At 33.9% G+C, this 138120-nt stretch overlaps 21 protein-coding genes across 36 annotated transcripts; 10 read left to right on the top strand and 11 right to left on the bottom strand.

The window, feature by feature from the left end:
• Window positions 1-15603: 15603 nt before the first annotated feature.
• On the bottom strand, window positions 15604-23347 carry LOC125419614 (cell division cycle protein 27 homolog B). Of its 2 annotated transcripts, XM_048465878.2 has the most exons (16): window positions 23035-23347; window positions 22079-22151; window positions 21808-21917; window positions 21486-21532; window positions 21290-21387; window positions 20674-20981; window positions 19777-19932; window positions 19409-19625; window positions 18631-18857; window positions 18477-18542; window positions 17970-18089; window positions 17550-17626; window positions 17046-17165; window positions 16699-16918; window positions 16326-16607; window positions 15604-16138 (listed from the first exon to the last, which is right to left on the bottom strand). In XM_048465878.2, the coding sequence occupies exons 1-16, from the start codon at window positions 23137-23139 to the stop codon at window positions 16088-16090; spliced, it is 2277 nt and encodes a 758-aa protein (XP_048321835.1). In that variant the 5' UTR covers window positions 23140-23347; the 3' UTR covers window positions 15604-16087. The 2 variants fall into 2 exon arrangements, with proteins under 2 accessions (XP_048321835.1, XP_048321836.1); XM_048465879.2 differs by lacking the exons at window positions 21290-21387; window positions 23035-23347 and having other exon boundaries at window positions 22079-22107.
• Window positions 23348-23996: 649 nt separating this feature from the next.
• Window positions 23997-27294, top strand: LOC107431915 (protein phosphatase 1 regulatory inhibitor subunit PPP1R7 homolog). The gene is made up of 7 exons (XM_048466111.2): window positions 23997-24398; window positions 24982-25212; window positions 25364-25510; window positions 25623-25765; window positions 25866-25980; window positions 26678-26829; window positions 27001-27294. Exons 1-6 carry the CDS (start codon window positions 24081-24083, stop codon window positions 26756-26758), a joined length of 1035 nt encoding a protein of 344 aa, XP_048322068.2. The 5' UTR covers window positions 23997-24080; the 3' UTR covers window positions 26759-26829; window positions 27001-27294.
• A 1441-nt stretch (window positions 27295-28735) lies between these two features.
• LOC107431881 (dolichyl-diphosphooligosaccharide--protein glycosyltransferase subunit STT3A) lies at window positions 28736-35645 on the top strand. The gene is made up of 23 exons (XM_048465685.2): window positions 28736-28944; window positions 29407-29469; window positions 29779-29834; window positions 29953-30024; window positions 30159-30264; window positions 30352-30402; window positions 30659-30754; window positions 30938-30997; window positions 31081-31194; window positions 31344-31430; window positions 31579-31682; window positions 31780-31875; window positions 32257-32377; window positions 32471-32551; window positions 32645-32776; window positions 32885-33115; window positions 33536-33679; window positions 33926-34112; window positions 34198-34295; window positions 34456-34535; window positions 34634-34721; window positions 35062-35151; window positions 35247-35645. The coding sequence occupies exons 1-23, from the start codon at window positions 28828-28830 to the stop codon at window positions 35301-35303; spliced, it is 2331 nt and encodes a 776-aa protein (XP_048321642.2). The 5' UTR covers window positions 28736-28827; the 3' UTR covers window positions 35304-35645.
• A 248-nt stretch (window positions 35646-35893) lies between these two features.
• LOC112493587 (pentatricopeptide repeat-containing protein At3g62890-like) lies at window positions 35894-40754 on the top strand. Of its 5 annotated transcripts, none has more exons than XM_048466072.2 (6): window positions 35894-38449; window positions 38759-38927; window positions 39367-39774; window positions 39867-39937; window positions 40093-40236; window positions 40383-40754. In XM_048466072.2, coding segments are annotated over exons 1-2 (2085 nt in total). In that variant the 5' UTR covers window positions 35894-36365; the 3' UTR covers window positions 38760-38927; window positions 39367-39774; window positions 39867-39937; window positions 40093-40236; window positions 40383-40754. The 5 variants fall into 5 exon arrangements, with proteins under 5 accessions (XP_048322029.2, XP_048322027.2, XP_048322026.2 ...); XM_048466070.2 differs by having other exon boundaries at window positions 35896-38927; window positions 39367-39427; window positions 39679-39774; window positions 40383-40742; XM_048466069.2 differs by having other exon boundaries at window positions 35896-38927; window positions 39367-39427; window positions 39665-39774; window positions 40383-40742.
• Window positions 40755-41681: 927 nt separating this feature from the next.
• On the bottom strand, window positions 41682-46772 carry LOC107431974 (protein unc-13 homolog). The gene is made up of 5 exons (XM_016043031.4): window positions 45984-46772; window positions 44703-45560; window positions 43563-44018; window positions 42981-43170; window positions 41682-42888 (listed from the first exon to the last, which is right to left on the bottom strand). The coding sequence occupies exons 1-5, from the start codon at window positions 46467-46469 to the stop codon at window positions 41954-41956; spliced, it is 2925 nt and encodes a 974-aa protein (XP_015898517.3). The 5' UTR covers window positions 46470-46772; the 3' UTR covers window positions 41682-41953.
• Window positions 46773-48331: 1559 nt separating this feature from the next.
• LOC107431925 (18.2 kDa class I heat shock protein) lies at window positions 48332-49166 on the bottom strand. The gene has a single exon (XM_016042957.3). The coding sequence runs from the start codon at window positions 48967-48969 to the stop codon at window positions 48499-48501; it is 471 nt and encodes a 156-aa protein (XP_015898443.3). The 5' UTR covers window positions 48970-49166; the 3' UTR covers window positions 48332-48498.
• A 15735-nt stretch (window positions 49167-64901) lies between these two features.
• LOC107431901 (dehydration-responsive element-binding protein 3) lies at window positions 64902-66720 on the bottom strand. Its single transcript, XM_016042928.4, has one exon. It carries the CDS (start codon window positions 66249-66251, stop codon window positions 65316-65318), a length of 936 nt encoding a protein of 311 aa, XP_015898414.2. The 5' UTR covers window positions 66252-66720; the 3' UTR covers window positions 64902-65315.
• A 5073-nt stretch (window positions 66721-71793) lies between these two features.
• On the bottom strand, window positions 71794-76270 carry LOC107431882 (uncharacterized). Of its 6 annotated transcripts, none has more exons than XM_060812587.1 (11): window positions 76083-76267; window positions 74844-74905; window positions 74560-74710; window positions 74319-74451; window positions 73883-74150; window positions 73689-73793; window positions 73369-73497; window positions 73190-73239; window positions 73002-73099; window positions 72554-72838; window positions 71794-72438 (listed from the first exon to the last, which is right to left on the bottom strand). In XM_060812587.1, the coding sequence occupies exons 4-11, from the start codon at window positions 74386-74388 to the stop codon at window positions 71911-71913; spliced, it is 1533 nt and encodes a 510-aa protein (XP_060668570.1). In that variant the 5' UTR covers window positions 74389-74451; window positions 74560-74710; window positions 74844-74905; window positions 76083-76267; the 3' UTR covers window positions 71794-71910. The 6 variants fall into 6 exon arrangements, with proteins under 6 accessions (XP_060668570.1, XP_024935426.2, XP_015898388.2 ...); XM_025079658.2 differs by lacking the exon at window positions 76083-76267 and adding an exon at window positions 75819-76056; XM_016042902.4 differs by lacking the exon at window positions 74560-74710 and having other exon boundaries at window positions 76083-76270.
• A 2062-nt stretch (window positions 76271-78332) lies between these two features.
• Window positions 78333-78573, top strand: LOC125419452 (uncharacterized). The gene is given in 2 exon segments (XM_048465486.1): window positions 78333-78455; window positions 78457-78573. Coding segments are annotated over 2 exon segments (240 nt in total).
• Window positions 78574-79261: 688 nt separating this feature from the next.
• On the bottom strand, window positions 79262-82311 carry LOC107431975 (uncharacterized). The gene is made up of 5 exons (XM_048465235.2): window positions 82293-82311; window positions 82046-82110; window positions 80197-81234; window positions 79984-80114; window positions 79262-79646 (listed from the first exon to the last, which is right to left on the bottom strand). The coding sequence occupies exons 1-5, from the start codon at window positions 82309-82311 to the stop codon at window positions 79262-79264; spliced, it is 1638 nt and encodes a 545-aa protein (XP_048321192.2).
• A 1042-nt stretch (window positions 82312-83353) lies between these two features.
• LOC107431959 (probable glycosyltransferase At3g07620) lies at window positions 83354-87161 on the bottom strand. Its single transcript, XM_016043000.4, has 5 exons — window positions 87006-87161; window positions 85479-86337; window positions 85262-85392; window positions 84746-85094; window positions 83354-84281 (listed from the first exon to the last, which is right to left on the bottom strand). Exons 2-5 carry the CDS (start codon window positions 86277-86279, stop codon window positions 83613-83615), a joined length of 1950 nt encoding a protein of 649 aa, XP_015898486.2. The 5' UTR covers window positions 86280-86337; window positions 87006-87161; the 3' UTR covers window positions 83354-83612.
• A 181-nt stretch (window positions 87162-87342) lies between these two features.
• On the top strand, window positions 87343-90850 carry LOC107431958 (CRS2-associated factor 1, chloroplastic). The gene is made up of 5 exons (XM_016042999.3): window positions 87343-88424; window positions 88637-88764; window positions 89118-89343; window positions 89470-89597; window positions 89710-90850. Exons 1-5 carry the CDS (start codon window positions 87539-87541, stop codon window positions 90781-90783), a joined length of 2442 nt encoding a protein of 813 aa, XP_015898485.2. The 5' UTR covers window positions 87343-87538; the 3' UTR covers window positions 90784-90850.
• A 283-nt stretch (window positions 90851-91133) lies between these two features.
• On the bottom strand, window positions 91134-94397 carry LOC107431886 (sugar transport protein 14). The gene is made up of 5 exons (XM_048464851.2): window positions 94177-94397; window positions 93852-94075; window positions 92521-92843; window positions 91799-92428; window positions 91134-91699 (listed from the first exon to the last, which is right to left on the bottom strand). Exons 2-5 carry the CDS (start codon window positions 93988-93990, stop codon window positions 91244-91246), a joined length of 1548 nt encoding a protein of 515 aa, XP_048320808.1. The 5' UTR covers window positions 93991-94075; window positions 94177-94397; the 3' UTR covers window positions 91134-91243.
• A 6288-nt stretch (window positions 94398-100685) lies between these two features.
• LOC107431952 (ninja-family protein mc410) lies at window positions 100686-104284 on the top strand. Of its 2 annotated transcripts, none has more exons than XM_016042988.4 (3): window positions 100686-100844; window positions 101886-102992; window positions 103403-104284. In XM_016042988.4, the coding sequence occupies exons 2-3, from the start codon at window positions 101978-101980 to the stop codon at window positions 103900-103902; spliced, it is 1515 nt and encodes a 504-aa protein (XP_015898474.2). In that variant the 5' UTR covers window positions 100686-100844; window positions 101886-101977; the 3' UTR covers window positions 103903-104284. The 2 variants fall into 2 exon arrangements, with proteins under 2 accessions (XP_015898474.2, XP_015898475.2); XM_016042989.4 differs by having other exon boundaries at window positions 100699-100844; window positions 101870-102992.
• Window positions 104285-106144: 1860 nt separating this feature from the next.
• On the top strand, window positions 106145-108375 carry LOC107431883 (E3 ubiquitin-protein ligase ATL42). The gene has a single exon (XM_016042903.4). The coding sequence runs from the start codon at window positions 106428-106430 to the stop codon at window positions 107742-107744; it is 1317 nt and encodes a 438-aa protein (XP_015898389.1). The 5' UTR covers window positions 106145-106427; the 3' UTR covers window positions 107745-108375.
• A 1238-nt stretch (window positions 108376-109613) lies between these two features.
• Window positions 109614-111570, top strand: LOC107431928 (E3 ubiquitin-protein ligase ATL42). The gene has a single exon (XM_016042958.4). It carries the CDS (start codon window positions 110076-110078, stop codon window positions 111396-111398), a length of 1323 nt encoding a protein of 440 aa, XP_015898444.2. The 5' UTR covers window positions 109614-110075; the 3' UTR covers window positions 111399-111570.
• A 1709-nt stretch (window positions 111571-113279) lies between these two features.
• On the bottom strand, window positions 113280-115527 carry LOC107431936 (ankyrin repeat-containing protein BDA1). Its single transcript, XM_016042966.4, has 2 exons — window positions 114472-115527; window positions 113280-114373 (listed from the first exon to the last, which is right to left on the bottom strand). The coding sequence occupies exons 1-2, from the start codon at window positions 115051-115053 to the stop codon at window positions 113582-113584; spliced, it is 1374 nt and encodes a 457-aa protein (XP_015898452.3). The 5' UTR covers window positions 115054-115527; the 3' UTR covers window positions 113280-113581.
• Window positions 115528-115675: 148 nt separating this feature from the next.
• Window positions 115676-122761, bottom strand: LOC107431937 (protein phosphatase 2C and cyclic nucleotide-binding/kinase domain-containing protein). 5 transcript variants are annotated; one of them, XM_016042969.4, is made up of 16 exons: window positions 122365-122761; window positions 120629-121880; window positions 120097-120228; window positions 119728-119958; window positions 119454-119579; window positions 119198-119260; window positions 119033-119115; window positions 118524-118755; window positions 118129-118445; window positions 117889-117976; window positions 117733-117799; window positions 117209-117486; window positions 117025-117090; window positions 116776-116897; window positions 116500-116656; window positions 115676-116392 (listed from the first exon to the last, which is right to left on the bottom strand). In XM_016042969.4, the coding sequence occupies exons 2-16, from the start codon at window positions 121661-121663 to the stop codon at window positions 116147-116149; spliced, it is 3243 nt and encodes a 1080-aa protein (XP_015898455.1). In that variant the 5' UTR covers window positions 121664-121880; window positions 122365-122761; the 3' UTR covers window positions 115676-116146. The 5 variants fall into 5 exon arrangements, with proteins under 5 accessions (XP_015898455.1, XP_015898454.1, XP_015898456.1 ...); XM_016042968.4 differs by having other exon boundaries at window positions 122383-122761; XM_016042970.4 differs by having other exon boundaries at window positions 122482-122761.
• Window positions 122762-126092: 3331 nt separating this feature from the next.
• On the top strand, window positions 126093-129907 carry LOC107431963 (probable lactoylglutathione lyase, chloroplastic). The gene is made up of 9 exons (XM_048465278.2): window positions 126093-126371; window positions 126960-127164; window positions 127281-127405; window positions 127596-127660; window positions 127851-128063; window positions 128149-128196; window positions 128628-128735; window positions 128831-128971; window positions 129615-129907. The coding sequence occupies exons 1-9, from the start codon at window positions 126230-126232 to the stop codon at window positions 129654-129656; spliced, it is 1089 nt and encodes a 362-aa protein (XP_048321235.1). The 5' UTR covers window positions 126093-126229; the 3' UTR covers window positions 129657-129907.
• Window positions 129908-130313: 406 nt separating this feature from the next.
• LOC107431964 (probable RNA methyltransferase At5g51130) lies at window positions 130314-134305 on the top strand. Its single transcript, XM_016043005.4, has 8 exons — window positions 130314-130500; window positions 130941-131055; window positions 131743-131790; window positions 131943-132183; window positions 132547-132634; window positions 132734-132799; window positions 133313-133381; window positions 133521-134305. Exons 1-8 carry the CDS (start codon window positions 130378-130380, stop codon window positions 133608-133610), a joined length of 840 nt encoding a protein of 279 aa, XP_015898491.2. The 5' UTR covers window positions 130314-130377; the 3' UTR covers window positions 133611-134305.
• A 1403-nt stretch (window positions 134306-135708) lies between these two features.
• LOC107431914 (uncharacterized) lies at window positions 135709-136678 on the bottom strand. The gene is made up of 2 exons (XM_016042946.4): window positions 136259-136678; window positions 135709-136105 (listed from the first exon to the last, which is right to left on the bottom strand). Exons 1-2 carry the CDS (start codon window positions 136626-136628, stop codon window positions 135942-135944), a joined length of 534 nt encoding a protein of 177 aa, XP_015898432.1. The 5' UTR covers window positions 136629-136678; the 3' UTR covers window positions 135709-135941.
• Between the last annotated feature and the right edge of the window lie 1442 nt (window positions 136679-138120).

The following is a 138120-nucleotide window of genomic DNA, read 5'->3' as shown; positions in this document are numbered from 1 at the left end:
ACTTAAAACCCATCCAGTGAGGTGTGAGAACTTATCCCTTTTCGAACTTACCTCAATTCAAACAGGACAAATAAAAGTCAACATTATCCCTTTCGCGCCATGAAATTGGTTGCAAAGGTGAAGTATATCTCGCTTTGTACACCTTTTTTTTATGTATTACTTAATTTTATTTTTTTTTTGTTTTTTTCCTTCTTTTTAATGTCTGGCCCTTTGATAATGTCTAGGTAACTATTGACTAGTGCAGTATATTTGTTGGATCTTCTGGCACATCAAAAATTAATTAAATATTCACTTTATTAAAAAAATGAATACATGCAAATTAATTGTACTACACATGTTAGGAATAGGACTCTATATTAAACCCTCCAAAGGGTATTCTCTAAAACCATAATCCATTTTCTAATTAAAGACATTTTTTTTTTTTTTTTTTTTTTGGGTCTTGCATTGGGTGGGATTACTTCTTGCTAGAATTGGTAAATTTCTCACCAGCAACAAAAGCAAAAATGGGAAGGCAAAGCAACCGCAGTAGTGGGATTCAAAGCAGAACAAGTTTGGCCACTTCCGGACGATTTCTGTGGCCTTCACAAATGGTTTCCAATTCTCACAACTTGTCCACCCGTGAAAGGCATTTGTGGGCAACCTGGTTGTATACATTTCTGGTATTATTATTTTATAGGTTTTTATTCCCTCCCAATGTTTAGATGATTGGATAGCAATTACCTAGGCATGGCTTTTGGTGATCGGAATAACATAAAGAAGCTCTCTGGAATTGGAATTAGAAAGTCTAAGAGCTTGTTGCCTCCTGGAACTAGTCTAAGAGCTTCTGTTGAATCCTTATCCATGCATCTTGTTAGTTTTTTTTCTTTCTCTCTTTTTCTCTCTCTTTCTCTTTGTTGCTTGTTTGGCTTCAGGGTTGATTTTGGCTCAAAACAGGTTCAGGAAATTGTTCTTTCTGCGGATATTCGGTGTAGCCACTGTCAAAAGAGAGTAGCTGATATAATGTCCAGACTGAGTGGTAAGATTTTCTCTATAGTTTGCTTTTTCTTTTTAGTAGCTTAAAGGTCATATATTTTGGGTGTCTTTTGGTTCTACTTTTGACGAATTTCGTTAGCTTTTCAGTGGATTAACATTGAAACTGAAACCAAAGCCAAACATAGAGATTTCGGCCATGGAACTGGGAAGTAAATTTTCATTTTATCCCTTGTTTTCTTTCTTAAGGGCAAAAGCAGGCCAAGCTGATCGCTTACCTTTTCTTAATTATATACCCAGTAAGGGTCTAAAAATTTGGTCACTTTTTTTTTTCTTTCTTCTTCTAAGTTTGGTTCCCTTAACATTCTCAGATTCTATAGTTTGGTTGCCATCCTAAAAAATATCTCCAAATGGGATTGGGGATACCTAAATCTCCATCTGATTTTTCCATTTTCATGATTTTTCTACCAATTCATGCTTATATTTACATATTTTATAAAATTTTGTATCTTTGTCACACTGTGAATAAAGAGGGGTGTAGGCGTATAACTTATCTGGCTGAGAGTGACATGGCGTTTCTAGGCTAGTGTAGTACAAATTAAATACCATGACATGTTAGAATTGTGATTGGTTAAAGTTTAAAGCTCGATTTATTATTATTTAGAATCATTATAGTATTGACAAATTATTATTTAAATTTCAAAAACAATGAGATGGATATCCAAAAAAAATAAAGACCAATAAAAAAATTTAAACAGGCATTAAAAAAATCAATTTTTTGGGGAAAAGTAAAATTCCATGAAAAATACAAATCTTAAATGTATTTTTAAAAAAATATTAAATATAAATATAAAAAATACACGAAATACATAAAATAACATATTTTATAATAATAATCTTTCAAAGTTTTCCATTAGATTTTATAATAATAAAAAAAAATTATAGATCTTTGTTTTTCTTGAAAAACAATAATATATAATTTTTTTTATTCTTTCAAAAATTATATTTTCATTCCTTTAAATCTCTACTAATTTATTAAAAGAATAATAATTATTTTTAATGAATAAAGTTTATTAATTTTTCATTATTTCTTATTTTAAATTTTTTTGCAATTTACAATCTAAAATAATTAGAATTATACTTTGCACATTTATTTTTTTCCTATGTGTTAGTCATGTGACAAGTCCATAAAAAAATCAACAGAGAAAATAAGGAGGTGCAAGGTTAAAAAAAAAAAAAAAATTGAAGTGCACAATTTCAAAAGAAAATTAGGATGCAAAATACCAAAACATATAAAATTTATCGTACATTGGTTTCAATCTTCCTTCCTTTTCAAGGTAAAGTATTTTTTGGACTCTACTTAAAACCTTTTAATGACTAGGTAACTTCTACATAATATTTGTTGGATCTTTTAGCACCTCAAAAATTCATTAAATATTTACTTCGATAAAAAAACAATGAATTATATGCAACAATGCAAACAATTATACTACACATGTTGGGATAACCTCTATATTAAGCCCTCCGAAGGATATTCTCATGAACCATAATCCATTTTTAAAGCTTTTTTTTTTTTTTTTTTTTTTTTTTTTTTTGGGTTCTTGCATTGGGTGGGATTACTTCTTGCATAGAGAATGGCAATTTATGTGCAACAACAAAAGCCAAAATGGGAAGGGAAAGCAACCGCAGAAGTAGCGGGATTCAAAGCACAACAACTTTGTCCACTTTTGGAAGACTTCTATGGCCAGAGACTGAATCAGGATTGTAAAGGCAGGGGTTGAGATTTACATAGCTTCTAATAAAAAAAATATATATATATATATATTAAATTATTAATAAAAACAAATATATATGCATATATTAAGTAACGTCTTTGAAATCTTTAAATTCTATCATGTATATATCTATATTAAAAAAAATTATAAATTAAATAGAACAATATATTCTTTTTAATCACAAAAATCATTTATAATTGATCAATACAAAACATTTCCATAATTTCCTTTCTAATATACAAAATCAAAGAGAGAATAAAAAAAAAAAAAAACGATACCTTCTATATTAAATACTTAGAGAAACAAAAAGAAAAGAAAAGAAAAAACTTCATTTAAACACATCTAAAGATATGAAATTAGATTTATGAATTACTAATTGATAAAATATAAATAAAAAAAACTACCTTAGTCTCCTTGAGGATCAATTCAAATATCTTTTTTGTTTTGAAATTATACCTTGTAGAGTACTATTGTATATTTGTGTATTATGATGGAAGAAAGAGGATTTAATTTTTTTTGTTTTGTATATAAATTTATTGATTAGAGTTAAGTTAAATAGATAGCATCTAGTATTTATGAGTTTATGAACTAATAAGGTAAATTTTAAAATTGATACATAATTAACATTAATAGATGTATCGAAAAAAAAAATAAAAAAAAAAAAACTGGGAGGGCCACACTTCAACTTATATTTATATAAATACATTTTATTAAAAAAGTAAAATAAAAATGTTAGGGGATCATTGGCCTCTGGCCCATTAATAGTTCCGTCCATGTCTATGGCCTTTACAAATGGTTTCCAACTCTTACGGCTTGTCTACCTGTGGAAGGCGTATGTGGTGGGCAGCCTAGCTGTGTACGTTTCTTTATAATAGGTAGAGTTCCCATGCATGTAATAGTGAAGGAGTTCATATGCATGTAATACTAAGAGGATGCCTGCCTAGTTGACTTCCTGCCACTTTGACTCTGAAAAATCCAATCAAAGGGCAAGCAAAGGAAAAAACAACGGGGTATAAGAGACAGCTTTAGGGTTTAAAACTGCCTTATTAACCTTTCTAATCGTCCCTGTGATAGTGCTTTCAAGTGAATTGATCAAAATTCCTTTACCGCTGGGTCTCAATCACTTTAAAATGATTAGAGATACTTGTCGAATTCTAAACAATAAGTTTTAGTTAAAATAAATAAATAAATTGACCTTAGAGAATTGACTCTGCTGATTAAAGTTTTATGAGATTTGGTTATCGAAATATTTTATATTAGAGTTTAGTTTTCGTAAGTTATTAAAAAAATGAGATAATTAGGCTTATTATGGATGACATCATAAAATTTTGATGGTTAGGATTGAGCATCCAATGTTTCCCCCAGTAACCCTAAAAACAGCATGTGTACGAAAGTTTATCTCGCAGCCAAACGAGTGAACACCACAAAACCTTAAAAACAAACAAATGAATTAATCCCCAAAAAAAAAAAAAAAAAAAAAAAACCACACTGTTCATCTAAGACCAATAGAAACCGAGAGAGGCCCATTTTCCTGTTGGGCTATCCTATTTTGCTTTGGGTCCTTGAAGTAGGCTTAGGAGTTTTAAATCTCGGTGGGTTCTCAATCATTGTACGGAGTTCATCATTCATTATGGGCTAATTTCTTGTTTTTCTGTTCCCACTCCTTTTCAAGATACATTTCATTTTCATTGCTGCCTTCGTAATTAAACTTTATGTTGCAGAGCTGTGGAAAGAAACATACAAATTAAACAAATATGGGTGTGGTGCCACAATTGTCTCTCGGAAAGGCAAATACTTGTTTGCGTTTGGTTGCTTGGGCTTCACTCTGCTTGAAATAAGTTGGCCTAAACGAAAAAATAAAAAAGTCTCTGGACCGACGCAGAGGACTTATGCAGTTACATACATACTTACGAAGAGATAGGGTTCTATCCAGCTAAGGTAATATTAATTAAGGAATTTGCGGTCCAACAATAATAATATTATATATACACCTCATAGCTATGTATAAACAGAGAACGAACTTTTCTAAAATGTGCATTGACCAAAAGGAGAAATTATTGGGTACACATTGTGTACCAAAATGGCTTTTGACTTAGTAGACATTTATCAATGATATTATCCCATGTTTAAATAATAGTACACCTTATTTAAAAACTCCATGTGTAGTTAGAGTTTAAATGTCTCTATTTTATTTTTATTTTTTTTTCTCGCTCCTAAACCTCTTCTTTCAATGGCAGAAAAAAAGTAATGGGATGACTTGGTATTGAAAAAAAAAATAATAATAAGAAAAAGCTTGAACACTCTTTGAAAGAAAACAAATTGCACAAACATAAGTTCTTTGATGTAGATCCCGGTGTTAATGCATACACTTTTGATTCTAGGGTTCTAATCGGTTGTGAATGCAGATCCTGGTGTTGCGCATACACTTTTGATTCCAGGGTTCTAATCGGTTGTGAAATTTTGGTTTTCGTTTTCTTTTTTTTTTTTTTTTCCAAATATTGAATTTTGTTTGGTTACTAGTAAACTGTATGCCCTTGTAAAAGAGAAAAAATTTTCAAGTTTTCTTTAGACTTACAAATTTAAAACTAATTTGATTCCTCAAAAGCAAATATAAATATATGTTTATATATATTCTATGCAAAAGCAAAATTAAGTTTACAATCCTATCTACATATCTTTATCATTCTATATAAACATTTATTCATAACAATTGCAATTTTGTCAGTAGGATTTTTTTTATTTGTGGCAAACGAAAAGAACGGTGTAACATAGCTATCAGTGAAAAAATAAAAAAATAAAATAAAACATATAACAAAAAGAAAAAGATTACAAATAAAACATATAACAAGAAGAAAAAAATTACAAACGGCATTAGTACTCTAAGGCTAATAACCTAAGACTTTAAATAGCATGTATTATTATGCACACATGGCATAATATCATTGGCCAATGTGTACCAAATCAATAGCCACGTTAGTACACATTATGTACCTAAGAATTTCTCAACTAAAAGGCTGCCTATATATGATGGACATGGAGGCAATAGAGCTTACGAAAATCTTCAAACATGGAAGTTTCTTTTGTTGCTTTCGTATATTTTCTTTTATTTTTGTCATTATTAATAAAAAAGAAAAGGACCATGGTTAATTGGATTCAAAAATAGCCTCTATAATACATTTTGCGAAAGGTTATTTCTTAATATATATTTTTTAAAAAAATACATATATATATATATATATATATAAATATAAGTAGTTCCAGTTGCTCATCTAGCATAAATGATTGCACTATATATAAATATAAGTAGTTCCAGTTGCTCATCTAGCATAAATGATTGCACTTTTCTTGTAATTCGGAAATTATGTGTAGATGTAGCCAATTGCCACCAAACTATCGAAATTTTCAAAAGCAAATTCAAGAACAGTATCGGTGGTGTAGGGAAAGTAGGCCAACTGAGACAACTCAATTATATTCTTTTTCCACCAGTGTCAAGAAAAGAAGGTGTTTTAAGAGGCTTTTCATATTTTAATAATGTTGTTATATTAATAGTAATGACACACGCACTCGAATCTTAGAAGACTCCAACAGACTCAAAGATTCTAAGTTTTCTAAATAGATAAGACAAGTTTAGCTAATTAGAAATTTTTTTTTCTTTTTTTTTGTGGGCGTATAAGCAGCTATATAGGAAGTTATATATTCAAAAAGACCTATAAATAATAAATAATCAAACAGAATTTAATGCCCGGTTATAAATGATTAGGTTTTGCAAGTCATGACTAAGAAGCACTAAAAAATACATCGCAATGCAAGTGGTAAAAAAAAATACAACAAAAAAAACAAGGCAAACATGAACAAAAAATAAGAAAAGTCATTATAATCCACAAGCATAGAACTCCTGAAAAAGAAAACATAAATATAGATCAATGTCTTCCCATAGTTTTGAAATAAAACAAACAACAATGCAACTGAGAAAGAAAAGAAAATGAAATATACAAACATTAAAACAAAGGCAAACACTAAAGGAAATTAAGAAACGTCACCAGGGTGGAAGGAAAGAGCCAATGATCTAACTCATAGTTTTCAAACCTCTCTTGACATGATGAGGTAAAGGGCCATTCTTGGACAAACGAGGTCATTTCGTTGCTGTCGCAGAAACTTATCATATTGATCGTCTACTGTAATGTTGGTATTCAAGTTCCGCAACTGACAATAATAGCTCAGGCCCAAATTAGTCTATTCCAAGCAGGTCCAGTCTGGAAGAAGGAGATCGATGGGATCCGGAACATCAAGTGTGTTACAAAAATAGGAACATGCTGAAAAATAAAGGGAAAAAAAAAAATATATATATATATATACATAAAATTCAATGAAAAATAACCTCGCATTAAAATGAGTAAAACACTAACCTCTCCTTTAAAAGTGTGACATAGCCAAGAAACCATCATCATTCCCATACGACTTTATTAATTATGTATTTAGGTGAGACAACTCTAACATAATATATATTATAAGGTAAGGTAAATTTTTAATAAATGAGACATCGCTATATATATTATATAGTTTTTTTCCATATGTATGCGGTTGGAAAATTGAATTAGAATGATTGTACAAGAAATAATGACTCTACCATTAGATTGTTTTCAAATAGTCTATATATATGTAATTTCTCATGAAAAATATTATGTTTTATAATATAAACCATTTTAAAATGATTAATTTATAACATTACCACCTTAACCAAATGATTACAAATTAAATTGCATGGTGAAATGATAACTTAATCTTTAATATATCAATATGGCTTGCATTATAAAGTGGAAAATAGTTTTCCTCCTATCAAAATTATATATAATAGATTTATATATCTGGCTGTATATAATAGCATTATAAAGTGATAATTTATCTAACATTTTGTTTTGCTTAGGAATTAGTTAGAATATCAATGACCAATACTTTATTTTAGTGACCAATTTACTTTGGTTTGCTTATTTCTCTATCTTTTAGGACCAAATTATGATTGGTCATTGAATATCAACATCAGAGACCAATATATTGGTTACTAATATCAATTTTTGGTGACCAAAGAACTTTGTTCTCTAAAACTCCTTTATTTTATGTTTTTTTAATCATTTTTCAATTACTTAAACTATTAGTAACTAAATTGCTGGTAGCTGATACATTTTTTTACAGTGATCAACTTGTTTTTGGTTGCTGATAGATCATTTTCTCACAAAAAAAAAGGCGGGAATAGTTTCCACTCCCATGTTCAGCAACCAAATGATTTTTGGTCATTGAAAATTAGAATTAGAGACCAAAATAATGGTCACTAAAAGTGGAACACAACCATTTTCTTATATGGACTATCAAAAATTTCGATGACCATTTGTTAGTCATTAATGGTCTCTTTTAGTGATTAAAATTTTTTGGTTGCTGAAAAGCTAGTCACTAAATCCATTTTTTCTTGCAGTGACATAACCATAACAATTGCAAAATGTATATATGATTTTTCTGTAGGTTTACCAATTGCTTTTTCTATCTGAAAAATTCAATTCAAAATTCAAACTCATGAGGATAGAATTAATCCACTTCTATTCCATTTGGAAAAAGTATATATTATTTATTATTTATATTCTTTTGGTATTCAAACCCAAGTTCCAACTAGTTTTCTTTGTAATGTATAATATGTTCTTTGACTAACAATAGTTTGAGTCACGGGTTTAATATTTAATGGGAGTTGTATAGATTTCCTCTTAATCATTACATTATTGGTGTGAAACTGGTTCAAATCGGTGGTCTTCATAGTGACATAATAAAACACACAACAGTAATGGAGAACCTAGTTGTGAAAAAGGTCCACGCTCGCTTTCACCGTTTAGAATCAATTAAGATGTTGAAATATTTCACTTTTTTTTCTTGACAATTAAGCCAGCGTTTTTCTTTTTTTTTTGGGTGAATAACGTTTGAACCAGCTTGAATGAGTTGGTATTTTTGTAATTACAGACAAATATAGTGGCAAACAAATAAACTTAAATTGAGCTGTGACAGCTTGCGAAATCTCTGAGATAAAGTTGATATTACTTGCAGAAATGAACTTGGTCTATTAATAGCAGATCAATGCTGCATAGTTCTATGTAGGGCTGCATAACTCGCAGGTTTAATATATAATGGGGAAAAGAATACCTGCTGTCCTGACCAGAGTCAGAGCAGAGTTGGCAGCTATTCAATCCCTAGACCAGAGTCAGAGCAGCGGCTTTAGTTTTTCTCTCTTACTGTTGAAGTTGTAGCGAAGCATATAAAAAATAGTCATGTGAAATATTATAAAAGAATATTCCCTACAAACAAGCAAAAAGACCACAGTCGGCATTATTATTATAAAAAAAAAAAAAATCTTCAATCATTATTAGTAGCAATAAATAATCAGATTTTCTTAACCAAAAAAAAATTCAAATAAATCCATTTAAAATACTGATCCCAATAATCACACTTTTACTATTTTAATCCCACATACTTTTTTTTCTTTTTAATATCATATGAATAAAAATAATTCCCACTTTTCAAAAGTTTTTCCCTACACCCATGCCGCTATATTTGTATATATTTTATACGTTCAATAGATAATTTAAGTGCACTAATTTCCGTGCTAGCTTTTTCTTTTAGGTTCCATGTGTCAAAAAAGTGGATAACGTGTCTAAACATTAAAGTCAAAGGAAAAAGAATATAAAATCATTTAATTTAAATGTTTTTTTCTTAAAAAAAAAAAAAAACATCTTTTAATCTTTTTTGTTATGGTTTTTAAATTGATCATTTTGGTTCTCTTTTAATAGAGATTAAGCAGAAATGTAGCCCAATATAGTGCAAGCAAGATGTCAAAATATACAAGGTAATTTTGTGGAACACATCAACACAAAATACTTTTATGGATGTTTAGAAAATGTCAAAGTTAAAAAAAAAATTGATTTTCAGAATTTAATTTTTTGAAAATTATTTTTTTTTTATCTATTTAGTGAGTAATGAAAAAATAATGATTGATAAGTAATTAAATTTAATATTATATAATAAATTAATAATAAATATGTATTTTAAAAAAAATTAAAACTATTTTCTTTGGGATTCTCAAAATGACACCTATATAGATAGGAATAACTTTCCCACATATTTTCCTACATTGGTTGAAATTTAATTATCTGGGCCTATATTTTTTCACTACAAAAAAAAATTATCACTTTTCCAAGATAATTAGATTCCCACTAACTTCATATTTATCCAAATATGTTGTTAAGGAAATCTTAACAAAATACATAATCCTATTATATTCTTTTGGAGTAACTTAGGTGATAATAATCATTAATAATAAGTTTTAAATAAATTCAAACTTTCAATAATACATGTATCTAATACAGTTCATATCCGCTTCATTATAACCCTATAGTTAATGGTTGGATATGTGTCAAATTAAATTCCTTTCCAATGAAGATCAAGAATTATGATAAGCTCAATATGTTCAGGTGGGTTTTTATCACTTCCCTATAATAAAATAGGATATATTTCTCATAATAATCATGTAAAGATCATCGTAATTAATTAGGGTAAGACTTGGAGTTGAACTAATCAGGTTCCGCAATACCTTTTTCTATGAAAAACATATCTGCAGCCGAATTCATAGTTTTTGAACACAAAAGACACATGGTAAACTTCCTTTCATACCATGAAAACTTTAATCACATAGGAAAAACTATAAGGTTTCAAAATCTGCCAACACATTTAAGCCTTCCCAGATAAGCAAATACCACATATATATATATAATAAAATTTTATGGTCTGGATATCCACACTTTGATATGGTGCAAACTTATTAGAAAATGATAGTTTTTGAAAAAATCATTGTTTTTATGTATAATATTGACAACGGTTTAAAAAAAATAGTCATCTTTATATATAGTATTGACACAGTTTCTTAAAAAAAACTCTTGTCTTTGAAGAGATTTGTACCATAGCAAAGTACGGACCGTCCTCACCATAGAATTTCCATATATCAGTCCGTCTATGGTGCGGACGGTTCTCATGCGGACCACAGTATTGGTGACGATTTTTTAAGAAACCGTCGTTAATACTATAAAAAACCATCACTAATACTGCAGTCCTCATGCGGACCGTACTCACCATAGAATTTCCATATCATATAATGAAATTAAAAATTATATTAAAGAAATTTTAAAAAAAAGGGGAAAAAAGAAGTGGTGCTCCAAAGTTCATGTTTTTTAGAGGGGTAGTAAGCTTCTAATGTGAATTACCTTCTAGTGTTCCAAACCAAAAAACGAATCCTTTAGCCCAACATCAAACTTTTATCTAGTGACAAAACAATATTAAATAGATGCATACAAAATTTGCAATTTGTTTATAAGACTTCTATAATAAGTTGTAAAGACACATATATGATATTAACTTTATTTTCTTTTAGTCTTTATACCGAGAGGAACATTTAATTATTATTACATTGAAACAAGATAGTGGTTAACAATATATAATGTGTATGATTTACCAAAAAAATACAAAAAAACGTATAATGTGTATGAAGCTAAATAAAGATCCCAGTATCCAATTGAGTTTAATGGGGTGTGAGTGTTCCTAACACACTGTGGATGGAAGTCCGTACCGATAAGTAAATGATGTGGTTTCCTTAAAATAAATTTTCAGTCATCCTTGAAATGTGATGTAATTTTATACTACAAGTGGTAAATCCTCAAAAGGTAAAATCAAATAAAATTATTGATCAAAAATTTTAAATTAGATATAAATTTAAAACACAATATTTATTACAAGCATGATGAAAATTAAATTACTGACTAAAATATTCAACTTGCCAACAAATTAAGAGCACATAACTAAGAAATATTGAAAGAGTACCAAACTACAACTTCATTGGTGGTACATCTAAGTTGCCAAACTTGCAACCCTCTATTCCTTAGGTAAAGAGCTTCATGTAAACAAGCTCTTTCAATTTGCTTAATTGATATGGGATCACCTGTGATATAATAGATATTCAAAACAATTAAACTTAAAATTAAATTAGAACTGTTATCTCCCAAAAATAAATGACCAAGGCCTAAATTTGCAATTGGAAGACTTTTAAGTTTTCCATCTAAGTCTATCGTCAATTTATATATTTTATATATAATCAAACTATCATCTTTATATCATCACCAAAAAAAAAAAAACACTAACATCTTTATCTCTATAGTATATATGGATCATTAGATGTTAACAATTTGTGGTTTTCAGAAAATCTGATTTATGATTAGGATCCTCTCTATTTTGCACAAGTTCTTTATACTTTATGCATAGAGAAGGCTTGTTAGGAAGAACATTATCAACACCACCAGCTGATTGCATCTAAAAATTTGCTAGTTCCAAAGCTGGAGACACCTAGTATTCAATCTTTATAAAATAGATATGCTTGCTTCTTAATAGGCCCAAAACATATCATTGGATTTTAGATGAGCTACAATATAAACTTTATAGCTTGATTAAATCTACGATTCCTAGATTGGGGAAGATGAAAGATGGTGCTAGAAATTGGGTTCACTATTTCAAATAAAGCTTCGTGGCGGCCAAAAAAATAAGTAACTACATGAAGATTCATAGCAAGTCGGACAATCAAATTGAATGGATTTATTATTATTATTATTTTTTTTTCAAGAAGACTTCTTTAAGAATAAATAAACTTCCTATATATATATATATATATTTTTTTTTTTTTTTTACTAGTACAAGACATTTTCCTAGTAGATTCATATCATATTCTTACATAATAATATTGTGTTATTAATACTAAAAAGCCCATTCAATGGGAGGTGAGAAGTTATCCCTTATTCAACTTCCAACGTTATCAACTTCCAATTACCAAAAAATAATAATAATAATAATAATTCAAACAGAAAAAAAAAAAAAAAAAAAGAAAGTCTGCATCTTTTCGCGGCAAAGCTATCAAGTATGTATATCTCGTACCTGTCTTACTAAATTTTAAGGTAAGTTATTTTTTGGGTTCCACTTAAAGCTTTTGATTAAAGATGTATCTTTGTTGGATCTTCTAGCACCTCATGAATTCATCGAATAATTATTTAAAAAAATGAATATATGCAAAATAATTATACTACGCATGTTACACGTGTTTGGATACTTTATTACACCCTCCAAAGGATATTCTCTGAAACCATCCACCTTCTAAGACCATTTTTTGTTATTTAAAAAAAAAATTAAAAAATGAGAACAAAAAACTTCGAAAGAAAACCATCATTTTGTTAATATTAATCAGTACAAGGCATTTTCCTTGTAGTTAGTTAATTTTTTTTAAAATAGTTATTGTATTTTTAATACTTAAAACCCATCCAGTGAGGTGTGAGAAGTTATCCCTTTTCGAACCTCAACAATCAACCTGGGGGTGGGACACTCAATTCAAACAGAACAAGTAAAAGTCAACATTATCCCTTTCGCGGCATGAGACTTGTGGCAAAGGTGCCAAGTAAGTATATCTCTTACTTGTACACCCTTTTTTTTTTTTTTTTTTTTAAAGGTCTAGCTTTTTGATAATAGATAGGTAACTACTAACTAGTGCAGAATATATGCTTGATCTTCTGGCACCTAAAAAATTAATTAAATATTTATTTTAAAAAAAAATGAATACATACAAATTAATTGTACTACACATGTTACGAATAGGCTCTATATTAAACCCCCCAAGAGGTATTCTCCGAAACCATAATCCATTTTCTAATTAAAGCTTTGTTTTTTTTCTTTTTTTTCAACAAAAGCCAAAATGGGAAGGCAAAACAACAGCAGAAGTGGTGGGATTCAAAGCAGAACAAGTTTGGGCACTTCCGGAAGATTTCTATGGCCTTCACAAATGGTTACCACCTCTCACAACTTGTCTGCCCGTAGAAGGCATGTGTGTGCAACCTGGTTGTGTACGTTTCTGTGCTGGTTTCAACACTTCAATGAATAATAATAATAATAATAATGATGATGATGATGATGATGATGGACACAAAGTGAGAGTGAATTGGACTAAGCAGAGACTTTTGACCATTGACCCAACCAAGCTCACCTTCACTTATTCAATTGTAGATGGGAATGTCTGATTCAATTCGTATATTTCGACGGTTAAAGTGATAACAAAGGGGGAAGATGGATGCAGCATAGAATGGAGCTATGAAGTGGAACGGCTGGACACTCAAGAATCTGGACTTTTTTTTTTGTGTGACAGGTCAGCAAGTGATGGGTACTTGCTCTATTAATTTTGAGTAAGTATATTTTATTTTTTTATATAATATATACTTGCTCTATTAATTTTGAGTAAACCTTAATTGCATCCTCTGCCACTCCACCAGGTCCCTTTAATGAATGCGTGCCTGGTTTCAATGCATGCCTCAGACTGTCCAGTTCTGTATTATGTACTTACCCTCACTTGTATCAATTAAAAAATATATTATATTGAGTTTTGACCACAGCATTTTCAAAATATCTTCTATTTTCTGATTCTGTCAAACCGGATCCTCCTCCTGACGGGTTTTTTGGGAAAAAAAAGGATACACGGTCATTATATGATCGTATGGTGGGTGAGACACGTTGGTAATTATTTTTTAATTTTGAGGAGAGAATTAATCCGATATTAGTATTGATTGAATAATTAATTTTAGATGGTAAAATGATATTGGTATCAATTGAATAATTTATTTTATTTGAAAGATTTATGGGATTTGAAAATTTCCATAGAAATTAGGAATTAATAATATATATGGTAAATGAGACTGATTTAGAATTTTTATTGAAATGGCAAATTTTAATTAGACAGCTCTATATCTACGTGTAAGGTGGCAAATTTTAATTGGAGGGTCTATATTTTGTGTGATAGGCTTACCCTATTAAATAATTTTTTGAAAAACTTAAAATCCGAACAAGGACCAAAATTATATACAGTATAGACTACGTTTCATAAACATGTACGGGCCAGGACTCGGTGTACAATGTAAACTATGACATATGCAATCTTTATATAATTATTTTATAACAGTGGACATAAATTCATGATTTTAGTTATATAACCAGCTTTTTTTTTTTTTTTTCTTCTTTTTTTCCTGCTGGAATAGTTATATAACTAGTTGCTTGATTAAGAACAAATAAAAAAAGAATATTACAACTAGTTGCGGGCCACGTGCTCCACACATTTATAATTAAATAAATATATTTATAAAATCAATTTCAAATAAAAAAATACAGATACAAATAAATTTGTTTTATTGTAAGACTGCATAAATAATCCTCAGAGATACAAATAAATTTGTTTAATTATAAGATTACATAATAATCCTTATGGGATAATAAGGAATTGTATAACCCCCCCAAAAAAAAAAAATGATATCATTTTCTTGTCACATAATAATCGTTATTTTAGATGTGTCACAAAAATGAATTTGAAACACTAAGCCTTTTTTATGTTCTATTCTTGTTGACATCAGTAACCTCAAAATAACCTTTATTTATCAATCTTATCTCTCTTCAGGTAAATGAGGATCAATTCGCGTGAAGTAAATTAGAATTTATATTCTGCCATTCTTCATAATGCCTCCGTTCTGAACACTGGCAAGATGTCATATTTGAGCACAGGCGATTTCTTCTCTACTCAATAGTTATTGAATTTGGCTTTAAGAAAAACAAATGGAAAGGAAACATTCAGAGCCAAGCTAAGCTTGAAACATTGCAACCATGACTTTATCATTATATTGAGTCATATATAAGTAAGAGGAAAAAATTAACCCGAATAGACCCTGATTTTTATTTAAAAAAAAAAAATGTAATTCTAACCTTGGTATAAAAACAGGTCATTGAAGTTTGATAAGAAAATAACAGAATGAATTTCCTCTGCAATTTGGATACAAGGTTTAAACGATTTTGGAACTCTGAAGAATGGCCAAGCAAACTAAAATTATGAACTCAACTGTTAAAACAAAAAAAAAAAAAAAAAAAAGGCTACAATTATGGACAAGTGTGGCTGCGCCTAATGGTACAAGCAATTTTTTTTTTTTTTTTCCCTCAAATCATTTTACAACTAATCGTACAGTTGAGGCAGCTTTCATTGTTTTTGTTACATCAGGTCCTCTGTTAGTACATGACTCACCTAACAAAATGGAGATCGTATGCCGACTGAAATTGTTTCAGCACAATGAAATAAGCCCTCAAGCATCCAGCATTTGTTAGAAGTAAAAGCAGGCTAGATTCCTCGGGGCAAAATGTTCTCGAGTTTGATTATTTACATCATGCTCTTTTACTGCAGATTTTGGCAATTAGCCCTACAAGTTGTCTTCTATTTCATCTGGTACATGCAACTTTTCAATAGCGGCCTGTTCCAAATGAGATAAAGAAAACATTTAACACTTACAATCCTCAAGTCAAATATCTGCTTCTTTTCTTAAACAACGGCATTTGCCAAAATAGCATATTCATTCATATACCCCATAATATATATATATATATATATATAATTAAAAAAATAAATAAAAAGAAAAGAAAGAAAGAATAGCCAATCACCTTAATTGTAGCAACATCAGTTGCAGAAGGTTTCAAATCCAACGCGAGACCAAAATGAAGCATTGCTTTCTCATGCATGTTACGCCGCTTGTAGATCTTACCCATCAAAGCATAAACACTGCTTTCACGAGGGGCATATTCTTTAAGCTCCTCCAGGATTTCTAGGGCTTCATCAAAATTTTCCAAGCTCATGAGTATATTGGCCTTCTGATACATTGGAAGAGGATTCTTCTTATCTGCTAAAATAGCTTTCTCCATCATCATCAAGGCCTCCTCACTCCTCTGTCATGTGATAAGCAACCCATACTCAGAAACTTCACCAACAAAAAGCATTGCTTCCTGAAGCTATAAATACTAAAAGGAGCAGCCTAACCTTTAATGCATGTAATGATGTACCAAGATAAGACATAATAACAGACGAACGTGGATTTATTTGGAAAGCCATACGAAAGTGATGCTCTGAGAATTCAAACTTCTCTTGGCGAAGATATATCATTCCAAGCCCATACCAGGAGTTATAATGTCTGGCATCAATACGAAGGGCACTCTGGTAGCTCTTAATTCCGTTCTCAAAATCCTCCAGTGATACATATCTGTATATTAGAATATAAAAGCAAGAGCAAAGAAGTTCATATATATATATATATATATATATACACATAGAGATTAATTACTCATGTTAAAAAGGAAAGGAGAAGAAAATAAAAGGATGTTTCATACTCATGACCGCACAACGTATGTGCATATGTGAATCTTGAATTAAGTTGAACAGCTCGCTGAAAATTTTTCAGAGCTGTTTCATGGTCTTTCTGCAAACTATAGCAATTTCCCATGGCACACCTGCAAGTTTGTTGAACAAGAAACAAGGATAAATGAGGGTACAGATGGTAATAAGTACCAAAAAGGTCTAGTAAGTAGTAACCATAAATCTATAACTTCTATAACCGTTGAGACAAAGCACAAGCAGAGACAGGCAAGCACCCACTTAACAGATTGAGAAGTGCAAGAAAATTCCTGATAAAGCACACCTAGGTACAAAGATCTTTAATGTCACGGTAAATAGAAACAACCAGAATCACTTCTTATCCAGAAGAAAAATGCATCAAGCAAAGAAAAAGGGAGTAAATCTCTGAGTAGGTATCTTTGACAGAGAACCAAAGAACAAAGAGCACTAACATACACTAAATCATCAACATATAAATATATTGAGTATGAATGCACTACCAAGACTGAGGAGCTAAGCGGTCAGTTGATATCAGTTCTTGAGCCAGGTAACTCAATTTCATATCTTCCTTCAAATGCTGCAACAGATACAGAATACTTTTAGTGAAAGGATTAAGTAATAGGATGCAAAATTTAGCACCATATTCATTCACCATCCCAACACATAAAAGACTTATGAGTGCTAGTGTCAGTAATTAAATTCACAGCACACGGCTAGCTGTATTTTATGAACATGGACCAAGCGATGTATGCTCCAGTTAACCACAGAAAAAACTAAGCAGCATAAAAAAATGATTTTTTTACTGCATATTTGTTGTCAGCACAATTTGCACGAGTTACACAACCAAGTGTGCAGTCCACTAGCCAACCAGATGTGGAAAAGATATATGTTTTCAAATGAAATCATAAAATGAAACTTACATAAAGAACTGTAGAATATATATCCATTCCTTCTACACTGTAAGGTGCTGCCCTACGGGCAAGATTGAAGGCTCTATCGGCTTCTAAATAATCTACCAACTCAAAATATGCTTTTCCAACCTGCAGTTGAAGCATGCCAATTCTTCAGTTACATCTAGATATTCTAATGTTTTAGCACAAGAAACACGTTAAGGGAACAAAGCTTGTGAAAGACTCAGATACTGAACTGATGAAAAACAAAGCTCCAAGCATCCAATGCATCATCCAGAAAAACAGATTTTGCTAAAGAAAAAAATGCAGATGAAAATGCAAGAGGAAAACAAGCAAATTTTAAGAAATTGCAATTACATGGGAAAGCACCCAGCCTGTATTATAGTGCTTATGTGGAAGTTTTAGATAGACATTGCCAAGCATCTAATGCATTATCCAGAAAAACAAATTTTGCTGAAAAAAATGCAGATGAATATGCAAGAGGAGAACAAGCAAATTTTAAGAAATTGCAATTACCTGGGAAAGCACCCAGCCTGTATTATAGTGCTTATGTGGAAGTTTTAGATAGACATCCAATGCATCCTGTACCAATTAATCAATAATACAATGTAAGTTCAAATCAAGAAGTAAGAATATTAACTTTCTATTTCTTTAAACAAACACGTTGTACCTGGCACCTGTACATGCAAGAAAGTCTATAACCTTCCCCAAGAATTCCCAAAAGGCCCAATATTTCTGACATTCCAGAATAGACTCTAGAACCATTCATGGAAACGCCACCAACAGGCATGGTTGCTCCTTCAAGTTCAAGGGATCTAGCACCACCAGAAGCTGATGAAGCAGAAGCTGCTGAAGTTATATTTGTACGAGAATCGTCAAAATTCTCATTGCGCATTCCTAACGAGATATTTAAATTCCATTAGTTAAATCTCTATTTAACAGGAAAAGAATAAAGGAATTAGGTGCACTTAAGAAAACAGATAAAATGAGATTTTGATATAATCCAAATAATCAAAAGAAACGGAAAGCTAGCACAACAAAATTACAGTGGCCAATTACAACTTCTAAAAAGTCTACATCTGAATGTATAAGGTAAAAGGGTGCATATAGTTAACCTTACTAGTTGGGCAAACCTCTTATTGATAAGCCCAAATAAAACATGCCCATACATTAATTTGCATATGTTCTTATCATATATAGCCCAATCAATAGACATAGTTCATAAAAATCAGACATAATATAATCAAACTTTCTACTGCATGGTTATAGAAACAGAAACTATAGAACAAAAATGCTTTTCCAAAATGCAATAACTTCAGGCAATGAGCAACCTATATTCACTATCATGCCCTTTTTGGTTAAGCAAGCAATAGCAATGATTTACGCTGCCAATCTTCATATGTTCAGTATAGTTCACCAAATTTGTAAAAGTTAAGAAGAAGCATCACCATCATCACTGTTTTCATTGGCCCAAGCCTGTCCCTTACGATTTGTTACAGAACGTAATGCCATAGAGCTCAGTTTGGACCCTCCTAGATATTTAGATGAGTTGCTAGTTCCATTTCCAGATACCACTGTGGAAGCTGCATTAGTATTGGCCCCTGCTTCTCCAGAAAGTCTTGTACTCCGTCGAGTGCCAGAATCAAATAGCAACCTGCTTGAAATCTGGATGCAAACGAGAGAACACAAAACCATGAATTAAATATAAACATTAAAACTTCATGCCCAGAAATTAAATATACGTGGATTTATAAAGGCCAGAAATGTAAACATTCACTCAACAATACAAGATGAGAAGTTCAGCAAATTTCTTAACCTTTCGCAATTTTCCTTCGTCTACAACTTTTCTTCGAGGGGCTTGTATGGTAGAATTTACAGTTGACTTAGGCGAGCTATCAGCACCCAGCATGGTTACGTTTGGGCCATTTTGCTGGAAATTTCTACACAAAGGTGGTGGAGCAGCACCAGACAACTGCAAAAAATTGAGGAAGTAAGAATAAACGTTCTACATACAAAAAGGAGACAAAAATCAACAGGTGCTTATGCTATAATGTATTTTCAAACAAAATGAACCTAACTGAAGTAAATGACATTTATATATCCAAGAACCCAAAAAAAAAAAAAAAAAAAAGTTTGTAGCTGGAAGATTAAACTAGGCAGTTTACCATCAGCATTAATAATGAGTGGTAAAACAGAGGAAAAAGAGGGAGTCATAAATGGAGGATTTCCTATAAAACAAAAATAAAATGCATTCCATACATAATCTAGAGGAACATAAAAGCAAACTTCAGCTTTACCATAGATATAAATATTCAAAGCATTAGAGAAAAAAGCAACATATATAGCCTAAGGGGATTTGGAAAGATAATATAAACCACGGTATAGATGTAACCTAAAATCCTAATTATGAGGTAAGTTAAAACACGCAAAAGCTGGAAAGAATTTCAAAATAGTACATAAACCATATAACAAAAGCAAAAAATGTATTTGTTGCCTAACTTTACTATCTTGGCCACATAGTGAAATAGAAAAGGTAGAATAACTGAAAGAGTAGAACATTCTACTAGGAATACAATGTCTATTTATGTTCCAAAAAGTAAATATATCAGGGAGACAACATGTTATTTATTACTAGCCAAGCAGCACCTAAGAAGGTTTTCAACTATAGACAATCTGTAACAACATTATACGGACATAGATAGGATTATGGTACCTGTGTTCCCATTGGTGATGGTGTATTATAAAATGATACATTGGACATTCCACTCGGAGGCTGACTAGAAGCTCCTGAAATAGTAGCGCCATGATAATTTCCAGGGATGTCTCTCACATTATTTCCTTGCATAAGTTTCAATTGTCTGGGACTGACATCTTCCAAGCCAAAGTTCCTCGCAGAAACTAAGTTATGATCCTCATTGGTTTCATGCATATTTTGGGAACCTGATCCATGATGTAGATACTGCTTTTGCATGCAAAGAGCAGCTGCTTCACCAAAAACAACAGATGCCTCATCTGCAGCACCTGAAATAGCAAAAGAGATGAGGCACTGACATTGATGTACTGGATATACAAAAAAGCAAAAAATGACATATTCTCTTTTTCCAACTTGTAATTCCTTATAAGAAGGGTAACCTTAGACCAGAGGCAAAAGCAGAATATAGCACACTTCCTATCAATACATGATCTCAGGCATTGAAAACAACATATTTGTGATTCATCGCACCTAAATGAGCCAGATGCAGCGGGGAACTAAGCAACTATGATGATAATGATGATATTGCTGCACTAAAAAAAACTGAAACCATGAAGGTATCATTTACATTACAGACCTAATATACAAAGCTCCTCATATGCAGCCCACATTAAAGGATCTATAGACAAAGCTTGTTTAAAGTGTTGGATGGCACTTTTCCTTCTATCAGTGTACCTAAACCAAAACCAAGAAAAGAAAAATAAGAACATATATTCAAAGAAAATAAACATATCATTAAACAGAAATATAAGCCAAGGACATAAACGTGCAACCTGTAAATAAGCCCAAGTAGGTAATGACCAGCTGCACCATTTGGAACCTGACAACGAAGACCAACAATAATATGTAAATCATCCTCTTCTTGAAACGCAAGTTAAAAGAATGGACCAACAACCAGTAATGTATATTACGTTTGCTTAAAATATATGAAGGTCAAGATGTATGCTATTATGCCACTCATTTCCATCCCTATTTTAACGAAAGAAGTATAATGGCAACAATGTCATTGTGAGAATTAAAATTTCAAAAAGAGATGGGAAATTTTCAATTTGGAAATAAAGCTCATGTAAAGTTGCATAAGAATCTATCCAATACCTCTACACTTGGCTCATTAACAGGACACAATGCTGCCTCAGCTTCATTAAGCAAATCCATCTGAAAGCATGATTTCGCAAACAGGTAGCGGGACTGAGCCATTCGTGTTCCTTCATATAATAATAATAAAATGTTTACGGATGAGAAACATTGTTATTGAATACACTATAGAAAGCACAGTGAAGATCCTTGATTTAAAAGCATATTGATGGAAGCACATGATCATTAGTCCAAACCCAACAGACAATACTAAGTTTTATCACATATGTACCCTTTAAAATATGGTAAGCACAGTAAGCCTGATTATTGCGCAAGTAACAGCTGGCCAACAACTGCAAATTTGTCTGCATAAGAAAATGTTTATCTTGAGAGTTCCGATGAAATCAAGTGAAATGGATATGAAACAAAAAGATCTGGGCCAAGATAGTGTCCAGATCAGCAGATAAAGGGACCAAAAATTATTCCATATATTAGGAAGGTTTAGCTTCAAAAAACATGGTTTCTTTGAACTAATCAGCAGGCAGTAACCGTTGACTGTTAAAAAAAAAAAACAAAAAAACAAAAAAGAAAGCAGACATGAATTTAATATATTTAAAAGTTTCCATAGAATTACATTGCCTGGACATCTTCAGGAAATTCCACCACCAAGTTTTAATAATGATATATCTTACTGAAGTAGCGCAGTATGTAAAGTCAACCGTGCCTCGAAACCCCTTTTCAAAATTTACCCACAACTTCATGGTTTTACTGCTAAAATTATCATGGAATTATACCCTTTTCAAGCCGGAGCTCAGAGACTAAACTTTGTACAAGCTACAAGTAAAAAAATTAACTCAACCTAACTGCTTACACAAAACCAAGACCAATACTTATTTTGTAACATACGAATTTTTTCTTTTTTTTAAAAAAAAAAGAAACAACATTTATGCTACCAGTAGTAAAACCCTGTGTCTAAAATACAGACACGTGAAGTGTAAAATTAGTGGAAAAAATAAAAAAACAATAACCATCCCTTTAAACGGTTGAACAGCAGAAGCGTCAATCTTGACGATCAATTTTAATCTTCCGATGGTTCGGTGAAGAAACAAAGATAAAAAATATACAATGCTTAAGAATAAAGCTAATGTTATCGATTCCGAATCTTTCAAATCGTCGTCTTACGTAGAGGAAACAGAAAGACGGCACGAAATGATAAATTAAAAAGGGGCAAAAAAAAAAAGTTGGCACCTCAGAGGGGAACTCAGCACATAGACGCTCGCAGATGAAAATGGCGTTGCTGTACATGAAATCGCGAAGACTGTGCTGTACACACTCTGTGAGTATGATTTCCATGGCTGCTTCGATTCACAAACACAGACTCGTACGGAAATAGAGAGAGCGAAAGAGAGAGTCGAGGAGGGGAAGGTTTTGATTTTTGGGGGCTTTCTAGGTTCAAAATCGGGGAGGCAAGTGCTGCATCCATTTTCAAAAAAACACGTCACGTGACAAGGATGGCATAATACACTTTTGGCGTGATTAATGCATTTTTGCTTGCTACGGCAAGAATGATTTTTGTTTTTGTATTTTTTTTTTTTTTTTTTTTTTTTGGGGGGGGGGGGGGAGAATATGGAATTAAAGATTTAAAATTTTTTAATGTTAAGTTAATTTACTCTTATTTCATATACGTAAAAATCCAGTTCAAATAGTATTGTAATAGTTTAATAGTTTTGTTTTCTTTCTGAGAGAAATAAAATAATGGCATTCAAAACCCAATGATTAGTTGCAACATAATTATATTTAAAATTTAAGCTAAACAACATAAGCACCTCCTGTTTGCATTATCAGTTGAAATCAAAATTTGTATCCAAAAAATAAATCAAGTTTTTTTTTTTTTTTTTTAAGAAAGAAAATAAATTATTTAAAAAAAAACACCACATTATAATTTTATTTTATTTTATTTTTTGAAAAGACACCACATTGTACTTTGATTTATGATTAGTTTAAAATATTTGGTCTGAAAATTGTGCAAAATAATTTTCCTGAGGAAGATAATGTAAATTGTGACTATCGAAAAGATATTTTAAATTTTAGGAGCAAAGAAAAAGTAAAAAGACAAACGTATCCAAAATGAGCAGCGAGTTAAAGGTCGCTCCGTAAAACAATCAAACGCGGTTTAAATGGTAATTTGACAAAAGAGTATAAAACGGCAACGGGTGGGGAACGAAGAAAAATTGGGAACACCGAAACGCAAAACAACGCAACCTCCCTTGCGAAGCTTCTTCTCTTCTCCTCCGATGGACGAGCAGACCCGATCACCACCACCACTACCACCTGGTGGTCCGAATCACGTGGTGGATGATGATCCAACGGCCGAGGACGACACTTCTTCCTCCACGCTCCTTGATCTCAGCAGCTACCAACTCCATGATCTCGACTCGGTCGAGTTACCTTCGACTCTAACCGAGTTGGACCTGACGGCGAACCGCCTCTCAAGCTTAGATGCTCGGATTTCAAACCTCTCCAATCTTAAGAAGCTTTCTCTGCGCCAAAACCTAATCAACGATGCCGCCGTCGAACCGATCTCTGGCTGGCACGCTCTCTCCGGTCTCGAGGTATTCAATCTATGCCCTTGTATGTAATTTCGCTTGCTTATTATGGAGACCGGCGTTCGGTTTCTCTCTTTTTTTTCTTTTTTCTTTTTTTCCTTGTCACCGAGAGCTTGTTTCTCTAGAAAATGTAGGGACAGAATATACAACTTTATGTTTTAACAAATGCGGCTAAATCATGCGTTGATGCATTTTGATGTTCCTGTTGATTCTTCTCGATGCTTTATTTGATTGCTTAGAATAAAATTCAATTTTTTTTAAGTTAAATTCTGTAACTCCTTTGTCTGAGCTGGAAAAGAGAGAGAGAGAGAGAGAGAGAGGAAAAGAAAAGAAAAAAATCTCAAATACTTTTAAGTATAATACAAATTACTTCAGGTAGTGTTTCTTTTCTCTTTTATTTTTTTATTTATTTTATTTTTCCTTTAAAAATAAAGCAGCATTGGCATTTGGCAGAGGGAACGTGTGAAAAACTTTTGGAGACTTGTTCTTCTTTCAGGAGTTAGAACAGTTGCTTACTCTTTTACTTTGCTTTATTTTGTCTTTGATATGTGATTTGTGCTTTAAATTAATGCCAAAGTTGTTTTTGCAGGAGTTGGTGCTCAGGGATAATAAGTTAACGAAAATACCTGATGTTAGTATATTCAAGCGGCTTCTGGTTTTTGACATATCTTTCAATGAGATTACTACTTTACATGGATTGTCTAATGCCTCCAACACCCTCAAGGAACTTTACGTGTCTAAAAATGAAGTTACTAAAATTGAAGAAATTGACCACTTTGTTGAACTGCAAATTCTGGAGCTCGGTTCCAACAAATTGCGGGTTAGCTCTCTGATTCTTATTTTTTTTCATATCAATGCGTGTATATTGATGTTGCAGCTTAATCACCGAACTACCCCTTTGTAATTTCTATTGGAAGAAAGATTAGTGACCGATTTATGTGACTATATGAGTACTTGTGTTCCTATTTCAGGTGATGGAGAATTTGCAAACTTTAACAAATTTACAAGAATTGTGGCTGGGGAGAAATCGTATCAAAGTTGTTAATTTATGTGGGCTGAAATGCATCAAGAAGATTAGCGTGCAAAGTAATAGATTAACTTCTATGAAAGGATTCGAGGTATGCCATCTGGATATGTGAAATGTCTGAAATCTTTCTGTGAGACGGTCTCCCTAATGCATTTTGTTGCGTTAAACATAGATAATAAAATCTCTATCTCTACCTTGTTCAGGAATGTATTGCTTTAGAAGAACTATACTTGAGCCACAATGGGATTTCAAAAATGGAAGGCCTATCATCCTTAATCCATTTACGTGTCTTGGATGTCTCATCAAATAAGTTAACATCCGTTGATGACATTGAAAAACTAACACAGTATGTATATTTCCCATTTGCTCATTTTCCGTGATATGGTGTTTTCTATTCCGTTGCTGATTTTGCCTCACAAGTGGAATTTTTTTTTTTTTTTTGGTAGGTTAGAAGACTTATGGCTGAATGACAACCAAATAGAATCACTTGAAAGTGTTTCTGAGGCTGTTGCCGGTTCAAGAGAGAAGCTTGGCACTATCTACCTTGAGAACAATCCTTGTGTATGTTCACTTGCAGCTTGAATGACTTGAATTATTTGTTCGCATATGCTGCTGATGTAATTTGCTATTATGATGGTTTGTGCATGTTAATTTTATGTACGTAAAGTGATTTTCAGAAATTTCGTGGTTAAGTAATTGAAGCTCTCTGTTCCATCATTTTTTTTTTCTCTCTCTAAATGGTTCCATTAATCTAAAAATAATACTAAATAAATAAAAATAGCTATCCCACAGGGTTTCCAAAACAAAGGATTTAGGGGGTTAGGCTAAAGAGGCATCTCTTTCTCCTGGTTAACAGACAATATCAACAAAAGAAAGAGAATCTGATTAGGGTTAAAATGTAATTGAGCTTTGTTGGGGTGTATCAAATCTGGCCGTCACTTATTTATTAACTTACCTGATCCATGTTATTGTTGTAAGGCAGTCAGTTCTGGTCCTAGATAAAGCGTGGGATCTACTGTAGGTTAATAATTGTCATTGTAATACTCATTCGGAGATTTTCACAATCTTCCTGTTGTCTTATCATGGATTGTTTGTAGTTCATTTATATATTGATGGCTTAGTTATTAGCTTTCACTACACTTATCATCTGTTGCAGCTATTCATTTTGTTCTTTTCCTTTTACAAGTATATTAGCACTTAGCAGAGATTCATATTGCTATTGCGATTTTCTTATTTGATCCTGCTTCCCCTATTCCAGGCAAAGTCCCCGGGCTACATTACAGCCTTGAGACAAGTCTTCCCAAATATTGAGCAAATTGATTCCAATGTCTTTTACTAGAAGTTTTCATTGCTTCGGATTTTTCGAAGGCAGTTTTTATGGAAGTACCGCAAATCATAGCTTCTATTTAGGTAATATTTATTTTGTATTTATACTTTCCCAAGAATTTGTTGTAAGATCTGATATATATATATATATATATAGAGAGAGAGAGAGAGAGAGAGAGCTAGCTTCTAAGGAGTTTAGTTTCTATTAACTAATATTTGCAAAGGTTGAGTGCTCCTATGAATCTTCTTTTTCAGGCGGACTGTGTTCCAGGAGACTAACTGGAAGGCATAACATACTACACTGCAACAGGCTTGATACAGATAATAATGAACAGCCCCAGCCTTTTAATGATGTTTTCTGTCTTTCAGATCACCTTACTTCTTTCGTTTTTATTTGTGTTCGCTATTTATATACAAAGGCAATTTAGATCGACTTTGTTTCCTTCATCTGTGCTTGTTGCCTTTTTTTGGTAAATATTTGTGCCTTGACAATTGTACATTCTTTTGAATGGTGGAATGCATTGTCGATGCTTAAGATGATTTTGAGAATGCACAAGCGTTTCCCTTTGCATCTGATGCGAACGTGGGATGTGCTCTCACCTTTGGATGAACCTTTCCATCTTCTCCAACCCAAAATAAATAAATAAATAATTAATTAATTAGGTGTATGCATTTTATCTAATTGTATGTAATTTCCTCATCTTAAATGTTTGTTAATGTTAACCAGTAGTAGTTAGTCTACATAATACCCAATATCTTCGCTCCTGCTTCACTTTGCCCCATAAGCTTCTTTTTTATTTTATTTTATTTATTTAATGTTTTTTATATATCAATTTTCCCTATAAACTTAATTATAATGTCCAAGTGCCATCCCCTAAATATTCTGTCATAATTTGAACTGCTGACTCATAATATTCAAATTTAGGGCTCATTTGAAAATAATTTTCAAATTTCTTATGAATCAATTTTCTTCTTTATAAATGATTTATGAGGAATTACTTAATTGATGCTTTTTGTGGAATCGTCCAATCTTAGGCCATTCACAAAGCTTTTAAAGTTCTAGGAGTCGTTTCCTAGTGCACTCTAACTACTTATATAAACAATATATGTCATACTTATAACTTCTTTTTTAATAATTAGCAGAAAAAAAAAAAAACTTTTTTTAATAATATTATTAAAAGAATGAACCAATATATATTGTCTGTTTAAATAGTTAATATTTATCAATTTCGACTTTAAAGAGGTTAATTTAGACATATTCACCAAAAAATGAAGTTAATTTAGTCGTTTATTGTATATTTAAATAGTTAGTTTGAATATAAGATGGTCAATTTAAAAAATTTATAGTAAATAACAAAAAATAAATTAGACAAAGGGCATAGCCAGAAAAAAAAAAAGAAAGAGAAAAGCGCAATTGCAATTTGACATTATGTAATACTTTTAGGAAAAATTGTTTGAAAAAAAAAAAGAAAAGAAAAGAGTCAAATCAAAACATGGATGAAAACTGAGGGAGTACTCGGTAATTTTTCCTTTTGAAAAATAGAAAAATAAGGAAAAAAAAAATGTCCCCTCGCTTTTAATAATCCAAAACAAAGATACGATTTTATTTGTAAAACATAAAATACGGCTTTTTCTGATTTTGATGTTCTACCATTCAGACACTTTTCCTACTGAATTTTTACCAAAAATAAAAAATAAAAGAAAATAAAATTTGGAACATTTTATTTGAAAAAAATAAAAATTGGTATACAAATATATCTAATTTGATGACCAAACCTCTCCTATCAGATTGCGCCACGTGAGACCCCATTGTTTTTCTTAAACCAATTGCGTGGCATGTTGACTAGGGCGAATAAGGACTTGCCATGTGTATTCTCAGAGGACACTGCTGTTGTTTCAGTTTGATATAGACCTATTACCGTCATTTAACATTATGTGGCAGTTTCGTAGTTTCTGGCTTTTCTGCTGACAAAGTCTTCTTCTACGTCTGTCTACTCACATAGCCCACACAAACCCCTTCAGTCGCCCCCGAACACACGCACACAAAGACACATCAAGCTCAGCGCTCGATTTCGGCCGTCAATGGCGGCCTCTGAGACCTCCAATGGGACTACCTTAAGGCATGCTTTTGGAAATGTCTTCGCATTATTCATCCTTCTATTAATCGGTGTTCTCGCGTTCTCGATCCGATTATTCTCTGTATGCTTTCTGATCCTTATCTCTTTCTCCGCTTTTTGTAGATCTAACTGTTTGAACACTTTTCATGTTCTATGTTATTACTTTTCCAATTCTATGTTATTTCTGTTTGGCCTCCCTGAAATTGAAGGAAAATGGATGAAATTTAAATTAAGAGTCTCAAATATTCACATTTTTTTTTTTTTGATTGCGTATGTAAAAATTTGGTCTTTTTATAATTTATTCTGAATAATTGTGTATATTAACAAGCAAATTGAATGGTATAATGGAGTTGACTGGAGGTTCTTTCTGTGTTATTGTTTTTTTCTGATTGTTGTAAGCATTACGGATTTTTTTTTTTAAAATATATACTTTTATATTTACACAGCTATCATATGGTTCTCTTGAGTATCTATCTAGTGAATTTGGTCTGATTGTCCGAATTGTAAGTAATTATCTTATGTTGGTTGTGGAATTGAATTTCAGGTCATTAAGTATGAGAGTGTCATTCATGAGTTTGATCCTTATTTTAATTACAGAGTTACTCAGGTACCCTTTCTATCGCCTGATCTGATTTTCCTTTTACTTGAAAGAGAAATCTTTATTTATAATATCTTTACCTTGGCTTGATTGCCCTGCATTTTTATATTGTGCTATAAGCAAAGTGTTGTGGTATTCCCTTCAAACTATTTAAAACCTTTGCCATTTTATTGTTATATATATATATATATATATATTTTTATCTTATTATATATATATATATATATATTTTTTTTTTCCTTGTCTTGCCATCTTATTATTGTAATGCAATATTGAAGAGCTATGCAAAAAGATAATGAGCATATTTGTTGTTTTCAGTTTCTGACTAAGAAGGGGATATATGATTTTTGGAACTGGTTTGATGATCGGACATGGTAATTTCTACTTAGTGATGTATGATATCTCATTGCTGAGTTATTATGGAGCTTTCTTCCAGGTAGATTGTAAACATTAATGCTCTCTGAAGGAACTATTTTTCTTTCACTTTGTAAGGTATCCTCTTGGTCGTGTGATTGGTGGTACTGTTTTCCCTGGATTGACCTTGACAGCAGGAACCATTTGGTGGTGCGTACCTTAAGTTTTCCTACAACTACAGAGCACTTCTTTTCTTTTAGACCAAAAAAAAAAAAGGGGAACTTTCTCGTATTGGTGTTCTCCCAGTGGCCTAATACTTGTTAGCTTTTGCTATCGTATTGCAGGATAGTAAACTCTTTGAACATTCCTCTATCAGTGGAAACTGTATGTGTTTTTACTGCACCTATATTCTCAGCTTTTGCTTCATGGGCAACTTACCTTCTGACTAAGGTTCTTATTCGACTCTTGGGACATATCTAATATGAGATTTCATGGTCCTCCTGTTTATTGATGATGCTCAATTGTACCCATTTTTAGGAAGTCAAGGGTGTTGGTGCTGGGCTGACTGCTGCAGCACTTTTGGCCATGGTAAACTTTGCATTATTCTTTTTTTTTTCCCCCCTCTCTTTTCTAGAATTTTCTTAAGACTTGATCACTTAGCACCACGGCATTGCAAAGCACAGTTTTTCATCATGTCCTTTACAGCATCAGACTTTATACCTTTCATCCTGTCTCTCTGTAGTACATTTACATATTTATTTCGAAAGTTGGTACATTTAGCAGTTCAAAGCATAGGAAAATAGTGAGTGGTTAACATAGCTGTTTTTTCTGGTTCTATTTGCAGGTTCCATCATACATATCTCGATCTGTGGCTGGAAGTTATGACAATGAAGCTGTAGCAATATTTGCTTTGATCTTCACTTTCTATCTTTATATAAAGGTTAGTAAATGATAGATATAGCAATTCAAAATATATATATATATATATATCTATTATAAAAGATGCTTATTAAACAATATCTGAAATTTGAAGCAGAGACCTTTTTGTGTGTTTTTGAAGTGGGACATATAGATATCTAATGTAATTTGCTTTCTTCTGACTACCTTTTTTTGTCACATGCAGACACTAAATACAGGTTCCCTCTTTTATGCAACTTTAAACGCCATAGCATACTTTTACATGGTAAAATTGTGCATGTATGTTGTTTGTACTCTTAACTATGCCCTGCCATATTTATCTTTGATTACATTTTTACTAAATTTTAGGTTTGCTCTTGGGGAGGCTACACCTTTATCATTAATCTTATTCCAATGCATGTCCTTCTGTGCATTGTAACTGGACGCTACTCTTCTCGACTGTACATTGCTTATGCTCCTCTTGTAAGTATCTGAACCTATTGCACACATGAAAATTTTCAGAACTAAAAGCAAGAGAGATGTGCATTTTTTTTTTCTATTGCCTGTTAATAATCTTTGCTATGTTAATTAAATTTCATGATTCTCATCAAATCATAACTTCTCTATTGCAGGTTGTCTTGGGAACATTATTAGCTGCATTAGTACCTGTAGTTGGATTCAACGCAGTGATGACATCGGAACATTTTGCCTCCTTCTTGGTAAGCTTTCTCGAATAATATGATTATGCGTTTTTCTATACATTTGGCTTTTTTGTTATTGACCAAATGTTTAGTATTGTTATAATTGATCTTGCGAATTTTCTCTGTCTCATGTTAGTATGTGACCTTCGCTTATTTTCCATTGTAGGTTTTCATTATTATCCATGTGGTGGCTCTTGTATATTATATCAAAGGGGTCCTCTCTCCAAGAATGTTTAAAGTAGCTGTCACACTTGTTTTATCTGTTGGCCTGTAAGTTTCACTTTTTATTTGGTTCTTTTAATACATTCAAGAAATAATAAATTTAAGGGTGTTGATATTTGAAACTTGTGTACTACTTCTTTTTCAGGGTTGTGTGTTTTGCTGTAATTGCAGTACTCGTAGCTCTGGTAGCCTCCAGCCCAACAAAGGGATGGAGTGGAAGAAGCCTGAGTCTACTTGATCCGTAAGAGTTGTTCTTGGATCTCCCTTCTTGGTAACTTTGGTCTTCTTAAATAAGTTAAATATAATTTGCAAACCAAAGTCATTTATAGGATACAGCTTAATTTGGTGCAACCTGGTAAGTGGTTCCTTAGCTGAGTGACGTCTTAGTTTATTCTGATTCTATTATTGAGTGGGATTTGTCTGGCCTTGAGTTATAAGTTGTAACTGCACTGCATTTTCCACCTCTTTCCTCTCTCATCTCTTAGAGATGCTAGAATATAATTTGATGTGTTTGTCATTCTAAGAAATTTTTAGCTGTATTTCAAGTTGTTAGATCCACCTCCAATATGGGGGTTTCCTATGTTCTTTATGTTTTACCTAATATTTTCTCTTTGTTCTACAGAACATATGCAAGCAAGTACATACCAATTATTGCCAGTGTTAGTGAGCATCAGCCCCCTACTTGGCCTTCTTACTTTATGGACATCAATGTTTTAGCATTCTTGGTTCCAGCTGGGATTATTGTAAGTTTTAAATTTTCGATAAAAATTTTGTCTCTTATTACCTAGTTTCTTGTGTTCATAACCTATGTTTTAACGATCTCTATCTGTTGGTAGGCATGCTTTTCACCTTTATCTGATGCAAGCTCTTTTGTGATCCTCTATATTGTAACATCAGTTTATTTTTCTGGAGTCATGGTAAGAACTATGTTTTAACAGTCATTTTCTTTTTCTTTCTCCTGAATGCCCTCTTATTAATCAATGTTGTCATTTCTTTGTTTTATGTAATAGGTGCGCCTTATGCTGGTTCTTGCTCCAGCAGCCTGCATCATGTCTGGGATTGCTCTCTCTGAAGCTTTTGAAGTTTTCACACGATCAATCAAGTTTCAGTTACCTGGAGCACCAATAGATTCCCAAGTTGATGTATACCCCCTTTCCTTTTTTTTTTTTTTTGGGGTGGTAATGTTGGTTTAGGTTGTCCAACCTCATATAATTTAGTTCAGGACTAAGATTCGTTCTTTTGTGATTAAGGCAGGGGATAAAAGCTCTGATAACACCACAGCACAGAACGATGTGGCAAAGACTGAAAAAAGTGAAGATACAATAAAGGAGCGACCTTCAAGAAAGAACAAGAAGAAGGAAAAGGAGCCTGTGGGACAGCCATCTGTCAAGTCTAGATTTGAGAAGAGGCTTCTGGTTTTACCATTGGAGGCATCTATATTGGCTATTTTCTTGCTTGTGTTGCTTGGGGCCTTCTATGTGGTATGTTACTTCCTTCCCTCGCTATTTGCATATTATTCTACATGCTGTGGTTGTGATTCTTATGAATTCTGCTTCCTTTGCCGCAAAGCATGTTTATTGCTTTCTTGAACTTTCACATCTTTCATGCTATAATCAGTTGTGCATAATACACAGTAGTCACTTGTGACTTGAATTTTATTAATTTTGGATGACTGGGTGCACAAGGGAGCCAAGTATTTTTGGACCTTGCATGGTGGATATTCTCCTTGACTGAATGAAAACATCAAAACTTTAGCCATTCCTTTGATATCCAAAAGAATTTTCCTAGGGATCCTTGGTAGTTGACCCTTGATGACTCCTCTTTTCTCTTCATTTCTTCCCTGTTTGCTAGAAATTAAATTATGACTGGAACTTTGAATTTGAGTTACATTGGTTTTGTAGGTTCATTCTGTCTGGGCAGCAGCAGAAGCTTACTCAGCCCCATCTATTGTTCTAACATCTCATTCGCATGATGGTCTCCATGTTTTTGATGATTTTAGAGAGGCTTATGCATGGTTAAGCCACAATACGGAGGTGGATGATAAAGTGAGTCCCTCTTTTCTACTGCAGTTGTCCTGTACGATGGATTTTTATTTCTGTTTTTGGTCATGCTATTTTATGCTAACCAAGGGCAAAATGCCACTTTAGATGGTGCTACCTTTTTCGGTTACTGGAGCATCCTTTTCTACTTTCAGATCTATCAACAGCCTGTGTATCTACACTATTTTTCCAATGAATTCTGACTTTCTAACATGACATCCTTTTCCAAATCTTGCTAAAAACTTGTTGCAGGTTGCATCTTGGTGGGATTATGGGTACCAAACTACTGCAATGGCTAATCGTACTGTCATTGTTGACAATAATACCTGGAACAACACACATATTGCAACTGTCGGTACTGCCATGTCTTCTCCAGAGAAGGCAGCTTGGGAAATATTTAATTCATTGGATGTAAAATATGTTCTTGTTGTTTTTGGAGGTTAGCTTCAACCTTTCTTTTATATGCTCAGAACTCTTGCTGCAAGATAGAGAATTTTATTCTGATATGGTACTTTGCATGTTAGGTCTGGTTGGCTACCCAAGTGATGATATAAATAAGTTCCTGTGGATGGTCCGTATAGGTGGGGGTGTATTCCCTCACATAAAGGAACCTGATTACCTAGTAAGAGTTGATTTCTTCACTAATGCAGTTAAAAATTCCTGTTTTGTCTTTCCTTTTTGGTTTGGAATAAGTGTCTTTAGTTTCTTGTGAATTTAATTCAGTTATTGGTATTGATGTTTTTGAGGTTTAACTATTTTTCACCATATCTCTGTATCTGAAGAGAGATGGTCAGTATCGGATTGATTCTCAGGCCACTCCGACCATGCTGAATTGCCTCATGTACAAACTCTCATATTACAGGTCTGCATTTGTCCTGAAGTTGTTTGGTTGATTAATCTGGTCACTGTCTTTTCTATTTTCCATTATATCTTGGATTTCCTTCCCCCCCCTCTCTGTAGGTTTGTGGAGACAGATGGTAAAGGCTTTGATAGAGTGAGGCGGACAGAAATTGGGAAGAAATATTTCAAACTCAACTATTTTGAAGAGGTAAGATGATTTCGAATTTCCTATTTCCGAGAAAGTCCTTAGTATGTTACATATTCAACTTGGCTCCTTTGTGGCCACATAAAATAAACTAACCCTTGCTCTCAAGTCTGGCCTTCTCTTCTAAATGGTTGGATATGGTTATTTAAGTAGTTGGCATGCTAGTTATTCTTTAAGTAAAGAAGTTTCGGCATAACTGAGGTTATAATTATAGGTATATACATTATCCAACTTTTTAGAAATTACTTTTATGAAATTATTTGAGTGACTTTGTCTTCCAAACGTCTGCCACTTCTGCTTCTATTTCTTCTGATTATGTTTTATGGTTTTCAATGAAATTCAGGTCTTCACGACTCACCATTGGATGGTTCGGATATACAAACTGAAACCTCCAAAGAACAGGATTCGGGGGAAGACAAAGAAATCCAAATCGGTATGCTTTTTTTGCTATTCTTCCCCAATATTCCATGTATTGTATGCTTGAGTTTGACCCATTTGTTAATCAAATTTCCAACCCTGCCTTGGCAGAAAACAAGCTCAAAAACTGGTAAAAGAAGCGGAACAAAGAAGAATCCTTGGCATTGAAAGCCAACTATCCCTTCAAAATGAGCAGATCTCTGAGTAACTTTTATCTTTTAATCCATATTAATCAGGGCCTTTAGAGAGTGATTGGTGTAGGCATAGTGGTGATCATTTCTTTAGAGAGATGATAATGATCGACAATGATTTTGCAGGCTCATATCAGGATCTTGTATACTTGTGTTTGTTTTGTTTTTTTTTTTTTTACAATGTAATCTTTTTTAACACATTGTTAGGTACGAAAAATGGAAAAGGAAGAACTCAAAAATTTTGGTTAAGTTGCTTCGGCTCCTTATCAATCATAACATGATAACAGTGATATAATGAGTTTGTACCTTTGAAGGGCCACATCAAAGTTTATTTTATTAGTTTTATTACAAGAAATATATTGAATGAAATCGAATTTACACCTGAACAATCCTATAAAAATAAAAAGAGTTTTTAGTGGGAACCAAAATAAATTATTATTCATATAAGCATCGAAATATATGAACTGTATCAGATTCAAATTTTTTGCAACCAAAAAAAAATATATATATATATATATGTATTTTCCCTACTAGTATTGTATAAGAATATTGTACAAATCTAAAGCCTAGTCATCCTCCTTTGACAAAGCTGCCTAGTGTAAATTTTCTCCAACATCCACAAAAAAGAAGTACGTAAATAAAACAAAACATAAAAGGACAAAAACAACGTTTCTATACTAACAAAAGAGGTTACTGAATATTCTTTGTGCATCTTCAGTTTGTCTGTATATGGGCCTTGCCAGAAACTTGTCGTTTGTTTATAAACAGTTTTCAAGCCAGAATGTTGTTACAGTTTTCTTAGGCAAACTTTTTTAGCAGCAGCCTTATCGTTTCGGTAGCATAAAACACGAAGAAGTGTGTTTTGTTCAGTTGGATTCCACTCAGTGACCTGTAGTTTTGAGGCAAATAGAAAGCTTGGATTTTCGCAGAAGATCCTTAGCTTTCCTTCCAGAGTGACACATTTGATTTTGTTCAATTAAGCTTTCAGTATCTGTATTATGATACAGTGGAAGGACATTTTTTAAATTATGAGCCCAAAATGAAAGTGAAGCATAAGCTTCGGCAGGCTATAGACCTCTTATACTCGGGTGGCTGCTCAACTTCTGAAGCCTATACTCGTCTCCTTCTCGAATGTGTTCGTGCAAACGATGTTGTCCAAGCTAAGAGACTGCAATCTCATATGGACCTGCACTTGTTTCAGCCTGCTGATACTTTCCTCCATAATCGTCTACTCCATCTCTATGCTAAATTTGGGAAACTTCATGACGCTCGAAAGCTGTTTGAGAAAATGCACAAAAGGGATGTTTTCTCGTGGAATGCCATGCTTTCTGCTTATGCAAAAAGTGGGTCTGTCAGGGATTTGGGGGCTACTTTTGATCAGATGCCTTATCGGGATTTGGTTTCGTACAATACGATGATTGCAGGTTTTGCTGGAAATGGGTGTTCAAGCGAGGCGCTACAGGTTTTCTTGAGAATGCAAGAAGAGGGGTTAGAGCCTTCAGAGTACACTTTTGTGAGCCTGTTGCAGGCATGCTCGCAGTTATTGGATTTTAGGCGTGGAAGGCAAATTCATGGTAGAATTATAGCTTGTGACTTGGGCAGGAATGTCTTCATTTGGAATGCATTGACTAACATGTATGCCAAATGCGGTGACATTGACCAGGCTCAATGGTTGTTTGATCAGTTAGTTGATAAGAATTTGGTCTCATGGAATTCGATGATTTCTGGGTATTTAATAAATGGCCAGCCTGATAAATGTATTGATTTTTTTCATAAAATGCAATTGTCAGGTTTGAACCCTGACCAGGTTACATTGTCTAATGTTCTTACTGCTCATCTTCGAAGTGGATTTATAGACGAAGCTAGCAAGGTATTTCACAAGATTAAAGAGAAGGATAAGATTTGTTGGACAACAATGATAGTAGGTTATGCACAGAATGGAAGAGAAGAGGATGCTTTGCTTTTGTTTGGTAAGATGCTAGCAGAAGATGTAATACCTGACAGTGTTACAATATCGAGTGTGGTTAGTTCCTGTGCCAAATTAGCATCTTTGTCTCATGGCCAAGCTACTCATGGAAAAGCAGTTCTGATGGGAGTTGATGATGACTTGCTTGTGTGTAGTGCCCTTATTGATATGTATTGCAAATGTGGAGTTACTTCGGATGCTTGGGAGGTTTTCAAGATGATGCCAAGTCGAAATGTTGTCTCGTGGAATGCTATGATTGGGGGTTATGCACAAAATGGGCAAGATATACAGGCTCTGACCCTCTACGAAAGCATGTTGCAAGAAAACATGAAACCAGACAATGTTACTTTTGTAGGTGTTTTATCAGCTTGTATCCATGCTAATTTGTTTGCAAAAGGTCAGGAATATTTTGATTCGATTAGAATCCAACATGGTATGACACCTACTTTGGATCATTATGCCTCTATGATCTGTCTCTTTGGGCGTTCAGACTGCATTGACAAAGCAGTAGATCTTGTCAATCATATGCCCCATGAACCAAATAGCCTAATATGGTCCTCTCTTTTGTCTGTTTGTGCATTGAGGAATGATATTGAACACGCAGAGGTAGCAGCTAGGCATCTCTTTGAGTTGGATCCGCTCAATGCTGGACCTTACATTATGCTTTCCAACATGTATGCTGCTCGTGGAAGATGGAAAGATGTGTCATATGTGAGATCTCTAATGAAAGATAAGAATGTTAAAAAGTTTGCTGCTTATAGTTGGATTGAATTTGACAACAAAGTCCACAAATTTATATCAGAAGACCGTACTCATCCAGAAACAGAACATATTTACAAAGAACTAAACAGGCTGATGAGAAAATTACAGGAAGCTGGGTTTACTCCTAATACAAATTATATTCTGCATGATGTTGGGGAGAAGGAAAAAATTGAGACTATCTGTTACCACAGTGAGAAACTTGCTCTTGCATTTGCATTGATAAAAAAACCTGATGGAGAGATACCAATTAGGATTATCAAGAACATTCGTGTTTGTGGCGATTGCCATGAGTTTATGAAGTTTGTTTCAAAAATTATCAAGCGAACAATCATCTTGAGGGATTCAAATAGATTCCATCATTTTACTGGGGGGTTGTGCTCCTGCAAGGACAACTGGTAATTAAAGTCCCCCGTAAATTTCGAATTTGTTTAAAGTCTGGGAATATTAATTGAATATTTGAATATCAAATTAACAAGAATGTATGGACGGACAGCAGCAAAACTTCTTATCCATGAAAGTTCCCGACCAGAGGAATGTCTTTTATTTGAAATTTATCTGGAGACTAATCTTCTGCAGTGGGAAATTATAATGGGACAGCTTTTGCAAAGCCTGCTGGTTATCACAAATCTTGTGGCTAGTGGGATTAGCATATTTTCCTAAGTTGTAAATTTCTTTCAAATGATGACTTCATAGCTTATATACAGAAACATTGAGGAAATTATACAAGAGAGGCAAGTACTTTTTTCATAACCGATAACAAAGCAATGGGCACCAACACATCAGAACACCGTCGAAATTCCAAGATGCTGAACTATAGGTGCTGGATAAGGAAGGAGCTCAAGATTGCAATCACATATCACAATTTCCTGCATAGTATGCTCTTAGTAACCAACGCAACTAATCATACTTTTGATTATGAGATATAAACACTCCTCAAATTCTATATTTTTTCTGTTTGGCCTCCCTGAAAGCGAAGGAAATGGATGAAATTTAAATTAAGTCTCAAATTTCACTTGTGTTTTTTTATTGTGTATTTAAAAATTTGGTCTTTTATAATTTCTTCTGTATTAATTATAATTGTGTATGTTAACAAGAAAATTGAATGGTATATTCCAATAGTTGACTGGAGGTTCTTTCTGTGTTATTGTTGTTTTCCGACTATTGTAAGCATTACCACATTTTTTAAAAAAGTATGTACATTTTCCCAGCAACCGTATGGTTCTTGAGTATTTATCTAGTGAATTAGTAAATTTAGGCTGGTTGTTCGAATTGTTTTTGATAACCTTATGTTGGTTTTCAAATTGAATTTCAGGTCATTAAGTATTAGTGTCATTCATGAGTTCGATCATTATTTTAATTACAGAGGTACTCAGGTACCCTTTCTATCCCCTGATCTGATTTTCTTTTCACACAAAAGAGAAATTCATTTAAAATTTGTTCACCATGGCTTTGATTTCCCTGCACTTTATATTGTGCTATAAGTAACATATTGGGATTTCCTTCAAATTATTTTAGAACTTTTGCCGTTATGTTGTAGTATAACATTTATTATCGTTATTATAAATATTTTTCATCTTGTCTGGCCATCTTATCATAATGCAATATTGAAGAACTATGCAAACAGATGATGAGCATATTTGTTGGCTTCAGTTTCTAACTAAGAAGGGAATATATGATTTTTGGAACTGGTTTGATGACCGAACATGCTAATTTCTACTTGGTAAGCTGTCATATCTCATTGCAGAGCTATTATGGAGTTTTCTTCCTGGTAGATTGTAAGCATTAATGTTCTCTGAATTTGTTTCACTAAAGTATCCTCTCAGCCATGTGATCGGTGGTACTGTTTACCCAGGATTGACCTTGACAGCAATAACCATTTGGTGGTGGGTACCTTAAATTTTTCTACATATCATCTTCGTAATGGAACCCTTATTTTTCGTTTAGAAAAAAGGGAACTTTCTGCTATTGGTGTTCCCCAATTGTGCTAATACTTGTAAGCTATTGCATTATATTTAACTCTTTAAACATTCCTCTGCAGTGGAAACTGTATGTGTTTTTACGGCTCGCGTACGTTTTGAGCTTTGGCTTCAGTGGCAACTTACCTTCTGACTTAGGTTCTTTTGCATTAGTACCTGTAGTTAGATTCCATGCAGTGATGACATCGGAAAATTTTGCCTCCTTCGTAAGCTTTCTACAATAATATATGTTTTTTTACTATAAATTTGGCTTTTTTGTAATGGACCAATGACTAGTGTTGTTATAATTGACCTTGTGAATTTTCTTTTTGTCTCATGTTAGTATGTGACCTTTACTTATTTTCCATTGTAGCTTTTCATAATTATCCATGTGGTGGCTCTTGTATATTATATCAAAGGGGTCTCTCTCCAAGAATGTTTAAAGTAGCTGTCACACTTGTTCTGTCGGTTGGCCCATAAGTTTTCACTTTGTATTTGGTTCTTTTAATATATTTAAGATATAATAAATTTAAGAGTTGATATTTGAAATTTGTGTACTATTTCTTTTCCAGGGTAGTGTGTTTTGCTTTAATTGCAGTACTTGTAGCTCTAGTAGCCTCCAGCCCAACAAAGGGATGGAGTGGATGAAGCTTGAGTCTACTTGATCCCGAAGAGTTATTCTTCTTGCTAACTTTGGTCTTTTTAAATAAGTTAATATAATTTGCAAACAGAAGTCGTTATAAGGGGTACAACTTAATTTGGTGCAACCTGGTAAGTGGTTCCTTAGCTGAGTGAAATCTAAATTGGTATGCATTTATGCTATTCTTCCCCAATATTGTACATGTTGTGTCCTTGGGTTTGACCCTGTCTTGGCGGAAAACAAGCTCAGTGACTAGCGACTAGCAGAGGAAGCAGAACAAAGAAGAAGAATCCTTGGCACTGAAAATCATCTATCCCTTCATAATGTGCAAATCTCTGAGTCAAATTCATACATATTAATCAGGGCCTTTAGAGAGTGATTGGTGTAGGCATAGCGGCGATCATTTCTTTATAAAGATGATAATTATCGACATTGATTTTACAGGCTCATATCAGGATCTTGTGTACTTTTCTTTTTTTTCAATTTTTTTTTTCACGATGTGATTTTTAACACATTGTTAGGTACAAAAATGGAAAAAGGAAAAACTCAAAAATTTTGGTTAAGTTGCTTCGGCTCCTAATCAATCACAACAATGACATAATGAGTTTGTAGCCTTGCTGCAACTTATTTGCGATTTGCAAGTTTGATTATTTACGGATTGTCCAGCCAAATGAGTTTGTAACTCTTTTGCTAACACCACCCAAACAAATATATATATATATATATATATATATTGAGCGAGAGAGATCGAAATAAAACCTAAAAATTCCTTTAAAATAAGATGTGTAGTGGAGAACCAAAATTAATGATAACGTAATGTTTTATCAATTAGCATGAAGAACTTCCAAAATTTCAATTTTGTTTAGTACAGATGCGTTGGAAGTCCAGATAATCATGTCAAATTGATTCCCAATTAGCCGGACATAAAATGTAACTACAAAAATAAATTAAGACTTTTTTCATTTAAGCATCGAAATATGTAAATTATAACAGATTCAAACTGCTTGCACAAAACAAACAAACAAACAAACAAACAAAAAAGAATAATTCTCTTCATTATTTGTATATGAATGTTAGACATATCTAAAGCCAAATCATCCCTTTTGTCAACGCTGCTAATATAAATTGTCTCCAACATCCAAACAACAACAACAACCAAAAAAAAAAAAAAAAAAAAAAAAAAAACTTTCTATATTAACAAAGCAGGTTATTAAATTTTCTCAGTATATCTTCAGTTTGTCAGTATATATACCGCGCCAGAAACTTATCATTAATTTATCATCAATTTTCAAGCCAGAAAGTAGTTATAGTTTCTTAGGCAAGTTGTAGTTCTTCTTAAGAAACTTAGCAGCAGCCTCATCATTTCGATAGCATAAAACACGAAGAAGTGTGTTTGGTTCGGTTGGATTCCACTGACCTGTAGTTTGAGGCAATGGAAGCCTGGATTTAGCGGAAGATCCATAGTTCTCCAGAGTGACACATTTGAATTGTTCAATTAAGCTCTCAGTATCTGTATGATACAGTGGAAGGACATTTTTAACTATGGTTGAAAACTTATCAATTAACTCCAACGGCAACCCATCCCCATTGGACCAGAAAAGCTCTGTAAGAAACTTAAAGTCCTCCTCTATGATATCAGAATCATGTTGAGTGAAAGCCCGAGAAGGACCTCCGGCAAGCAAAATCAACAGGAACCCATCAAAAGAAGCTCTCATTACGTCGGTGATAAAACGTGTTCTAACCCTGTCATGAACTGTTGATGAAATAATCTCCAAATACTGCTCGAGTTCCTGAAGAAAAGGCTCGATTCTAGAAGTTGAAACTTCTCCAACATATAAACCATCCCAAAGGACATGACTTAGATCATGGAAGATGATCTTGTACGCTGTTGCCTCACATATTTGTTGGATTCCTTCCACACAAGCAGATGCTGAAAGCTCAAACATTTTGCCCCACCCATTTGCAATATTGTCCACATGGTTGGATTCCAAACTCCCAATATTTGCAATCGCCCTCTTCTCAAAAACTCCCAACTCCATTCGAATAATCTGTAAAGTATTAATGCGGACACAGAGTTGTGCTATCCCAAAGGAGTTATCCCCTGTTGTTGCGCCAGCCTGAGATTTCCTCCGTTGACTTATCTGTGACTTTTCCTTCTTCTTGAACACACCATGAAATTTAGATCCTGCTGAGCATCTTGTCAAAGAAGGCATTGTAGGAATAAAAGTACTTGGGGTCCCTGCACAAGAGGACAATGGGTGGTCATTATGAAGATTAGTAACCTAATAAGTTAATAAATCAGTTTTTTGCAAGCTAATTCAATATACACACCACAGCCAGACTTGATCTGTAATACATAGTGTTGGACACATCTGTCAAGACCATTCATCAATTCAGGAAGCACGATTGAATGCATAGGTATTGGCAACATAAAGAATGCTTCCAAAGTTTCATCTATTATACGTAGAACTTCAACAGCTGAAGGGGCAAAATGCTCTTTATTTGCATGTGGATTCCATACCTATTAAAAAGATGTTCACAAAGTTAGATTATACACAACTAGTAAAAGAATAAGTTTCAGATTTTACCAGTAGAAACAGTAAAGAAAAAGTTGTGCAACTGGAACTACACAGTAAAATTTAAGTCTAGATTGAGAAAGGCAATAGATTGAATATTGTGGCTTGAGTATATTCTTACACACACTGAAATTCAAATGGAAAAATAAGTGATTCACACCAATCATTAGGTTCGAGTAAAGGACATGCCACGTAAAACTAGCATCAAAAGGTAGGAACAAGAATTAAGGTTAAATGTTGAAACTTAGTATGATTTTCAGCTTAATCAAATCAAATAATACCATTTTAATCCCATGGATCTAGACTAGATACTGAACAAGTATTTGACATCACATACCTCTTGTTGCAGATTCCTGTCAACCCATTCCTTCAGTCTGTCCACTCTTGTTTTTATCCAAGCCTTCACCAGATTGGCAATGACAGCTTCAGCCTCGTATGGAAGCATCTCTCTTATGACAGATTTCCCACCATCATCACTATCCACTGAATCTTCAACAGCAATCTGCACCAGATCTTTCTCCAATTTGTCAGCAGCTCTTAGCACTTCTATGGTACTAGGTGTCAACTCACTAATACCAGCAACAAATTGCTTTAACTCATTCCCATAACAAGAATGAAGGGTAGCTACTCCAACACCTGCTGCAAGAGGGTGCCATCTCTTAAATACAGGACTAAATATCGCTTTCTCACTAAATGCCAGTTCACTAGCGTCTTGTGCAAGAATGGAAAGAACAGGTAGACGATTATTTTGGTTCTTCGATAGTCGCCTTTTGGACTTCACCTTTTCCAGTTTCTGCCTTAAGAAGGATCAAATAGAACCATGAGAAAATACTTTAAATAGAAAAAGTCAAAATGACAGGCCAACTTGAGAAATTATACTAGAGTATTTTTTTATATAAACTGGGAATAAAAGGTGACTGATACAATATATACAAATAGTCATCATCCCGCATTTCCACTAAAGAAACAGAGAAGTAATTTACCAAAAAAAGAGATAAACAGAAAAATTCCTAACACTAAGACTTATCATACCACAATTCTTTGACCAAGTGCAGCCAAGAAGCCAAAACAGATTTAATACGGCATTTTACCAAAAAGAAGTAAAAAGTATATTGTACAACTGAAGATAATGATAAATAAAATATTACAAAGAACAATTTGTAGGGAAGAAAAGATTCTAGAAAAGGAAAGATACCACTGGAAATAACTAGACTTAAAAAGAAATATCATACTTTATACCAATGGGTTGGTTTGGTGGCATTTACAGAAATGTTCACAACGGGTTAAATTTTCCAAAGATAATAAATCCTTCCAAATCTTTTAGCGGCATTAAAAACCATTAAAAAGGTTATTGACCAAAACAGCATACATTAATGGGTTTCTATTATAGATACCTTAGAATCATAGTTATCAGCAGAACTTCCAAAATGTAATACCTAATAATATCTAATGAGATTGCTTAAACAACTAAACTTGCCTGAGCAAAAGCAATCCGCAGTGATGATCTTATGTATTTCTCAACTCTATCGTAACCCGCATCAACTTCTTTTCTCTTCCTCTGAGGAATTTCTTCTACCAATATCTTTGCCGCTAATACCGCCAGGTAAACAATGCTTTGCAACGATTCAATATTATCACTGTGGAAAATATCTCGGTAAGAAAGGAGCCTTTTCTCAGCCCAGTCCACCATAGAACTTAGTGTAGAACTTAAAATCTTGGAGTAGATTGGATCTTTTGCAGGTTTGGCATCTTTTTCAACCTCTGCCAGGAGATTAGTAGAAGCCATAAGAAGGTCATTCTCTATTTGGCCAACTGTAACATAACGGTGAAATAAAACCCATGAGAAACAAAGATCATGTAGCATTTGGTTTATCCCCAGGATTACCCAGGTTTTCTTCAGGAGTTCTAAAACCTCATCAACCTCTTCAATGACACATGTTTCGTCATTCACATCAAAACATGATTCCAGGAGCATCTGATAAAGTTTGAGGTTCAATGGGACTCCATCTGCCCAGTGACATGTCTCAGAAATTGAACCATCAAATGATCTGCAAGAAAGAGACATAACAACACTGCGAAGGACTTGAATTGTTTCACTGTTCCTTCCGGTCTCTATTGGTTTTTCTAAGGCCCCTTGGATGATTTGCTGGAGCCTTTTGGTATTAGTGTCTGTCTTATCCAGTGGGACATAAGGATGCAAAAGCAATCCGGCTTCAAGAATCTTCAAATTCCTCCTCTGCCAAGCTTCATTCTCTTGTTGATTGGCAAAATCTGAAGACTTAAACTGTTGTAGCAACTCCAGGGGCAGAACCATGGACTCAATGCGTCTTCCAAGCTAAAAATAAGCAGAAACAAATCAAGAATCTAATCATTCAGTGAAGTGCAATGCACAGGTAAAACTTAACTCTCATAATCAAAAAAGTTCAATTCTTTTCTCTACAGAAAGAGAAAAATAGATAGATTTAGAGTGTGATAATTCCAATTAAAACTAATTATTATAAAATGTGCTAAAAACAAAGTCAAGATGTCTTTGCTATAAGTTAAAATTAAGGTCATTTTTTTATTATTCATCACTGAACTGATATCTAGTATCTTCTAGCATACTAAAAGATTCAATTTTTTTCAGAATTCAAACTTTTCATTTTCCTTTCAGTTCCTGGATATTTTCTCATCCACCAAACAGAACCCACATAATTAAATTAAGAGAAAAAAGCATTCACTTGCTACTCTTCGAAAAAACTCTCAAGCTCACACAAACCTGACCAGCCGCAACCCTCAAGAGGGCTCGCCTAATCCTCGTATCAGTCTGTTCCGTCACTCTCATCTGGACTCTAATCATCTCTCCAACCGTGACCGACCGCTTTGTCCTCCCCTGATTTTCACCCTCATTCTGCTTCCTCGAATTGGACGATGGCTTCAACCCAAGAGCCTTCTTCACCCTACTCGCTGCTGTCGAAGTCAGTGACCTCTGAAGCGACGGAGACGGATTCGGCGCCACAGCCGCCCGGTCGGTCCTCTCGGACTGAGGTATATAAGTCAACGGCTTTCCACCGGAGCTCCGGCAAGCCCCGACTAAGATCTCGTAAGCGGTTTCTCGGAGCTCCGAGTTGGAAATATTCAAGCCCAGGTCGCCGAACGGAGAGGGCACGTCTTCGACTGGGTAAACGGGCATGGTGGTTTGGGTGGGTTGGCGTTGGTGTCTCCTGGAACTCCCAAATACTCTGTCCCTTAATATATTAGCCATTGCTTTTGAATTATGGTGGGTCACTTCCCCTCTGTGTTATGAGAGAGAAAATAAAAATTTAGAGAGAGAGAGAGAGAGAGGGGTAGTGATTTATTCTTGCTTGACCTTTAAGAAAGAACCAATATGTAATGACAAAGACACAGAATGCCCCAGACACAGAAAAAGAGGGGGAAAAAAAAAAAAAAGAAACAGCTTTTTTGGCACAAAGCTTTTGCTTTATGCTTGGTTACAGAAAAAACTGAGAGAGAAAACCGAAAAGGGTTTGAATTGAAGGAGAAGTTAGGTGGTTGGTCCGAGTAAGAAAAGAGAATAGTAGTAATGAGAGTTTTATTTGAATAAATAAATAATTAGAATATTTTCAACCGTAAAGTGAGAAAAAATAATAATAATAAAACAAAATAGGTTGTCTCTTTGTCATCCCCATTTAAACTCCTTTTCTATTGGCTGTGTTCTTTGATTAGTGGATGAGTCAGCATAAGATTATATCTATCGGAAAAGATGTAATATTTTTTTTTAATTTATTTTGAAATGTATTTTAACTCATCTTCTATTCATAGTTTTTATTACAATCCAAAAAGAAAAATCCAATCTTGTTTTATTTTTATTTTTATGACAAATGATAATAAAATGGAATTATGTGTTGTAATAAGTATGATTTATTCTCTCAAAGATTTCCTTTTGAAGTGATGTATAACCTTAGATTTGAAGATATGATAAATATGTTCAATTGTGAGAGCGTTTGGTCAAGTGGTAGAATGATGAAATAGCAATAGGTTAATAGAGTTGACGAGGTAAGGCTTCTTATAGATAGAGTTGACAAGGTAAAGCTTCTCAAATAAACCAAATTAGCCTGTTGTTTTGGTCATTGCCATTCATTGCAATTTCCAACCCATCTCTACTTCTAAACCCTAATCTAATTATATACAATTTTTTCCCAAAATAAACCTGACACAGAAAAGAAAACCCAAAAAACTTATATTTATGGGATGCTATACAGTGCTTCAATTTTCTTGTTCAATAGGGGTTGGAAAGAGGGAGAAGGAGCAGAAGGCCAGCAAGTGCAAGGTTACGTCAGTCTGTAGAGCATTTGGAAGGTCTGTCAGGTGTGTGTGTCGGGGTTCCATTGAGAAAAAAACACATGTAATTTAGTATTTTCGATTTTAACATTAATTGGGGGACTCTGTCTAACGAAGATTTTGTCATCAATCCCACATAGGCCACTTGGACAAAATCCCATTGATTGCGCGTTTTCATAAAAGGTCATTCATTTGGCGGTTGTCAGTTCGGGTTTAGAAATGTATACCGTAACAAACAACAATTAATTACTCATCAAAAAAATAAAAAACAAACATTAATTAATAATATTTATTATTTTATTAGTTTGAACTTTTGCCATTCAAGCTCTCCCGTCCCATGATGAAGAAGATTTAGGACAACTGTACATACATATATATATATAATATTTCTGGAATATAATATTGTTGTGTTCTTATCCTTAAAAAATTTAGTATCCTAAGCATTTTGCTGTGGCTCACATTGGACCAAATGAAACGGGAAAAACTGAAATTCAAAACAAGAGCCCAAAATGAAAGTGAAGCACATATAGGCTTGGGCAGGCAATAGACCTTTTACACTCAGGTGTCCGAGCAAACAATGTGGTCCAAGCCAAGAGCTATTTCCAAAAACCGCATTTCGTTGGATTCAAATGAGTTCAGCTTTATTACTGTTCGCTTATGCATTTATTTCCATCTGGATATCTAATGAGAATGCTTGAATTAAGCATACATGGGTTTATCTTGCTTTCTATATATCTAATTGAAATGGAATTTGAGGCTACATATACATATATATATATATATATATATGTGTAATATAAAATTTGTTTAGTTTAATTGCATTTTAAAAACATTCGAACATCACTTACAACACACTTTCGACACACATTCACGAACAAAATTCAACATAAAACATTATACATTACTGCTTGGTAGGAAAAACCAATTTGAGCGTTTGAAGAAACTTTTAAAAATCAGCCAGAAATCTCAATTGCCTTAACTTCAGGCTTCTTCTCCTCCTCCTTTGGAACAGTCACAGTTAGCACCCCATTCTCCATGCTTGCCTTTACTTGATCCATCTTGGCATTCTCCGGCAGCCTAAACCGACGCAGAAACTTCCCGCTGCTCCTCTCGATCCGATGCCATTTGTCATTCTTCTCCTCTTGTTCCTTGCTCCTCTCTCCACTGATCTGCAGCACTCTGCCATCTTCAACTTCAACTTTCACCTCTTCCTTTCTCAGCCCGGGAAGGTCGGCCTTGAAAACGTGAGCCTCAGGGGTCTCCTTCCAGTCGACACGGGAGTTGACGAAAGCAGAGGTTTCACGAGCCGAAGAAGAAGAAGGAGCATTGACAATGGCATTGTTGTTGAAGGGGAAGCCTTGGAATGGATCCCAAAAGGGATCAAAGACATTGTTTCCACCAAGGAATGTTGGAATGAGAGACATGTTTTTGTTTTTTGCGGGGATTTTTAAAAACTTGGTGTCAAAAACAAAGATTCGAGACTGGAGCGTTGATGAGAATATGAACAGAAACCTTTTTTTTTTTTGTGACCAATTCTTGATGATGAACTGGAAGACAGGTTCATGGTTTATAAAGGAGGAGGAATATTTAAAAGAGAATTTCGGTATTTTCTGGTACTCGGCCACTTCTGAGAGATTCTAGTCGGATACAGAGGCTTCTAGTTATTTTCGGCCTCTTCTATTAATGTTCTTCCTTGTCCGTCTCTATTCTCTATGGGGTCCAAAATAAGCAACGCCTAAAGATCCACTATTACCAATCCGACTATATCCATTGGGCTGAGTTTCTTTCTCTAGGAATATATGTGACATTAGGCCCATGTTGGAAAGGAATAAAAGCCCACCGTCAGTTTGTAACTTGTTTCTACTTTCCTCGTTGCTTTTGTTTGGTCTGAGAGGAGATATATATATGAGCTTAATCCTATGAACACTATTTTCTAAGTCTATGACAAGTTTAATTTCAAAGGAGTTATATCTGAAGAGTCCAGGCATATAAATCTCATTTTGATGCCGTGAACAGTATATAATTTTTGTCCAAATAGGTATGATCCCCCTCTATTCCAGCTTCAGAAATTCTCCTATCTGTTCTCCCAAATAAGGATTCCAATAAAGGAAAAAACTGATGCCCCAGATCTAACTAGGCTTCAGAGAAGTTAAGAGTTCGTTTCATTGGATCTGGGCAGACAAAAACTGCAGCCCCAAAAGTCAGAGAAGTTAAGAGTTCATCTCATTGGATCTGGGCTTCATCTTTTTCCTGTTATTTTTTGAGCCCAAGTCCAATTGAAGTGCAACTTGAAAGCCCAAACTAATTAGATTCCCTAATACATATAAGCTCAACTTCGAATTGTTGCCAAAATCTTGAGGTCCTCAACTAGAAATTGCACTATGGTCGGGCATATTTGACATCTAATAACTCCCAAAAAAAATAAATAAATAAATGAGACCGAGAAAACAACAAGAACAACGACAAGTGAATGATATTGAATATAGTGTGGTAGGCAGGTCTCTTTCTGTTAAAGCAGAGGGATACCCAACAAGCAGTGAATAAAAGTGAATTAAAAAGGTTACATCGACTTCCATGACCCTGCTCTCATTTAACACCCAGCTTTCTTTGACATAACTCCATAGAATTTCCATTCCACCTAATCCCTTCATTATACTGCCGACCTAGCCTATGTAAGATTGATTTCCTATCTATTTTTATCCTACTCCCACTAAATCCACACATAAAAGTGACCAAAAAAGCTGTCAATCCAATGAGTTTTAGGTCGTCGGACCTCTGTTTTTCTTCTTACTTGTGTCCAAAAGATCAAAAGGAATAATAATTTCAAAGTCTAATCTTCAAAACCTCCGTGTGGAACTGACACACCCAAAACTTTAAACCCAATCCAAATTTTTTGTAAAATCGAATCCTTATTGGGTGGGTCAACATTGGAGTTTCTGGCCACAACCACCCTTTTTACCCTCTGTTTTTTTGTCCATGCTTTGGTCACTGTTTCATCATTCATACGAATGTGTGTGCGGTGCATATAATCCAAAGCAAAATATCTGACATCCAGAAGGTACTAGCTTGTGGAGCAAAATTACTGTTTTTTCTTAAGGCAAGGACATGGAAGATGAACAAATTGGCCTGTGCTGGAGATAGTGATGGTTTTAACCGACTTTTGTTATATCTATGTAATAATTTTATTTATTTATTTTTTTTCCCTGAGCTTTGAATTGACTCTCACATGGAGGATCAGTTCCTGTCTCCCATGAGTCTGAGGACGTTGATGGAATTGCCATGCAACCTACGACCAATCTTTCTTCGTTGGTGCTTTTATTTAATCTTCCAAATTCTTGAAAAACTGCCAAAATCATTTTCAGTCTCTATTTGCTATGTTTAACGCTAATCTCTTCGATAGTGACACCATTCCTAATCTTCAATTATTTTTTCTTATATCATTTTTCTTCTGGCCAAGGGTATTATAACATAAACTCTCAAGAACAACTTTTAACTTAAATTACTCATATTGCCATTCGATTTTTACAAGTCCGGGTTATTATACGACCAATAAAGTTTATTCTAAATATCCACACCTACATCATTCTTTTTCTGAAAACCCACCAACATTATTCTTATTGGAATACGATATATTATAAAGGGTGTTTGAAGACATTGCCAACTACAAGTCCTCGAACTTTCCTATAACTATTTTCTCCTTTATAAATACATTAGCAAAAAGTAAATTAATACAACCATACAAACAAATATAACACACGCGAAAACTATGTCAAAAGCTTTTTCATCATAAATTGTTAACGCTTTGATAATTATGTTGTAATTGTCACTTTAGAAAAAATCCAAAAGAAATTTTTTTTGTTTTTCTCTTTTTTTCTCTTATAACTTTGGTACATGAACCGAGATATGGAAAAGAAAGAAAAGGGAATTCTCATTACAAAGAATCTAAAGCGATTTTGTTGTTCTTTTTTTGTTGGACATAATTTTTCTTTTTGGGTGATAATGGAAAGGTAAGGACCGTATACAACATGATAATGTAGGTATAAAAGAAAAAACAAAGGTCCACACGTGGGTTTAAATTTGAATCACGTGCGACCGAGAGAGAAAGCGTGGACTATTGACTGTCAACGCCGCAATCGTCGAGGTCCCCCCTGCGCTGCTCCCCACCGTAATCGACACACACCGCCATACCTTTTACTGCCACTTGTAGCGTGGACTTCTGGGTCAGACTTTGACCACGTCAATCTCACAAGGCTTCCATAGACTGACACGTTCATTGATGTTTCATTGCCACGTTACTTATTTATTTTTTTAATTTCTTCTCCTATGATTACGTTCGGTTATCTGGTCACAATGTAATGAGTCTAAAATGGGTGTTGCGCAAGTCGGCAATATCCCGTTGGTGAATTCTAGGGGACCCACTGCTTTAATAATGGATGCGGCAAAATTTGATGGGTCCCATTAATCACCTTGTTAGGTGACTCCAGCCCATCAACACTTTCTTCTGCTTCTTCTTCATCCACTAACGACAATAAGAAATTACTTTATTCAGAAAAGATGAAATCCATTTTTATCATGGGATAATATTAATTACGTTCTTTATCCAATGTACTAAATAAAATCAATAATACTTTAACCAATTAAATATCATTTTAAGTTGGTTATCATTATTCATCACCTTTTTAAGAACTGCATTATGAAAACGACTTGACATTAAATAGTTCATACACTTATAAAATTAGCTATTAATTAATAATAATATCAAATGATAATATATGTTATACATGTCAAATAGATTGTTTATATAACATACTCAATAATAGATAATTAATTATTATTTTAGAAAAAATAAAAGATCATTTTTTTAATACATCACAATCGATCGACATCATTCTTCTTAATAGTATACAATGGCAGGCAAAAAAAAAAAAAAGTTTAAACAAAATTCAACGCAACATTTGGATCAGAAATACTTTTGATGGATGAAGAAGAAAGTGAAAGACGAAGAAGAAGAAGAAGAGAGATGGGGTCTAGTATGAATGGCCATGAACGCAACTTTTTGGTGCGTCCACATCATTGGTCCTTGAAATCACAAGAAACATAATCTTTGATTGTCGATCTGTTCCAGTGGGCAAGTAATATATAATTGATAGATTAGAGGAAAAGAGAAAAGATCAAAGAGTAGTATAAATTTGGCCACATTTTTCTTTGCTCTCCAACAGACAAATTGTTCATTGTCAACCCATTAAACTTCACGTTATATGTGACCCTGCTTGGCTTGCAAAGTCCATGTATCAGAATCTTTTTCTTACATCATTATTCTCTTAAATATTAAAAACCATCATTATATATAAAATTCCTTGTCCAAATCCATCCGTAACCCCCCACCAGCCCAATATAATTTTTTATATACGAACACAAAGATGCTTTTTCCAATTAGCTAGCTAGCTACCTAGATTGGTTTCGTACCTTTCTAACTAGTGGTCTTCCTGCAAAATGGTGGGACTACAAGATATACAGTAGAACAATATATGTTTTTATAAATTTTTTCAAAATTATAATATATATATATATATATAGTTATTAATGTATAGCCGCCAAAAAAAGAAATATTTGGGACATGTTAAAAAGGGTTTCATTTTCTCTTTCGGTTTGGTGTGTTTAATCCGGGACCCATGAACGCACATGAAATTTTGTATGTTTTCTAAATGGACAGAGAAAAAAAGTTCATAATAATTTATTACCCTTTTGTAGTCGCCGTGATGTATTTATCATACAACTTTGCATATTTTCCCTTTATTATGAGAAAAATTTCCTGAAAGGAAATGATGAATCGAGGAACATATATGAAGTGAAGAAATATTCTCCATTAGCAAACGATGGAAAGGTGATCAACTCGCCTTGACAAAGCAACCTCATTTCCGTGCATGCAAGGCTATCGATTCTTGTGTATCCTAATATAAAATTATAAAATTTCTATCATGTCCAACCCATGGGCTGCGTGATTGTATTCCAATTTTGATTTTATTTTATTTTTAATTATTATTTTCTAACCGACCAATTCTGAAAAAAATGATAAAGAGGACCACAAATTTGTTTTGATCAATGGTTTTAATTTGTAGAGGAAAAAGGCGTAGAATATGATTACTGTTTAACTTTTTTTTGAACAGTAATGGCTTGTCAGTTGCATGAAGAGGAAGCTAATCATGATTATCAAAAATTAATATGGGCTTTAAAATAAACCCACAAGATAATCAAGCCCATAGAAACATATAAAAGACTAATTACTCCATCTAATCCTAAACCGAAAACTCCAAATTGGGCCAACCCAGACAAAAATAGGACCCTCAACCAAAGAAGGAAAAAAAGTCAACGGTTTGTCAAACCGGTTCTTCCAAAAGTAATGGATATTTTATTGATAGCCGCAAATTTTGAAAATTAAAAATTATAGGAGGAAAAAAACAAAAACCAAAAAAAAAAAAAAAAAAAAAACAAAGGGAAAGGGAAAATAAGAAGTGGGACCCAAGGGTGTTTTTAACTCTACAAGTCTCTCCAACGTGGCTTGCTGCAGTCTAGGGGTCAGTATTTTTCTACCTCAAGTGAAGCAACAGCACTGACCCGTTACTATAGAGAGAGTCAGAGAGATTGAAATCGTGCACGTGCTGTGACCTGCCCATGCCGACAGTCGCTGTTTATTGGTCACTGTCCCCATTATCTTTTAATTTTTTTTTATTTTGTTTTGTCACCACCGTCACGGCCACCACCAGCATTTTTGCTTTGGTTGGACACTGACAGCTTATCCGCACGATTCCTCCGCCAACGGCGCGGCCTCTCCTCGCTCCTTTACCAAATTGGAAATAATAATAATAATGATAAGTTGGGCACGTGACCCACGTGACCTAGCTTATCTACGCTCACAAATTTAAATGTTATGTATTTAATTTTTTTTTTAATTATTTCTTTCTTTTGATCCTGATTTGGAATTTGGGTGTTTTTGGCTTATAGGTGTTGGTGGAGATTTAATGTTAGACAAACAGCAATAGAAGTTTAATTAGTAATTAAGACCTTGATCTTTGAAAAGGGTGGCTTCAAAAAGATATAAACAAAAATGGGTTTGGGTAAAAAGGTGAACTTCAAATTGCTTCGGATCGGTCTGGTTTATTTGAAATATGACCACGAATTCGTTTTGTTTTTACTGACAATGGTTAGAAATCCTCTACTTTCAATAATGTTTCATGTTTCTCTTTATTCGTTTGCGATGGCAATTTAATACAATCTATTTGGGTTGAATAGTTTTCTTTATTAGTTTGCGATGGCAGTTTAATACAATCTATTTGGGTTGAAAAAGAAGCTCAATCGTGTTCGGTTCCATTTCAATAGCCTATAGGGACAAAAAAGCTGACATATCTAGGGGCAAATTGGAAAGCTCCAAGTCAATTAAAAAGCAACATCCGCCACCGAACCTTTTTAATTAGTGGGGCTCATAGGATTAAAAATAAAAAATTTAAATTCTATGTCATTTCTACATATGTTTTAATAATTTTTAAAAAAATATTTCTGATTTTTAAATATATTTTTAATTAAAATAAATAGAAAATAACTTAATCAAAAAATACTTTTAAAAACATAAATAGAAACTACACTTGACAAGACTGAAGTAGGAATTATTAATTTTCTTGATATATAAAATCCCCATAAGAAAATGGACCAAATTAGTGAAAAGTTTAGTGATCCATTCCATAGAATTAGAAGGAAGACTACACATCATAAAGCACCAATGCATGAAGGACATCAACAAATGATAATGTTCGCAATTAATCTGACAAATATTTTCTGATTCCTTTAGATAGCTTAGTCATCATAAACGTAAGCACACAGTCAGTAAACAATCACTTGGATTTATCGCTTCTAATATTTAATTAATAACATCCAATCATTATACTTTGGATTATTTGCTTTTCCTTCTTTTTCTTTTTTTTTTTTGCCCTTCCGTATTTGCTTTTTCATCTTTTGAAATAGTTTGCATGTAAAAAGATTGGGACTGTTTTCAGTTTTGATCATATGATTATCACACCGATAATCATCTATTTGGGATGTAGCAATCATATCATGATTTTTCTGGTCAAATGAAAAACTAGAGTAGCTGGAAATGTAAATCACATCTCTCTCTCTCTCCCCCTCTCTCTCTATATATATACACACACTGATTATGTATCATATTTTGTTTAAATTACAGGTACAAGAGAGAAATTTAAATATATATATATATATATTTGAAAAATAAAAATAAATTTATGCTTGCGTAAAGTTATCTGGTCTATTAATTTATTTATATATAAGAACGATGAATTAGTTAACTAATTGATCTGACGTTTAGAAAGGTGATAAAAGTATGTCCAATTGGTTATGTCCAATTGGTTATACATGGGAAGCAAAGTGATGAAGCACTCTCAAAATTAATAATAAAAAAAAAAGAGTGTGATTAAGTTGTTTCTGGATTAAATTTGGTACTTCATGAAACACGTTTACTAGTTGGATAGTATGAATGGTTATTAATTAATGAATTTTGTTGGTGAAAAAGTGGACAGCTTCTATATGCCCAGTTGTCGTTAAATGTTGGATGCCAAATTGCTAATGTAATGGTCAAGAAATCATCATAGACGAACTCTCTCAGCTTCATAAGTCAAAGATACAGAGCATGTATGTAAACAGGGAATTCTTTTTTACTTTCAATTCTTCAATGATTTTTTTCTTTTTTTCGAATTTTGGGAGCATATTTTAATTTTCTTTCAACTTTTCATTCTCTATCCCAGTCTCTTTCATGTTCTTTTCCATTGTGCAAGAAATGATAGAACTCACCCGCTGATTAATGGTGGTTCGCAATAACATTGATCAACTTGTCCTGGGATGACTATCTGTTTATATGTATATATATATATATATATATGCAGATATACTATCATAGGCATCGACATGCATATTGTAATTGGGTCGATGCTAAATTATATGTAATCTCTAAGGTGTTACATGTATTTTGCCTTCAAATTATATATAATTAAACATTGATCTGCACCATATGCGCACTTCAACGACCATAGTAGCAAAATATAATTTACATACATATATAATTTGATAGCAGCGGAAATGGGGGGAGTATTAGGCTATTTCTGAAGAGCATAAATTGTTATAGTTATAGATACTGAGGTTCCTACATAAAAGGAGGCTGTAGACTTTGGGATATTGATAGTAGCTTAGTTAAAATCAAATTGTCATGATTAAAAGCTAATGATTCTATCTACTTTGGAAACAGGAATAGATGTTTCATTAATTTTGTCCATTCTGAGGTGGGCCAAAGGAGGAAAAAAATATATATTTATATATAAGACGCAGTTTTATTTTGTTTTGTTTTCAAGTGAGACCAAAGCTTATTCATCAAAAAAGGTGAGACCGAAGTTTGGAGAGCCTTCAGAAAGAGTCCGAGCAAAAGCATGGGTTCCACTACTCAATATTTGCTCCTTTCCCTTTTTCCTCCTTTTGGAATTACTTCATTTAAACCATCTCCAAAAACAGTCATAAAATTCAACTTTAATCATCTACAATATATTTGTAAGACATCAACATGCATATAAATAATAAAAATTAATTAAAAAAATCCATTATATATCAATCTCATTTTAAATGGTTACACATTTCGGATAATGGTTTGCTGGAGGTGGTTTTGGCAGCGAAGAAAAGATACGATAAACTATAAAAAGGTTCTTAAGATGCTAAACCTAATGGTTTCTGCTTAATTTCTTTACATATGATCATTATTACCCTATACTTTAATTTGAAACCTGTGAAACTACCAACAAAGTTTGATGGGATATTTGGATATAGCTAAGCTAGTCATTGATAGAGAACTAACAAGGAAACTACTACACGTTTTCACTTTATACCCTTTTTATGCTCTTGGCAGTAATACGCTTTGCCTATTTGGGGCTTGACTACTCCTTCGCAATATATATGATAGAGTTTTGGACATTTATTAGTTCTTCGGATATTATTTATCAAATAAATGGATACATATTTTAGTTGAGATGTCAATATGGAATAAAGGGGATTAAGCATGAAATATAATTTTCTGTAGCCTCATTAATTCATGTGGTTCAATATGGTTAAAATAGTCATTAAGAACCATCCATCTGCATGTAACATTTCAGCCACCAAAAACAATTAATATTAGCCTTTACTTTCACTTTTTTCCGACACAAAATACAAAAAGTAAATTTCTTTTCAGTACAGTAATTTAATTACTAGGGCGTTTATTTGATACTCGTAATTAAAACAATTGCCCTCTATTGTCTATACATAAAATGCACCAAATTGATATGGTTATTACATAATTTCAAATAAACTAGTATGGCATTGTATTGTTTTGGTCGACCCTTGTTTTTTTAAAAACAAAAAATAATAAACTCATTCTGATCATCATCAAATAAATAAAAAAAATTATTGGGGCCTATATGTGTAAAATCTTAGTTCAACCAACCTTCTCTCCTCCATCTAATGAAGTAGTGCCTATTTTGTTGATCATTAGCTGCATTGAATGCTTCAACTACATGGTGTAATACTAATGTTAAGACTATAATTAACATCAATAAATTAATTTTAACTAATCATAACAATTAATATAAAAAAAATTATTAAAAGCATATGGAAACCGCGTATATTGTGAAGATTCTGATGAAGAAGTATGTAGCTAAGAATCTTGCTGCATATCCACTGAATATATAATTAATTATAATATATAATAGGACCACATTGAAATTATTATTCTCCCTCTAAAAGTAACAGATCGTGGAGCTTGATAGATGACCTATGATCAATTGCTGGGGCACATAATTCTTGTATAAGGCTGTTGAGAAGCCCTCCGATTGCAATTCCACTCCTTTAAATGATTTTGATTAATGACCACTAAAACTATATAAATATAGTTAATATGTATCGACATTTTTTAGTGGAGAAGATCATCTTAATTGGTCTATGTATCTTTTACGATGCATCTATCATTATCCAATATATACATGTATCAAAAGACAGAGCGCATATATGTCAAAATCCCAAGTCATATTGTTGCTAAAGAGCTCGATAAATAAAAAGGTATATGGTTTTTCTGCTTGGACTTATTACGACTATGGAATAAGAATTTTATTATTAGCTTTCTTTTCATGCTATAAGAATCCTCCACTACTAATTAATTATTGATCCCCACTTAAAGTCTAATCTGCTTATAAAATGACAAACATTATAAATTGTAATTTAACCAATAATTTGAAGAGAAAGAAATGAAATCAATTTAACGACCAATTTGTTTCCAAGTGTTTTTAGAGAGATTAGGATGGAGGTGTTTTACCTTAAAAAAGAAACAAGAAACAAAACAAAACAAAAAGGACTAAACAGTACTGTTGTTAACGCATTGTTTGTCTTATACGAATGTGCAATAAGAGGGCCCAAATTCCGATTCCTTCCGATTCCTCCTTACCACGTACAGTGCTTTGTTTTGAGCTTGAGGGGAATATATATATCGTATATATATTTATATAATTGGGAGAGAATTGGTAACCTACACCCAAGGGGTGGATCAATTTGATCAAATGGAAAGAAATAGTCGACCCATTACACTTATTTGTAGAAATTATGAGTTCCATTCTTGATAAATTTCATTTGAATTTTAATATGAATTTTATATATGTATATATGGGAAAGGACGATAGGAACCATTGATTGATTGAATAGTTTGTGAATTTTCATAGAATTAATAAAATATAAACTGTTAATAGTATATCAAATTTTAAAATCTGGATCGATTATGCTTACAGTATGATTTTCTTTTCTTTTCTTTCTGTTTTTTTCAGCAAAAAAGAGAGAAATGGTAACCTTTGTAATCTATATTAAAAAACATGGCTTTTGGAAAGATGTGGCAGGGTGGCTCTACACACCATCTGGATCTCCATCAAATGAAGCAAAATCTAGTGTAGTCCATGATCTCTTGGCCCTCAACACACCAACCTTCTTGTAAATTTGTAAGCAGCCGAATCAGATTTTGTTGGGGTTCAAACGCAAGCTATGACACAGACTCCTACCCATTGCCAATTATTATGTTGCCCATCCAATATATATATATATATATATTATTATATATTATTGTTTTCCTGAAAAATCCCAACCACTTGCTAAAGATTTTTTATTTTGGTAATAAAAAATGGTTGTACATAGAAAACAAAAAGCCATCGATCTCTATTTCGATTACATATATATGATTAATTTCCCTTGTTGCTTGGTGTGTTTTTATATGTAATCTGGGTGTGTCTCAAATTGGCAAACACCTAATTTTAAAGCAAACATTAATTGTTAATTTCTAATCTATTTTTCAGTCCCATTTAGTTGATTATTTTTTTGTTCTAGCCTAGCCATTGACCCCAAATCACAGTAAGTAATATAAAATATTTTATGATCTGTATATTTGTACGATGGTCTATTGCATATGTTTAGCTGGGAAATAAGGAATTCGTTAGCTTGGCTTAGAATCTGCAGAAATCAAAATGTCCTTACAATATTAATTTTTGTCTATGTTTTTAATTAAAAAACAGTACATATTCTACATATAGACTTCACATCCAAGATAGCTAAAGTGTAAAAGCTAGAGGCTTCTTTTTTCTATTTAATTTATCGTACTATTTCACATATAATATGCTACCAAGTCAATTGCCAAGAAGCTACCTTTTTTAATTATTTATTTAATCTAGGCAAAGTTAATTAGAATTAAAGCAGATGTGGATTTTTCCATCAAAACGAGTCTACAATATATCTAAAGTGCTGGTGATTATGGGTGATGCATAACATGCCAATAACCATGCATTATGTTTATTAATTATAAAATCTAGAGGTGCTTTGGGAGATTAAATTAATATTATGTGGATATGTATAAAAATTATATGAGGAATGTGTAAAATACAGGTACAGCAGCTTGCCCTAATCCTTAAAAGGTGGGGTTCCCAATTAATTCTGTTTTAGTAAACAAATTAGAGGTCAAATTTCGAATTAAATTGCAAGTGTGACTGATTACTACAACTCGCAGAAAAGCAATTTATAATTTCTATTAGTGGCGAGTCTGAACGCCTTCATTTCTCCGAAGCAAATGCTGCATTTTGGTAAATACCATTGGCGGGCTTCTCTGCCACACCCAAATAATTAATTAATATATCGATTTCGCGGGCTTCTCTGCCACACCCAAATAATTAATTAATATATCGATTTCGCAGCCAAATTAAAATCTTACCACAACATTTATTTTTTATCACCACACACACACACACACACACACACACACACACACAATAAAGAGTCTCGCTTAGGTGATATTCTTGATTTAAAGTAATTCATAATTAGTTGTCATATCAAATATATTTAATCTAACAGTTTCAAATAATTTAATCAGATTATTTTTAATTTAAAATATTAAAAATATTCTTACTTGAGTTATTGTATATGTATAATTTTTTTTTATAAAATGCGTGCACATTCTCGTTGTGGAGATTTTGAGAACATATCCAGTCACACTACATTTAAATGTACCAGTGGGTTATAGTCATGTGATCTAGCAATCATAATTAAGGTATGTATATATTTTATTATATATATATACAAAAATGATATAATAAAAATTTTATAAAGAAGGATTATGTCATATAACATTTACAGTTATTAAATCTCAGTGGATAGTTATACCTTATAATTTTCTCTATATGTCCTTTGTTATATCAAAATTATATATATATATATATATATATAATTGTACTTTATTTTATATGATCATGAATAATAATCCAGTCCACAGATATTCTTCGTATTTTTTTATTAATTGATATATACGATGGAGGATTCTATACAAATTAACTGATGTAAAATAGTTAAATAATTATTTTTTTAAAATTTAAATTATTAGGAAGTAAACCATGAACTTTTTTATATTTTTCTTTAACATTTACCTTGTAGGTAAGATTGGCTTTTTGAGTTTTTTTGGTCATTATCAGATTTTATTTTTTAACTCTAATATCAAATTAAATTATTATTTATTTATAAATTTGACCAATAAAAGATAAATAATTATTTTTTTATATTTTTCCCTAACAACAATCAACAATACATAAAAGAAAGATCATATATGCAGGCCAAAAATCATAATATTAATGAAAAATATACAAAGTGTGGTACTTCAATTATATAATCGATGACTAAATGTTAAATTAAATCAAATCAATCTTATTGCAAGGTTAGCTTCAAAGGACATTATTTCAATTTGGAGGGTATCAACAGAAGATTGCATATTGAGGCAAAATGTGGGAAACTCATATAATAAAATGAAATATGCCTCGAAAAGAAGAAAGTGAAAAAAGCAGTGTGGTACTGTTAGCAAAAAAAAAAAGAAGCAGTGTGGTACATAATTATATAGCTCATCGATAATAGGTCCATTGATTTTAAATTAAAACCAAATCAATCTCATTGCTACCTTCAAAAGGACTTTCAATTTCCAACCACGTAAAATCAAAATTTTAATATATATTATATTGTGCAAATAATAATGTTGCATATATTAAAAAAAAATCTTAGTTAGAAGACAAAGACAGTAATCAAAGAAGTGGGTCCTTAATTTGCTTTGCTCTCACATCCTCCAGCTACGTGCTGGGGTCACGGAGGTTTGACTTAAATTTTAATCAAATTATTCTCTGTATTACGACGTGTGAAAACCAAATGGAAATTTTTAATTGGGGATGAGGGGATTCTTGATCAGTTTTCTTAATTTGTATTATATAGAGTACTATTTTCCAAGACCCTCCTAGTCCCTTGTCAATGATTTTGGGTTTTCAAAGTGAGTAAGCAAAGCAAAAAAGTTAATTGACAAACTTAACATGGGCTTGATTTGGAGAAGCTAAGCTAGCTTGGAATAGGGATGTCTAATTATGTGTGCAAATACCAGGAATTCTGGGGTTGTGGGGTTTTGACGTAAAGAGTAATATAGAGACTAAATATGGACTTTCTATTGGGCATGTCATTTTCAGTATGTTCACCACTTAGTAGTACTATTTCTCATTTAAAAATAATAATAAAAAAAATAAAAATAAAATAAAAATAAAAAAAGAAGAAAAGAAGGTAGTACTGTATCTCATACTTAATGGACCCTCACATCTTATCCATGGCCATGGTAATTCAAAACTTTGGGATCAAAAGGGGCTTTTTAATTTCATAAATATATATAAACATATACTGTTGGAAAGAATGAAACTACTTATTAATTATGTGATTGAGGAAATTTCTTTACGTTCTTAACAAATGAAATGTGGTTGCTGCTCTTTCAATATTTTCTTCTTCTTTTATTTATTTATTTATTTATTAAATGCTAGGAAAATGCCTGCTTTAATCAAAAAGAAGAAAAAGATACATATCTTTCAATAATAATTTTTCTAGACTTCAAACCAAAAATTTTGAATTATTACAGTGGTTCTTGCCATCTTAGTGTACCAAAGGCACTTCTTCTACTTTGTTTATATTCAATAAAAAATCTCATGACATCAATGTCAAAAATCTTATTCCATGCTTTACCAAACAAAATCAATGTGTTCTTCCTCACTAATGGTTTATTGAATAAACTGACTACAAAATCCACACAACGGTTTTTCTTTATTATTATTATTATTATTTCTTTTCTTTTTTGTCTTTCTGCTTATAGGTTCGCCTTGTCCAACTATAAAAATACTGCTGCTTTTAATTATTTATAAATGTAAAATTTAAAAATATTCGTTTGATAACATAGGCAGTTAATTTCCCCCTTGCCATTTGAACAACAGTTCAAGCAAATAAATGCAAACGACCATTTTGGTCTATTTAAGAGCCTCAAATTCAGGAGGACCTATCAATGACTAGGAAAATCTTAACAAAACCCTACAAGGAAGATCATATTCTATAGATATATACATATAGGGGGTCAACAGCCGTAATTAAACTTTTATGTATTTCTTAATTGTTTTCCTTCAAAAACTCATCTTCCTCTATATAATTAATCCACAGATTTAGAGAGAACCCCACTATTCATGTATGTTATAAAATTGCAGGGGAAAATGTGGAATGTAAACGCAATTAAAGCAAGAAGAGAGTTGTATATAAAAATATATATTACACAAATGTCAGAGCACAAGACCCCCCTGCTTATACGGTGGTTGAAATGCAACTGTCACTGGAATAAGCCCCCCCCCCCCCACAGACAATTAATTAATCGCTTTATAATTACAAAGAAAATCAACCCCATCTATCTAAAATTAATTTTGATCACAGTCTATAAATTTATAAATATAAACATATATATTATGCTTAAATAGACTGGACTCATATGCATCCATATTATTCATCTGTTGCAACATATTTTTCCAATTTGTTTATGTGATTTTTCCCTGTGCATGAGTCATGAGCCAAAAAAATATAATACATCCTTAAAAATGGAACAACATGGCCAAATTGCTCAATATAAAAGCCTTGCATAATATGGATATTCTCTGCATTAGAGTTTAATTATTGATTTGTTTGGACTAAGTGATTAACTAAATACATATATTCCTGTAAACAAAGTCTTCATGTTTTCTCAATTTCAATTTTTTCTTTGATGATGCTTATAAAACAGAGTCAATTTTCTATTAGATTTTGCAAAATCGGGTTTGGAGACACAATCTCAATGAACCACACATATAGGCACACGCACACGTGGACGACCTTTACTTTTAAGGCTAACAACCAACAAAACACTAAAAGAATCCAGTGATTTCTCATCTGACTAATATATATATATATATATTTTTTTTTTCTCAAGTTTAAGTCCATTGTGTGTAATATTATATATTTTAATTAGTTCTTAATAATATAAATATGTTTTTTTTCTTCTCCTAAAGATACTTTATTAATGATTACAACATTAGGTTCTATTTTTATCAGTAATAAATTCCGGAGATTTTAACCATTTTTTTTTTTTTTTTGGTTTTTGGTAAATAACTCCAGAGAGTCAAGACTGAACGTCTCGAAAATTGAACACCCATCCATTTGGCTAAATTGATTTTCTTATTTAGAGGTGGTCTGAAAAGATCAAACGAAGCTTTAATTGCTTCAATGTTCAATTTTATAACACACATTAAACAGATTGCATATATAAAAAAATATCAGAAACAATAATGAACCTTACTAGAGAGAAAAAAAAAAAAAAAAAAAAAAAGAGAAAAGAAAAGAAAGAAAGAAAGAAGAAAAGACAGAAAACGACACTTTTTACATCTCAAACTCTTAAAACATACTTTAATCCATTTAATTCTGACAGAGAGCTAAATAACCACATATATATTCCAAGTAACTTTTCAGATGAAATAGCAAGTAGCAATTACAAAAATTTAACCACTTTTTTCCGTGTGAGGATTATGGAGAAGAAGAAAGAGAAGGAGGAAAAAGATCAGAACACTAGTGGTAACAGTAACACCTTGAGAACCAAGAAACGTATTTTTTATATCCCCTTTGAAAAAAAAAAAGAAAAAGAAAAAGAAAAATTGAAAAGGGGGCTTGGCTCACAAATTGAAAAAAGAAAAAGGAAAACAAATAAAAAAAAAGTTAAAAAATAAAAATAAAAATAAAGGAGGTGGAAAAAAGAGCACACAGGCAGCGAAAATGCCAAAACGCCAAAATAGCCAAGACGTGGGTGATTTTAATGTTGCCACAATAAAGAGTCAAAAGCAGAGGAGGGTATTCGTATTCCACACTCTGTCTCATCTATCATCGATATTTGATCCCTAAAGCATCCGTAGTAATAATAATCTTCTTCTTCAAAGCTCTGCTGCTGATCATTATAGTACTTATATAACCATCCTTCTTCCACTGATTCATCTGCTGGAAACACGAACTCGTTCCCTGCCGCTGCTTCTACTGCTGACTCATAGCTCGTTCCCAGACTCGGCAGTTCCACTATCTCGCTCAGTTCCTCTGGTGTCGAGCACGACACGTCGTTACTCCACGACGATATCGTTGCCAGTGATGATGATGACGATGACTGCGACAATGATGATGACGATGATGATGTTGATGTGGATGTGGAGGTTGTTGCTGGGTTGAAAACCTCCATTGAAGCGGCTTTAGCAGCCGCGGTTTGAACATCTCTAGGGGAGTTTGAAGCGGGTCGAGGAAGCAAGGCGGCGAGTTCGGGGAAGTTGAGAATGGCAGAGCTTCCCTTGATGCTCAGTGCCGCCACGTCGTGGGCACGCGCCGCCATTTCAGGGGTAGAGAAAGTACCGAGCCAGATCCGATTCTTCTTCCTGGGCTCGCGGATTTCGGATACCCATTTGCCCCAGGTCCGCATTCGGACCCCTCTGTAAACCGGGTGTCTACTGTTGTTGTCCCTGCCTCTCTTTACCCTTTTCCGATCTTCTTCATCAGGGAAGCTCCCCTGCTGCTTCCCCTGCTTCTGGTTTGGTAGTATGTTTGAGACGGACGACTTTGGCAGACACGGTGATAACCCAGAAGATGAGGAAGGTGAAGATGGAGATGGAGATTGGGAAGAGGAAAACGAGTTGGCACTTGACTCGGCCTCCGAGTTAGGTGGGTCAGCCATTGGAGATATTGGTGCTTCAGTTGGCAACATTTTCATTAAAAAAAAAAAAAAAAAAAAGGACAGAAAACACAATGTTCTCACAAAACCAAGTTTATTTTTTTTTGGTTTTGGACTCTTTTTACGTGACACGGCAAACAGTCTTTATAAGGAGTGAAGAACAGTATGTAATAGTAGTATTAGTATTTGATTTGAGAGAAAGAAAGAGAGAAAGAAAATGAAGAAGAAGGAAGAGAGAGGGTTAGTAGTAGAAGAAGAAAGGCAGTGATGAAGGTGGGAAATATAAGGGGTAGGGAATTGGGGTAGAGAAGGGAAACGTGGGGTTTGTCTATTAGAGTGACCCCCACACGACTGGCCTGCCCTGGCTTTGCCTTTTAACGCGTCGTTATCATCATATCTTTATGAACCCTCATTTACAATGTCATTTTAATAATATTATTATTTTGTCATTGGTGGTATTTGGTATGCAAATACATATAATACATATATATGGATACAGTTGATATTTTATTACCAAAAATAAAAAGATACAGTTCATATTTATAAATATAGAAAGAAAGAGAAAGAGAAGAGAGAGAAGGTAAGAGTAGTAAATTTTAAGCTTTAGAGTGTGTCAAGGAGGGTCATATACAGCTGGCGGAGCACAGCACGGTACAGCACAGCAAATCCATCTGGGACAATAAGGATTACAATAGCCATTATACCGATTGACCTACTAGACCAGTAGAGAATAGAAGAAAGATGTTTTTCCTCGCATTTTCACCTCTGTCCCATATCTATTCCTCTCCTTCTTCCCACTCATATCCTCCAAAACCATCTTTTTCCAATCTAATAAGCCCATTACATTTTTCATGTTTTTGCACAAATTTCATGTTTGTTTTTATTTGGGGAAAACAAACTTCAGGCCAAGAAGAAAAATTTATTGAAAAAAAAAAGGTTACAGTTAACAGTGATAGGATTTCTGAAGTTCATTATTGATGTCATGGGCATTTACTCATTTGGTCCCAGCTTGAGAAAGAGCTAAATTGAGATTCATCAATTGTCCAATCAGAGGATAATGTAACTATATATTTATATTTATATAATTCAACCGAAGCAGGAACTAGAAGTTTTTCTTCCCCAGAAAAAGATGGATATTCCATTTCCATTCTTTTTCTTCTCCAGAATTTTATATTATTATTGTTTATCTCAGAAAACGGATCGGTAAGAAACAGATTATTTGATATCATCACTCGGGAAAAAAAAAAAGTAGGGGATTTGTTTGTGTTTTATAATTTAATTGAATACAATAATAATCAGACAAAATATGCCTTTGCTACTTCTGGGTTGGTCTAATATATCAGAGTTCCATAAAGGGGTTGCAAAAATTATAATGCAAGTGACTTGTTTAATTATTCATATGATTGCTCAGTGATATTTTTCCTACATCTAAAATAAAAATTAAAAAGAAAAGAAAATCTAGGATTCTGCCTATATGGGTCACCAAAGTTTGGAATTATTCAATCATTTGGCTTAGAGAGAGAGAGAGAGAGAGAGAGAGAGTGAGAGATTGTATAATTAATATTTACAACCATATTTTGATCATTAAAAGAACCACTCGAGTCATTGTTATAAAATCTCGTTCCTTAAAACGAAAAAAAAAAAAAAAAAAAGAAGAAGGAATATATAAGTCGGTCAAGTAATAGAGAGTTGAATTTGAGCTATCAGCAACTATTATTGACCGAAATCTATATGCATAATTTTATTTATTTATTTATTATTATTATTTTTTTGAAAGCATAAAGTAACTTTTGTCTGCCAAAAAAATAAAAAAGGAATTTTATTTGTACATTAAATCCAATTGAGTTTCTTTTATTATTAGGAGGACCAAATAAAAACAAAACACAAACTGATTTTTAAACATAGTGTACAACGCATGTTAATTAATATTTGAATTACTTTACGATGAAGAAAGTGGCAGTGTTACAAGGTTCAATAAACGTGATGAGTCAAAAACTTGTAGGGCATACATATATAATATATAAATAATTCCTATTTTCATAAGATGAGTTTTAAAAGTCATTTATGACCACTTGTATATATATATAGAAATTTGCTTTTACGTGGCTTTTTTTTTTTTTTTTCAAGTACGTACAGAGACAATATTATTATTTCAAAAGCAAATTATTCAACCGGGCCTTTTGAATTTTTTTAATTAAAAAAACAAAAATATATCATTTGTATAATGGATATATCTATATATATATATATGGTTTTAATTAATGAGTTAGATTAATCAAAGAGGGAAAAATAAAAATACTGGTACATATATAGCTTCTCTTACTCAATAAGACTTACTAATTAATCCTAATATTGTTGATTAATTTCTGCCATGTTGTTTCAATTCTAAACAAAAAGTTTAAAAGAATAAGATGAAAAGTACAATAACATGAGCTGTCCAAAAGCTATATGATCACTAAATTGGAATATCTGTATTGGGGGTCCCAAAATGGCTGCAGCGGTACCCTAATTTTTTTTTTCCACGGCCAAAAAGCTTGCACATTTTTATTGTGTTATATATGGTCAAATAGATCAATTATCAGATTAATTAAAATAATTTTTCCGTAAACCTTAGCTCTCTCTGTAAATTATGGGTAAATTAAATAAGGAAGTCAATTTTATATGACTCGAAAAGGAAATAAGTATATATTAATCATATAAGAGGAAAGAAAGAAGCTAATCATTGATCTCAACAATCCAAGTTAGTAAGGTTTTATGATTTGGATAATTCAAATAATAAATTAGCTCTCTCAATGGTTGGAATTAACGCCAAATATTGCATTTTTCATGTTTCAACGTATTTTGAGAAATTTTTCATCAAAACTAATGAAGAAAAATCTGATGGTTTAATTTGTTGATGGATATATATACACATAGAGAAATTAATAACTTATCTGACACCCTCAAGTACCTTCTTCTCCAAGAAAATCATCCTTCAGTGTGATTACACATATATAATTATGTATATGTATTCACTGTTGAGGAATTCGTACTACTGAAAATGGGGTTTATTTAAGGGACAACATTGATTGATGGCTTGTTGATCTACCTCGTCCTTGTATATACATTAATCTAGCTAGGGCTTGCCAGAATGGAGAATATAAGTTTGACCTATATAGCAGGTCATCTTCTTTTGCTTGCAGATTATTCCTTCTTTGGCACTTTTTGGTTGTTAATTTACTATTCCATGAAGCTCTCTTATTTATTACTTTAGGTGTAAAACTAATGGAATTATTAATTGCTCCAGGGATGAAGTATGCTGGAAAATTTTCTACTTTTTAACACTTTTTTTATATCACTGTAGCTACCCCTTCAAAGTCAATTTAATATTCATCACTTTTTTATTTTTTCTTTTTCTGATAAATATAAGATTTGGGTTAATTAGCTAGACAAATCAAGTTTATACTTTTTTTTTTTGTAAATCAATTCACGTTTGTACTTGTACATGAAAATGAATGACATTTTTTTATCCTGAACTGTCAAATTATACCAATCACTTAAAACTATTTCCCTTAATATATTGTACCAGTAAATTTTTAGGTGTGCATTTATATATGTGTAGATGTATGTATGCATGTATGATGAATTAATATATGTACATGCATTTAAATGTATCTATAGAGATGGACAGAGAGGGACATAAACACCCACATATATGTATGCGGTGTTCATTAGAAGTTTCCATAAGAAGTTTCAATTGATAATTGGAAACCCATTTTTCATTTTTTTTTTCATTATTATTTTCTGTATGGGCTTGAAGAGAGGAAGGAGCGTTTGGGAGCCCAGAAACGAAAAAATAAGAAATCATTTGGAAGACATTAATGCAGATGGCGATTGCAAAGCATAATTTGAGGACCAGATTGCCAGGAGAGAGGGACCCAATTACATTTAATGTAATAAATATGTGAAGCCAACTTTACACTTGTTTTTTATATTGACAATCAAAATTCTATAAATGCTCTCTCTTTATAAATAATATACATCTATATACCTCATTCACATGCATGCCATGTGTCACCCATACTTATAAGTTATTGGGGTTTCTGTTAGTTTTAATTAGAAATGCATGGCACATTATATTTTTTTATCTTTTTTGCTTTCATTTTTATTTAGCATAAAGTTATTTTCCTGCTACCTAGGTTTTAGCAATCATGCATATGTAACATGGCAAGAAGTACATGGACCAAAGTTTTTATACCCATCTTATCGCAGGTCCAATTTTTAAGGTAAAATTTTAGATAATTAAATAGAAAAATAAATCTTGAATAGTACTAGAAGGGGGTATTAATGCTTCCAAACTATCAATTTTCCTCCTCCTCCTCCTTCTTTTTATTTTTATTTTTTATTTTTTATAATTTTGGTATACAGATTTTGGACTTTACAAACTTTTTTATGTGAATTTCATGATCACTTATGGATTCACATAACTATTAATTGATGAACAAAAGGAAAAAAAAATAAAAAAAATTTAAATGATCTATCAGTTTGAGACACAATCATAGATTATATCTCTTGCAATTCAACAGATCTGTACCATCCAATCACCAATAAATGATTGCTGGTACTTAATTGGCATTTAGCATTTGAAAAATACAACTCCATGATCTATAAACTTCATATGATAGTTAAGCTTAATTTATATATTTAATGGGTTGTCTCTGATATTATACAAGAAAAGGCAAGTAATTCACTATGGTTTACCTTTTCAAGCCGCTCATGTCCATTCAATTATCATTTTCAATTCTTAATTTCAATTTATTTTCCTGAAATTGTTGGCTTTCAAGTCTTAATGAGTGGTTACGTCCCTTGAAGAAGATTAAGGCTTTGATAGTTAAAGGGCTAGGAACAACAACTAGGCCCACAAAATAAAATGAATTGGACTTATCATCAATCAAGACAATTGATGGGCTTTTGAAATAAGTACGAGGATGGCCCATATGAGGGTTCAATGGTTCACAATAAAGGCTGTGCTTTCTTGGAGCCACTATAATATCACTGCTCAAAGTTAAAGCTCTGCAAAACCTTGTCCAGTTTACCATTTTTGATAATAGGTGCAATGCTTTAATGGGACCCAATATTTATAATCACATAAATAGGTACTTGATGATCAAATGGCGTACATGCATTTGGCATTATTAATCATATATGTCCGGCTTTGAGGGGTCTCATTGATGAATCATGATAGTCTATCAGAGTTATTAACATCACATCTTTTATATGCACTGCCTTTTTTTTTTTTTTTTTTGTTTGACGCAGGAAGCTTCATGCTCGTACCATATTTTGTAATTTGTATTAATCACCGAAAACAAAAAAATGGTACTTTTGGTTTCTTCACCACATATTTTGTACAGGGTATCGAGTTTAGCCCAATAATGCAATTCCAAATATGGGCCTCATAGGTCCCCACTGAAGGCCCATTCACCGAGAACCACACATTTTTTTTTTTTGAAAAATGTTTTCACTTGTGGAAAAAGATAATACAAACTTGTTGGTTGAACATTCTGTCAATGTCTCCTTCACACATAAAAAACCTCAAAAGCAGTTCAACAAGAATGGAACAGTCTCAGTTAAATGCCAAAATTTTGTTGTCGATCATTTGCTTGTGTTTTACTCTTTACAGTGAACAACAAATGTATAGTAAAATTTCGCTTGTTTCTTCTCAAGTAAGGAAAACTTCCCTGCTTTTTTCCTTTCTTTCTTGCATCACTCTTCCAATCTCCACAAGCAGAGTCAAAAGAGCCTCACACATTTCGCAAGCATCTGCCTCACTAGGATTCTTTTTGGATGAATAAACCATCCAGGCATGATCAAGCTTCCGATCAGGTCTGACCACGATAGAGCCTGGAACTTCAGCGTCGCGGCTTGTTACTAATCCATCACTCTTCTCACCATACCGGAGCTGTAAGTGCAGTGCACACACAGCCATGGCAGCAGACAAAGGTATCACCACAGGCACCTGGTGTCCTGCTTGAAGGAAACTATCTGATTCCTCCTCACTTCTGAATTTTAGAAGGGGAAGCCAGGGAAGTTCTGCCTGAGCTATGTGTGTCATTGTTGCAATGACTCCAGGAGCAATGCTTGTTTCTGTGTGGAAGGAGATGAGAGGGATTTGATCTGGAAGTTTATACTTCATGATGAATTCCTTTCGCTTATCATATGTAAGATCCTCCAACGCCCGTATGTCACCCTATAATATGCGAGCATTATGAAACACTTTCTTTTAAGTCGAAAATGAGAGACTAAAATGACAATGAGATTTAATTAAAGAACCAATGCTTGAGCAAAACAGATTTCGTTGTTACCTTAATTAACTTGCATATTAAAAGCTCCATGATTCTCCGGGTTTCCTTATCAGCAATCTGGCCTTTGCGAAGAATGTCAGAAGCTAAAGGGGTGCCACCATAGGGGCTCTGTACCAGTGCTAAACCAGCAACTTTTTCTTTCAAATCTGTCCAGTACATTGACAATGCAGCTGCAGCATCAACCCCACCTTTGCTGTGGCCTAGTAGCATCACAGGCTTGCCAGATCCCCAGTAAAGCTCCTCGATGTACTGCTTGATTTCCCATGCATTGTGTTCTACAGATGCCTTAAGAAAAAAAGGTAATCTAGATGAAAATAGCTTGAATATTACTAGACTTGAAAGAAAATAAAAGAGAAAACTAGGTGTTGCTAGGAAAATTTTCACCATGCTTAGCTCAATTTGCCACAATCTTATCAGTCTAAATAATTAGAGTGAAATCATTTAATACCTCACTGTGAATTTTCGCAATATGGCAAGCTAGACCCATCTTCGAAAAGAATCTCTTAGTGCCAACAAAGTATAGTGGACCGTGATTGCTAAAGAGGCCTGTTCAAAGGAAAGCTTTTATTAGGCGGGAATTACTAATGTTAGCTGTTGACTGAACAGAACATGAGCATAATCGAAAACTTCCATTACCTGGAATTAGTAGATAAACAAATGAGTTGGGGAGTGTGTGCTTTCCCTTCCTGAAGGAAGATCATTGACAACATGTCATAAGGTTGGCATAGAAGTAAATACATAATCAATTAAACCACTGGATAAAATTGTATCTCTTTTTAAAAATGGATAAAAAGAATTCATAATAAGCCTAATACCTTATTTCTGCAAGCAATTCCAAAAACCTTGCTGTACCATCTTCCACAGGAGGCATTCCAGGAGTGTGCTGCAACCACCCGATATCATCAGAAGACCCACGCAAAGTTTTCTGTAATCGAGATGTGATGCTGAAGACGCAAAGATGAAAATGACTTTATCAATGACACGTGAGAAGTCAAATTAATCAATTTATGAACGTAAAAAGCAAAGCATTTACAATGGTAGAAGTATGGATGGCATATAATCTGAATGAAGTCACTGAAAACACTCAACGCCTTATAAATCCATCAGTTTAATGGTTCAAACCTATTTCTTTTACCTATAAAGATGAACTTGAGCACATCTAATGTAAGAGAAAGAAAATCTCCAGGAGAACGTTGCCAACCTCCAGGCAAACCGTAAACCAGTTATAGGGAAAGACAGCCTACAACCAGATGACAAAAGAGTAAAATAAGAGCTGCTTTGGCATTAGATTGGTATCCCATAAAAGCTTATTGAAAAGCATACTGTTACCCGTAAAAAATGAAAGAGGAGGCTGCATGGCTGATGTTGGTTATTACAATCTCAGAGCTTGTATATATAATCAATTCTTCCTCAGAGTCTGTGATTCTTGTTTCATCATTTGTGAAGGATGTACCATCAACGTAAGGTTTGGATGATGAAGAACAGCCTTTTGAGAAACCTTTAGAATTGCTGTGTCTAAGAGATGTTGGATGTTCTTCAGTACAATGGACTACCACATTTCCTGAGCGTCTATTAAGATCTCTGAATACAAGGCCCTCTGCAATAAAAGCGTCATGGCCACAAGAAACAATTAAGTCCTTGGAATTAGATGATTGAAGAATTCAAATGAACCACATCATACTTCTTTCATCTCAAAAGAATATTTGATGCAATTTGGCATCAAGAAAATACATCAACATCAGCATTCAAACATCAAATAACTTACCAATAAATTGAGTAAATCTATGACCTATATAACTAGCCATTGTCAAGAGACGCGTGAAAAAATCATCCATTGACGAGAAGAGTTTACGATTGGTGATAAGAATGTTTGTATACCTCACAGCATCACCATGGGCCTGATATATACGAGGACCGCCATTAGAACTAATAAGGATGCCAACAATTGTAATTTGAACATATAAAAGATCATCTTATAGAAAGCTTGCATAGATGAAAAAATTTACATTTTACTTTCGAATAGCCAACCAGAAAGATGAATCCCCCATGCTAATCCCCAATCCCAAATCCCAGCTGACATCAAACTCTTGTAACATCTAAAGCCTTATAATCAGGCAAATAGGTATTTGATATGCATCAAGAAAGTTTGAAGGAGAGCTAAAACAACAACAAAGAAAAACACAAGCATATTTTATTCACAAAGTAAAGGCATGTCTAAACATGCAATCATCAAAGAAAAACTTAGAGGCATAATTGAGTTGCGCATGATTATGCAGGCCGAGATACTTACAGCAGAAGCAATTTCGTATATGTTATTCTTGATATATACATCTTCCATTAATTCCTCCCCACCTGAAATTGCGCAAACAAAAGCACAAATTTAAATCTGAGGGAAAAACGTTGCAACTTCTTTCTAAGGCAAAGCATGCAAAAAAGAGAAAAGAAAAACATCCTCTCAAGAAATCTACAGTGGTTTTGGTTCCATACAGGGTAGCCTAATTAACAAATGGATTTTAGACGATAATTTTGGAAGACTAATAAGTTAATTCTTTATTTCTTTTTACTGAACAGGAATGAGGAAACAAAAACATAGAATGTCATTCTAAACCTTGCCTGCTCATGTATTTAAAAATTGTTTTTAAGAAAAACTTTGTGTCTTTAATACATGGACAAATGAAAAATTCCAAGAAAGTGTACTGTTTTAACAAAAACTATAGGAAATACGGCTTCCAAGAAACAATTTCTAACCTGGTCTTCTATTGTTTTTGAGCACTCGAGCATCTACTTAACTACTTATCGATAACGAAAAAATTCAAACATGCCCTTTCACTCTTTACGAGCAGAAGAAAATATTTTTAGGAAGATTTAAGGAAAAGCAGCAGCCAATTAACTACATGCATACAGAAGTGTAAATAACACACTCAAAACTTTCAAAATTATTTTTAGTCTGTAAATTATGTTGGAAATGGGTGAGGGTGTGATTACAGTATTGCACCCATTGGAGGACCTTCCAAATTCATAGACAATTTGATGTGTGTGTATATATATGTATATATACAAACAAACAAACAAACAAACAAAATTGCATCTTCTCAGAGCAGAAATACATAGCTTGATGACAAAACATCGCAATCAAAATTTAGAGTTAGATAACAAATACCCAGATGAGAAAATTAAATGCACAGAACGAAAAACACGAGAGATTACAATCATACTGATATATACACACATTTAAGCATGTTACTCATTACGGTAACAAACATACTCATAAGATATCGGATATTGAATTACACTGACAAAGTTCCAACTTTGAAGCCAAAACAATCAAAGAAGAGACTCAAGTCTTACAAAACCCAGAAACAGGTTATTCTTCCAGGACTAAAAGCGAATTACAATTTATAGAGGGAAAACATGTAACCAGAATGTAGGATCCCATTTCCTAGAAAGTTTGAATTTTTAAATAGAAAAAGAAAAACTTTAAATCAACATAAATGGAAAGGAAGAGTATTATGTTGGAAATGGCACCAACCGAATGAGCAAAGACATGAGATGGGAATGGAACAATCGACGATCGTTATCCAGTTGATTATCTTTTCTTTTCTTTACAATATCTGTTATGGTGGCCCACCAGAGTCCACACCTCGCTTTTGCAGCAACCAACTGCAGCATGAAATGATGTAGAATTTATAGCAAATTGATTTTTCTTTTCTTTTTTTCTTTTTGGGTTTTACTTCGAGATAAGGACTGAATTATAGAACTATTAAATATTTGTTAAATACAAAGTCCGTGAAATGGGTGAATCCTAATCAGAGCCATAAAATACTTTCATAAAACTGTGAAAAAAAAGAAAAAAAAGAAAAGAGAAACAGAATTTGGGCCTTGAAAAGTAGTGGGTGAATGTATCTGGGGGGACAAACTACTTTGGGACTTGGAAATGGACGAGTGGAGCGTCCTCGAGCTGTATTAACTGTAAGTAAGCAAAGTGTTCGAAACGGGACCCACTAATTGTGAGTCAATCATTACTCACTCACTCAATACTTAGCGTACGTTCAAAAAAAAAAGAAAAAGAAAGAAAAACGTGGCGTGTTTGGGATTCATTACCAAGTTGGCGTGTAAAAATGATAATGGCTGATTTCCAAAAAGGACTCGTTCTAAGCATGCAAAATATAATTAAGCTGGGAATTCTATTACCCAAGAGAGGATAAAATCTTCGGTACCACCGTGGTACCAGGTCATTGTGCAACATCAAAATGTTTATTGGCATATATTTTAACATTTGTTGCTTACATATGTTGGCATCTGTTATTTTTTTATTTTAAATTTTTTCAGCTATCTAAAAAAAAAAAAAAAAAGAAAAAAAAACAGAAAATGAAAATCAAAACTCTTTCATTTTCTCTTCTGCAAAGGTGCTGTAACTTCGACAGCCATAAAAAACAATAACAAAGATGAAAAGAAAAATATGTTCAGGGAAAACAAAATCAAGCAAAGAAGAATTTCACTTTTGGTTTGCTATTGCCTTGAGCAAATAAACTAGTCATGGAGTTTTAAGAAGAACAAGAGAAGAGAGGGAACAAAGTGTGGGTATTTGAAATAATCCTTTAGCAAATCAGAGTTCATATCTGATTTCAATATTTTGAGGCTTCTCTTAAGATTCATTTTCTCAAGTAAATCTTTTCCTTTACCATCTTTTTAAATTTTTTGATTTTTTGTTAACTTTTTTTTCCCCTACAAAAAGGGTCATCAATAAAATATGGGATAGATTTGAGATAGATTTGAAATACTACTCAGGTAATTTTGAATTTATTCGTATTTGGATGAATTTATGCTCTAAATGAATGATTTTATTTCATTATTTTTTCAAAAAAATATCAATTAACCTCTCTTAAAAAAACCAATCAAGCTGTAAAAGAATCATATTTGCTAAACCTAAATCCTTACTATCCTTTTTGGGTTGCAAGTTTTTGAAAGAAGAGAAGGATACCTTCACACTCAAACGTAGCTAACAATGGACAAATAAAACCATGGAGGAGAATTTCAGTTTGGAATATGAAACGTTGTTTTCTAAAGCAAGCAAGAAAAGTTTTTTAAAATTTAATTTTTAAAAAGAAAATAAAAAACTTAATTATGAACTGTAAAATTTAAAATAAAAAGGTAAGAAATGGCAATAATTTTTTTTTTTTTTAGATAGCTAAAAAAATTTTAAATAAAAAAATAACAGATAGCAACATATATGGCAAATGTTAAAACATGTGGTAATAAATATTTTGACGTTGCACAGCATGAGGTGGTACCACGATGGTACCGAAGATTTTCTCCCAAAAGAGAAGGAATTCTATAACTATGAAATTCGTTTTATTTGGGATTTGGAATTGATAAAGAAGACCAATGGATCATGGCTCGGACTGCATAAAAGTTTAGCCGGGTTTGGACACCATGGAGAGCAAGACTATTTTATTTTTATAAGATAATATTATATTATTTACAAAAAAGAAAAAAAAAAATCACAATTTTATATTGATCAACATTTTACAATATGAAACTGGTAAGACAAAATAATTATATACAAAACAAACTCTCTCACAGTTCAAATCCAACTACAGTTCATCAACATGTTCTTTTCTCACATTCAAAAAGAAAACAAAATAGTTTTGACAGGAGGAATTTCTAATTCTATTTTTAGGCTGGAATTTCTAATTATAACCTTTACATCCTCATTACTACTGAAACATTAACATCCTTATCTGAGTTTTGTTTGGAGAACTCTACTGTACCAAATTGAATGAAGGGTCATATGGAAGAGATCATATTTCAAGGGTTTAGCATGCCACAGGAAATGCTTCTGAACCTTCCTGACTGCAAGTTGCAGCTCAAGATACTTCTCTTTCGGTACTGAGTGTAATATGTCTTTCAGTCTTGGAATGTCTTCCTCGGGAATAATTAATGAGAATGCTTCCCAATTCAAAACCTCGAAAAATGGAGGCACAAAATTGTCAGATATGATCACAGGTACACACTCATAAAATATGGCCTCGACTATACGTGGACTGTTCACCTCGTAACCTTTAGGGCAGATACAGTATTTGCTGCTCTTCATGTGCTGGATGTAATTCATCTTGCTTGCAACACCGGGAGGCATTGGACCAAAGATCTTCATATCAGGGTCCTTATCCTTCCAGTATTTCAACAAAATGGGACGTAAATAGCCATGCATATTTCCTGCATAGAAGGCAAGAATATGTCTCCTAGATGGAGGTTTTCCTCCAAGATCTCTTAGCGGATTCCTTGCAGACCGGACATATGTTTCTGGAAGGGAGACATCTCTTCCAATTTTGAAGCCTTGAGTTACATCTGCATTGCAAAGGGCTTTGATGCATCTCTCCATGTGATGCCTTGTTTCATAAGGAGCCTATGAAAGTTCAAAAAGAACTTCATATTAAACTTGTGCGCGTAGAAAATAACACCAAGTACATGCATACAACTATACACACATTAAAAGTAGAAGTTATGTTCCGTTGAAATGTTTAGCAGATGCAAGTAATGATATTCCCTTTGTAACCTTGGTCTCATTATTCTAAAAGTACAAAATTCAAAAGGACCAAAGTACTGCATCTACTCAACTTAGGAAACAAATATAGAAACCTTTATGATCAAGTAACCATTATGATGTGGTAATCTTATGCTAATTCCTACAATACAAGACATCTATGTTTAAAAAGAGACATCAAATATGCATAAAGAGGATACCCAGTCATGGCAAGCAACAAGAAAGTGATCTGCTCCATCAGTCCTGTTCCAGTAAGAATATTTTGCAGCTATTTTTTCTGAGTAGTCCTTCAAATATTGGCGTAGATTTGTCCGATTATGAGAGTTGCGTACATAAAGGGTGTACTCTAGCATACGTGAACTAAATGGCATATAAAATAGATGAGCTCTCCGGGGGTCTTTCACAACAAATTGCTTATTTCCCTCCATCAATTTCATAAACCATCCCTCTGAAGCATATAATCCCTTCATTATTGGCAGATGAAAGATGGGTTTCACCCCATCCCTGTAGACATAGACTTTAAAAGTGCGTTCCATGAGTTCATAACTCCTGAAAAGAATAACCAAATAGTCAATTCATCTTCAGAGTGCAGGAACAAGGAATTAGGCAGTCACAGGGAAAAGAAAAGGTTGCACTTGAATGTCAGCTAATGTTAAAAGGAAATCCCTCAATAAATTAGGCTGCTTTACCCACTTGTTTCTGTGCTTTCTGTCTCATGCACCTGACCTAGTTGTTCCTCCAACCAATTTCTCTACAAAGTTACACTAGATATGATTTATAATATTATGCATATATGATGACCTCTACCCTACTTGTTTTGCATTTACTATAGCCTTCTCTTGCACTATGCATAAAAGAAAGAGAGGATAGATTAAATAGTCTTTACCTTTTAAACATGGAAACATTTCGAAATAGAGGAGCAAAAAGTTCTTGATCATTTATTGCATTAGGAGCATGCATAATTTCTTTCTTAACAGCTACAATTTCCTGGTCACGTACTGAAGACCGTCGTGGTTTCTACAATCAAATAGAACTTTATACACCCTGCAATACTACAAAGTTGAAGGGAATTACTTGACAATAAAACAAACAATCATACCATTGAACGTGGGTGCCTCAGTAGTATGTGGTTCATCTCATGTATTGATGTTCTTGATTTCGGTGGCATTTCACTCCTCATCTTCTTTATTCCAGGAATAGTCATTGTCAAAGAATGATTTCCCAAATTTACCAGATCAAACTCCTGGGAAGCCAAACCAGACGAAACATTGTTTCCAGAAGTTAAGGTCTTCAAAATAGAGGTATCGTTTAAAGTTGATGGCAATGACGCAAGAGGAGAGGATTGAAAAGAAGTGTGAAAGTCACTCTCACGTTTTTTTACTGTCAGACTTACATTATTTTCTAAAGAAACTTTATGATTAGGCTTCACTATCTGTTGTTCCACAAACTGATGCTCGATGTCCTTGTCAGCCTTATTTAGAATAGAACCACTTTCCTTATTTTCAACACTCACCAACACCAAACTTCCATTCATACCCAAAACTTCCTTGGTAGGATAATTGTTATCTACATCTTTATCCACAGCATTTTCAGAAGTATTATGAAGGCCTTTTCCTTCTGATGCAAAATTCATCTCCTTAAATCTTTTACTTCCATCTTCCTTAGTAGGATAGCTGTTATCTACGTCCCTATCCACAACATGTTCAGAAGTATCATGAAGGCCATTTCCTTTATACTTAATTCTTTCATTTCCAATGAGTCCACTATCAAATCCAATTCCTCCAGCTTCAACTTTGTCAGCATATCCTTCCAACCTGACAATCACAGATGGGTCAATCAAATCCGAAGCATTAACTGTAAGAGGGTTGCGAACCATCACAGGCTTGGTGGAAGAACCTACAGTCGGGAATTCATTTTTAACATATGTTGGATCATCGTGGTCTGGCAATAAAGAAAGAAGAGCATTTCCATATGGAAGCAAGAGGGATTGGAACAGTAAATGAGTAACAGCAACTATCCCAACCAAAAAAAGCCATCTTCGAGTTCTGTTATGGCATAGCTTACGAAAATAAAGAAAAGGGTACTCCATGCCGAACTCTATACTTAATGATGCAGAAGTCATCTGCTCATTCTGGGACTAGGAGATAGAACTTCAACTACTCAGTCAAGTTCTGCACAAGTTCCAAAGAGCACTAAAGTTAGACAATTAAATAAATAAAGTAAGGGAAAATAGGGATTTGTTTAGGTGGGTATGAATTATGATAATCAGTTGCACTATAAACAACCCAGAAAATGCACCATCGAAACCCAACTACAGGATCTCAAGCATCAACATCTTGAATTGTAAACATGAAAATTTTGAAATAGTTCGGTGTTTCCTGAATTCCAGAGAGAGCACCGACAAAGCAATTCTATTTTTATGAAAAGTTTGTATGTTGTGGCAATACCAAATTGCAGCGGTCAAAACCAGAAGAAAAATGTTAATCACGCGTACTGGGAAAAGACACGTAGATGTTTTTATCAGTTTAACATGATCAAGAACCAGCATACAGAAATTTATGGAAAAAAATATTAAGAAAAAGGAGCTTTTTCAGTAAACAAGCACTAAACCCTGAATTTCCTTTTGGCTACGATCCTATCCTCAGAAATCTGCTTTATATAAATAATCCAGTCCCACAAATTTAAGAGTTTGAAAGTTATAAACTTTTTAGTTGACAAATGTAAAAACCAGGACTTGCAGTAGTTCTAAGTTTAGATTTCAGTTACCATTTATTTACAAGCATTTCAAATTTTCGAATATAAATTGTTGGTTCGCTGTGAACAGTCCCCGAACAAGCAAGACTAATAGCTAGAGGAAGAAATATCGAGTGGAATACAAAATTCGTGTTTGGTTGCCGAGAAAAATAAATGAAAGAAAGGGAAAAAAAAAAAAAAAGTCAATAGTTCACCTGAGCAACAGCTTGAGCTTGATTTTTCCAACTACCGATCTCCGGAGGATCCAAAACAGAGGAAGCTGTTAAGAATAAGATGTAAAAGTAAACAACATTTTAGATTAGTTTTCAAACCCTACAAAAAAATTATTGAATTTCGTAAAACTTTCCTTTCCCGTTTTATTTTTGCTGGGAAAGACATTGAAAAATATAAAATTATTTTTAATTTTGTATTCGTTGTGATATTAAAAGTTTCCATTCTGACACTGTTCACAGACCGCCATTATTGCTCAGTAAAAGCATCCTCTTTTAACTTGTTTAAAAACTGTTTTATTTATTTATTTTCTTAAAAAAAATATTATTTAACTGACATTTTTTTTCGCAGCCGACCACAAATAATAATAATAATAATAAAGTTTATTTGCATACTCGGCTTCTATTTTTATGATAATAATAATTTTTTTTTTCTTTTTAAGACTTTTTTTAAGTTTCTATTATCTTTTATCACTTTTAAATTATTTATGACAAAGATTTTGGACTATTAGTTGTCTTGATGAAGCTCTGTTCTGCTAGAATCAACATTATAACAAATTAATAAATTACAAGATATATTCTTAAATTTAATGACCTTAACGTAAAACATATTTTATTCTTACAAATTGATTCTTAATTAAAAAATAAACATATAATTATTAATGATTTTATCCTGCTAATGGCTTGGTATAAAATAGTTCCACTAAGAAAAATTTTCACTTGTTATGAAACCGCTTTAAGCTTGTGGGCTGCTATTTCCTTTGCTCCGTTTAAGTTTTAGATTGTTTAATGTGAAAAAATAATAATAATAATAATAATAATAATAAAAGTTGTTGGTTTAAATCACTATTACCACATGTAATAATTAGGTATGAATTAGTCTCGCCATGCCTAAATAATTGAAGTTTAATTGTTGTACGACTAACATGACCATTATGACTGAGAATAATGAAAATGACTTAAAGAGGTACTATAATAATTATACTTATCCTTTCCTATTTCGTTGGTTCATCTATTTAAAAAAAAAAAAAAAAAGACTATTAATGAATAAAATAAATATTTGTTTTTTGCTTTTCCTATATATTTTGTTTTAGTTTTATTTTTCTGTTTTCCCTTTGCTTTGTAAGTGATTCATTGCTTATATAACTTATCTTTTTCAAATAAATGTCGATATTAATCATTTTAATATTGAAAAACTGTTGGATTTGGAGGTTTTTCTTCCAATAAATGTCGAAATTAATAATTTTAGACAATTATTGGTCTACACATATTAGTGTACACATTGCAAGACCCTTTCACAAAAAATAAATAAATAAATAAATTTCAAGACTACTACAACGAATAAACAAAAGCAAGATCATGAGCTGCGTAAGGACAGGAATCAAACTGAATACAAGGATTCATTGTTAGCTCAAACCGTCTACAATTTTACATGGATGGTGAGCATGCTTTGGCCAGCCTCTGTGGATCTGGTTTCTTACACCATCCACAGAACTTGCCACTAGTTTGCCTTGTTTTCCAGTACCAGAGAGATTTGAAACTCTATCAATCTTCATTTGGTTCTCACCTGATCAACTCTATTGTACCAAATTGAATGCAGTATCATATGAAATAAGTCATACTTCACAGGGTTCTTGTGCCAAAAGAAATGCTGTTGCACCATTTTAACTCTTGAATGCATTGCGACATACTTCTTCTGGGGGATTGAGAGCAGAATGTTTCGCAGATTAGGGACATCTTTCTCTTGAATAAACACTGCAAATTCCTCCCATTTTAATACCTCAAAGAAAGGAGGCACATAATTATCTGATATGATAACAGGCACACACTCATAAAAGATAGACTCGACAACTCTAGGTGTGTGAACCTCATAACCCCTGGCACATATGCAATACTTGCTGCTTTTCATATACTCCCTGTAAAGTCTCTTGCCCTCAATGTCACGTGACATTGGGCCAAAGATTTTCATGTCTTCTTCTTTATTTTCCCAGTAATGAAGCAGAAAGGGTCGAAGATAGCCATGTAAACTCCCTGCAAAGAAGGCAAGAATTGATCTTTCTGAAGCAGGTTTGCCTCCAACATCCTTGAGTGGGTCCATCATAGATCGTATATAAGTAACAGGTAGAGTAGTGTCCTTGCCAAGTTTGAAGCCTTTACCAATATTGGCATTGCAAAGAGCCCTAATGCAGTTCCTCGTGTACTGCCTTGTGATTTGGGAGGCCTAAAATTCAAATCACATCAGTTCTAAGCAGTAATACCAAAATTGCAAGGTCTAATAAGGAAAACATAGCTTATAGTTTCCATTTTCCACTCTGAAAATTAAATGCAGGTGCATTTAATTATGGGCAGAAATCATTCCCTTAAAGATGCCATGTGTAAAATGGTATCCATAAACCATGAAGGTTGGTTTATGGCTAACTAAGTGGTCTCTCTCTATCTCCCTTTTACTTCTGTACATAGTTGTAATAATTAAAAAAAAAAAAAACAAAAAAAGTTTCCTATCAATCCTAGAAAAGGTATATATAGCTTATTTATAGACCATAAGCCTTAACACAAATCAATTCCACATATAAGAGACAGCATATATATTATCAGGAGTTGAGCTTTGGTCATAAAAAAAAATAAAAATAAATAAATAAATAAAAAATTATGAATATGATCTAGAGTGATGCCCATGAAGCATACCCAATCATGACAAGCAACAAGAAAATGATCTGCTCCTCCAGTTCTGTTCCAGAAACGATATTTTCCTGCAATCAGCTCTACATAGCTCTTCAGATATCTCTCAAGATCCTTCATTCCATTGTAATTTTGTCCAGACAATGCAATCCTTAGCATTTGTGAGCTAAAAGGTAAATAAAACAAATGAGCTTTCTTAGGATCCTTCACAACAAATTTTTTGTTTCCCTCCATTAGTTTCATAAACCATCCTTCTGAAGCATAAATCCCCCTCATCCGAGGATTATGAAATACAGGCTTCTCTCCTTCCTTATAGACATAAACTTTGAGAATGCGTTCCATCAGTTCATAACTCCTGAAATAAGATATACAAAATTAAGCTTAATCATTGTCAGGGTCTATTTTTTATACAGAGTCCGAGTCTCCATGGAAAAGAGGACAACTATATTCCTAGCCAGGCACAACAAAGTTAAAAAAATAGCATACAATACCAGCACCTTATCTACATCCAAAGACACTCACCTTTTAAACATGGAAACATTCCGGAAAACAGAAGCTGCAAGTCCTGGACTATTTCTTATCACAGGAGCATTCTCAATCTCCAATTTAGCAGATAGGAGTTCACGATCCCGTACAGATGACACTCGTGGCCTCTATTGCCAATAAAAAGTATAGGTAAGAAACAAGAATTTTAACACATGCTTCATTTGGATTGGAACCTCAAGGTTTGAATCCATACCATTGAATTAGAAGACAAAGGACTCTGAAGTAACAGTGACTTCATTTCATATATTGTTGTTGCTTGCTTTGCCCACCTCATTGACACAGAAGTACTAGCTGCTGTCAAACTATCATTCAAGGTAGGTAAATCAGATCGCAATAGCTCAGTCTCCTTTTCCTCATTTCTTCTTTCTATAGTTTTTTTGTCATTGCCCACTGCATCTGAATTCAAGTTTCTCATGCCCTTCATGAAGACTCCTTGCGATACACCTGAAACAGCTTTGTTTCTAGCTTCACTAGATATCGAACTCAAACTTGTCTTAGAAGCATTGCCTATCTCATGATTATCAGTTATCTTTATAGCCTTGGCTAAGGAATCTGTAGCCTTTTCCATTGTGGAAATATTATCTATGCTTCTATGAGCTCCAGTTTGGGCTCTACCCCCAACACTTACAATATTACCAAAGATGAGCTCCTTGTGTGAATTGCTATCAGTATCTGGTGCTAATTTATAGACGGCATCTACTTGTTTAAATTCATTTTCATACCCACCCACTTCCTCCAATTCTGAAGCATCAACATCAAAAGGTAAACTGTCAACCGCATAAAAATTTTCTGATTCCAAATTGTTTGAATTGGCAACATTGTCAACCACGCTAGAAGTTGAATCCTTCTTTGCAGATGAAAAGTAAAATGTTCTCACATATGGAAGTGCAAAGCACTGAGAAACTAGTAAAAACGAAACAACCAGGCTGACGATCAACATAAGTCTCCGAATTTCAACATGAAATAACCTCAGAGCTAGAAGAGCAATATCCATATCTTGAAAAATTGCAACACTTAACTCTGTTATTCAGTCACAATCTGATAGCTGTAGCCTGCAGTAAAAGTAGAATACATAGTGAATCATAAGTTTCACCAGTTCCAGAACAGATGTAAGAAAGAATATTATTACAAGGCACAATAACTATAAGGCCACAGATAATCAGATATCTATTTCATTTGATTTTTCAGATACATAAACATTGTTATCCCTCCATATTGCCAAGCCAAAAACTATCAAAGAATATACCCAAGAAAGCGGAATCAAAAAGCACACAGATTGATAAAAAAAATAATAATAATAATAAATAAAAAAAATAAAAAAAGAAAACGAAAATTATAGCTTAATCAGACACCTTAACATTGCATATAAGCCATATGCCATAAATTCTTGCAAATTGAAGACAAAAAGACTTCAATTGGAATCAGGAAAATTTTCTTTCCCACTAAAAGATCTGCACTTTTTTCAAGAAAAGAAATGTCCCAGAAACACTTTCCATCAGAGACAATGGGCTTCAGACATAGATTACAAGCACCCAAAACTCATCGTTCAGCTACTTAAAAACACAAACAACTGAGAAAAAGCGAGAAATTAAAAAAGCTTAAACCTTTTAGGAGAGAGACCCAAAAGAGTAAAGAATCGCAAATGGAAAAAGGCGTTTTCCAACATTTTAATTATTTTATTGATTTTAAAGCTTAACATCAAGAGCTTCATTGAACTTACCAGTAAGAACAACTTCGAAGACTCTCCATGTCCAACTCAAAAACATTCTCAAAGCTTTAGAGCTGAACCAGTTTCTGACTTGTTCACCTTCACCTTCACTCTACTCCAACCGTAACAGTGTTGTATTATTTCGTGTATTTCGCATATGCTCCAACCACCCAGAACTTTCTGCCCTTGTTATTTCACGATATTACACTGAAGCCACTGTAAGTGTAAACTCACATGAAAGTATTTCGTCAAAGAAAAAGGTTTGACCTTGGGAAACTATTACGACGTCGTTTTTGTTCTGCGTTTTGGCTTCCACGCGATTTTTGAACGTCTTTCCTCAATGCTATGCAGAAAGGAAGCTCACCCAACCACAAAACCTCTCCAAAATCTTCATCGGAGAACTCAACAACAGGCTCGCCCATCGCCCGCTACGACGTCGTTAGACCTTGGTCGCACCCGAACTCGCTCTCAGCCAATGTCAAATCTCTAAGCTTCCTTCTCTCGCCTCTTCAACCCTCCAATTCGCCGAACCAGTTCCCGAAAAAATGGCGCTGAAATGGCCCATACCGTTCCCAATCTTCGCGCCACTTCTGAACAAGACTCCGGCTCCTACTCCTACCCCGAACCCGTCCCATCACCGCCCGCCCGGTGAAGTCCGGTTCTCGCGGTGGAACAACGCCAACGCCGAGAAATTCAACGAGCGCCGGCGAGCCCAGCAAGAAATCGAGGACGACATACGGCGAGAGCGACGCTTCGATTCAGCCGCGAGAATTTCCACTATCGACGACGACGGTTCTGCTGCCACTGACACCTCCGCAACCCCCTCGAACGGCCAAACATTCAAATCCATCGGCACGCCTTCTTTACCCTCGAGACCTTCAATCCCTGGCAAGAAATCCAAGTACTCTAAAAACCCTTACCCTAACCACAACCACAACTCCAATGATTCCCACCCCGCTTTTCGCCGGTTTCCGAAGACCTCCATGAAAATCTCCAACTTGCCAAGAGAGAACAATCCCCCAATCAACCGCCAAGCCAATGTCTCTGTGGGTGAAGATGGATTGTCCTATGTCATTGATGGATCTCCATTTGAATTCAAGTACAGCTACACTGAAACCCCCAAGGCTAAGCCCATTAAGCTACGCGAGCCGCCGTACGCACCGTTTGGGCCCACCACTATGCCCCGGCCGTGGACTGGGCGGGCTCCATTGCCTCCGAGCAAGAAGAAAATGAGGGAATTTGATTCCTTTCGGCTGCCGCCACCGCATAAGAAGGGTGTTAAGCCGGTTCAGGCGCCGGGGCCGTTCTTGCCGGGTTCGGGACCCAAGTACGTGATGTCTAGGGAAGAGATATTGGGCGCGCCTTTGACGGAGGAGGAAATTAAGGACTTGATCAATGGGTGTATTAAATCCAAGAGACAGTTGAATATGGGTATAGATGATTGGTTTTGATTCTTTTAGCTGAGATCATGAAATTTTCAATCTTGAATTAATTGACTATATAGGACTCGATTAAGATGTGAAATGTTGTCCTTGAAAGTATTGTTTCTGAGCATTATTTAGTTTTGTCATTCTGAGCTGAATACTTGTGATAGTGAAGCTAATTGGTCTTTTTTTGTAAGTGAAATATTTTTTTTTGTTCAGGTAGAGATGGTTTAACACACAACATGTTGGATAATATTCATGCTCATTGGAAGCGGCGAAGAGTCTGCAAGATTAAATGTAAAGGAGTGTGTACGGTTGATATGGACAATGTGCGGCAGCAGTTAGAGGTTGGTTTGCTTTTCTGTTGATTATCCAGGCCTTTATTCTCCAGTTCAGTTAAACATGCTTTTGCTTTTAATGATAGATAAGGCATCAGTATTGAGTAGTTCTAGTGATTAACCAAATTTACTCTTGATCTTACCAAGAATTATGAGGTTCTAGTTTCTTTTTCTCATGCTGTTATTTTGTTTCAATGCATTTTAGTTCATAGTCTTTTGAGTATCTCTCTTATGAATCATGAGAAGAGAAAGAATATAGGTTAATACCAGAATAATAATTAACCATGCAATTTGTACTTTCTTTGATAATTATTAGCTTTGTGTTTTAAGTCCATGATCCTTAATCTTTTAAGACCTGACAGGAAAGGACTGGAGGAAAGATTATCTACAGTAAAGGTGGCGTGATATATCTTTTCCGAGGCAGAAACTATAACTACAAAACTCGGCCACGTTTTCCTCTCATGTTATGGAAGCCTGTTACCCCTTTATATCCTAGATTGGTTCAGCGGGTTCCCGAGGGTCTGACACTGGAAGAGGCTACGGAAATGCGCAAGAAGGGACGGAGCCTAATACCAATATGCAAGCTTGGTATCCTGTTTCTGCATAACTTTTTGACATCTAAAAATGTTCCATGTTTTCTCTCTGGTAAACTAATAATTTCAGTTTGATGGGCAAAGAAGAAGAAAACTTAGAATTTAAGTGGCTTTTTGACAGGGAAAAATGGTGTTTACATTGACCTGGTAAAAAATGTCAGAGAGGCATTTGAAGAATGTGAAATAGTGCGAATTAATTGCCAAGGTATGAATCGAAGTGACTACAGAAAAATTGGTGCTAAACTAAAGGTATGCTTTATATGTAATGTGCTTGGTTACAAGAATATTTCTCATCTCACAAAAATTGAATTCACAACTTATGAAATGCACTTAAAAGAATCTTCATTGACTCTGATTGCAGGATCTTATCCCTTGTGTTCTAATCTCATTTGAACGTGAGCACATACTTATGTGGAGAGGAAAGGATTGGAAGTCATCCCTCCCAAAATTGGATAAAGATTGTAGAGAAGTCATGGCATCCGATTCTGGTGTAGATAATGCAGCTTCAGTTTCACCGTCCTTGGAAGGACAAGAAGAATCACCATCATCTGATCCAGTGGTCCTGGTTAACAATGAAAGTTCTGAAGTGCCGTCTACAACTACACCACATGTAGGTTCTGAAGTTCTGGGTGTAGAGGAAAGTGAGGGTTCATCCATTATAGAATGTGTTGACCCACTTGCTGCAACTGATGCAGTTTCAACGGCAGGAATGACCTATGGAGCTAAAAATGTACCAAATGTTCAAAGTCCTGCAGATGATGTATTAGAAGCTATAAGGAATGCAGGTTATAGTGCTGCTGGTAGATCAGATGATCCTGGCTATGCTGGTGATGACCCAGCAATTACAAGCAACATATCTGGAAGCAATACTACATTGGATAATGCTGACTATGTTGATGGACAACCGTCGGTCGACATGGGATCTGAGACCACACTACTAGCCACTGAAAGCACTGAAACAAAATTGGATTCTGTTGGAGCAAGTCATATAGATAATGAGAATCTACAGGTTGTTTCAGAATCCTCCCAAAGTACAAGTCATCCAGCGAGGTCGCCTGCACTTTGTACAGAGGGAGTAATAACACTCTTGAAGGAAGCTGTCGAAGGTGGGAGCGCAATGATTTTAGAAGATTCATATTTGGATGCTGATATTGTTTATGAAAAGGCAGTTGCATTTGCCAAGTCTGCTCCACCTGAGCCTGTTTTTAGGCATGGACCCAGAAAGGTTCTATTTAGAAAGTCCGAAATTAGAAAGAGCGAGGAGCAAGAATCTGAGGAGACGGAATCAAAACAGATAACAACAGTACCTGTGAAAAAAGGAAAAGAGAAAAAGGGTTCGAAAATTCAAAGGAGGAAAGATTTTGGTGGGCGTCTAGATAATGTTGTACCGCAGGGTAGTTTGGGAGTAGATGAACTAGCAAAACTCTTGGCATGATATATGCCTGCATACTGTGAGGTTAATTTATCGATCTTATTAAATTAATTAATTTTATTATTCTTTAGTCTGCGTATCCACGTTTCGCAAATTTATACATATGCTTCCACGGAAAAAGGGAAGCATATCTTTGTCGATATGTTGGAATCATGCTTCTAACTACAGCAATGGCCAATGGGGTCCCAAGGGCATGACAGGAGCTGAAAATCCAACTAAGAATTTGGTACGCAAGAAATTACTAAAAGGCGAGGAAATTGTGAACGAAAGAAGTCTTTTGAGTGACAAACCGCCCACGTCAATGAACATAAACCCACTTAGTTTACAAACATTAATCTTGATCATAAAAAAAATTGTAAAATGCAATGAGATTACTTAATTAATTATTGATAAATGAAGTCAGAAAATAAAAAAGTATAGACAATAAATGTTTTATGATACTATTGTTGATCGGAGATATTTATTAAACTTGTTGTGCTGCCTTCCCATTGGTTCCATCTTGCTGCTTCTCCTCTGTTACGAACCTTTTCCAGAACCAGTGCTTTTCCCACAGAAGATAGATTTCTTCTATGGGGACTTGTTTTGTCTCTGGCAAAAGGAAGTAGACGAAGCAGCTCATAAGGAAGATCAACCCACCAAAGACCAAGAAAATTCCATATTTAAGATGACAAAGTGATGCTAAGAAACACTGAGCTATTAAAGCTGTGAATAAAAGGTTGACGCAGACCACTGTGCTCTGTCCAGCCGATCTTGTTTCCAAGGGGAAGATCTCGCTTGCCACTAGCCACGCTAAAGGTCCCCAAGACCTTCCATAACCCAAAACAAAGATGCAAATCACAATAACAAGGAAGACGCCAATTCCTTTTGAAAGGGTTTCTCCTTCTCCAAACTTCAAGGCCAAAGTTATGGCCAAAGCAATCTGTAATATCAATGAAGTCAAAAGTAAGTATCATGACTACTAAGAAGAAAAAAAAAAAAAATTTCGAAGAAATGAGGCTCAGAAGTGGCATTTCCATACCATGCAGCAGATCATTTCGGTACCAGCTTCTAAGAAGAACTTTCTTCGGCCAAACTTGTCAACGAAACTCATTGAGATGAATGCCCCAACTAGAAGTGCTCCACTTGTAAAGATAGATGAATATAGTGATGCTCCTGAGCCAAAACCCAAGCTCTGAAATATGACAGGAGCATAGAAAAGTATGGAGTTCATGCCAGTGAGCTGTTGGAATGCAGGGATTCCCAAAGCCCCTACAATCAACTGGGGTCGGTTCTTTCGTTGGAGAAGATTCCTGAATGGGTGCTTTACCGCTCTTGCTGCCTTGCTCGCATCCAAAAGATCTTCAAACTCAGCATCAACTTTTTTGGTACCTCTAACTTTCTCAAGAACTGCTCTTCCTTCTTCTAGTCTGCCTTGCTCTACAAGACTGTTTGGGGTCTCAGGAAGGTATATACCCCCGATAAACATGAGAGTTGCTGGGATTGTAGCTAAACCAAGAGATAATCTCCAGCCCCATGGATGGATTTTCTCAGTTCCATAATTTATCAAGTTTGCCACCAGGATTCCTGTGCAGGTTGTTACTTGAAACAGTTGGTTAACTGCCCCTCGAATCTTTGCAGGAGCCATTTCTGAAAGATACACGGGAACTGCCTGTGCAATTAGGAGAAGAAAAATCAAGCGTTAGCCAGTAAAACAGGAAGCCACTGCAAATTTTCATTTCTTTGGAATTACGTTAGGCTTACTTGATTGCCAAATCCAATGCCAATACCAAGAAATATTCGTCCAATGATCAGCATTGCAATGTTCTTTGCAGCTGCATTGAGGACTGCACCTAAAAAGAAGCTGACTGATCCTACAATGATGCTGGCTTTCCTTCCTTTGTTTCTGGTAACATAGGAAGCCGCAAATGTAGAAACAAGACCAGCAAAGTATAGAGACGATGTAAACAGTGTTAGAATCTGATTGTCATATTTGCAGTAATCAGTCTCCTTGAGATGTTTCTGCTTTCTTCTGTACACTTTGGGGAAAAAATCCTTCAAGAAATCGTCCATGGAAGTCACTCCACCTAAATTGAGCAAAGAAATGTAAAATTATTACCATGATATTAAAACCATATATTTAAAAGGTAAACCAGGAAGAAGGCCAAACAGCCTTTTACTTGCTTTGACAAAAAGAAATGATTCCTAAGAAGTCACAATGGAATTACATGCGATTGCAAACACAAATACAAAGAGTTTGTCTCTAAAGTTAAAGAGTAATTTTAATATCTTTTCAAGGCTTTTTTGGATAATGAAACCATTAAAAAGATATGCTCTGTGGTTAGGTGAGGTAGCACATCAATGATGCTTTTTGCAACACAGCTATGCTACCAGTTAGAGATTCCCAAACCATCTATAGCCCGTAAAAAACAATTTTAACAAAACGAAATTGATGTCTCAAACCCATTCCAGATCAAAAAGTTTCCGAACAGATGAGATGGAAGAATTCCGGAGTCTGCTTTTCTAAAATCTTTTTTGATCAGGTAGGAAAAAAAAAAAACTGTTTTTGGTTTTACATATAAAACAATTTAAAACGAAAAAAAAGATATGCAGAAAAAATTATAATTACATGTTCAAACAGAATATATTAATTCTCTGTTCTCTGTACTTTCATGTGTGTCTTTTGTACAAGGAAAAATATCTTGATTCTGGGATCATTACCTTTTTCTCTCCTTTTTCTTCTAATTTGCCACAAAACACCGACTTTTTTTTTTTACGTTGACACATTTTCACCGAAAACTTAAAACTCTCAATAATTTGAATTATCATGATGCCATAATAATGCTAATATAAAGCCGTTCCGATAATTGCAAAAACAAATAAGATTATACAAGAAGATCATCTATTCCCCCCAAAAAAAAAAAAAAAAAAAAAAAAAAGAAAAGTCGCTTAATCAATGAAAACGTTCATCTTTTCAAAAACCCAGGTCATGAATTTCCTGATATTCATGGATGGAAGAATGCCCAGATCAAATAAAACCCAGAAAATTAACAACAATCATACAGAAAATTAATTAAAAAAAAAAAAAAACTGACCTGAAACACCGAGATCATAGCCAAAGAGAGACCCTCCAAGAGCTGCAACAATGCAAGCAAAAATGAAATATGCAGTAATTCTATACTCATAGAGATGAGCCCTCTCAGAGGGTCCGCTTGCAAATCCTCCACCCGCCATTTCTCAACTCTCCTTTTAGCTCTCTGCTCCACACTCCTTGTTTTCAGTGTGTCTGACTTTTATTTTCCTAAAATGTTGCTGTGTTCTGTAGTATATATCAACATTAGAAAACGAAGACAGAGACAGACAGACAGCAGAGAGTATATTAAATAAAATATTATTATGGAAAGAAAATCATAAACTTACAAACAAAGAGCCAGCCAGGAGTCAACTCAAAGAGGTCGTACACCAAGAAAACAAAAACCCTTTACCTTTAAATAAGTATTCAATCAATTTCACCGTGTATATATATGAATAAGAAGATGAGAAGAAAGAAAAACTGCATAGATTTTCAAAATAGAAATTAAAGGCATAACAAAAAAGTCATGCTTTTTGTCCGCTGCTGCAGTTATTATAGTTCTTTCCTTAGAATAATGGACTACCTTACTATTAGGTCTCTTTCAGTTCCTCGTATTATAATAATAAAAATATTAAAAAAAAAAAAAAACAAATGGGTAAAATTTGATTTTGTAAATAGAGTAAAGATAAAATGTTGTTACAAAAAAGGGATAAGATTTTAAAAGATTTTTTTTTCTGTTAAATGAATATCTTAAAATAAATAAATCTAATGCAGGCAATATTGAATTTTCTTCTTTAACTTTTTTTCAACGACAATTTTGGTTTTTAAGTTCAACCATGCAACTGACTGGATAGAGAGATAAGGTAGATGAGTCAGTTTGACCGAAATTGCTTATTTTTGAGTTTGCAGTTTGGATGTGAACAATTAAATACACCACGTATGTCTTTATCCAGTTTTAATATAAATTCTTTTTTTTTTTTTTCTTTTGGCAAGTTGGTATAATTAATTTGTTACATTTCGTATTAATACATAAAAGATATTATATTTATGTAAGATTAATTTAGAAAAATTGACAACCCAATGTTCAGGTTGAAGTGTGAAAAGGTGGGATCGTTTAGAGCCCCTGATTATTAAAAAGCGCAAGTTGTGGATTAAAAATTTGAAAATTGGGGGATAGTGGGCCAAGTTGGTGTTTCAATAGAATAATGGTGACAGTGGGATTTCAATTGCCTCTAACCATTATTATTCTTACGTATATATATATATATATTTTTTTTTTATTTATTGTGGATTGTACCTATTTATAATTCGGCTTGTATATAATAATGTATAATTTTTGTATGTGTATTATAAATACAATAATATCATAGAAAACCTTTTTGTTTGTTTATTGATATATTTGTTACACTATATATTATTTAAAATTAAATTAAAAGTGACATATTATTTATCAATAAATTAACAGACATGATAAAGATATTTATTTACTATATATATATATATATATAGATATGTTGAATGATATGATTTTATTTTATTTGCTTGTATTGAATTTTTCGTATCCTATAAAAATTTAACTATCCATCTTTAATTTATATTAATTTTATTTTTATACAAACCTTGTTTGTCTGTAGTATTACTCAATATTTTTATTTATATATACCTTTATTTGTATTCCATATACAGTCTAATTAGTTGATTCATGATAATACGTGGATATATGTTTTTTGTTTTTTTTTTTTTGGGAAAAAAAAACTTTGTTTCATGTATCAATTTAAATTGTATGAAAAAATACATTTTTTTAAAAAGATCAAAGTTTATAAAAAAATATTAAATGTATCATCACTTTTTTTTGGGAAAATATATATATTTGAATTTTATTAACTTTTGCAATAATATAAAAAAATGTGTATAAAATGATTTTCTTTGTTTTACTCTTTTATTGTTTAATTATTTATTATTTATGATTTTTAATATATTAAATTATTACGAACTTATTAATAGTTATAATTTTAGTATCTTTAATAAAAATTTTAGGAGAAGAGAAGCTACTAGTTACAATTTCGGAGGAAGGAAAGTTACAGGTTCAAAATTAATTTAATATTAATAATATTTAAAATTTTGATTTGGCTCAGTCCATTTTTTCAGTTTTTGTTTTAATTTTTTTAAATTAAATCAAAGCAAACGGATAGAAGAAACCAAATGGAACCGACTATTATTAATTTAGTTTTGTGAGTTTGGGCTTTGGTTCAATACCAAAATTTTTTATTATTATTTTTATAAATTTTTTAACAATATTTATTATTTTTTAATAATTTGAATTTAATATATAATATTTTAAACTAACTAATTAAAAACTATTAAAAATATATATTTAAAATATGATTAATTATAAAAAAACAATAAAAAAATTTATATTCTCATATGCGTATGGTCGGTTTAGTTTAATTTAATGAGTAAAAATTTTTCCAAACCGATCAATGGAGAAAAATCGAATTAATCCGAATCGGTTTATGCTAATTCCTAGTTGTATATTTTATAACAAGTAAATAAAAAGTTTATAAATATAATATTAAAAATATATATTATTAAAATCAATTATTTTTAATATTCATATGATAAAATCATATTTTCCAAAGATGCGGTATAAGTAGGAGAAGAAAATTAAGAGTTAGCAAAGAAATTTAAAATTATTTACCAAAATATTAAAACCATATTATATTAAAATGTAAACCAGTGAAAAGGGTAACAAGCTCCTTGAATTGCTTAATTTGACAAAAAGAAATCTAAGAACTATATATGGAATTACATGCAATTGCAAACGAAAATAAAAAATTAATTTTTAATCTAAAGATGAGTAATTTTATTATCTTCTGAAGGCCTTTTTGTTTGTTTTTATGGATAAATTACAAATCATTAAAAAGACATATGCTCTGTGGTTAGGCGAGGCAGCACATCAAACATGCATTTTGCAGCACAGCGTGCTATACTACTATCGGAAGATTATTCCTAAACTATCTAACCCATGAAAAAGAATGAAACTAATATATTAATTAGTGAAATATACTGCAAAATATATTAACAAAATAAAATTGATGTATCAAACCCATTCCAGATCAAAAGGTTTTCGAACAGATGTAAGGCAAGAATTGCAGAGTCTGGTTTTTTCTAAAAGCTTATTCGGTCATGCAGTAGAAAGTTATTTTTATTTTTTATTTATTCTTTTTAAAATTAAATATAAACAATTTAAAAGAAAATTATTAAAAAAAGGAAGAAAAAAATTATAAATACATGTTGAATTAAGTAGAGAATATATTAATATTATTCCGTACAGTCCGAGATACATGAAGACGATGAGGTACGTATTAGTATTTCGTATTATATAAATACACTAGTATTTTCGTGTCAGAAAAAAAATGTTATACGTGTACTTAATTCGTATATCCATGTTATAAAATACATTCCTTTTTTAATGGATTTGTTAGTATTGATTACTATTATTATTATAAACATGCGAGGGTAAAAATAATAAAAAGACTTTTTATATCCCTTAAAAAAAAAAAAAAAAAAAGGGCAACAGAGAAACTTATAGATAAATATATATATTATATATGTAAATAACGTAAAAACCCTCAAAGAAAGGGAAGAGAGTAAACATGGAGGCAGAGGGTAGCGGGGCAGTTGGGAATGGGGAACATTCTGTTGAATCAAGAGAGATCGCCATGGCAGCACTTGTACTTTCTTCTCTAAAGCACCAGAAATTAGAGCCAAAAACTGCTTCAACTCTCCAAGATTTGAAGACCAAGTTTCTTGCCCAACATGCTTCTACCACTACTACTACCATTAGTAACAGCAATAGCATCAATAATATTGTCCAACAACCAACCAAAACCCTAGAAAAACCCCTAGCAGAAGAAGAAGAAGAAGCAAGTCATAATAATTTTTATAATGGAATTATAAGGAATAATTCGAGAAATAATATCTCAGAGTCAATAATAATGGAAATAGAGAGCTATGTTCTGCCGAAAATCCCGCCGATAGCGAAGGTGAAAGAGATAATAGGAAGGTGCAGCATTCCATTCGAGAAGCAGCTAACGGCGAGCGACGTGAAAGAGGACCAAACAAGGCTGACCATCAACAAATGCTACGTCAAGGCATGCCTGGAGCCATTGCTGAATGATGATGAAGTACCTGATCACAATGGAATCACGGTGCCTGTGTACGACCCAAAAGGTGACATGTACAAGATGAGCATCAAGAATTGGTCCAAGGTCTGTGTTCTCTCCGGATCTGGCTGGAAACACTTTGTCCTCCGCCATCATCTCAAGGAGCTTCAGCATTTTGTCACCCTCTGGATATTCCGCCATGCAAACACCTCTGAGCTCTGTGTTGCCATTACTTACAGACAATTCCCTGGTCTCTCCCTACCTTACAAGAAGAATTTTAATCCTACTGCCCACAACTAGCTACTACTACTCCTTTACCACCACTACCATTACTACTGCTGCTGCTGCCTATCTATATAGCTTCACAAATATTGTTTTCATTTTTTTATTATTATTTTTGTGTTTTTCTTTTCAAAATTTTTATTTTGCTACTGGTAGCTAAATATTTGCCTCTTATTATTTGTTAGATTAATTATTCATGTTCTAGAGATATTGAGCAATGTTTTTCTCTTTACTTTACTAATTAATAAATTAATTAAACTTCTTCTTCTTATTATTATTATCATTATTATTGTTGTTGTTTTATGCAAGAACTTATATGTTTGTAATTTGTTCGATATTACTTGTTGATTATAATGTGCTTGCATGCAGGAAACTCCATTAAGATGCATCTGCAATTACGGCTTTTTTTTTTTTTTTGGTTTTTTTTGTCACAAGGTAATTAAAGGTATTATTACAAGTTAATGGATTTTTACACATAATTATTATTTATCTATATGTAGTGGTAATTTGTATGATGATATGTATATAGTAAGTAGTAGAGTTGTAATAGAAAAGAATTTCCTATGAAAGTCGGTCACTGAAATTGATGGCGGAAATAATTGGCTTTCATAGGAAATTGTTTTCTTTTTATGAAAGTCGATCATTGAAATTGATGGCAGAAATATTATTTTCAATGATTGGCTTTCATAGGAGATTGTTTTTTATTAAAGAATCTCCTATGAAATTGATACTTTCACAAGCTTCGTTATTACCTCAGATTATCCCATGTCGTATATCATATAGCACAGAATTATGATATGATATCTATGATATTACCAGAAGTATCTTTTTTGTATCAGTAAAAACGAAGTTGATAATTCCACCACTCAAGCTCATGTATTTTACTTCTTTTTCTTTTTTTTCAATTGTAGGGAATAAATATTAGAGTTATTATTAAAAATATATGTTATACTCTGTCAAACTTACTGTTGCAATGAAATTTTTTTTTTTTAATGGTAAATTGGTATAATGAAGATTTTGATTAGCTTGAGGAAATGTATATACGCATAAAAATAGACTGCATACGTAATATTTCTAGACTCACAGGACATATAAGTCAACAAGTACCGCAATCTCTGGCCAAGGGGTCCCCGCCAGATTTACAACGGTAGGGATTAAACAGTTTCTCTTGCTGTAGTATGTGGCCACATCATTCTTTCCCATGATCATCATCAACTTTCCGATGAGCCCAAACTTACACGAGAAATCTTGTGATTTTGAGTGAAATAAGGGGACAATGCATTTAGAAAAAATAAATAAAAAAAAAATAAAAAGAGAAGAACGAAGCATTAATTATATAAGATTAGATGTTGTTTACTTACCATATGTATATATGCTTAGATTTGGGATAAACCTCATTTTAGATTCCGTCTATAAATAAATATAGTTAATTAAATATTAAATTAGTATTATGTGTTATTATTTTATTAATTGAAAAATTAATATAAAGTGAATACAAATAAATAAATTTTAAAAAAATAAAAGAATTACTTTCATCACTTTGTGAAAAAATAGTGCCCTTTATTGTTATTATTATTATTGTTATTATTTAGATGTAGCAACCTTTTTGGAAATTTTGAATACTTTTGTAATTTTGACTTGCAAACGACAAGTGTAAGAATGGAAATCTCTAAATTTACTGATCCAGAGAATCCAACAAATTTCTCTATATATTTCTCTTCCGCCTGTCATGCCGATGTTATATCTTAGTAAAACATGTCTATTTTGTTACAATAATAATAATAAAGAAAAAAACATATTTATTTTATTCTAAACATGTCAATTTTGAAAATTGAATTAAGAGTTTAATGTAAAACATGTTAACTTTGTTCTAAACATGTCAATCTTCAGAATTGAATTAAGAGTTTAATGTAAAATTTGTAAATAAAAAATACAATGGAGCATCATAATTATAATATTAGTTCTTTTCATTTCAAGCTCTTAATGCATAAGAATAAATTGGCAATGGCATTAAACATACATATATTTCAAGCTTTACTTTTACATATTCTTTGAGACAGAAAATCACTTATTAATATCTTTAACACAATTAATTGATTTTAGACTATTTTGAAAATTAAATTTAAAAAAGAAAACAAAAAGAAGAATCCAACATTTTTTTCAAAACCAATTTATTTTTGACGAGAAATAGAATACAATATTATGATGGTTATTTTGTTAACCAAAGACAACAACAAATGCGTAAATAGTAAAAATGTGTAAGCAAATAAAGCGCTTTGGCAGGGACAAATATAGGAAAAAAACATCACAACCAAAGAGGGGAAAAAAAAAAAAAAATTGGTAAATGAAATGGCCGTAGAGAATCAACATGACATTCACATGTTAAAAAACAGAGTGAAATAACAATAATAATAATAATAAAAGAAAAGAAAAGAATGAGGTGGTTTTGAACATTTCTTCCACTACTTTGTATCAAAAACCACACCTTGTTTTTCTCTCTCTACACTGCTCTTGTGTAGCCCCTTGACGAGGGTTTTCATCAAATCTATCCATCTTTAGATTCACAGGTATCATCTTTCTCTTTCTTTATAGTTTCCCTCTCTTGGGTTTTGTTTTTTATTTTCTTTATCTCATAATTTCCATCTTTTTGGTCATTTTTCTGGAAAATTTTTCGTCTTCTTTTCAACTGAATCGGTGAGATTTTGGTTGAGGTCGGTTTTTGGGCTTTTTTGGATTTTCTCATTCTTTATGCTGCTGTGATCAATTTATAAGCTTGCATGCATAATTTGGTGATGGGTAGATCTGGATACCCTTTCTTGGTTGCTGATGAACTGGTGGGAATTGAGAGAGAGAGAGAGAGAGAGAGAGAGAGAGAGAGAAAAGAATTTTGGGTTTCATTCGTCTTTTGTCGTTTCTTTTTTTTTTTTTTTTTTTTTCTTTTCCTAGTAAATGAACTTTTCAGTGGAAGTAAGTTATATATTGCTATTGTTATCAGCTGTCTGGTTGTTTTCTGAGATGATGATGATGGAAAGTTGAGGTCTTGAAATTTGATTTCTTAAAACTTTCATGATTTCTCTGTGCCAATTTGAATCTCAGTTTGAGTGTTAGATCTATATATATATACGTATATGCAAATAGGTCAGAGTTCTTGTTTTTGGAGTGGGTAAAGTTATTTCTAGAAGTATGTTGAGTATTGGATGCTTTTTCTTTTTCTTCTCCTTCTTAAAGGACAAATCAAGAATTGTTCTTGTGTGCTTATAGCAATATTTACATGAATTTCTGCTGCTGTCGTGATGCTGCTTGCTCTCTGTCAGTACTAACTTTTCCTTCGCTGACCTGCTCAAAGCATCCAATTGTAGGAGTCTAAATTTTAAATTTGCTAGAGGAAGCTTTCACGGTTGTATTAGTAACTTTCTTAGCTGGTTTCAGCACATTGAAGTTTAATGGCAACCCATAAATTAATCGTTTAATATAAATTAGAAATGATTTGCTATATGCCAATTATTATATTGCTTAGGCCATGCCTTATCCTCATTGTGTATGGGAGTTTTGCTGCAATTAAGATTCATGTCCTTTTGAATTCTGTTGTGAGATTGACATTTCTGCAGGCAAATCTCGTCAACTTCAAAATGACCGCTTCTTGTTGGGATAAACTTTATGGCTAGTTTACTCTGCATGCAAAAGAGGACTAAAGGAAATTATGCCAATGCATAAAATGGAGGATGATAACGGACTTGAGCTTAGCTTGGGTCTATCTTTTGGTGGATCTTCTGCCAAATCGAAGGGTAAAAGTGGTAGCTCTTCTGATATTAGAACAGAAGAAGGTGACAAAGGAATCAAACTCGTGGATGATTTTAAAAACTTTCTTCAAGCTGGCACCCAGAAACAAGACTCAAGTACTGGCTCTCAAAGAAGTGATTCAGTGAAACCTAAGGAGAACTTCTTTAATGACCTGTCTAATGCCAATGTTGATGTAGATGCTTCGGTGGACTTGAATGGGAAAGGACTCTGGGCTGCAAATAGCAACAAACCTACCGAGATAGAAGAGGTAAAACGGGCTGAGGCTGGTAATAAACGCACTATGTTGTTTGATGAGATGAACCATCAGAAGAAGCATGAGAGAGAAGCTCATTATGCTGATATAAATGACAAGACAAAAACGTCACACATTTCTATAACAACAGAAGATGGTTCAACTGCTGAAAATGAAGATGTTGCTGAGTCTGAAGTTGAGGGCTCAACCTCAAGGTTGGTTTCACTGCATGATGATGGCTCCAAAAGGTACATAGGAGTTGGTTCTTCTGATGTTCAGAAGGAGGGTCGTGGATTTCCTGATTCAAAGGTTGTTGACCCAAATGGGCAAAAGAGGTTTCATAATTTATCAGAGAATGAATTTAAGCTTGGGAACATGACATATGGCAGCCCATTCTCAATGCAATCGGTGAACATGATTAATGTGCCTTACTCTTTGAAGGAGTCTAACTCTGTCAGTACACCCAGCACATCAGGCCATCTGCTGCCCGGAATGATGCAGGTGATGCCTACAGCAAATGGTGAGCGACCAGGGCCTCAACCTGTGAATCCTGGAAACTTGCCAGTAATGTTTGGCTATTCACCTGTCCAGCTTCCAATGTTGGACAAGGATAATTCCTGGGGTATGGCTCATCCTCAGCAGTTTCACCCCTCCTATGCTGGCAGAGTCCCACCAAACCCAGGTAACTTTATGACTGTATTGAAGATATTTTCAGGTTTATATTATTATGTTATGCCATATCTCTTATTGGTATATGCTGGACCTGAGAACACATAAACACCTTAAGAGGGAAGCCTTCATCTTTTAGTCTTGACTTTTATATTTAGTGGGGAAGCAATATGAACATTGAAGGATATGATTGAAATGTTATTCATTTTTGTGATTCTGCAAAGAATTTACATGGACGTGACCTTTAAACTATAGAAATTGGTTCTGAGTGTACATTCTCTCAAGATACAAATTCGTAGAGCTCTGTTATGGATTTCTGATTCTACTGATCTTTACATTCTTGAAAATCTAGTCATGCATAGTTTTTTCAGTAAGGATCTATTATCTGAAAATAGACTTTTATGCTGCTTGTATTGATGTTAGGTGGGATGCAAGTGACTTCGCACAATGCATCTGAGGCTACCCAATTTGATGGGAGGGCGATAGAAAGGGGCAAGGGTGATGGTAAACATCATGTCAATGAAGAGGGTTCCTCTTCTCAGGCAGAAGAGGATGTGAAAGGAAGCAGCACAAACCTCAGAGCAAAAGATGCCCCTGACCAATCCACAGCAGAAGCCTTTTCTATTGATTTTTCAGCTATAAAGCCGGGTATCGCTGCGGATGTGAAGTTTGGAGGATCTGGTTCCTGCCCAAATCTGCCTTGGGTGTCTACAACAGGTTCAGGCCCAAATGGTAAGACAATCTCAGGTGTTACTTATCGATTCAGTGCAACCCAAATCAGGATTGTTTGTGCTTGCCATGGTACCCACATGTCCCCTGAAGAGTTTGTTCGGCATGCTAATGAGGACCCTTCTAATCCTGAGAGTGGAAATGGCTTGGCAACATTTCCAAGTAGCAATCCTGCTGCCTCTGCCCAGAGCTGATTTTGTATCATGCTTGTTAAAGTAACCTAATATGAATCATTGATAAATGATTGAAGGAAAGCATGGCAATGGCTGGCTTTGTTGAGGCCACACGCCCTTCTTCCTTCTTTCACTGTGCTTGCTTAGTTGTTTTTTATTTTTATTTTTATTTTTATTTTTATTTTTATCGTTTCTTAGTTACTGCGGTAAAGTATTGCAGGTGTATGTAATAATGTTTGTGCTTAATTCCTTGTCAAATAGTAAGGCTAAAGCGTTTTAGCTCTACAGTAAGTAGTTCTAGAGGAAAAATGTTGTTACTTGTAATGTAAACTAGCCCTTGAACCGTCCAATGCTCGAGAATCTTAAGGTTTCAAATGAATGTTTCTCTAGAAATTTTGTTATCCGAACTCAAGCTCATGGTTTAAAAGTACAATTTTTCAACTTGTTCGTATGGTTGTCTGTTACCACTTCTGTTGGTATTATCATTGTTGTTGTCAACCTGTCATCATTAGGCATTAAAATCATGATATTTAATATAATAACATAAGCTGATAACGGATGCGGAGATAATTTTAAATCAAGCTAAAAAACTCGAGAAAGTTGGAATAGAAAAGGGCACTTTTTTTTTTCTTTCTTTTTTTTTAATTATTATTTGCAGGGCGATTTAGTTCTTTTACTTTAAGATTTTTGTTCCACCACTAACTAATTATTTCTTGCCTTGATACATTTTAAGCTCTTCAGCAAGAACAAATAAAGATTTCCAATGGAAAAATGAAAGCCAAGGAATTGTTAAATCAAAATTTTTTTTTTTCTGTTTTATTTTCTACTCTTCAAATGTATCTTAAATGAAACTAGAAAAATGTAATCTTCTGCGTATCTTGTATTGCCACATTAACAGACTCCATTAGGACAACAATAACTAAAATAATTAAATACAAACATCTTCCTCCTAAGTTGTAACAATCAAATAGTAGTTTATACACAACTTGAATATAGAAATTTTCTCTTTTTAAAATAAATAAATAAACATTAAGACACTGCAAACTGTGTGCTCTCTCTACCAGCGGCAGCTGTCCAAAGCTTAAGATATGCTTACACAAGTTTTATAGCTTTTTGCCCTTGTTTTTAGTTTCCTGAAGACAACCCTTTCGTCTATCTTATCAAAATAGGTAGAGAACGATTGAGATAGAATGACTCTCTTGCCCCTGTGGATTACATAGTGATTATCAGAAAAAAAAAAAAAAAAATTTGCTAAGGTTTGGTTTGGTCAACTACTTGAATCATTAAAGTACAAGCACAGGTAAAAAAGCCACAGAAAAACAGACCAGCAGCTCATTATATAAATATATATTATATTTTTCCTAATGAAATTGATGACTAATTAATATATAGTTATCATTCTACTGTGAATTCATACGAAATTTGTTGAATTTTTGGTGTTATGTGCTTGTCTATGCCATTTTTTGGATTCCCAAATGAGTAAGAAGAAGAACTGCACGTTTTAATTCAAATGCAGATAAGGTAAAATCATCCTCTCGTCCATGCCATTGGAGACTTTTCTTAGCATATACTATATATTATTTTCACCCATTTCAGTTTTGATAGGACCACCATGAATATAAATGAATGCGAAAGTAAGAAAAAGAAAATGGGTGTATGCCATAATATGGATGCTACGTTTGCATAAAGAATTCTAATATCAGTATTACTAAACAGGAGTTTAAACATTATTTAATTTGACTATTAGCTTCTGTTTCTAAGGTATTAGTCTTCTTCTTTCTCTTTCTTTTTACTTTTGTTGGGGAGTAGGAGGGTTGTTGGTTCTGGTTAAATCCAGGGTCGTCTAATAAAATTTTCCTTAATTCAATCCCAAACCCATAATTTATTAAAAATTTCACTGAGCTCCAAAATGTTTTAAGTTTGTTGAGTAACTTCCAAGGCAGAATGATGGCCTATGCAGTGAGATCAATCACATGAGAAAAATAATAATAATAATAATAACAATAAAAAACCTCTAATTAAAATTGACCTCCTTGACTTTTGTGCACGTAATTAAATTGCCGATATAAATATGTCCAATACTTTGACTTCAATTTCCAGTAAAAAACCTAAACCTGAACTGGAACCGTCCATAGTCTAATTTAGTAATATTGGTTAATCTCAGCCTCAGATAAAATGGCCATCTGGGTATATTAACCAGATGCTTTTGCTTACGATAATGTAAATTTATTATTTCCCAAGAAAATGCCTACCCTACCTAGTGAAAACCCAAAAGCTTATCCACCTTGTCATCACTACTGAATTTTTAATACTTTTTTATACTGCAACATTGAAAATGATCAATCAGATTAGGATACACAAGAAAAGCCTTTGGAAGGATTTGGGAAAACTGACATACAGATTTGGAAACCCTGTTTCAGTACAGACATTAAAAAAGGCCCATGCCCATCCATAACCACTCTATCTCTATGCTACTCCCTTCCAAACTATAAGTTCATAGCCAAAAGAAATACAAAAAGAACACAAAATTTTCTTGTTCTTATAGGATGTTTTCCAAAGGTGATAAGTTTAAGATTTTCAGCCTTCCTCTGAATCAATTCTGTGCCATCTTTTTACATCTAATTTTTGTGTTCTCTGATGCCAAAGCACAATCTTTAGCCCAGGATTTACCATCAACTTCAGAGACTTCTTCTACAGGCCAGCCAAGCCTTGCTGTTGTTCTAGGAATTCTATGCTGTATTATGTCCGGCTTGACATTTATTCTTCTTGCATACATGAAATTCTGCCAAAGAAGAACATCTTCTGGTCGAGGACTTCCACAGAACCAGCAGGGAATATTTGGCAGAAGCTCTCGGTTTTCTGGGATTGATAAGACAGTGATTGAGTCACTTCCGTTCTTCAGATTCTCTGCTTTAAAAGGTTCAAAGGAAGGCCTGGAATGTGCAGTCTGTCTATCAAAGTTTGAAGATGTTGAAATTCTCCGGTTGCTACCGAAATGCAAGCATGCGTTTCATATTGACTGCATTGATTATTGGCTTGAGAAACACTCAACCTGTCCTCTTTGCAGGCAGAGGGTTAGCTCCGAGGACTTAAAACTCATTGCCTACTCAAACAGCATGAGGTACTTGTGGAATGATCAATCAGAGCCTAGAGATGAATCAAACATGGAGATTTTTGTCCAAAGAGAGGAAGGTCATCGCGGATCCTCAAGATTCAGCATAGGAAGAAGCTCTCGAAAGATCGAAAAGGAATTGAAGTTATTAATTCAAGAAGAGGATGATGCTAAAAGCAGTGAGGACAATGAAATCTTCCATAAGCAGAACCATAAGATTCTTGTATCAAACTTTGTTTTCAAGCAGAGATGGAGCAGTGTGAGTTCCTCTGATATCATGTTCTTGAACTCGGAGATGCTTAACCATTTCACAAGCAACAGGTTCTCTTCTATGGATTCAAATCAGAAGCAGCTTCCAACCTCAGGGGAAATCGAAGATGAGGAAAATATGAAGATTTTCGAGGACATGGAGGCGAAGAGGTTATACGACAGCCAGGATAGCAGTAGCACAACCAACAAAACAAGTACTTCCGTTTCGATCCCAGATTCAAGTTCAAGTCATACATCAATTTCCATGATTCATGAAGGTGAAAAGAGGTCCATGTCAGAAATCACTGCTCTTTCAAGGAATAGAAAATTGGGTATGAAGAACAACAGCCTTTTGAATTCTTCTCTGTCTGGAAACACTGTGAGAGAGGATAGAATGAGGCAGCTTTGGCTTTCAATTGCCAGAAGAACAATCCAATGGTTTGGCAGCAGAGAAAAAGGGCCTAAAGAGTCTCAGAACATACAGAGGCCGCTGGATGTATAAACTGGACTTATACATGTTCCATGTTTTCTCATATCCAAGACTCTTGCATAATTTTGAAGTTTTGAAATTCCTCATATTCATTTGATGTCAGGTGGGATCTGGGAATCATGGTAAAGGAAAACATACCTTGTAGAGTTTAAAAGTTTAGGTAGAATTGTTGGAAGGATACAATACAATTCTATGAGGAACATGCATATAAACACCTTTATTTTCTTTCAATTATTATGCTTACACTTTTTTTTTTTTTCTTTTTTTATAACATGCTTGTAAATTGGAGTATGTACATATATTTATATATATGTTCCTTTCAAGCTGGTTTAAGAAGGGGAAGTTTACTTATGAAGTACTTTTGTTTTGGTGTTGAGAATATGCATACAGCATTTCTGAATTCCTAAGGAATAAGGCATAACCATGTATACACGGGTACGCTATTTCTATCATATTATATTTTGATCAGACTGCATTTCTTGTTGAATTGTACAATACCATGGATTAGTTCTTCTCTGTTTGCTTTTGCTTAGAAAATGAATTCCTAAATTAAGGAGATATAAATAAAAATATAATTGCCAGTTTGGTCGCCCTGCCCTTCTTAACTATTCAGGTATTTTCCATTTTTGATAAATATGTAATAGGAAAGTTCCATTACTTTATATTAGTGTAATTAAAAAGGCCGGCTTTTGTGTAGGCTTTTTTTTTTTTTTGGTTTTTTTTATAGCATTTGTAATTATGGACTGGAAATAAATGAAATCAAAGTTCTTACATGCTGAAAACCATGTTCTTTTATGCTAATTTTGAAGACAGTTGGACATAGCTTAAGATATGCTTATAATATATGATTTAGAACAAAATGATGGGAGTACCAAAAACAAAGGTATAACAACATTTAGCCCATATTTAGAAATTCCTTTTGGCAGATTATCTATCTTATTAAAATGAAAGGAGGTATAGATCTTCTTCTTCCTCATTTTCAGAGGCATCGCTATCAAGCAAGCGGTGTACGATGATTTGTTTGGTCAACTACTTTAAACTTTTAGTTACCAATTTATCATATTCTTCAAGCATATAGGTAATATCTGTCATTTGACTTATTATATTGGTTATTAGTATTTTCACAACTTGCTTCATGTGCATGTATTCATATTCGGAAATTCTGGCCTCTCAAATGAGTATTAACAACTGCATTTTTTTCACAATTTACCAACATTAGATGCATAAATAGACATCCTCCTTCAAGCTATCTTTCTTTTTTTTCACCTTCCCCCCCCCCCCCCCCCCCCCCCCTTATTTTAACTTATAAAGCACATGAAAAGCAAATGCATTTCTCTTACCTCCCTTATCTGTGTAATATTATCAAATGATTAGTCTTCTGTCTTTTACTATCCCCATCAAGTAGTAAAACAACAACGAAACATATACATGAATAAGAGTTTGGCTCTATGTGGTGAATAAGGGATTTAAATTTTTGCCTTTTGGAGTAGGTAAGAGACACAGCTCGAAAATCTCTTATCTCCTTTTCTATTTTTTGGTGGGGGAGATTCTGAATCTTTGCTTTAGGTGATTAATATCTAATTAAATCTAGGTGTTATACCAATTCCACCAAAAGCATTGTTTTCTTTGAAATTTAACTACAAGCCAGAGCTATGGGATATATATCACCATATAAAGCAGTGAAATAACATATTTGCCTAATTAGACTCATCCAATTCATTGACTTTTAAAAGGATGAGAAAAACATGCTTCATTAATATAATATCCACCAAACTTTTGACTTTAATTTTTCCAGCCTTAAAACTTTGATACCCTTTCTAAATTTATTTAAGAAGCAAAAAAAAAAAAAAAAAAAAAAAAAAAAGAATTGTCAAATTCTAACCAAGTTTCAACTTTCACCTGATTGCAGGTATTCAGAAAGAAGCATTATTAAATAATAATAGGGCCTGTCTCTCCGCCAAATAGTATAGCCAATTGATATTACTTTGTCTAGGAATCATGACAAATGCTTATTTTGTTTATAATTTATAAAGTTGCCCAAGAAATGCCTACCAAGTAAGAAGCCAAAAGCTTCTCCACCTTGTCATCACTTTTGAATTTTAAACTATATTGCATATACATATAAAAAATACATATAATTAGAATATACCAGAAACCCCTTAGAAGGATTCAAAGAAGAGTGACAAAAACAGACGGATATATAAAATACCCACTTTGACGGAGGCATTAAAAGTCTCATGCATAACAAATCCATCTCAAACTGCTACCTTTTCTTGCGAACTATAAACTTTAACCAAAAAAATTAATATATAGATTTTGTCCTTATAGAATGCTTTGCCAAACATGATTGGAGTTCTGTCAAAATTTCAACTTTCCATTAGTCTTCCGATGAACCAACTATGGTTCATCATTTTGCTTATCATTTTTATGATTTCTCATGCTGAAGCACAAGCTGTACCTTCAAATTATGAAGCAAATATACCATCTGATTTGAAACCGAGTATTGCTATTGTTATAGGAATTCTGTGTGTTATGTTTGTGCTGACATTTGTTCTTCTTGTCTATGCAAAACTCTGCCACAGAAGTGAATCTGTTCTTGAAAATCTGCAGAATCAGCAGGGACTAATTAGCAGAAGCTCTCGGTTTTCTGGAATAGATAAGACAGTGATTGAATCACTTCCTTTCTTTAGATTCTCTTCTCTAAAAGGGTCAAAGGAAGGACTTGAATGTGCGGTCTGCCTATCAAAGTTTGAAGATTTTGAGGTTCTGAGGTTGCTGCCAAAGTGTAAACATGCATTTCACATTGACTGCATCGATCATTGGCTCGAAAAGCACTCAAGCTGTCCTCTTTGCAGGCATCGAGTTAGCTCTGAGGACCTCACAATCATTGCCTATTCGAATAGTATGAGATTGTTGTGGAACAATCAATCAGAGCTCAGAGAAGACTCAAACATAGAGCTCTTTGTTCAGAGAGAGGAAGGTCATCGCGGATCTTCAAGGTTCAGCATAGGAAGCAGCTTTCGAAAGATGGAAAAAGGAGATAAGGAAGAGGAATTGTTGATCCAAGAAGAAGTTGATGAGAACGAGGAGGACCAGAAAGCCTTCCACAAACACAACCACAAGATTATTGCGTCTGATTTCATGTTCAAGAATAGATGGAGCAGTGTGAGTTCCTCTGACCTCTTGTTCTTGAACTCCGAGATGATTAGCCATATATCAAGCAATCGATTCCCCACCATGGATTCGAACAACGAGCTGTTCTTAACAGGAAGAGGGAGTGAAAATGAAGAGATTATGAAGATCAAGGAGGAGATGGAGATGAAAAGATCGTTCGAGAGCAAAGTTAGCACGATCAACAAGAACAGTGGTTCACTTTCAATCCAAGTTCTTGATCCTCCATCTGATTTAGCAAGCTCAAGCAAGACATCAAGGGCTGTGAATCAGGGTGAGAAAAGGTCAATGTCAGAAATCACAGCTCTTTCAAGATACGGGAATTTTGATATGAGTAACAGAATTGGAGAGTCCCACTCATCAAGAAATAGTGTTAAAGAGGAAAGTATCAGACGGCTATGGTTGCCTATTGCTAGAAGAACAGTCCAATGGTTTGCAAACAGAGAGAAAAGATCTCATCTGTCACAGAAGACAACACAGCAGTTAGATGTTTAAATTGGTTACATAACTTCTAAAGTCATTTTTAACTTCGAAGTATTTTCTTATAGATCTACCATTGTTGAATTGCTTAAAGCTCTTTGTAGAGTTTTATATGTTCATGTATACAAGTTAAAGGAGGAACATCGTATACACCTTTTAATTTTACTTTTTCTGTTTGCTTTCAGTTCTCATCATATGTCTTTTTTATCAAAGCTACTAGACATATGACTAATTCGTTTCTAGCACATAAGTTTTTTATTTTGATTGGTTAGTAAGTTGCCAAATTCATTAATTATTATTATTATTAATTTTCATTTTTAGAAGGGACAGAGAAACAGAGATTGACACCCTGGTTTTATGATTCAAGCATGTTTAGGCTATCATTGAGGCTTGCTTACATGAGAGACCCATTGAATTTGGTTGCCAGAATCTCTTTTTCTTCCATAGAAAAATCTTTTTAGAGAAATGAAAACAATATAAAACAGATCCTGAAAACTTCAGCCACTTTAAAACTCTGCTTAGGTAAGCAATGATTTCATGCCAAGCCCATGAACTTTTCCAACACTCTTTTAAATCCTATAAAAAAAAAAAAAATTATGATAATTTTAACAAAAAATTTTCCAATTAAATCATTCAAAATGGTTTCCATATAGAGTGGTCAACACTAGAAAAGCAATTTAGTAAACATCCTCAATTTTGCATGAAAAATGGTTTTGATTAACTTAATCGCACTCCAAATTTCTCTTTTGTTTCTTTTTACCCACCATTATTCGTCCTCTTTATGCGCTCTCTCTGAATATAAATTATATATAAGCAGGGCAATAATGTAATTCCGAAAATTTGTCCTTTTCTTAAGCTTTAGTCAACCACCATTATCTTGTATTAACAAAATACAACCTTATTGCAAATATAAAAATGTTTCAAACCCCACGCTTTTTGATAGACCAAAAAAGAGCTTTTTTTAAATATATATAACCAAAAAAAAAAAACACCTGTCTGTATCTCTGGCTTAAGAGAGTGTCATATAATATATCAGTGATTTTGTATTGACGTAAGAGATGAGTTTGTTCTATTTGTCTTGAACGATCATCTTTGCAGTTTTCCTGCTAACTTCTTTCTTTTCTAAATTTACAACATGTCTGCAAAATGTTTATTTATTTATAATTTATTTTTAAAAATTTTTACTGCATCAAATTAAGCATGGCCATGAGATGCTTCTTGAAAAATGCTTAAACTAATTAAAATAGGGTAGACTTGATCTATGAGCTTTTATTATTATAAGTTTTGATATTGCTATGTTTGTCGGTATATTGGTATAATTTTGTTTATTGATTAAAGAATTATTTACATTGTTTTCATGCTTTTAACTGAATTAATTTGAGAAGTAGGTATGTTGGCCCTGTTGTTGTCATTTTATGTTTGTGTAGATTTGGTGGTGGAGAAAAATTCTTATTTAAGGATGTGATTTGGACGATAACCTCATTTTGTTTTTTGGGTTATAAGAGGGGAAAATAAAAAATTAAAAAAAATTAAAAATAAAAACGTCTTGAAGTGAGCAAATGTTTTTATTTAATTTGCATATGTCACTCACTGTATATCCAGCTCCTTCTGGCTCTGTTGCATCACTACTCAGACTCTTGTTGGTAATATAATATAAAATAAGAAGTTTGAAAATTTAGTTTGATTAATTTGAAAAATCTGAATTATTTTTATATGATGCTTTAAAGAAATGATTGTGAAATAGAATTAAATAGCAGAAAATATCAAACTCATAGTCATCATAATCAGTGAATGCTTTTAAGAGTACAACTTGAAACATAACTTAAACAGACATGGAAGCAGGTTTATAAATAATATATACATGGAAATATAGTAAGATTGCCACACCCAATAACGAAAGTATAACCAAAATAATTATAATAATAATTAATTAATAAATAAATAACACATTCCACCATTATTTTGCCATAGGATCCTAATTGTTGTCCATAAGCGCTTCGACCACAGCATTTCACATGCTATTAACAATGAACTACTACCTCAGATTGATTTCCTTTAGTGAAAGGTAAAAATTCTGCAATAACATCTTAAATAAATGGAGTGAACATTACAGAATGAAAAACTTTCACATATTATTAGCAACAATAATCCAGCATCAGAATAGTATGTGAGAGGTAAATAATTCTGCAGATGCTGGTTTATCTGTTTTTCTTCATCCAATACTCATAACCCATATCCCGCCACTCAATGATCAAAGACCAACCAGTACTAAGACCAAATAAGCCTACAACTGCATAAAAAAAGACAAATGGTAGAATCACTGCTCTTTTGTAAACATTCCACTCTATAGTCATATGTACACCATAAAGGAAAACCATGTGAACTGAAGCAATCACTGCCCACATCATCAAGCGAACATAACCCCAACGAATCGATATGCTAATCAGTTTTGATGGGGCTGTCAATGCCACTATAATGCTCATGGATGCTAAGAATGCTATAGAGTCCCATACCAGAAACCATGTGAAGCTATTAGGCAATACTTCTCCCATAATTGAGTTTCCTGGGCTGTGACTCTGGCTAGACATCCCCTTGGTGATATTGGACACAGCAACACCCCCATCTTGCCAAACTCCTCCTGGAGGGTTTATTGCAACTTCAAATGAAACAGTTGCAATCAGAACCGCCATTACCATTATTCCTTTTCTCATTTCCTTGAGCAAATCTTGGTCATTAGAATTTGTTGTAGCCAAGCTTTCAACAGAGTCTTTTTTGATTGGGACCTCTGTTGTGCCCATGTCAATGACATTGTCTTTTGGCAATGGTTTATCACCATTTTTTGCTAACTTTGCCGCAACAGAGAGCTTTTCCACAACTTCTTGATCAATGAACTGCCTAGGACCTGCTAGCATAATGTCCAAGGCTCTGAGCCCCTCGGAATTCACTGCATTCAGGTCTATTGAGCTTTGGCCTAGCAAATACTTCATCAGCTGCAAGTGCTCAGAGGCAGATTCCATTCAAGTTTATAAGTGATTTACGATGTAATTGAGGTATTTGCTTGAGGTAGAGAACAACAGAAAAAGCTCACCTTGTGCTGCTTCATGGCTGCAGCCAAGTGTAAAATGGTGTTTCCTTCTTCATCTTTCCAATTCAACAACTCCTTGCTGTTGAACTCTTCAACCAAAATCTTCAGCGCTTCAAACCCATTTTCATTCTTCACTGTCAGATGAAGAATGGTCTCCTTCTGTTTAGTAACCTCCCTCACCGACTCTGGGCAATCCTTGAGCAGTTCACCAATGACTAAGACTCTCCCTTTGATGGTTGCCAAATGCAGTGGGGTTCTACCATTTTTGTCTCTGAGCCTGCAAAGCTCGTGGCCACTTTCAAGATCGATCTTCAACAACTCTCCTACTACTTCAACATGTCCATTTGCACAAGCCAAGTGCATAGGACTGTAGCCTTTCTGGTTCACAATTTTGGCAAATTTTGGATTTTGATTCAGTATTAGCTTTACAAAATCTGTGTGCCCAAGTAAAGATGCCAAGTGAAGTGGAGTCTCCTTGGAGGCATGTTTGATGGAATCTTCAAGGACAAGTGGATCTTCTTCAATGAGCTTGAGCAAGGTGGCTGTGTCACCCTTTCGAGAAGCTTCGAATAGTTTCCCCTCCATTTGATTTGGAACTCAGAAATTGGTTTCTCAGATCGAAAAAACTGGTTTCGCAGATCGAGTCCTCCATCGATGCCCCCACAAAAAGGAAATTGGTGGTGTGGAGACGTGGAGCTTTTACTTTCTGGGAGTCAAATTCAAAGGTTATAATTTTGAGACGGGACAAAAGAAAAGCTTGACTTTCGGAATTAGGACTTTGTGACCGCCATAAAAAATCTGAATTTTTTTTAACAGTTTTGAGTCCAAGTACAGCACCTACAAGAAAGCCTAGCTTCATTGATGGTAATATTCATGAATGCTTGGCTAAGAAGCATCTAGGACTTTGACCCAAGATTGCAGTTAGTGGTGTAATGTCCAATTACAAAAATCCAACAGCTAACCACTTTATTTACCACCATAACTCATTGGAATGATACATATTTTGGATCATCTTAATTTAGTCCAAAATGAGTATACTTTATTGTCTCCTGTGTACTACTGACGGACATGAAAACCACAAAGCTTAAGAGAACCAAAGCATCAGAGCAAATATTGGAACGAATACAACTAGAAGAATGAGGCTGGACCTGGATCATTGGTTTACAAATTGAAGAACGAAAGAGATATTAGAAACTAAAAAGAAGACTGATAAAGAAGCCACTTGGCTGAGTCAATCATATTTAATACCAGCTGCTTTTACAAACAAGTTGCGTGGAAAGCAAAATTTCGTCTTACGAATAATGAGCCCTCATACACATTTATACATAATTATGTATTTACAAACCTAAAAGATTCACAAAAAATAAAGAAATAAATCAATCTAATAACTGACTTCCCCATATAAATATTCAGCTAAGATAAACCAACTAATTAGCAGCGGCCAATGACCCCAGAAGAGATATTCTTCTAATGTTATTATGTAACCATATAAGAATATAGTGGGACCAAAAGCAATATCAGGGCCACAGCTTCTTTGCATTTTCTCCATAATCTTGTACACCTTTCTTTAGGTTCTCATAGTTCAGAAAAGGCGGCCAGGAGTCAATCTCATAGCAGAGTAATTACCCCACCCACTTAAGAGTGTCTATGAAAGTGAAACTCCATATCTGTAATTCATCTACCAGTCATCAAGCCATTCAGGAATTTCAGGCTCTTCTATGTCTTGAAACACAGAAACTCGAGACAAAATAGAGTCCTCAGTGCGGCTGTCCAAATGTTGAGTAATACGAGAGGTGATCTCATGAGGAACAGGAGAACTACAATCTCTGATCCCTTTCCAATCAACACCGTCAAACCAAGGGTGACTTTTGACAGAATCAGAGCCCTGGTTTCCTAGTCTGGTGCGTTCGTCAACATCGAGTAACTAACATACGATTCAAAAAAATGGGAGTTAAGCATGTGAGAATTCCTAATATTCCACCATGCAAAAGTGTCTGTGAGGGAGAGAAGCTAGAACAGTTATTACAATACCTTAGTGATGAGATCAACAACTTCAGGACTGAATGTTTGTGGAAGGTTTAGTTGTCCCTTTGCTATCTTTGCAAATGTGTCAAGCTCACTCTCTCTCCATGAACCAAATGGCATTTCACCTCGTAGCATGAAATAGACCAAAACTCCCAATGCCCACCTGCAAATGTACAGGAAAATTCAAGGGATAAATCTTGCAAGATAACAGAAACAGAAAAAAATAATAATAATAATAAAAATAAACACAAGTTGCTGATAAGAAGCAAGTTGCAGTTTTACCAATCAGCTGCAAGCCCATGGCCTTTTCCCTGTACAATCTCTGGAGCTAAATAGTCTGCCATTCCACAAATTGTAAACGTCCTCTCACCAGATAAATTCTTCCCAAATCTAAAGTCTACTAGCTGTAGAATAAATGATAGATAATTAAGAATAAGCTAGTAAACTTTTCTACTGTTCATCAATTTCCAACAAAATGCTAATTCAGATAGTTATTAAAATAATGCAGAAGGTACAGCATATAGCATCCACCTGTATATGTCCTGTTTGGTCCAACATTAAAACATCATGAGATATGCCTCTGTAGAGAATACCATTCTGAAATTCAAATAAAAAGGTAAAAAAATGATAGAAAGACAATTGTTAATATTCATGGAAAATTCGATATTTTGGTAGAAAAATAGGGGGAAAGGGAAGCTACTTCTGGATATCAGACCTTGTGTAAATCTTCCAAGACTGTAACAACAGAGGCCACACAAAACCGCACAGATGATTCATCCAGTGGAGCATAAAGTATTGTGGATAATGGACACACAATGCATGCATTAAGCAATATGCCAGCATATGTCCGATCCATACAGGTGCAAAGAATCTGTGGCACATGTGCTGAATGGCTGATACTCTTCATAAGATTCTTCTCTTTTAAGACCTGTGACTCCTTTCCCAACCTTTTGACCTTCTGCTTTGAAAACCTTTTCAAACTCAGCAAATTTTCTGATAGCCAATCATGATGTAAAAAAGCATTTTATCAGCAAATGTACCAGTCATTGAAGGAAACAAACGGTTTTCTAGTAGCCACTATTTGAACATATAGAACTGCATTTTTATGATGTAAATATAATCCCCTTTCTTCTTCTTCTCACATAAGACCCAAACAAGCCAACAAAAAAGCACCTTCTTACGTAAACTAGAGTCATAAAGGAATATAGTAATCAAATTATCAAGGACAATGAAACCAACCTGAGTCTCTTACAAGTACAAGTCCAACCTCACAGCAGTCAGTATAATACAAACAATGTTTCCACTCCTAGACAGAAAAACCATTAAATGATATCAGACCTTGTTTCAGATTAAGTCTTGGAAGCATAACTAAGGGCAGGACAAAATTCTCCCTACCAAATCAGAGAGCTGAACTTTGATAAGAGTGGAAATATCCATGTTTTTAGCTTTTTCCTTGGAAAAATCAGAAGAGTAGTCCCTTGACCTAAATTAATTTGCAAGAAACATGTCAGAGAAATAAAGGTCTTTTATGTATAAAACAAAACAAGCTAAAAATCAGATAGCTATACCATGGAATTCAAAACGGATATGAAGGTAAAGTACAAACTGACATTCCTACATGAGATTACAACATACTTTTGATCATCCTGAGAAAGCTTGGTAAAAGGGCCAACAACTGAATCAAACTTTTCCTTTGTCAAAACAGCACAAACGACATCACCCACAGCAACTACACTTAAGGAATCAATATGTTCACCAAGAAGTGCCCATTCACCAAAATAGCTTCCCTCTTTTTTCTCCACAGAGAGCTCCTGACCGCTCTGCAGATTTTCCCCTTCTTTTTGATTGTCAGACTTGAGACTGCAGACATTTGGATTACTTATCAACTCTGCATCAAAAGTAATCCTCACTTGTCCCTTCTGGATAATATACAATGAAAGAAGGCCCTCATTCTGCATATACATGCCAAAGATATATGTAAGAAATAAAGTAACATGGAGCAAAGGATGTCTTAAAGAAAGAAAGTTTACCCTGTTGGCTATTGTCTGCCCATCTGAAAATGAAATTTCAGATAGAGATTCTGCAATGTGACTCAGTTGTAAGATTGTCAACCTTGATAGCAGATCCACTGATCGAAGCAACTTCAGAGATGACAAATTGGAAAATTCAGACATGAGAATTCCACGAAAATCTTCTCTTCTCAAGGCCCAGAGTGTTCCACTTGTCACAGCACGGACAGAGGCCTGTAATGGTTTGTTATACCTGAAGAACCATACCAATAATTCACTACCACAAAAGAAAAAATAAACAAATCCAGCAGAGGAAAATTAATGAATCTGACTTCTACAAGGAGTATGCATTAAGAAATGTAAAAGAGATCTGAAATAATATCCCTATACTAGTTTACAAACTGAAACCAATTCAGTCCATATGTTGATTTTATGTCGATGTTTTAATTTGTCATTTTCTAGACACTGAAGTATCATTTCCATGGAAATGTCAGCAACTGGACTAAACAGAATTTAAAGATATAACCTACATTAATGCCAGTTCTCCAAAGGAAGATAGCTTTTCAGCTGTGTAGCACTGCAGGACCCTAGGAACTTCTCCATTCTTTTCTTCCTGCCAAATTATCAATCAATATCGGAATGTACAAACTAAAAAGTCTACACATCGAATGAACCCAAAAACAGAAGATGAAAACCTGAGTTGCAAAGACCTCAAATTCTCCACTTCCAACAACATAAAAGCAGTCACCTTCACCACCCTACAAAAGATTATAATTGTTACAATTCCAGAATTGCATTTTAAATTCTTTATATACACATAAATCATTTTTCTTACAGTTACATGTGCAGATTTCATTCATATTGCTATGTTATGTAATATAATACAGTTATGCATAAGAGCTAGATTACTACATTAAATCATAAAGAACTGAAAAGTTTTATAACAAGAACCTGTTTAACTACAACATCCCCAGGCTGGACCTCAACTCTTTGCATGCAATCCAATAAAACATGACACTGAGAATCAGTAAGTTTTCTGAAGAGAAAATGATCATGCAATGCTCGCTCAATGTGTGCCTGCAGCATATAAACAAGCACCAATTGAACACCAATACAAATTTAAAGGTATGAACTTACAATCAGACAAGTGTACAAGTTTTTTTTTTCCCTTTCATTCAAACTAAAGCCAAATCTAAAGCAAACAACTTAAGAAATTGAAGAATACTTCTTCTTCCCATGTCTTCCTGTGGGCTGGAGATGGAGGAACCCAGATTTGCCCGTTCTCTAGAGAACTTTCAATTGCTCTGAGACGTGCCTTTGATAAATCATGCCTTACCCGATGGTTCCTAGAATTCCAGTTAACAGTTGATGGAGATTCTGATCCTGTAACCTCTACAACCTGGGGAACAGGAGGACGTAAGACAGCAGCAGGGCTCGCCGATTCACCAGCAGCAGTCTAATAGGAAAAGCCATCAATAGTTCGCAAGAAGAGACAAATTAGAGATTATGTCAAAGGCAATGCAAGTCTAAATCTTAAGAAAAAGGTAAAAAAAAAAAAAAAAAGCAACATATTGAAAAAAGAAAATGCTCTTACATGAGTTAGACCATCAACATGCACTACAATTACTGTAATATCATCAGTACGTGTTTCATACTGTAGCCAAAGTCGATACGATTCAGCTACAATAGCAGCACAAGCATCACGAGGATCCTTGAATTTTGCAACCTGGAAAGGTATAAGCCAAATCAGGAACACTGGCGATAAAAGTAGCATCGGAGAAGAGATGTAGGTTCCTCTCTTCTTTTATTTTTCTATTTGTATACAGATCACATCACAGATGAAAATAGGGTTTTTAGAAAATCATTAAAAAAACAACACTCAAAACCATCGGTTATGAATCAAGCCACATACCATTGTTAAATCATCCGTTTGAACTTTTTTCAATGGCCAAGTTACAGGTTGTGTTGACCACATAAATATGAATGCATTGCAAACAGCAATTATGTATGATAATACACAACCATGGAACATCGCAAAATGAGCTTGTGAATTGAAACAGGCAAAGATGTACAACCCTCATAAATATAAAATCCAAATTCCAACAAGTGATAACAGGGTACCTTACCATGTCAACGACGGTTTGGCTAGAAAGAAACTCAAATACTCCATCACTGGCAATCACAAAGAAAGGATTATTTGGTGTGAGCTCCAAAACTACAATTTCAGGTGTGGCAACAACCCCAATTGACTCAGCAATTGAATCACCAATACTTCTTGTAAAAGCAGTACCAGGATACATCCCATTTGGTACCCACAGCCTGGGTGGATCACCATCATCACCTTCCTCAGTACCCCAACACTGCACATCCGGATTCTTCAGTCCTTCAATCTGATCCAATGTAAGTACCCTTGCACCACAGAGCTTAACCCTTTCGAGCTCATCCGCCCGAAATGGAGTTTGATCAATTGAAAGGTCAACGGCCATGATATCTTTCCCTCTCCTCTCTGCTATAACCGCCCTCGAATCACCTGAATTCGCAACATATATAGTCCGACCCCGGACCAATACAGTAATTGCAGTAGTCCCACTCATGCTATCATCCAAAGTATCTGCATGCAACTGAGAATTCGTTGCCAGGAAAGCGGCATGGCATGCCTCAACGGCGTCCAACTGGAACCTACCATTTCTAAGCAAATTCTCACACAATTTCCTCTTCACAAACTGCGAGCACTGAGCTCCAAATTCACCGTGCCCATCAAAAACACCAAAAAAATGATCATCTGGTTTGGTCCCGAAAGGGGTGTGGATGCAAAAGCTATCTTGGTTAGCCTTATCAAGAGCGTCTGGATAGTACCCTCTCTGTGACAAATACGAGTACCGTAATTCATAGTTCCCTGACGGAACTTTAATGGTTCTCGATCCATCTGGTGGTAGAAACTGCGATGAAACCCTAGAAAGCCTTGTGATGCCTACCTCAGAGTCTCTGGTTGAGTTGAGCTGATTCAGTTGGCCTCTATTTTCACCATTTTCACCGTTAGAAGACGCCGGAGAGAAAACTGGGATCTCATTGTTCCTACTCACATTCTGGGCATCTTTTATTCTCGCATCTCTTGGACTACAAACCTCTCCTATACAAACCCTGGAGTAGACACAGCCCATCACTGGAGACAATGAACTAAGACTAACCCAGATGCCAGAATTGCCTCAAAATTCATTAGCTTCGAGTTCGACAGCGCGTTGGAACAGTGAATTAAGCAAAAAATTCACTCCGGTTCTGTTTTTGCTCTGCTTTGCTTTCTTCAACCACCTCAACGATCCAAACCCAAGCATTGAAATTCCAAGACACAGATTCTGTGAGTGTTATCTCTGAGACGGACTACAAGAAAGGTACAACAAAATGTAAGAAAGTTCATCAGATTTCTCACTCCAACCTTATCTTCCACCCAAAAAATAATGCAGAGTTAAGAAGAAGAAGAAGAAGAAGACACAAACAAAAACTCAAAACCCAAATCCAAAAATTTTCTTAAATTCCAAAGACGATTTTTCAAAGCTTTAATGAATTCTAACTGTTAGATTTTGCACAAATAAGTTTGGAAAATGACGTTCCTCTTTGATTTTATTTGGGGTTCAGAACCGTTACAAGAAAAAGCCAAAGAAAATGATAAATTGGTAAAATAATTAAAACATCAATAAAATATCCATTATTTACTTAAAAATTAAAAATAAGATAAATAAAAATGGTTTAGATGGCGTAGAAGTACTGGTGGAAATCGGTGATTTCTGAAAACAGAAAGTCAAAGAAAAAAAAAAAAAAGAAGCAGAAAACAGAGAGACCCGGATTTCAGAAGGAAGACAGATACTCAGTATCGATTCTTTACTCGAAATGCACGCAGAAGAAGCACAACGACATAAACGCGACACGATATATTTTCATCAGAGTCAGAGAGAGAGAGAGAGAGAGAGCGAGAGCACGCAACTGAGTACCGAGTGATAAAACATCCGAATTAACCACCATCACCACCCCTATAGGCTTTTTCTCATTTGCCCAAAAGGGCACCTTAGAGAGCGTGTGTTTATCACGGAGAAGACAAGCGCGTGGGATAGGAGGTGGGTGGGTCCGCGTTTCTCTGTGGGTTGTGGATTAGGCCAATTGTTCGTAGTTGAATTCGGTGTTTCTCTGAGGAGACGTATATCCGTGCATGTGTTTGAGGTCAGACTCCCTTGGCCCTCCAGCTTTTATATCCCCACGCGCCCCCCCACCCTTCTACTTTGCCGTTGCTGAGCTTCTTCAGCCACTGTTTTTGTAGGATTCTATTTGATCTTCTTTCCATAAAGATTATAGATTTTCTTTACCCATGATTAGTTTTTCTATTATGCTAAGAAATCTATATATTAAAAAATCAAAATTATTCTTTTTTAAACCCAAAAAAAAAAATTAAAAAAATCATGTTTTTGGATTTTCTTTTCTTAATTCACATCCCCTGGAACTTGAGATTTTAATATTTTACTATAAAATAATTTTTTTTGGGGAAAAAAGGAACTTTTTTCTTTTTAAGTATAATTTGTTATTTTACATTTTAAAGTTATAGCATGAACTTCGAAAAGAATGGGTGCATGGAATGGAATTAATTGTGTCTTATTCAAGAATGTATATATTAATATGTCTACTATATAAACATTGACATGATTTCTCCATCAAAATTGATTAATTTAATAAAATAAAATATAGATAATGACATTAATATTATCAAAAACTTCTATTAAGTGTCAAATCTGATATAAATTCAAAACGTACATTCACGTTGCATTTGACCCCTACCCATTAGTTAAAATCACGATTTTTCTCCAACAAGTATCCAACTTTGAATTATTACATTCTCTTGTTAAAAAATATATATCATATGGAAAAGAAGATGGAAAAAAAATATATATATATATATATATATAAATATTAGGTATTAATCATAAATTTAGAATGAGATTGCAAGAAAAATGAAAAATTGCAAAGATTCTAATTGCAAAGGGAAAGATGGTTGATAGGACTCATAGTACGCGTTTAGTTTAGGCAGTGTTTTTAGTTATAGTTGATGCAATAATGGAGTCCTCCTTTATGTTTGAATGTGCACCCAACAAGAGAAAAGAGCCGCAAGAAAATAGAAGAGATTGAGAATGCCATCCACCTTTCCTCATTATATCTTCACTTTTCCTTAGTGGTCCCTCGCTATCTCACTTCACTATTTTATCATTAATTTCACTTTATTATTTTAGTATGTATATTTCCAATTCAATAAAACCTCTGTTTTTGTTGTTGATAATACTTAGATATGCTGTTAGCTAGCTTACCACTCAAGTGTCAAGTCTTTATCAATTTGACTACTACTATTAATTTTTCTCTTTCAATCTTATTTTTTTTCTTGTTTTATTATGGACTTTTACTGTTTTCATGAATGAGATAATCAAATAAGCGGTAAGATGGGTATTGGATACTATACATATGCATGGTCCATTTACTCAATAGTCTATATAAGTTGGTGAAGTAATCGTACATCTTTTTGTGTCTAATTCTACTTTTAAAAAATCATGAACATTGCTTTTGGGGCGTGGGACTGGTCGAAACATCTGTGAAACGAAGTTTCAGTATTCTTTCAAATATTAAAAGTGGGTCATAATAAGAGGGTTAAGTCTTTTTGGAATGAAACATGTGGTAGTGGATATATATATATATATATATATATATATATTTATATATGCCACTCTTACAATTATAGGAAATGAAAAAAAAAAAAAATTGACGATGAAAAACGAAAACGGATAATTTAGAAAGTAAGATTTCAATTCAAAAAAAAAAAAAAAAAAAAAGATCTCATATCAAACCGTGAAAGAGATTGGAATGAAAGTTGTGGCCACAGCTTTGACTCTTAATTTCGGGCCCGCCAATCAAAGAAATTAATACTTTCAAGTTAAAAAGAGAGTAGAAAAAACATAATTAAAAAAAAATAAGAACAGCAATATTTAGGGGAAAGTCATATTTGATTTTTAAAAGAGGTCCACAATCACAAGGACCAAACTTTATGTCCACCGCCCATGCATGAGGCCGTCAATCAGCTCCTCATATTTTGTCCATACCCGTATGCATCTATCTACCATTTATGTATGTACATCCTCAACTGTTAGGCTGTGACCCTTTTTATTATAATTGGAATTGGAGCATCTAGAAACCATACACGTCTAAAATAAAATAGAAAATAGTGGGGTCCATTGTCCATCTTGAAATGCCTTTGTTTGCCTTCTTCTTTTTATTTAATGGGGAACAAGAGAGACTCCATTTGTTTGTGCTGGGTTATTTTCTCTGATTTTATTTTATTTTTTTTGATTTTATTCTTTTGGCTAATAAACAGAAAAATCAAAAGTCCTAAAAGGTACTTACATCACCCCCTAAGCTCCCCACATCTGAGCTATAGATATGCATAAAGGTTAAAGCTGCTGCTTTTGCTTATCTGCATAAAATTTTGATCCTTCAAAGAATATGATAGTTGAAATGGCAAAGACACCTGGCCAAGGAAAGTATCATATTTTTTTTTTTTTTTTTAATGTATGTTATATTATGCTGACTAAAGTATAATATTACCCAAAAAAAAAAAATGTTGACTAAAGTATAAGTTACTAGTTAATTTATTCTTACTGCTATGGGAAAAGAAAAGAAACAAAAAAAAGAAAAGAAAAAAAAAGTAGCATTTATCTTTGGCTAATAAAAGAAAAAGGGACCATTTGTGGAGACCACATTCCATAAAATGGGCCCAAGTGAGAGAAGCCTGTAAAAACATCAGGACCCGGGGTCTGTTGCAGGCCCAACATGGGGGAAGGTCTTTCAGATTCGATTCTTTTGGTAGGGGGTGGAACAATATATTATATTATAAGCCAAACTATGGAAGAATCTTAACACTATGTTTGGCTTTGGACCTCTAAATCTATTCTTAAAAAAAAAAAAAAAAAAAAAAAAGAGTGAATAAAATAATAGATGTACTCATTCAAATTGTTAAACCGACGAGGTTTAGGTGAAAATTCTAAAGTATTCAATACAAGGAAAGTAACACAATTAATTTATCTTGACGTAAGGAAAGTAACTATAATCATTCTATTTTTAATAAATACATAAAAGTTTATTTTAAGTACTAGACATAACATTAATGAAAAGCAAATTATGTTTGACATTTTTTTTTTTTTTTGGGGGTTGACCTCTGCTTGACAAGGAGTCAGAAGAAATAGTGGAAAAGAAGAGTACAAATAATAGGCCCATAAAAGCACACAGAGAGAGAGAGAGAGAGAGAGAGCAAAGCCCATGCCCAAGTAAGAATCGAATCAATCCATTAAGATCCGAAACAAATAGTGGCCCATTGTAAAGAGCACCTCGTGAACCACGTCCACGTCCCACCGTCGTATGGCCTTCGAATCCCAAAACATTTATTTTTTTAAATGGGAAAGAAGGTAAGTATGATCGTTTTTCACTTCACTCCCTCCCTCCACAGCCTCACTTCGTAAAGGGCTTTTGCCTTTATTCTCATTCGCTTCCTGAAAACAATAAAAACAAAAAAACTATATATATATAATTTTAATAATTTAATAATAATAATAATAATAATAATTGAAAAACTTATCGTTACCTTCATTCACTGTCTCCTTCCTTCACACCCTGGGTGGTGCTCGAAGTGAGAAAGAAACAGAGAGATGGTAAGAATAATACCGATGGCGTCGTCGATCAGACCTTCTCTATCATCGCTCAAGTTCTCCGGCTCTTCTTCTCGTTGCGCCGTTTCTCTCTATTCCTTCAACTCTTCTCGGAGGCTCGTTTCCTTTAATCTCGCTAGTGGTATACTTCCTGCTTCCCCCTTGTCCTCCAAATCCCACTCTTTTGTTTTTCAATTTGAGCCCTAAGGTTTCCTTTTTTTGTATTACTCTGTTTCTGAATTACACTGTTTTCAGGTTTTCCTGTTGTAATTTCGCTCTTTTTATTTATTTATTTATATTTATATATTTTTTTTTTTATCTTTGGCCAATTCTCTATGCTCTCTTACTTATCAATTCCCCCCCTTTTTTATTATTTATTTTTTTGAATTTTATGTTTTTAGCTCATTGAAATGTTTGACAGATTTGAAGACTCATGCTTGTAGTGTAGTTTGGAGGATGCACAAATGGCATTTAAAAATAAATAAATAAATATATTATTTTTGGTCTGATGATGAGAGTTCTTAAATATCTTTGAACATAAAAGATTTTATTGTTTCCAATTTGAAAAGCAATTTTTTTGGCTTAACATGAATAATTGAAAATTGGACCTCATGGTGTGTGCCCATAGTGAGTATACCTTGAAAATTTTGTAAAAGCTAGGCCCTTTTCGTGAAGTGGGATAACAATATGGGATTTTAGACAGTCATAATGATTTTGAGTTGTAATGCAGCTGTTCCTCAGACACAATTGTTTGGTCTGAAAGCTTCGAGGCTGTTGAGAGGCAATGGTTGCAGCGTGCCCATGGCTGGTGCTGGAAATGTGGCACAAGGAAGCACAGCCGCTACCCCAGAAAATGTCCTTGAGTGGGTCAAACAGGACAAGCGAAGGTTCCTTCATGTTGTTTATCGTGTTGGGGATTTGGACAGAACCATAAAGTATGTTGTTTCTTTCTTACACTGTTTAAGTGGTTTTCCCTTCTGTATGTTATTATGCGTTTGCACATTAGTCTAAGAGAATGTCAGATACTTAAAACAAATTCTGGTGACTTCAGATTCTACACAGAGTGCCTCGGAATGAAATTGCTGAGGAAACGTGACATACCTGAGGAAAGATACACAAATGCATTTCTTGGATATGGGCCTGAAGATTCACATTTTGTTATTGAACTCACCTATAGTAAGTTATTTAACTTCTCTGCTTTACTAATATTTCTATGGGATCTGAAGCAATGTGACGTTCTCATAATTACAAACATTTTTTGGAGCACCAGCCTTGTAACATATGCACTTTACTGTATTTTCTTATTCGGTTGATAGTCATATCTTTGTGCATGTTGATATTCAATCTGATATAATTATATTTCCAGATTATGGGGTTGACAAATATGATATTGGAACTGCATTCGGTCATTTTGGTATTGCAGTTGAGGATGTAAGTTGCTGCTAATGATATTTTGTTCCCATTGTTATATTTTTTCTGTTTTATTAGAAGCTTCAATAAACCTTTTGCATTAGTTGTTTTACCCTTTTAGTTGCTGGTTCTTTTTGTTTCTAGACTTTCTTTTGGATTGTTGGTACTTGTTGGAGGCTTAATATGATTTTTTATATGCTCTGCTGGTTAGGTCGCCAAGGCTGTGGAACTTATAAAGGCTAAGGGTGGCAAAGTAACCCGAGAACCTGGTCCTGTCAAAGGTGGCAGTACGGTTATTGCATTTATTGAAGATCCTGATGGTTATAAGTTTGAACTTTTGGAAAGATGGCCTACACCTGAGCCCTTGTGCCAAGTAATGCTTCGTGTAGGTGATCTTGATCGTTCCATAAACTTTTATGAGAAGGTGAGAATTGTTTCAACAAAAACAAGGTAGTAGAAATTCGAGTCATGTATTTGGTTCCCTGTCTTAATCTCCTTCTATTATTTAGGCTTTTGGCTTGGAGCTTCTTCGTAAACGAGATAATCCGGAGTATAAGGTAAGTTCTTGTTCTTTTTGTCTGATAAACAAAATGTGAGGAGAGAATTGCAGCAATTCATGATTGATAGCATCCAAATTGTCTAAGACATGAGAAAATATTTTATTTTTTGGCAATTCCATTATTTTTATGTAAAAATCTTGGTGGGTAGGTAAAAGGGCTAGTTAATGACTGATTGTTGGCTTCTAATTTATTACATCCATCCAATTTTCGCTCACAGAGGAGATTGACACACTGAACCAATTGAGGATAAGATTGGTTGTTAAATGTTCTTTTAATATCTATATTCCCTTTTTCTTTAGATATCGATAAAGATATAAATTTTCAGGTATCTCTCGTGATGCACTGTGATCTGTGATAGTGCTTATGATTATCAATACGTACTCTTACAAGTATCGTTGCTGAAATATTGTTTTGGTGATTATTTCTAGTATACAATAGCAATGCTTGGTTATGGCCCTGAAGATAAAAATGCTGTTCTGGAGTTGACATACAATTATGGGGTCACAGAATATGACAAAGGAAATGCTTATGCCCAGGTAAACTTGACCTGTTCTTGTCAGCCCTTTCTTAGGTAATCTTCTCCACTTCTTCTTTCTCGCTTGCTCTAACCGGTTTTGAATTATATTAACAGTTAGCAATAGGCACAGATGATGTCTATAAAACTGCAGAAGCAATTAAACTTGTCGGGGGGAAGATTACCCGAGAACCTGGACCATTACCTGGTATTAACACCAAAATTACTGCTTGCTTGGATCCTGATGGTTGGAAGACGGTATGGCTCATTCCTTGATCCTTTTTTCTTTCATGCCTTAATGCTTATGTTGAGGTTCCCATCTATAAGTGGTCCTAGTTGATAATTTATTTGCATTCAATTATTTGATTGGCATTTTTTGCACAGATATATCCAAAGAATAATATGTTTTGACCACAAGATGTTAATGTAGATATGCAATTTAGGTAAATGTAACATGAAGGTATTTCAGAAAGGCTTAGGACAAACTGTCTGGTTGCTTGATGTGCTGGCTAGTAACTAATTGCTAGGAACTTGTTCAAACTTAGCTGTAGTATGGTTGGTGCTGATCTATTTCCTTCCTTTGTTAAGAATACAATGTGAGAATACTCCCACTGAATTGACCTTGGTATTTACGACTTAATTTTAAGGGTGCATAAAATTTGCTCTGATTTGTTGGTGAACAAGTTGTCCCACATAGGTTGAGTGTGCTAAGAATGAACGCACATACATGTACACGTGCAAAGTCATATTTGATGAGAACTATTCTTGATTAATTTTCCATCATCAAATCTATTTATATCAAGAGATGAAGCATCCTTTTCTAAGTATTTCTTTTCTGATGCTCAGATTTGGTTACCTACATGACTTATTTAATAACGTTTTCTTTTGGTTGTATTTTCAGGTATTTGTAGATAATGTTGATTTCCTCAAGGAATTGGAGTGAGTTGCAGAAATCTCAGGAGCAAGCTTTAGTAGACAGAAATGGAAGACTCGCGTGGGCCAAAAGTAATTCTTCGAAGCTGTTCCATTCCATGTGGAAGAATGTATTTAACCATTTTGTAGATAACATTACAACGACTTCCTTCCAGAATAAACACTTGTAACAAAATATTTCCGTTTAGATTTGCATCTATATCCTTGTCAAGTAGTTTGAAATATACATTTGTCTGTTTAATTATTATTATATTTCTCCCAGTCTCTTTCAATGGCAAAAGAAAAAAAAAAAAAGAAAAAAAAAATATCCTTGCAATTTCCAAATGAGTTGAGCTTTGTTTGGTAACGTCTATGATGTTTTATAAGCTTGCGTAAATGGAATGTCCATGATTTTTGATCACTTGATCGACGTGCCGTTTTGTGACTGTACGCAAAGGTAATAATAATACGTTTGACGGTTTTGACTTTGGAGTTTTAGATTAACCGGAGACAAACTAACAACGAAGTGATGAATATAACCGGGCCGCACAAGTGAAAAATCAGAGCTAGTAGGACGACGTGTCGTTTGATGCAAACCCGCCAAAACATAATTTTATTATTATTATTATTATTATTATTATTTTTATTTTTTCTTTTTAAGAAAAAGAAATAATGTAGAAAGTTAAAAATTTAATTTATATAAACCCTAAGCAGAGAGTTCATTCCCTTCCCTGTCTCTCCAAAGCTTTTCAATGGAAGAGAAAGGAGGGAATCAGAAGAAGGAAGAGAAAAGCCAAGATGAAGTGAAGCAGACGAAGAGAAAACGCAAATACGTGTTCCCTTACGGCAATTACAAGAGCTATTACGGCTATCGTGTAACTCTGTTTCCCTTTCCCACCCACTATTTTTTCTTTTCCTCGCTCATAAAGCTTGAAATACCTTAAAAAAAAAAAAAAAAAGAAGAAGAAAAAACTGAAATTTTGGATCTTTATGTGTTTGCTAATTTTTTTTGAGTTGTCGGAGCTTGGTGTCTAATTGGGTTTAGTGTTTCGTTAAGTTTGGTTCTGAGTTTGGCTCTGTTTAATGTGGAAATTATGGATCATTTAAGAAGTGTAGTTACTGTTTGTAACTGGGATGGGAAAGGTTGCATTTTTATTTATGTTTTCTTCTTCCCCTGCGTAAAACCACGGTTTATTATTTTAATGGGTCTTCTTTTCTCTTAAAGTATACTCTCTTTTTTTTCTTTTTCTTTTTTCAATCCAAAAATGTTGAATCTGATTTTTATTTTTTCTTTTTGTTATGTGCTATGTATCAGATTGGTCGAGACTTGGAGGAAGATCCTAGGTTAAAGGTTTTGAAAAAGGAATGGTTTGAAGGCAAGGATTGTCTTGACATAGGCTGCAATAGTGGGATTTTAACTATCCAGATTGGTAACTATATTCTATCCGTTTACTGAGACAATCCTTTATCTTGATATGAGCTTGGTGAAAGATGCTTTAACTAATTCCTCAAATTTGCTTCTCTTGTCAATCATATGAAGAAATTGTTCGGTCCTAGTTACAGTAAATCTTTTAAGCAAGCCAGTGACAATGAGGAGGGTTTCAGGTGGAGAACCATGTATGTCCTTCGCGTGGTTTATTTTAGTCAATAGGCTTGGTTGCTTCCTGAACTTCTTGTAGGCATTATGGTCTAAGCTAGGAATTGGACATTTTGCTTGCTTAGATGGAGAGTTCTATAAAATTTACCTGGTGGAAGCATTTACTTCTTCTCCATGCTACGTTTATAATCTTTTGAAAATCAAAATATATATGATGTATTTGTACATTTAAAACTAGATGGAAATTTTTTAATAGGAATACATAGGGACCAGTACAACGTTGTTAAGGGAAGATGAAATCTGGCAGACTAGTGTAAATCAATTTATAACTGATGAAGATGAATATTGAGATGGATAGTTTGTTCCATAAATGTAGTGCTGTTGAGTATATAGATGGGGATTCTCTATTGTGTTTGATGAAGTTATGACATGTATTGTTTTGAGGTACATAGAAAATTTGTAGGCATTGTCTATTATTTATTCTTGCACTCATTCCAGCAATCATCTTTGTTTTCTACAGCGAAAAAGTTTCTTTGCCAGAGCATTCTTGGAATCGACATTGATTCTGGTAAGTTTCTAATCGCAATCTGAATTTTTGTTGGTGAAATGCGTGAATAAGGTGTAGTACGTTTTGGTTTCGAATGTTCTTAATTGGTCATCCTGTCGGGATAAAGTGGTATACATGTAATTGTTGACAATGTAATCTTCTTTATTTGACAGATCGAATTGAAGACGCATATTGGCACCTCAGGAAATTTGCAAAAATGGAGAATACTGGGAAGATGAATGGAAAGGCATCTAAATTAAAGATTTCAGAAGATTCAAATGGTCAAGGGAATGATATTGCAATGCCATCAGATGGAGAGACCAAAAAGGATCTCTTTGAAATAGTCTCTTTCCGGCAAGAGAATTTTGTTCGGAGTTCACGCACACCAGAAGAGAGCTATGATACGATACTTTGGCAAGTTCCACATTTTAGACTTGTAATTCTATCAATATAATATATTTACTTAAAGAAAATTAAGATAAAGCCACATAGCATGGGAAACGTGATTTAGTTGGCAATCAACTATCATGGGAAAAAGATTGGCTGTTTCCCCCCACTTTTGACTAAAACATCAATTGAGAGCGAGTGCAAGCACAACTAAGTACTACTTGACTGTAACATATGATTGTAATATTATCAATCTCTCTCTCATTTTTTTAAAAATTGCTTCATATTCACTTTCAAACACTAATGAAGCCCTGATTTATGAGTCTTTATCCTTGCTTAACTCTGTTATGCTGCTTGTTTGGTGAACTTTACTTGTCTTCTGCATTGCAGTTTAAGTGTAACGAAATGGATTCATCTGAACTGGGGTGATGATGGGTTAATTACGCTGTTTTCAAGAATTTGGAGATTGCTTAAACCGGTAATTCTCATTTCAATTGTCTTACTATGCATCTTTCTTTCCTTTCCTTTTCTTTTTCCTCTTTTTGAAAATGGTGTTGAATTATTCTCCTTTGAGCAGGGTGGCATTCTTGTGTTGGAACCTCAACCATGGAAGTCGTATGAAAACAATCGTCTTGTATCAGAGGTAATATTACTTCTAACCATTTATGAATTAGTGATTCAATAAATCCTCTGTTCATTAGCTAGTGTATCATACGGTAATAATTTTGACGAGGACGGATGGTGGGTGACTTGGTTATTCGTTGAGTTTTCAATGTGTTGGTTCCTAAAATCCAATATTATTTAACTCTTAAGAGCTTTAGCTCTAGTTTTTTGGATCATTAGAAGCAAGATTTTGGAAAATATTAACAGCATTTTCTTTTGATCTTTCAATGCTGTTGAGGGCCATACATATGCCTGTTATCTACCAAGCAGGGAAGGTTGTTTGGTTCCTTTGCTTTCATTTCTTCCTTTGTTGCTTTACTGGATATTATTTTGATAACATATTACAACTAAATCCTGGGTCTACACTTAATTTTTGAAACCTTTCTAAATGGCTTTATTAGCATTTCATTTTGTCAATATTATTTGCAACTGGAAGTTTTATTGCTTAAGATGGTACATGGAATCTTAAGGCTATGCTTTGTACAATTTGCAGACAGCTACACTCAACTATAAAAATATAAAGTTCCGTCCAAATACTTTTCAAGATTTACTTCTGGATAAGGTATGTCCTTTTTTCCCTATAATTATGGTCTCGAATTTGTAGATTAGCTAAATTTTATAGTCAACAGTTTTTTATAAGGTCCTTGTTTCGTTAATAATGGCCAAGATCCTTGGGAATCTGATATTTAAAATAATTGCAGATTGGATTTAGAACAGTGGAGGACTTGACTCCTGGCTTGTCAGGCAGCAAAACTGGATTCAACAGACCAATGTTGGTGTTCCAAAAATGACTGTCCTAATTACACAGCTTCTCTAGCATGACTTACCTACCTTACTAATTAATTATACCAAAGAGTGCGGTTCCAAAAATTTTGGATGGTGCTTGCTCATGTAACTTAATCGAGGAAGTGGAAACTTGCATCGGTCTGCGACGCGAGACTTTTGATAGCAATTACCAGACTGGAACCTATGCTATACGTATGACTCGGCATTTTGTGCTACAGGCTTTGAGTTGGGGTTAATTAATGCAAAGTCAATACACCTGAAGAAAGTGAATGTGCTCCACCCCAGTTCTCCATATGCTCCTGCTACAGTACATATCTTTGCTAATTTTTGAAAGCATATATATATATATATATATATATATTGCCTTTTGTATCTGCATTTGATTTAGTATTCCTGATTAGAGTGTTTATTTTGTTTTAAGTTGTGAATCAGACTTATTTTTCCTAATGAGATGGTGCTGCTGGCTTTTGGGTTGGATCAATATGATTTGGATCTCAAGAACCAACTGTTTCTTCCTCGATGTAATGATTTGTGCGCAAAACCCAAGGATATTGGAGGTTGGATGCAACGCTACATGTTATATGCAAACATTATAAGAAATCAAAAACTAGTATAAAGTTGGTCATTATTAGACCATGTGTTTCTTTCGAGTTGTAAATAATATATATATATATATATATATATTTTCTTATTTATCGGACACCTGTACCCCCAAAATTTCAGAAAACCATTTTAGCGATGAACCGTCTTACAGCATGGATGGTAACGACTTCTCCAAGCATCTAAATGACTAATTAAACCCGATTCCATCTAAAGAAAAAGGCTGGGGATTTGTCCTTTTTGCTAGGAAAAAGAAGAATATCTAATTTCACCCTGATAATTTGCTTTGTTGCCAACCTTTTGCAAACCATTAAATTATGTCCATCGTCTTGTTGAGAAAAAAGTGAAGACCAGAATATCAATAAATGACAAAATCTTAGTTCTGTTAGTGACAACTTCGGTTAAACTTTTTCATTTGTTCCCGTGTAGTACAATACGCCGAGTCAAATCTTAATGTTCACAAAACATACATCATTTATATGTAATTATGAATATCTCATTGCAAATCAACCAATCAACCAACTCAAAAGAAAATCACTTCTTTTTAGCTTGCTTTACTACTGTTTTGGTCCAAAAGGGTTACAAAAATTCCCTGATTTGGTCTGGAAAAATCTCTTCAAAAGCCCTGCTTTTATTGCATTAGTCTTTAGCATGATATTCTTCATTTCTCCTACCCTCATCCGTATCCCAGCTCAGCCATTCTCTCCTACTTTATTTTCCAATTGTCAAAATTCCACTAATTTATTATTATTTTTATTTTATCATTTATGTTTCAACATGTCTCCAAACTGTATATGCTCTTTTTTGAGGGGAAAAAATGGAAAAAAAATAAAATAAAAATTAATGCCTTGTGATTTTTCCAACATGACATGGATATAACTAACACAAACTGGCTGCAGAGTCACAAATTAGATGTGTTAATGTATATTCCTTGCCTATAAATGAACAGTAACTCTTCGACCTTTTGAGCATAGCATGGCTGACCATGCTTTCTTTTTTTTTTTTTTTTTTTTTTTTTCCTTTTTTTTTTTTTTTTTTTTTTGGATAAATAAGGATTCATTGCAAAAAGCACAAAAAACCTCCTGGGAAGAAGGGATTACAAAGAAAGAACGCATCCAAGACTGTCAGCAGCCAGGACGTTCAAAAAGATCTCCTGGAGGGGAGTTACAACTACAATCTAAATCGAAAAGCAAGTTCTCATGAAGGGCTTTTTTAGCAAGCACATCAGCAGCACAGTTAGAAGATCTAGAGTTCCAAGAGATAGACCAATTATGAGAAACAAATAAAGACCTAAGAGTTGACCATGCTCTCTTCTCATATAATAGTTTTGGAAGGCAAAATATTCCATAACTTTTTCCATAATTTGAATTTAGGTTTTGGTCGTGGGGGGCATTTATACAGGTCGTAAGCTATATATATATATATATATATATATATAAGCATTACAAATCTGGGACATAAACTCACCATTTCAACAAAACAAGCTGATAAATAAGAGGAACATTGTTCAGCTAAGGTTGAAAATTTTCATTTTTTTTTTTTTCTCTGAATTTATTGTTGCGAGCACAAATTTCCATTCCAGACTCAAAAATATTATATAGCAATAATAAGAGTATAAGACAAGGAGAACATTTTACATTACTGAGAGAACAAGGTCCAAATTCAAATGCTGCATATATATGAGTAAAGATGCTGGTCTAACTAGTTAATTTGGTATCAATAGGTGCAGTTGATTATCACACATGATGAGAGATCATAACCAGTCTAGCATACTTGTGTTTTGCATGGTCTGCTGTCAAATCAAAGAGAGCTTTCTTATTCGGAAGCATCGAAACGCTCACAAAATCCTTGACATTTTTCAAAACTTTCTCTACGTCCAAACATCCAATTACTTCAATTCCTTCAAATTTTTCAAAACACCATACAATCATTCACATCAACCCCATTGGGGCAAAACTTTAAAAAAAAAAAAAAAAAAAAAGCATTCTAAAACATCGAATGGATTGCTACTACTTAAGACAAAGCCAAACGCCCAAAACAATCAAAGCCGTACCAGAGAAAGCGAAACCCAGATGAGTTTCCTCCCCCAAGAGCACACCCACAACGGCAGTGGCGGCAAAGGTTGTGGCGTTGGTGACTGGCACTGCTAGCGAGATTGGGGTGTGGCTGAGAATGGCGAAGAAAGTAGCGGAGGCTGAGAGATTGATCAAGAACGGGACCGAGTACTGCCAGATTAAGAGGAGCTTGATCCAATCGATGATGGTCACCTTCAGCCGGTCAAATGGCCGGAGGTTCGGATCGTTCCGGCGCGAAGATTGGAGGGCTTGGTCCCAAAGAATTGTGCCCCGCCGCATTACGGCGTTGGTGGCTCCCCAAACCAGTCCCACTGCAATCATCTTCCCTGTATCTCCTCCCCCCACCATTTTTTGCCATCAGACTTGTTTGACCGAAGAGTACTTTTTTAATTTTTAATTTAGTAAATTGTACAGACTTCCCCTCTATTTTGGGTTTTTCCACATACACCCGTTTATTTTCAATTATTTCGGATACATTCAAAATTTTAAAGAGCTTTACTTTAGGCCTCTAGTTCGTTCTTTTGATCTTTGAAGCAGCATTTTGGAAAACATTAACAGCATTTTACTTTGATCTCTCAATACCGCTAAGGGCCTTAGATATGCCTGTTTATCTACCAAGTAGGGACCCTTCTTTGTCTATGCTTTCATTTCGTCCTTTATCGATTTACTGGATGTTATTTCGATAAAATATTAAATTAAACACTGGGTCTAAAATTGAATCAGATCCCCTTCTAAATGGCTTTATTAGCATTTCATTTTGTCAATATTATTTTGCTACTGAAACTTTTATTGCTTTAGATGATACATGGAGTCTTTAAGGCTATGATTTTTACAATTTGCAGACAACTGCACTCAACTATAAAAATATCAAGTTCAGTCCATATTCTTTTCAATATTTACTTCTGGATGGGGTATGTCATTATTTTCTTGTAATTATGGTCTTGAAGTTCTAGTTTTGCTAAATATGATGGTCAACAGTTTTTCATAAGGTCCTTATTTCGTTAATAATGTCCAAAATCCTTGGGAATCCGAAATTCAAAATAATTTCAGATTGGATTTAAAACAGTAAGCACTTAATTTTTAGCTTGTTAGGCAGCAAAACTGGATTCCAGCAGACCAATTCATTTAAAGATGCAATAAACAATCAATCATGCAGAAAAATAAAAAAACCAGTGGAAAGAAAAATAAAAATACGATGCTCGATACTAAACACGTAAACAAGCATGCATTAAAACAAACAACCAAAACAAAGGGAGTTGTTCAGATTTGGGTCATAAAACCCACAACATCTGATATGAACTAAATCCAGAATAAGAATCCCCGCAGAGGACACAAACTGCTACAACAAAAGGAAAGAGCAGTAAAATGTAACCACTTAATGTCGCGCAAAAATAAAAATAAAAATAACAAAACATAAACAACCGGCAAACTAACGTCTACAAGTAACTGTAATCCTTAGCCCTTTAGCCTGCCTTTCCTATAGCTCGCAGGTTACCCTGGAAACTAGCTATCCATTCGCTTGCTTTCACTAGCTTACTGGCTAAAAGAGAACTCTCTTCACTTTAGAAGATCCTGCTCTAAAGGCTTTCCCCGGAAGGAATGATAACTCAACCTTTTTCTCTTTAAAATCCAAAACCTTCTTCTTCCCTGATTCCCCCAAAAAAAAACAAAAAAACAAAAAAAAAAACACCTACTATGGCTGTCAACTGGGTGGAAAGAAATGCCAACTATAGATTGTTAGAAATTTTATGGATCTAAATATATATAATAAATTTCATAAATCATAAATTACTAACCTCCAAACACAGCCATTGATAAATTAGATCTTTAATCCTGCAAA

The sequence above is a fragment of the Ziziphus jujuba genome, chromosome 11, assembly GCF_031755915.1.
Source record: "Ziziphus jujuba cultivar Dongzao chromosome 11, ASM3175591v1".
Lineage (NCBI taxonomy): Eukaryota > Viridiplantae > Streptophyta > Magnoliopsida > Rosales > Rhamnaceae > Ziziphus > Ziziphus jujuba.
The sequence above is the reverse complement of the archived record's forward strand: the minus strand, read 5'-3'. Positions and strand labels throughout refer to the sequence as shown.

What these genes read in the sequence shown, in the direction of transcription:
- LOC125419614 (XM_048465878.2), bottom strand. Translation starts at nt 23,139, where the DNA reads ATGGAAATCATACTCACAGAGTGTGTACAGCACAGTCTTCGCGATTTC. An exon ending in CTACTTGGGCTTATTTACAG is followed by an intron (nt 21,388 to 21,485) that starts GTTGCACGTTTA and finishes GTTTTGGTTTAG; the next exon opens with GTACACTGATAGAAGGAAAA. An exon ending in CATCATTACATGCATTAAAG is followed by an intron (nt 16,608 to 16,698) that starts GTTAGGCTGCTC and finishes ATCACATGACAG; the next exon opens with AGGAGTGAGGAGGCCTTGAT.
- LOC107431915 (XM_048466111.2), top strand. Translation starts at nt 24,081, where the DNA reads ATGGACGAGCAGACCCGATCACCACCACCACTACCACCTGGTGGTCCG. An exon ending in GACATTGAAAAACTAACACA is followed by an intron (nt 25,766 to 25,865) that starts GTATGTATATTT and finishes TTTTTTTGGTAG; the next exon opens with GTTAGAAGACTTATGGCTGA. An exon ending in ACCTTGAGAACAATCCTTGT is followed by an intron (nt 25,981 to 26,677) that starts GTATGTTCACTT and finishes CCCCTATTCCAG; the next exon opens with GCAAAGTCCCCGGGCTACAT.
- LOC107431881 (XM_048465685.2), top strand. Translation starts at nt 28,828, where the DNA reads ATGGCGGCCTCTGAGACCTCCAATGGGACTACCTTAAGGCATGCTTTT. An exon ending in ACATTGCTTATGCTCCTCTT is followed by an intron (nt 31,195 to 31,343) that starts GTAAGTATCTGA and finishes TCTCTATTGCAG; the next exon opens with GTTGTCTTGGGAACATTATT. An exon ending in TACAAACTCTCATATTACAG is followed by an intron (nt 34,536 to 34,633) that starts GTCTGCATTTGT and finishes CCCTCTCTGTAG; the next exon opens with GTTTGTGGAGACAGATGGTA.
- LOC112493587 (XM_048466068.2), top strand. Translation starts at nt 36,366, where the DNA reads ATGAAAGTGAAGCATAAGCTTCGGCAGGCTATAGACCTCTTATACTCG.
- LOC107431974 (XM_016043031.4), bottom strand. Translation starts at nt 46,469, where the DNA reads ATGGCTAATATATTAAGGGACAGAGTATTTGGGAGTTCCAGGAGACAC. An exon ending in TGCGGATTGCTTTTGCTCAG is followed by an intron (nt 44,019 to 44,702) that starts GCAAGTTTAGTT and finishes TTCTTAAGGCAG; the next exon opens with AAACTGGAAAAGGTGAAGTC. An exon ending in ACAGGAATCTGCAACAAGAG is followed by an intron (nt 43,171 to 43,562) that starts GTATGTGATGTC and finishes TCTTTTTAATAG; the next exon opens with GTATGGAATCCACATGCAAA.
- LOC107431925 (XM_016042957.3), bottom strand. Translation starts at nt 48,969, where the DNA reads ATGTCTCTCATTCCAACATTCCTTGGTGGAAACAATGTCTTTGATCCC.
- LOC107431901 (XM_016042928.4), bottom strand. Translation starts at nt 66,251, where the DNA reads ATGAAAATGTTGCCAACTGAAGCACCAATATCTCCAATGGCTGACCCA.
- LOC107431882 (XM_025079656.2), bottom strand. An exon ending in TCCTCTTTCATTTTTTACGG is followed by an intron (nt 73,794 to 73,882) that starts GTAACAGTATGC and finishes ATCTGGTTGTAG; the next exon opens with GCTGTCTTTCCCTATAACTG. An exon ending in TAATATGCAAGTTAATTAAG is followed by an intron (nt 72,439 to 72,553) that starts GTAACAACGAAA and finishes CGCATATTATAG; the next exon opens with GGTGACATACGGGCGTTGGA.
- LOC107431975 (XM_048465235.2), bottom strand. An exon ending in TGAGGCACCCACGTTCAATG is followed by an intron (nt 80,115 to 80,196) that starts GTATGATTGTTT and finishes ATTTGATTGTAG; the next exon opens with AAACCACGACGGTCTTCAGT. An exon ending in AATGTTTCCATGTTTAAAAG is followed by an intron (nt 79,647 to 79,983) that starts GTAAAGACTATT and finishes TATTCTTTTCAG; the next exon opens with GAGTTATGAACTCATGGAAC.
- LOC107431959 (XM_016043000.4), bottom strand. Translation starts at nt 86,279, where the DNA reads ATGGATATTGCTCTTCTAGCTCTGAGGTTATTTCATGTTGAAATTCGG. An exon ending in CTTTGTCTTCTAATTCAATG is followed by an intron (nt 85,393 to 85,478) that starts GTATGGATTCAA and finishes TATTGGCAATAG; the next exon opens with AGGCCACGAGTGTCATCTGT. An exon ending in AATGTTTCCATGTTTAAAAG is followed by an intron (nt 85,095 to 85,261) that starts GTGAGTGTCTTT and finishes ATCTTATTTCAG; the next exon opens with GAGTTATGAACTGATGGAAC.
- LOC107431958 (XM_016042999.3), top strand. Translation starts at nt 87,539, where the DNA reads ATGGCGCTGAAATGGCCCATACCGTTCCCAATCTTCGCGCCACTTCTG. An exon ending in AATACCAATATGCAAGCTTG is followed by an intron (nt 89,344 to 89,469) that starts GTATCCTGTTTC and finishes GCTTTTTGACAG; the next exon opens with GGAAAAATGGTGTTTACATT. An exon ending in AAATTGGTGCTAAACTAAAG is followed by an intron (nt 89,598 to 89,709) that starts GTATGCTTTATA and finishes CTCTGATTGCAG; the next exon opens with GATCTTATCCCTTGTGTTCT.
- LOC107431886 (XM_048464851.2), bottom strand. Translation starts at nt 93,990, where the DNA reads ATGGCGGGTGGAGGATTTGCAAGCGGACCCTCTGAGAGGGCTCATCTC. An exon ending in CTATGATCTCGGTGTTTCAG is followed by an intron (nt 92,844 to 93,851) that starts GTCAGTTTTTTT and finishes TGCTCAATTTAG; the next exon opens with GTGGAGTGACTTCCATGGAC. An exon ending in CCGAAATGATCTGCTGCATG is followed by an intron (nt 91,700 to 91,798) that starts GTATGGAAATGC and finishes TTGATATTACAG; the next exon opens with ATTGCTTTGGCCATAACTTT.
- LOC107431952 (XM_016042988.4), top strand. Translation starts at nt 101,978, where the DNA reads ATGCCAATGCATAAAATGGAGGATGATAACGGACTTGAGCTTAGCTTG. An exon ending in CAGAGTCCCACCAAACCCAG is followed by an intron (nt 102,993 to 103,402) that starts GTAACTTTATGA and finishes TATTGATGTTAG; the next exon opens with GTGGGATGCAAGTGACTTCG.
- LOC107431883 (XM_016042903.4), top strand. Translation starts at nt 106,428, where the DNA reads ATGTTTTCCAAAGGTGATAAGTTTAAGATTTTCAGCCTTCCTCTGAAT.
- LOC107431928 (XM_016042958.4), top strand. Translation starts at nt 110,076, where the DNA reads ATGATTGGAGTTCTGTCAAAATTTCAACTTTCCATTAGTCTTCCGATG.
- LOC107431936 (XM_016042966.4), bottom strand. Translation starts at nt 115,053, where the DNA reads ATGGAGGGGAAACTATTCGAAGCTTCTCGAAAGGGTGACACAGCCACC. An exon ending in CAGCCATGAAGCAGCACAAG is followed by an intron (nt 114,374 to 114,471) that starts GTGAGCTTTTTC and finishes GAGCACTTGCAG; the next exon opens with CTGATGAAGTATTTGCTAGG.
- LOC107431937 (XM_016042969.4), bottom strand. Translation starts at nt 121,663, where the DNA reads ATGGGCTGTGTCTACTCCAGGGTTTGTATAGGAGAGGTTTGTAGTCCA. An exon ending in GGCAGACAATAGCCAACAGG is followed by an intron (nt 118,446 to 118,523) that starts GTAAACTTTCTT and finishes ATGTATATGCAG; the next exon opens with AATGAGGGCCTTCTTTCATT. An exon ending in TCTTGGAAGATTTACACAAG is followed by an intron (nt 117,091 to 117,208) that starts GTCTGATATCCA and finishes TTTGAATTTCAG; the next exon opens with AATGGTATTCTCTACAGAGG.
- LOC107431963 (XM_048465278.2), top strand. Translation starts at nt 126,230, where the DNA reads ATGGTAAGAATAATACCGATGGCGTCGTCGATCAGACCTTCTCTATCA. An exon ending in GATTTGGACAGAACCATAAA is followed by an intron (nt 127,165 to 127,280) that starts GTATGTTGTTTC and finishes TGGTGACTTCAG; the next exon opens with ATTCTACACAGAGTGCCTCG. An exon ending in TGTTATTGAACTCACCTATA is followed by an intron (nt 127,406 to 127,595) that starts GTAAGTTATTTA and finishes TTATATTTCCAG; the next exon opens with ATTATGGGGTTGACAAATAT.
- LOC107431964 (XM_016043005.4), top strand. Translation starts at nt 130,378, where the DNA reads ATGGAAGAGAAAGGAGGGAATCAGAAGAAGGAAGAGAAAAGCCAAGAT. An exon ending in TGGAATCGACATTGATTCTG is followed by an intron (nt 131,791 to 131,942) that starts GTAAGTTTCTAA and finishes TTTATTTGACAG; the next exon opens with ATCGAATTGAAGACGCATAT. An exon ending in AAGATTTACTTCTGGATAAG is followed by an intron (nt 133,382 to 133,520) that starts GTATGTCCTTTT and finishes AAATAATTGCAG; the next exon opens with ATTGGATTTAGAACAGTGGA.
- LOC107431914 (XM_016042946.4), bottom strand. Translation starts at nt 136,628, where the DNA reads ATGGTGGGGGGAGGAGATACAGGGAAGATGATTGCAGTGGGACTGGTT. An exon ending in TCTGGGTTTCGCTTTCTCTG is followed by an intron (nt 136,106 to 136,258) that starts GTACGGCTTTGA and finishes AAAAATTTGAAG; the next exon opens with GAATTGAAGTAATTGGATGT.